Below are 144179 nucleotides of genomic sequence, written 5' to 3' on the forward strand. Positions count from 1 at the left end.
TCCCCATCTCAATCCCCTTTGAGGTAACAAATGTTAACAATCTGGCATTTATCCCTTCATATCTTTGTCATGGCTCATTCAGTATTATAAGTGTTTGTGCAGCCCAAGTTTTAAAGGTTTGCCTGCATGCGCTTTGTTTTGACAAAACAGAATCATACCATACACATTATAAGCTTTTTAAAATTTAACAGTGTATCATGGACACCCTGCAAATATGCAGAGGCAGATTCAACTCTAGTTTTTTCCTTTAATATACATCATATATATACACACACACACACACTATGCATATATATGTATATGTAACATATATACACCTTAATGTATATGTATATATATACAACATATATATATATAAATATACGTTAGATCTATATATACGCTGTATATATATCATTATGCTAACCTAAAAAATTTAGATCAGCTGTTTTTTTTTTCTTTTATCCTCCTTACATCTGCCCAGATCTCAGCCCCCTACCCTCAACCTGGCTGTTAACAACTGTTAACAACTCCTTGTAGAATATTCCATGCTTTTTCCCCAAGTTCACAAAATTATAAACAAAGAGAGGTTTGCTTACAAATATGTACATTTACACATACACACACATTCATACATATATACTAGTTATCACTGGCAACCATGCTGTACACAATTCTCAGCATCTTGCCTTTCTCTCTCAACATCTCATAGAAATCCTTCTAATTCATAGGGAGGGTTTTAATACCTTCTTCTGTAACGACATAGTGTTTTGTGATGCTGATACACAATTTAGTGAACATTTCCTTATGGGTGCATATTCACTTTGTCTTTGGGTTTTTGCCACTATAATTCTGCAGCCCACAATTTCACATATAGGCTTCTGTACTGGTTCTTTTATTTCTGCTGGCCACATTCAGAAGAGTTCAATCCTTGGGTCAAAGGGTATGTGGATTCTTTATTTTGATAGATGCTGCTAAACTATCTTTTTTCTTAAAAGGCAATAACATTTTCACAAGCAATGCATGAGATTGCAATAGATAATATCACTTTTTGAACTTGTTGCCAGTCTGATGGATGTAGAGTAGTGTCTCATTATTATTTTAGTTTTTAGTTCCCGGACTGCTGGTTAGTTTGGGTGTCTTTTCATATGTTTATTAGCCATTTGGATTTGCTATTCTGTAAATTGCCTGTTTATACCTTTTGCCTTTTTTAAAAATTGGAAGGGCTTATCTTTCTGTTATCACTTTGTAAGAATTTTTTGCATATAAGAAATATTAACCCTTTATCTGTTGCCTGCATTGCACATAGTGTCCTAAATGCATATTTTGATTCTTGACTTTATGGTATCTTTCACCATATAAAAGTTTTAAACTTTTATGTAACCAAATGTTTATCTTGTATACTTTCCATGTTTCTGATTTTAGTTAAAAAGGTGTTCTCTGTCCCCTAGATTTGCATGTAGTCACCTAAATATTCTTCTAAGATTTATTGTTTATATTTAAGTTTTTAATCCACTTGAAATTTATTTCTAGGCTTGTTGTGAGATTAGGATACAAGTTCATTTCGTTCTAGATGAACAGCCAGTTAGTTATGCCAGCACTATTTATTAAATAAACCATTCTTTCCCATAGAATTGAAATACTACCTTTGTCACATATTAAATTATGATATATACTGAGATCTATTTTTGAATCCGTTCTTGTGTTCCACTGATTTGTCTACTCTTATGCCAATACCATGGTGGTTGTATTACAGTGATTTCTATTACAGTGGCTTTCAGTTGAAGACAAGTCTCTCATTATTTACCTTCTTCATAGTTTTCTTTGCTATTCAGGCATTTATATTTCCCTGTGGATTTTAATATAATTTTATCCAACTCCCTCCACCCCTCCAAAAGAGAACTGTTGAGATCATAAATGGAATGTTGTTATGTCTATTTAAGGGCAGAATTGATATTTTTAAAATCTGTAACAATTTCAGTATTTCTTTAAAAAAGAAATAGCATTATCACATCGTAAAAATTAAAAAGTTCTTGATGTAATTCAATGTCTAGTCACTGTTTAAGTTGCCCCAATGATCTCATGATTATTTAGCTTATTTGTTAGACTCAGGATCAAAATAAAGCCCTAAATTGCAGTTGGGGGTAATTGGTTTTTAGTTGTTTTTTGTTGTTTTTAATCTGTAGACTCTCCCTCTGTCACATTTGTTCTTACAATTTACTGAAGGAAATAGACTGTCCAGTAGCATTTTCCTAGGCTGAATTTTGATAATTGCACCTCTTTGGTGTCATTGAATGTATTCCTCTGTCTCCTGTGGTTTCCATGTATTGGTGGTTAGATCTAGAAGTTTGATCAGACCCAGGTTCAATTTTCTGGCAAATCCTCTTCATAGAAGGTGGCCCAGGATGTCTGATTGTCTCTCTTTGATGCTTAGCACTCGTGTATCCACTGCATTGTTAGGATTCATGGGGGGGGGGGGCGGGTATTTTAATTCCATCACTCCTTCTTTATTGTGAACTGGAACAGCTTTAGAAGTTTCTTCTACAAAGATGCTGTGTCCTTGACAGCCACCTGGGTCCCTGGTGGACAGATTACCCAGGAGAACAAGATAAAGGATGGATTTCAGATGAGCTGGTTTCTTGGAATACTCTAAGGGTGACCACAGAGTTTGGCTTGGGTGGTTTGTTTTGTTAAGAACTAGTGGGCTTCAGGTGCCTGGGTGGCTCAGATGGTTAAGCGTCTGCCTTCGGCTCGGGTCATGATCCCAGGGTCCTGGGATCGAGCCCTGCATCGGGCTCCCTGCTCAGCGGGGAGCCTGCTTCTCCCTCTCCCACTCCCCCTGCTTGTGTTCCCTCTCTCGCTGTGTCTCTCTCTGTCAAATAAATAAAATCTTAAAAAAAAAAAAAAAAAGAACTAGTGGGCCTCAATATTCATGTATTTCAATGATAGTTATTTGTATGTTTCGGTGGCCTCTGGGGCCTCTTTGGGTTGGCTTTGCACACAGCCCTGGGAATCTTGGAAGTCATATCAGAGAAAAGGAAGCGCAGATGCTTAGAGCAGGCCATGTGTTTCCTGCCCTAGACCTGTCAGTGGCTGTAGCCCCAGGGCCCTGCTGCCTTCTAGGGAAAATGGTATGAGACCACCCTCTGGGCACTTGACATTACTGGCTGAGTCACAGTGTTTGGACTTTTTCAGTGGATGGAGTAGGAAAATGGCGTTTGTTTATAAGATTACGCATATCATGAGTTTCTATCAATAGTTTTGATTCAAATTAAAGACTACAGGATTTTTACTTAACTAATTGATCTCCTTTTGGCCACACTGAAAAATTTGGGTTGTTGACAATCCCCACAGAATTTGTTGACTGTAGGCCACTCTGCACACAGTCCAGTCTCAAAATAAGGATCTCCACTCTGCCTCAGAAAAGCAAGATTTCTGAGAGCAGCTTAAGACAGTTTCTGCAATTGTTTTCTTGCCCTTAGGGCATATCTCACTAGGGACGGGCTATCAGATTACCATGCTTTAAGAGTCGTTTTATATAGGTTCTCTCTGTGTAGCTATACCACCAACCTGATTCCATTTGGGTTGGGTTCATTTGGTTACTTTCAGTTTTTCAGAGATTGCTTTTTAAAAATTTAAGGTGTATAACTATGTAATCTATATATGGTTTTAAAGTCAAATCTAAAAGCAAGATATATTCGAAAAAGTCCAGCTACTGTACCTGGTCCTTCACTATCTCCCCTAACAGGAAGTCATTTAAGACTGCGGTAACAGGTATGCCTGGGTGGCTCAGTGGCTTAGTTGGTTAAGTGTCTGCCTTTGGCTCAAGTCATGATCCTAAGGTCCTGGGATTGAGCCCTGCATCAGGATCCCTGCTCAGTGGGGAGCCTGCTTCTCCCTCTCCCTCTGCTGCTCACCCTGCTTGTGCTCTCTCTCATTCTGTCAAATAAATAAAATCTTAAAAAAAAAAAAAGACTGTGGTAACAGCTGATCAACTTGGCAATTTTAAATTTAAGTAGATTAATGCATATGTGTATACATACTAGTATGTGTACATGTGTGTTGTGTATCTCCCCTTTCTTTTTTTTTTTAAGATTTATTTATTTATTTGAGAGAGAGAGAGGGTGCCTGACTAAGAGGAGGGGCAGAGGGAGAGGGAGAGAGAGAATCTCAGGCAGACTCCCAGCTGAGTGCAAGAGTTCAACATGGGGCTTGATCTCAGGATCCTGAGATCATGACCTAAGCTGAAATCAAGAGTCTAGGACACTTAACCGACTGAGCCACCCAGGCATCCCTGTATCTCCCCTTTCTTTTTTTTTTTAAAGATTTTATTTATTTATTTGAGAGAGAGAGTGAGAGAGAGAAAGAGCACAAGAGGGGGGAGCGGAAGAGGGAGAAGCAGACTCCCTGCTGAGCAGGTAGCGTGATGCGGGACTCGATCCCGGGACTCCAGGATCATGACCTGAGCCGAAGGCAGTCGCCCAACCAACTGAGCCACCCAGGCGCCCCTATTTCCCCTTTCTTAAATGGTGGAGAACTGTATATGCTTCTCTCCACATTTTTTCATTTAACAAAGTATCCCAGAGATCACTCTCTCTCCCTAATCTTGAGAATTTTAATGTTTTCATCCAATGGAGTTCCCACTCTTTCCAGTTTATCAGCCTTGAATTGACCAGCACATCTTCAATTGGGTCTTCCAATGCACCCTTCAATTATATCATGGATCTTCCCATTCCAGTCCATCAACAGCATCTGGCAGGTGAAAAGTGTTATTTTATGATATTGCCTTTTCCCATCCAAGGGCAAGGTATATGCAAGTATAAGGGTATCAGTTATATCTCCTATACGTACATAAATTCAATTCAATCCCAATTCAAATCCTAACAGGCCTTTTTAAGGGAATTTAGTAAGCAAGTTATACAATTCATAGGAAAGGCAAAGGGACCCAAATGGCCAAGAAAAATTTGAAAAAAAGAAAAACGAGAGAAGCCTTTCCCCTCCAGATATTGGAGCATACGCTGAGAGCTTACCTATAGACTTAGTTTACTGACATAGTTTACTAACATCTGCTCTGGGCCAAAATGAAACAACCAGTGCCCAGATTTAACCTCTTCCTTACACGATGAAATTGCTACACAAAACATACAAAGTAACAGTTTCAGGCGTTGGTCAACAGGTAGCACAGAGAAGGGAAACAAACGAGATGAACCCTAAAATTGCCTGAGCCTACTACCTGCAGAGAATTTCTCAGCTGCAGTTCAGGGAAGAATGCCCAGAGTGATCTCTGACCTGAGCACAGAGTCATTGTCTGAAGAACTGAGTCAAGGCAGCTAGAATTTGCGGGGCACACCAGACAGCCAAGAGCCACATGGCGAGAGCTCCGAAGACCTGCGGAGGGTTCCCTTTGCGGGTTTCAGCCTAGCACTCAGCAGTACAAGTGTATCTGAGTGAGCTCAGGCTGCTGTAACCAAATGCCATACACCGGGTGGCTTAAACAATGAACATGTATTTTTCATACTTCTGGAGTCTGGAGGTCCAAGATCTGAGTACCTGGTCAGGTTCTTGGTGAGGGTCCTCTTCTTGGTTACACCCTCATGTGGTCTTCCTTAGTGCTAATTGAGGAGAGGAGAGAGATCCTGTCTTTCCCTCTCTTTTTAGAAGGGTGTTGATCCCACTATGGGGGGCCCCACCTTCGTGACCTCATGTAACCCTAATTACCTCCCAAAGGCCTCACTTCAAATGCCATCATGTTGGGGTTAGGGCTTCAATATACGGATTTGGAGGATTCAAACATTCAGGCCACAGCAATGTGAATGAGAAAACTACATGAAGTGAGAGAAAGACCACCAGGAAAGATCAGGCAGAGCAATCCCCTCCACTAGCTTTAGGGTAAAGGCCCTTCTGGACCTAACTAACAAAGCATAAAAACAAGCTTTAAAAGGATCAAATTCAAGGCGCCTCGGTGGCTCAGTCATTAAGCGTCTGCCTTCAGCTCAGGTCACAATCCCAGGGTCCTGGGATCGAGCCCCACATCGGGCTCCCTGCTCAACAGGAAGCCTGCTTTTCCCTCTCCCACTCCTCCTTCTTGTGTTCCCTCTCTCGCTGTGTTTCTCTCTGTCAAATAAATAAATAAAATCTTTAAAAAAATAATAAAGGGATCGAATTCCTTCCAAATATCTTAACTCTGCCCTAGAGCAAAGCCCAAAAATATTTAAAGGAACAAAAAATTCCCCACGTTGAACAAGACAACATTCATAGTATTTGCATTTAATAAAAGCTTACCAGACATGCAAAGAAGCAGAATAATATAACTCTTGATGGTGAGAAAAAGGAATCAATAAAACAACCCCAGAAATAACACAGTTGATGAAATTCGTAGACAATGGCATTAAAAGAATAATCCCAAGTTTAAGAAGGTGGAGGAAAGCATGAGTGTGTTAAGGAGGGACATGGAAGCTATAGGAAAGATCCACACAAAATTTCTAGTGACTGAGGTTTTAGAGGCTGAGGCATTCAGTGAATCGGCCTTTGGTGAATTCGCTTTTAGAAAAGTGGCTTTGGGAGAACTGACCACAAATGTAGCCTGGACCTGTGACTGAGAGTGGGGCTAATATCTCTTCACCCTTGGAATGCAAGTAGCACAGCTGGGTAACAGTAAGCCTCTCTCCTCTTGGTGGGGAAACCAGGGTGTGAGCAGTGTGGGCGTTCTTTCTGGGCAAGTTACGAGGAGGAGGAGTGGAGAAAGAGAATGGACTCCATTTGTGGGCATGCAGATCCAAGAGAACAAGAGCCAAAATCCTGGGTCGGACGGCGACTCATTAATCCCACCCAACTGAGAAACACGGACCAGCGGAAGTCAGGCTCTCACTGGGTCAGTGGAGATGGTGAAATCCTGTTCCCTCGTAGTTCCGCATGAGGAAGACTGCCTGAGAAGTGTGTAAAGCTGAGGGGAGGAGGGTGGGGGGAGCTGTCTTCAGACACCAAGTGAGTTTAGGCATTGTGATTGTGCTGCAGTGTCAACTTGGGGGTGATGTGGCTGCATTCTCAAGTCTCTCAGTCTTGATTCCTCACTTTCTGTTCCTTTCTGTTTTCTTTATAGGCTTCCATTAGGGTTTCACTTGCCTCAGTACCCGTATGGGGCTGCCCTGAGCTTCCTACTGCTCTGTTTATAAAGTCATCATGAGAGGAGGAGACACTGGTACAAACTACCAGAGCCTAGAGCAGGGTCTCCCATAGACTCAGGGAACTCGGGCTCAAACCCTGAATGGCCCAAGACTCATGACCATTCTCATGACTCTGAGGCCTGGGCCATTGAGGGCTCCAGTGGGGGTCTTCTCAAGCCAATATTCACGCACTTGGCAAGTTGTCTACAGAGCCAAGGGCATGTGGCCATTTGGAGTCCCTACCCCTGGGAACCTGGATGGGAGCCATGACAATTGGGCTAGGGTGTCCATAGAGGGAGGGGACAGAGGTATGTATGCCACAGGCCATGAACAATCATTTGTATCCTTGCCCCAGATCCCTTCAATGTTAGCACTAGACCTGTTAGCCAACCCAGAGGTGGCCTGACTTCTTGGTGGTGGACCTCAGTATTATTTTTTACCAGCTCGAATGCTTTCTCTGGGGCCTGGATGTTGTATCAGAACTCATGGCTTTACCTATCCCTCTGTGTTGTGTCTCTGCTTCTCTCCTCCTCCTATATATCTTTTCATCTCTCATTCACTCCACCACTTTGGCTGGGTTTTCATCACCACCACTCTTCTGAAACAGCTCACATAAAGGTCATCAATGGCCTCCATCTTTCCCAATCCAGTGGTCAGATGTCTGCCCCATCTTACTTCTACATTCATTTTCTATTGTCGCTGTAACAAATTATTACACACTTAGCAGCTTGAGGCAACAAAATGTATCTTATAGTTCTGTATGACAGACGTTTGACAGGTGACTCACCAGGCTAAAATAAAGGTGTCAGCAGGACTAAATTCCTTTCTGGAGGCTCTAGGGAAGAATCTGTTCCTTTGTTTATTCAGATTATTTGCAGAGTTTGGTTTCCTGCGGTTGTAGAACTGTTTGCTTTGCTGGCTATCAGCTAAGGGTTGTTCTCAGTTTCTAGAGGTCACATTCACTCCTTTGCTCGTTGCCCCTTTCCTCCAACTCCAAAGCAACAGAGGATGGGTCCCTCCCATGCTTAGAATCTCTCCTTCCTCTTCTTTTATCATATCAGTCTGACTGTTCTGCCTTCCTTTTCCATTTTTAAAGGCTATTTGATTACACTGGGACTGCGAGCATAATCCAAGATAGTCTCCCCATCATAAAGTCTGTGAGCTTAATTTCATCTGCAAGGTATCTTTTGTCACGTAATTTAGTAGATGTAGGTGAAATATCCAGAGAATGAAGATCATGGGGACAAAGTCCTGCCTACTACACTGGGCTTCCTAGAAACATTGAACATTTTTTTTTTTTCTTGATATGTCTACTGTTCTTACCAAGGGACTTGGTGTTTTTTGTTTTTTTTTTTAAGATTTTATTTATTTATTTGACAGAGAGAGGCACAGCGAGAGAGGAAACACAAGCAAGGGGAGAGGGAGAGGGAGAAGCAGGCTTCCCACTGAGCAGGGAGCCCAACGCGGGGCTCGATCCCAGGACCCTGGGATCATGACCTGAGCCGAAGGCAGACGCTTAACGACTGAGCCACCCAGGCGCCCCAAGGGACCTGGTTTTGATGGTTGGTCCTTCTCTGTTGCCTTCACTGGCAGATGAAAGGATACCAAGAGGATGCCAGGGACTAGTTCTCACTCATGGATGAAGTGATCTCACCTAATTCCATGGTTTTATTTTTTTATTTACTATTATTTTGAAAAAGATTTTTAAAATTTATTTTGAGAGAGAGAGAGAAAGCATAAGCGGGGGAGGAGGGACGGTAGGGGCAGAGGGAGAGGGAGAAGCAGGCTCTCGGCTGAGCAGGCTTGATCGCAGGACCCTGGGATCATGACCTGAGCCGAAGGCAGATGCTTAACCAACTGAGCCACCCAGGGCCCCTAGTTCCATGTTTTTAAATAACATCTCTATGCTGATGATGCCTAGATTTACATCCCCAGCCCTAAGCTTTAGTTGGAGGTTTAGCTGGAGATATCCTTGCTATCTCCACTTGGAGATGACAAGCATCTCAAACTTAGCATGACTAAAATAGAACTCTTAATTCATCTTAATTCATCCCCTCCAACCCATCCATCACAATCCTACCCACCTTAATAAATAGTTCCACCATATACCCAGTTGGCCAGATGTCCCATATTCTTCTCCTTTCTTTCTCCTTTCCCAAACTTCTTTTGAGACAATCCATTAGCATGTCCTGTGGGTTCTGTCTCAAAACTAGATCCCAAATCCAATTCTATCTCACCTGCTTATTGTCATCATTCTGGATTGAGTCACCATCACTTCTCATCTGGGCTACTTCAGTAGCTTCTGTACTAAACTCCCTGCTCCCATTTTTGCCTTTCCCCTGCGTAGTTGATCCTTTAAAGGTAGCTAGAGTGACTTATTAAAAAGTAAAACAGAAATGTTGCTTCCTTGTTTAAAATTCTTCAGTAGATTTCCATTGAGATTAGAGTAGATCCAAACTCCTTACAATGACCCATGGGGTCCTACACAATCTGGCCCCTGCCTACCTTAATGACCTCAACTCAGCCCACGCCCCCTTGTTCACTACCTCCATCCATGCTGGTCTTTTCCTATTGTTACCACACTCATACGAACTTCATTCCTTATGCTCACTCTTTTATCTGCCTGGAATACTCTTTTCCAGTCCTTAAAAAGACTCCATATTGCAATGCACATTCTAAATAAATGACTTTTATATCGTGCTGTTTCCCCAATAGGTAGAATACATAGGCTGAGAATCAGAAGGTGGGAGAAGGAGATCCCCACCTTCCTTCACTTCTAATGGTCCATTTTGGGAATTTGCACTTCCCATTCCTGAAACTCTGGATTCTGAATAGTTAAGAGTCCTAAAAGGAAATACTTCCACCATGGCTGACAACTGTGCTCTTGAAGCTCTTCATGCCAAGGAGCCTTTGCCTTGTCTAATGCAACTTCTAAGAGAAGACTTTCTTAACTACCTTCTCAGTAGAATCCCTCCCACTTCTAGCACTTCTAGTCATTCTCTGTCATACTATCCTGTATTATTTTCTTCACAGTACTCATCAATATCTGAAATTATCCTATGAATTTCTTGCTCATTGTTTGTTACTCTCCACTGGAATATAAGGGCCACAAGGGCAGGAATCTTTTCTATTTTGTTCATCACTATAGCCTTAGCATCCAGAGCAGTTCTTGACATATAGTTGGCGCTAAGTAAATATTTGTTAACTGAATGAATGAATGTGTATGTGAGACGTTCAACTTTCTGACGAGTCATCTAGAAAGTGTTTGGAGGTTGTTCATATTGAAAATAAGGAAGCCAACTCTAATATCTTAAATTAGCCTTCTTGGGAAGCAGACTCTGATATTGAGATTAGCACACAGGAAGTTTATGAGGGAGTACTCTGGGGATCAACACCAGTGGAAAAGAAGGGAAGAAAGTAGGATTGGATAGAGAGAAAAGTGTGGCTGTGATAGTCCCTCAAAAGGCCAAAGTCAATCCCAGTGGGGACCTCAAAGCTAGGATAGCTCTTCCAACTGGGTCCAGATCACAGTGGGTGGGACCAAGACTTACATTCCCATAATAATCGGTTATTAGACATAGGTTACCCTGGGTAGGAGGTGTGCAGAGACCAGCCCTGCGGTAGGTCTCAGGGCTCCAATCAATAGTCATCGCTTCCTTCTTCTACTGGCCATCTATTTTAGCCTTACCCTCAGGTAGCACCTTTTGTGCTCCTGATGACTTACCTGGTAATAAAAACCAGACCTTCGGGGGGCCCCTGGGTGGCTCAGTCGGTTAAGCATCTGCCTGTGGCTCAGGTCATGATCTCAGGGTCCTGGGATCGAGCTCCATGTTGGGCTCTCTGCTCAGTGGGGAGTCTGCTTCTCCCTCCCTCTCTGTCTCTCTCAAATAAATAAAGTAATTAATCTTAAACAAACAAACAAAAACTCCAGACCTTCAAATCTTAAGGGTCCGAGTCCCTGGTAACTATGCCATTCTCAGGCTGTAGCTACTACATTTGTATATTTATTATCAAAATTAGAAATGAGAGTACTAAGAGGTGCTCAAATGGATCACCTGAGAGGAAGACATCCTCTTTTTTGTGTAACAGCAGCTTTAATCTCCTCCTGGTGATCAAGGCCAATTACCTTTGCCAGGATGGTGATTCCTCTTCCTGCCCTCTGGTCCCTTGGCATGAGGAGCTCCGAGAGCACAGTTGACAGCCATGGTGAAAGTATTTCCTTTTAGGACTCTTAACTATTCAGAATCCAGAGTTTCAGAAATGGGAAGTACAAATTCCCAAAATGGGCCATTAGAAGTGAAGGAAGGTGGGGATCTCCTTCTCCCACCTTCTGATTCCCAGACCTATGCATTCTACCTATTGGGGAAACAGCACCATATAAAAGTCATTTATTTAGAATGCGCATTGCATTATGGAGGAAGGCATGCCATCTTCATAAGATGTTGTCTCTGAGCCAGGTATTCTATCATGCAGGTTACTTCTGGTTATTGCAGTATGTGATATGAGCAGTGTATCTCCTGGTCGTATGTCTGTTCCAACACTTCCTCTAATGTTGAGTAGGTCCCTTTGTCTGACACCGTGGTATATAGAATCTCACAATAGAGGATTAAACATTCCATGTGCTTGGATAATGGTACTGGCTGAAGGATTTTGGATAGAAAAAGGAAATCCATACCTAGAATTTGTGTCTATTCTTGTCAAAAGGAATGGCTACCTCTTCTAGGGGTGATAGTATCTGATGTAGTTTTTCTCTTGGAGGGATTGTATCATATTGGGCATCCAGCATTGGTTTCTGTTGTGAAAAGGTTGGATATTCAGGGCTGGTGGTAGCTAGATCAGTCTTGTTAAGTGGGACCCATGCTGTTGTATCCACAAATAGCTTCCAACCCTGCTACCATGACAACTCCATTCACGTGGCCATCAAGCAAGCACTGGAGTGGCTGATGACAGAGGCCTATCACTGGATGGTATGTGGTTTGCTAGCGCCTCTTCTATGATGGCTATTCTTTGATGGGCATTGGCCCATGAAATAAAGATCATCACACTCTGTGCCCATTTCCTTATGTTCATCTGTGTGGCTTTACCCTAATCCTCATTGTCCTCCAATCTTCCAAGCTTTCTGCTTCCACACCCCTGGCCAGATGGCCAAGTTATTCAGCATGCCCATGAATCCCTGTGTGTTCTCATTTTAGGCCACTTCTCTTTCCACACAAAATGGCGAATGTTTCAAGATCATGCTGAATGACGCAGCCGTGCAGGCACTGCTGAGTCATTTGTGATCCATCTCAGGCTTTTCCCTCTTACATCAACTGATCATTGAGATGTGAGATGAGCAGTGGTCTACTGGTAAATATTTAACAACCAGCTTACTGAAAAGGAGAAAAAAATATGTGATTTGTAGCATTCGCTCATTTTCATGGTATAAATACTTCTACCATGGTCAATTTCAATTATCCATGTCATGTCAACAGGATGGTAACATTCTTGAAAATTTAACAATGAGCTCTCATGAGCCAGTACAAACTGGCCCCAGCACAGCATTAGAGCTGAGGGAGAGGGGGCGTCTAACAGTGGTGGTTGATTGAGCTACATGCCTACTACCTGTGCTTACACAGCTTGCTTGTGCTCTCTAGTTTTATTGATGTCTAATCCTAGAGGTACCTCTGCCATCTGGTCCCATCCCACCTTATGGCTTGGGGAATGTGATAGAACCTAGCACATGAGGGGCAGTTCTAGTGTCTTGGTCACTTGATGTTCAATGATGAGGTACCTGTCTCAATCAGGGCTTGAGAGTACTCCAAAAGCTGTTTTTTGAAAGGTGTATAATTCTCTGCTGCAGTTGATATGGCTTTGATCCAGAACCTATGGATCTACATTGTGATTCTCCAACTGGGGTTACAGAAAATCCACATGTCATCTTTTTCCATCACCGACACCCCTAATACTGTAGGATCTGCTGGGCTGTATGGTCCAAGAAGCCAGCGGTTTGCCCTCTAGCCTGGACTTGTGGCAGTCCTTTCTTACTATGGACCCCCGGAAAAAAGACATCCATATGTGTCACCTGGTATGTGAGTTAGAGCAGTACTTTTGGGAGCATATTGCTTCCAGAACTTGAAGAGACCTACCTAGCAGGCACTGTGCTTCCTTGTACACGATGGCAAGGAAGAGATGTCCCCGCACAGCCAAGATCACTAGACTCTAAAATATTACTTATGTGGAAGGCTCTCTCTCTCTCTCTTTTTTTTAGAGAGGGGCGTGGGGAGGGGCAGAGGGAGAGGGAGAATCTTATGTAGGTTCCATCCCCAGCACGGAGCCCAACACAGGGCTCCATCTCATGACCCTGAGATCATGACCCTGAGATCATTACCTGAGCCAGATGCTCAACCAACTGAGCCACCCAGGCACCCTGCTCCTGAATCTTTTAAGGTTTGTCTCCCTCAAGAGTGCATGTGAATTACCAAGGCCTCCAATCTCCTAGTCACTGTTTATTTGGTCTAGCTAGTATGATGTCATCAATTTCCCAGACCACTGTGGAATTCTGTGGGAGGTCCAGCTGGTTCATGTCTCTTTAGACTATGTTATGACAGAGGACAGCAGAGTTTTAACATAGCACTGGAGCAAATCTGTAAATGAATACTGTTGCATGCTCCAAAGGAAGGTGAATAGTTTCTGATTTTTTTTTTTTTTTGATAGGGATAGAAAAAGTCAATTTGCCAGATCATTGCCACATACCACATACCTGAGTCCATCTGCTCTAGCAAAGATGACACACCTGACAGAGCAGTTACATTTGGGGATGCTATTGAGCTAGGTTAGTGATAGTCAATTGCCATTCTCCAGAATCCGTCTGGATTTTGCAGAGGCCTGACCAGTAAATTAAATGGAGGTATGACATGGACTACCACCCATCCATCTTTTAGATCTTTAAGGGAGGCAACCATTTTTACCTTCTTTCTCTCATTTCTTTTTAATGTGGTAAAATATATTCAACAAATGGTTACCATTTTAACCATTTGTAAGTATATAATTCAGTGGTATTAAGTATATTCACATTGATGTGCATGTACTCATTTCTAGAACTTTTTCATGTTTCAAATGGAAACTCTGTTACCCATTAAACAAGAAATCCCCGTTTCTACCTTTTCCCACCCTTGGCAATGACCACCATTCTACTTCCTGTGTTTATGAATTTGACAACTGTAGGTACCTCATATGCGTGGAATGATATAATACATGTCCTTTTGTGTTTGGCTTATTTCACTAAGCATAATGCCTTCAAGGTTCATCTATGTTGGACACGTGTCAGGTTTTCATTTCTTATTAAAGTTAAATAATATTCCATTGTATGTATATACCACATTTTCTTTATCTACTCATCCATTAATGGACATTTGAGTTGTTTCCACGTTTTGGCTACTGTGAATAATGCTGCTATGAACATCAGTGTACAAATGTCCATTCGAGTCCTGCTTTCAGTTCTTTGGGTACGTACCCAGAAGTGGAATTGCTGAATCCTATGTTAATTCTATGTTTAATTTTTTGGGGAATCACCATATCGTTTTCCACGGTGGCTACCCCATTTTACATTCCCAACAGCAATGCACCGGGGTTCCAGTTTCTCTACATCCTTGCCAACACTTGTTTTGTTTATTATAATAGCCATCCTAATGGGTGTAAAAGTGGCTCCTCGTTGGGGTTTTAATTCACATTTCCCTGATGATTAGTGATGTTGAGCATCTTCACATGTGCTTATAGGTCATTTGTGTATTTTCTTTGGAGAAATTTCTATTCAAATCCTTTGCCCATTTTTTAAGTCATTGTCCTTGTTTCCCTGGGTTGATTTTGTAACTGTTTTCTATTCATTATCTTCTTTGGTCTGCCTTCTCTGGTTTTCACTGAGTGTTTTATATGGTTCCATCTTATCTCCTCTCTTAACATGTCGATTACACTTAAATGTAGTGGTTGCCATGTATACTGTCTTGGTTCCTGTGGTACCTGTGAGCTACGTTCTACATCTTCTTTGCGGTAGGGTCACCTTCCAATATTATTGGCCCTAGAATGTCCCTGGAATATTATATGTTGTGGCTTCACTTTAATTATTACCTAGTAATCAGCAGGGGAAGTGTATGAGATTATTATCCTGAGATAAGTGCATTATTATCCCACAGAGAGGAGGCTTTTCATTAATTCACAAGCAAGGAGGATGGGGAGGAGTGGGGCATCTGGGCAGGCTCAGCAGGGTGAAGGGAATTTAGGGATTCAAGACTGAATGAACCTAAATGTCCCCATCCCATGTGTCACAGTTCTGCTCTTTCCCAACGAGGGTCTTGACCTTGACATATCACCCCTGCCTAAGTGGAGACTTTAGTTTTTGCAAGTTTCCACCTGGCTTTCGTACTGTTACGTTTAAGTCCTGGGACTGGTCCTCAGTTTTCTCTGTCTTCCCACTGCAGGAGATGAGAACCTCTTTACATGCTCCCAGAAGGTCTTCTGGCTTTCACACTTCATTTTGAATTGCAGAACTACCACTCTAATCATTGTTACCTCTTCCCAGCATCCATTCCATTTGGCAGTAGCCATGTAATCCTATGTGCTTACGGATACTATCTCCCCTGTACTTTGACAGCAATGCCTGTTCTTTCATTATACACCACATGCTCTTTCCTATTACACCACAGGTGAAACTTTTAACAGTTGCCTTGCTTTCTTGTGGTTGTTGTGTTTTACCCATCACCAGTGACTCACTGTGGCCCTGTGACCAATGGCCAACCCCCAAATGCAATCAGAGTGTCTGCTCTCTTGGACCATTCCTAGCACCAAATCTTCTAAGTTGGGTTCCATGAAAAGTAAACTGAAGCAAAGATGAGTGTTCAGGAAGTTTATTAAGGAGTACACTTAGGATCAACACCAGTGGAAGGGAAGAAAGGACAGTAGGATCAGACAGAGTGAAAAAAACGGGCTGTGACACTGTTATATAATACTGTTCCTGGTTCCTGAGAGGTAACTTCTAAACCCTTTGAATTTGCCAAGTAATAGGATTGTCTTTGCCATTTACTAAAAGGGTCTGGCCCTTTTAGCACTTATCAGCTGTAACAAACCACATAGCTTTTTTTGTATTTAGCTGTTTAACGCCTCTCTTCCTCTGGTAAGTGAAGGCAGGAACTATGGCTATTTTGTTCTCTCCCGTATCCCCAGAACTAAACTCAATGCCTGACATGTAGGTTTAATAAATACTCATTGAGTGAATATGTAAATGAAGTAATTAAGAATGATAATAGTGATAAAGTATAGTGGTTAATAGTGTGGCTCTGTAATTAGGCTGGGTGCAAACCTTCCAAATCCTAACTTGTCCATGAAGAGCTCCGTAAATGAGTCCTCCCCTTGCACAGTGGACAAACTTCAGTTTATCAGTCCACATTGAGTTTGCCAGACTGGTAGAACTTATCCTCAATAACCAAACCCTAGGAGAACAAGGTGGAATAAGAATACTATTTATCAGCTGCAGCAGCAGAGCATGGCACTTAAGCACAAATACTATCTGGGAATCCCAGAAGGGTCATCTTGACCACAGTACTTGCCCTGTTTGTACATCAGTTTCCTCACCTGTGAAGGAGTCTAACTCATAGCATCTAGCTGAAAGCTGTTGTAAGGGTCAGGTAGGTTAAAATGTATAAGAAACAGTGTCTGGTACCCAGTAAGTTCTTTATATGTGTTTGCTATTATCATGATTATTTATTAATTTAGGTTGGAAGACATCTCTGGCTGGACACCTGGAGCTGGTTAGCTGCATAAGATATTCCCTCTAGGTGAATAAATTCATGCCATAAGCAAATAATAGATCAGAGGGTTGTCTAGCAGAAAAAGAGATGGTGTAAAGGAAATATTCTCTGGCATTTCCAGGAAGCTATAGGGATCTGGTGGGTGGCTCTTCTCTATTCTACGGTGGATCATCTAGGCACAGAACTCTGCCCCTCCCCAGCACTGTGAACATCCTGGCAGATTCTGGCCCTTTGTTCTCCTTATTATAGATTCCAGAAAGGCCACTGTCTTTTGGTAAGTATGGCTTTTCTTCATTCAGATTACAACATGATTACAGTATAGTTTTTAGATATATCCTAGGCCCAAGGCAGAAGCATCATCATCTTGATTTCAGTCCCTCCTTTACCAAGTCTCCTTGCACATACATTTATGACAGGCTGGTGCCTCTTAGGGTGAGGCACTTTTCTTTTTTTAAGATTTTATTTATTTTATTTGAGAGAGAGAGAGCAAGAGAGAGAGAGCATGAGCAGGGGGAGGGGGAGAGGGAGAGGGAGAAGCTGACTCCTCACTGAGCAGGGAGCCTGACGTGGGGCTCGATCCCAGGACCCTGAGATAAAGACCTGAACCGAAGGCAGACAATTAATCCATTGAGCCACCCAGGCATGAGCGAGGCACTTCTGCAGGTACAATTCTAACCTTTTCCCTCACTATTTCTCCAAAATTTTAAAGTACTTAATAGTAGCCTTCAAGCTGGGAAACTGACATGCCCTGGCGGCAGAGATCCACAAAAGTCGTAAGTAAGAGTCATTTCACCCCAACAATTTGCTATGGCTTTAGGGACAGCTATTACGACTATGTGACTTATCTTCCTCAGCCTTAGTGTCCACATTTATAGAATAACACCTACCTTGCAGCGTTACTGTAAGATTGAGGACAGAAGTAGGGTTAATACTGTGGAATCACATAACAGGCTCATAGAGGGAAAAAAAAAAAAAGAAAATTATGCCCTTACTGTCAATTTTTTCTGTTCCAGTAAAAAACATCTACAGAGCATGTTGCCTCTGCTGGGTTAAAAAAAGGGCAAAATGGATCATGGCAAGTCTTGATATTTTCTCACCTCAGTTTCCTTAACATAATTGAAAGGGTCCGGTCAGTGGCTGCAAGTTCAAGATTGGGAGTTACAAAATACTGGATTCCAATTCTGACTCCGCCCCTTATCAGCTAGCTGTATGATCTTAAGTAGTTTCTCAACCTCTCATGGTGTCAGATTCCCCTAAAGCCAGGATAATAAAGATGGATAGCCTTTCTTCTCTCTCAATTTTCTTTCTTCTTTTTTTTTAGTCAAAGGGGCAGGCAGGCCATAGGGGATTACCCCTCGGAGCACCCGCACAGAAAGCACAGAGAGCATGTAGGAGGGACGAGGGCGGCGAGACGGAAGGAGGGCGGGCCAACGAGGTGGCGGGCGGGCGGGCGGGGCTGGAGTTCCCGCCTCCAGTGCGTGCGCGCGCTCCACGCACGCATGCACGCACGGCACGCACAGCACGCTGCGGAAGCGCGCTCGCAGGCCCAGCCCTCGTCGCCGCCGCCATTTTAGCTCCTGGTTCCGGCCGCACGGTGTAGGCTGTTGTAGCGGGAGGGGTGGGGGTCCTCCAGAGTTAAGTAGCTGCCCTCGACTGTACCGATACAGCCGCCGGCTTCTTTTTTTTCTTCTTCCTTCATAACCGCCCGCTCGCAGAGTCCGAAGATGTCCAAGCGGCACCGGTTGGACTTGGGGGAGGATTACCCCTCCGGCAAGAAGCGTGCGGGGACCGATGGGTAAGCCAGGCCGGGGGCGCGAGGCAGCGGCTTGGGCTTTGTTGGGGTCCTGGAGGAGAGCGGGCCAGGATCGGCCTAGCCACGTCGGCCCTGGAGCCCGACCCTTTGTTTCCCTGTGGGCTCCGCTCACCAGTGGCGGGTCGGGGAAAGCGGCGCCACTCCCGGTGTTTGGCTGGGCAAGGGCGCGGGGAGATGTGTGGCGCGGCCGCCGCCCGGCCCAATCGGGAGGGTGGAGAGGCCTGCGTGGCCACGAGGGCGCCTCCGAGCCGAGCCAAGCCGGAGTCACTTCGAGGGGAGCAGGCGGGAGGGAGCCGCGGACCTCGTGGCCTGGGTTCCCCGGTGAGGTCTGGAGCCGGGGGGAGAAGGTGGGGGAGGGCGCGGCGGGAGTATTCGCTTCCAAGGGCACCAGGTAGTCTTCAGGCAGAGCGACCGCGGAGAGGGCCTTGGGGGACGGCTGGGTGCCCCGCAAGGAGAAAGGCGGAGAGCAGAAAGTGAGGAAAGCGCGTGGATTCTTGTGTAGGTTGGGATGGGGGTGGCGGGAGTTGAGTGAGGCGTGCAGACGAGTTCTCGGGGGAAGGGAGAGTAAAGTAGAGGGCCTGCTGGGAGAAAGGAAAACGTGGAGTATACCTGATGGGCTGGAGGGCTGGTAGTTTGGAGCCGCTGCATTTGTAGTTTGGCGGGAGAGCTTGTGCCTCAGTCCATTCAAACACTTCAAAGTAGATACTAGGCAAACTTCCGCTCTCTGCCTACGCTCCCGCCATCTCCTTTATTTCCTGCTTTGGCTAAAATAGTGGTTATTGGGCAGTCCCGGGATGGGAATTAGAAGGCATTTTTTTCCCCCCTATAAGGTCTTGTTTTATATCCCCCCTCTTTCATAGGTAGCTTTGGAAACACGCAGACACTTTTCAAAAATGTTTTTAGTATTTTTGGCAAAATGTCGCCCGTGGGGAGGTTGTGTTTGGGAGTTGAAATAGTTAGACTCGTGGTGTTTCAGATTGCTTTCCCTTAGCATTTCCTGAAAGCTACAGAGGAATTTAACAGTTGATTTAGCAATTTCATCAAAATCACTTCTTGTCTATTGTGTGTTTTCATTCCTGAAGTTCAGAGATTTATTTGGGTAATTCAGGCTAGAAAACAGAAGTATGCATATCCAAATACTTTTCATAATTTTATTTTGTGTGTATAAGGAATGGAAGGAATCACTGTGTCGAGTTATCTATGTAAGTTCTGTGGATTTTTGTTTGCCCAAAGTCCTTCATTTCCCTTGGTTTCCAGGTATCTGTTTAGTGTCTGTGGAGTATGAGCCCGGGTAGGGTGTATTGAATGTGGAAAGCAGAATATGTAACATTTTAATCTTGTAGAATTTTTAGTTTACAATGTTAGACATTAGTTTTCTTTCTCTTTAGGATATTCTCCACCCCGCCCCCAGCAAAACTTTAGCACTTTCAGTTAAAGGCTCCTTAGAGCTGAAGAGTTATCTATCATCAGCTCCACTCAAGGGATAACAAATGGAGATGCAGAGTTGTTAAGGTGGCTTGTGCAACCTTAACACAGTTTACAGCTGGATCTAGAACCTTGATCTTTCATTCTCACTCTTAGTCTCTTGCTTTTTTCCATTACAACACAGAATATGGCTGTAGTTAAGTCAATGCAGCCTATTTTAATGACATTTGTAATGGGTTGGTAAAGTAGGGAACACTTGGTTCTTGGTTCCTGTGAGGTAAAAATAAATTGGCATGTCATCTGCCTAAGATGCAACTGATGTCTCGCAAGAGTCAAATTGAACAAAAGACACTAGGATGCAATGAATTCATTTATTCATATTTGTATGTATGTGCACCATTAAATGCTTTGGGATTAGTGGCCCCATGACAGACATATATATGGGGTTGCTCCCTTTTTCTTGCAAAACAGATAGCCTTAGTAAAAATGTGGATTTTTTTAGGTCTATGATGGTGACCTTATGATTCTCTTGGTATTATATGATACCTACCTGTTGGTAAAGGAGAGTTCATCTTTGGAATAGAGCCCAAGTTCTGAGATAATTCTGGAGAGGTTTGTATACACATTTCTGTATCACTTCTCATACAACTAATTCTTTAGCAGTGGGTTACAATTGTTAATAGTGTTTGGGTTTTTTTCCCCTCCTCTCTTCGATAATTTCGAAAGTCACTTTTGTTCACTGCCATGCAATCTTGAAGTTGGGGTTTTTTTGTTTGTTTTTAAGCTCTGATAGTTATTAACAAGTGGTTTTATCTAAGGGAGAGAAGCTTGCCAGTCCACAATGAACTCCATTACTGAGAAGGAAGGTAATTTGGTGGGAGATTTCATTTAGATTCAGGTTCCCAAACAGTATATGGCGTTACTTATTCTTGCTGTATTTTTATTTGGAGGTCAGGTAGAGAAGTTGAAGGTTTCTGTTACATACTGACCTTATTACTTTTTTCATCATACCACAACATTTGCTTTATATAATTATTAACAAGCCAACTGAAGTATGGAAAAAACTTTGCGAACGTAAGGACACTTTCCATTTTGATGTTTGTTTTGGAGATTACTTCCTAATAAGAGCCTTTCTCCTCAAGTGTGGAAAAGTGAAACAAATACAGCATATGTAGAATACATACTGTGCTCCCAAAACTATTCTGGGTGCTAGATATGTATAACCACATTTTCACTGCAGTCCTATGATATAGGTGAGGTTAAGTGACTTGCCCCAGGGAAGACAAGAAATGTCCATACAGAAAAAAATAAAGAAAAGCAAAAAATTTCCCTGAGATCTTCATTCTCATCTTTAACCACTTGATGAACATTGTTTTTAGTCTTTGCATGTTTATTCACAAATATAAACTAATGTTTAGTATCAGTGAGATGTTTCAATATGGGTTGTTTTGTGTTTTGATTTTCATTTACTAAGAAATGTATCATAAACTAGAATAGATATGCATTATCCTTTTCATTGGCTGTATAATATTCCACTCAAAAAGGGTATCATAACTTATCTACCCACTTTCCTGTTCTTTGGTGTTTAGGTAGTTTCCCAGTCTTTATTGTTTTACAAGTGAAAGGGATGAAGAACATCCTCATGTATACATATTTGCATACTTACATCCTTTGAAGTTCCTGAAGTGAGATTGCCAGATAAAAAGCAATGCGTATTTAAAATATTCTGATTTTGATAACCAGTTTTTACATCTTCATTAGCAGTACTGTAGTACCTGTTACTCCATGTAGAATTTTAACATGGTATTATAAATAAACAAACAAAAAAACCCTTCAGTGATAAGCAATATTTATCAGGCACTTACACTGTTCCAGGCACAACTTTAAGCACATTACATGTATTAACTCATTTAATTCTTGAAATACTGCACAAGATCTATGAAGAGCCACATTTTATAGACGTGGAAAGAAATAACTGTGGTCATATAGTTAGCTTAAGTGTTGAGCCAGGATTGAACTGAGACAGTTAAGAAACATGTGCTTAACAACTGTGTCATAATTGTGTCTACCTGCCAGGATTGTGGCTGTGTGATCAATAAAGCACTGCTTTTTACTCAGTGTTTTTAACAGTAAAACTCCTGTCTAATGAAAGTGCCTGTTTAAAAACAGAAAACAGGCGGGGTTGCCCGGGTGGTTCAGTGGGTTAAGCCCCTGAGTCTTGATTTTTGGCTCAGGTGATGATGTCAGGGTTGTGGGATCCAGTCCCGAGTCGGGGTCTGCGCTTAGCCAGAGTCTGCTTGTCCCTCTGTCTGTCTCTCTCTTAAATAAACTAAAAAAAAAAAGAAAAGAAAACATACACATGGTAGTCTACACATTATTTATGAAGTAATGAGTTTGAGAGATCCCTCAGCTGTCTTTTATCCTCCCTCCCCTATTGAAAGTAGATAGTTTGAATCTTGGGCAACATTTCAAGATGATTGGATTTGCTTTCTGCATCCTTCCTGTTGCCTTATTTTAATCTCAGACTATTTTATTAATACTTGTCTCTTTGCAGATAGTAAATTGAGGCTTACACCCAGCTGTGGTCTCAGTGCTCCTTTTTTTACTCTTTTTGCCCCCATTTTTTTGGTCGACAGTTAAATTTTTGTGTCCTTAGAATGTATTTTATGCTCCCTATGCTGTAGTTGTTTTTGGTAATGAAGTTTCTGGTGAAGTAGGCCCTTGAAAAACATCTTTGTATAGATATTACTGTAGCAAAGCAAAGTGTTATGATTTACTTTGTCGATCACTCTCCATCCCCCATATTTTATAACTCTGGAAAGGTTAGGTTCATATATGTTAAGTGCCTGGTGCTAGGAGTATAGAAGTTCATTAAACTTCTATTTTTGTCCTGTTGTCTCTTGGTGATCATATAATGGTCTTCTGTCCCACCCCACTTCTAGAGTACTAGAAATATGAATCCTTTGCATTTAGACCAGATGTTCTTTAAGGGTTCTTTTATGTTCTGTGACCTTTAAGATGCATGGTCTTTGAACCATTCATGGCTACAGTGCTTCTCACTTTGCTGGGCACATTTCCGTATACCCTGTTAGAAACTTTCTCATTCATTTTTGGGGCAATATAAATAATTAATGAGCACCTTAGACCAGAGGCAGAATGAGAAAAGCAAAGATGGTTGATGGCATATTTCAAAGATAGGCCAGGAAGCTGTGAGTTCTGAGACTTGATTTTTTATGTTTATTAGGTTATCCTTTGGGTTTTTTTTCCCTTTGACTTTCTCGTGCGAGATAGGATGAAAGGCTTCAATCCTAGCTTGTGTGTCCTGTGATTCTGTAGAAGGTGAACAGTGGGATTGGAGAAAGGAGGGTCACTTTTCATATATGTATTTTATATTTATACGAAAAGTATGTATGTTGTTATATGAAAGTATATATATGAAAGGTGTGTGTATGTGTTTATACACATGATAAAGCTTTTCTTTAAATTCCTATGGAATACAATTATATTTTAGGAAGGACAAAATAAAATGCAATTGGTCTGCTTACCATTTCTGTAATTGGAACCATCCTAACTCCTGCTGGCTCTAGAATTTTAGCTGTATTCTACCAAGGGTTTTCTGTTGTCCTGCTGATGTGCTATTATAGAGAATGAATGGTCTTTCCTACTCGCTACTGATAATTGGTACATGTAAATTTGTATGTCTTTTGTGTCTTATAGATAAGGAATAACGACATGTTTAGTGGCTTGTCTTAACAGCTTTATGTTGCCTCACTATTTCAAGTCTGGGTCCAGATACCTTGTGGCAAGTTTGCTATAGGATTTGGTCTGAAGTAAACTGGATTAGTAGAATAAATAAGCAGAGATTATTTATTTATTTATTTATTTATTTATTTATTTATTTATTTATTTTTTTTAAAGATTTTATTTATTTATTTGAGAGAGAGAGAATGAGAGAGAACACATGAGAGGGGATAGGGTCGGAGGGCAAAGCAGACTCCCTGCCGAGCAGGGAGCCCGATGCGGGACTCGATCCCGGGACTCCAGGATCATGACCTGAGCCGAAGGCAGTCGCTTAACCAACTGAGCCACCCAGGCGCCCAAGCAGAGATTATTTAAAAATTATTATTGTTTCGGGAATCATGTCTGGTAACTGGAAGTAGATACTAAAATTGAGTACTTAAAGTTGACCTAGATTTAATATAGTGGCCATCTGCATTATTTTGACATTCTAAAACAACTTACTGTTGTTCAGTGGAGCTTGTTTTTAATGGTTATGTTTCACTTGATGGATGTCCAAAGTATACATAGGTTTACACAGTTTTGCAGTTGCTCTTGAGGATATTGTGCAGATGAAAACAAAAGAATGAAGATGTTTTTAATTTTAGTTTTTCAATAGGACAAATATATGCTTATTAAACAAAATTGGGAAAGTGCTGTAGAGTGTAACTTGAAAGCAAACTCACCTACAGTCTTTTAATTCGTGTTTATATTATCGTTAGTGAAAGAGAATTGTCTTTGTGTCCAGAAGCAGTTTTGAATTTTGAACATACCTTTTAATGTAACTAAAAAGAGAGTCTGGGGAAAATTGTGATGGCATCCTCTTTTTGCTTTATTTCCTCCTACCTTTTCCCCACCTTGCCCTCAGTCTTTAACTTCTCCTGTCTAAGTAGGAAGGGATTTTACTTTACTCAATCTAGTCTGAGTTCTCAGACTTGTGTTCTCTCAGCTGGTGGTTAAAGGTGTGGAAAGAGACTGCCCCTTAACAGAATTTGAGGTCTCATCAAAGAGGGAAAGATGTTTATGGGTGAGGCATGGAGAATTCTTGATTATAAGGTCTTTTTCATTATTGAGTTTTTCATTGGTTTATTCATTTGGCTGTTGGACGTTTCATTCTTTGTGACTATAACACTGCCAAGAACATTTTGCGTAAAATTCAGAATCTGAATTCTAAATTTTTATTTTTAGGAAGGATCGAGATCGTGACCGGGATCGTGAAGATCGGTCTAAAGATCGAGACCGAGAACGTGATAGAGGAGATAGAGAGCGGGAGAGGGAGAAAGAAAAGGAGAAGGAATTGCGAGCTTCGACTAATGCTATGCTTATCAGTGCTGGATTACCACCTTTAAAAGCTTCCCATTCAGCTCACTCAACCCACTCTGCACATTCAACACATTCGACACATTCTGCTCATTCAACACACACCGGCCATGCAGGACACACATCACTTCCACAGTGCATTAATCCATTTACCAACCTACCCCATACTCCTCGATACTATGATATTCTAAAGAAACGGCTTCAGCTCCCTGTTTGGGAATACAAGGATAGGTTTACAGACATTCTGGTTAGACATCAGTCCTTTGTACTGGTTGGTGAGACTGGGTCTGGTAAAACAACACAGGTGAGTTACTACTGTTTACCTTGGTACCTACTGTATTAATGTTCATGTTTACTAAATGTTGCTTATTTGATCCTACTAGTCCTTCACCTTGTCTTCCTGGTAGAAACATCCCGAAGAAGAGCTGCTTAGACGCTTAGCACTTTTTAGTGACACCCAGAGTGGGCATCTTGTAGGGAGTGCCTATTTTCCTGAGTCTAGGGGAAAGTAGCAGTGCTGTTAACTTTAAGTATGGCAGAATGATGCTTTCTGGCCACTTTGACTCTGGGGTGGTACAAATTTGGAGGTACAGATTTTGTTTTCCATTGCTCGAGTGTAGAGATTTGAACCATTGGGGCAGTTTTGTTTTTGTTATTCTTGTTTGTTTGTTTGTTTTGAACCATGTGACGATTATCCTTTTTTTTTAAAATGGAAGAGCTAAATGAAGTCTCTTTGCCCGTGACCTCCACATCCATCTAGTTAAACAGCCCCGGAGACACATCGCAGTAAGCACTAGTGTCTTGTTAGTAATAAATCTAGGATATTTTTCAAAAATGGATGAACCATTGTTTACTGGGCCCATCTTACAGACCTCTAGGCTGCTTCTAATGGTTGTTTTTCATGAGCAAGTAGATCCAATAGAGTATACTACGGAATTTGAATTTTTATGAATCTGATACGTGAAAAATGGTATTTTGGTGTAATTTTTAATTTGCATTTCCTGTTACCAGTGAGGTGTTAACCATATTTTCGTATGTTTGAGCCTGACCACCAGTTAAGAATTTCTAAGAGATTACAAAAGTAGTAGTCCCTGGCCATTGTAGAAAATCTGGAAAATCCAGGAAGTGTCGAAATGAATTTAATAACTCCTCTTACCATGTAGAGGTCATTATTATTATATTGTGTTTCTTCCTGGCTTGTTTTCCATGTTTATGTTCCTGTGATACATGTTTATAATTGAGCATACTGCATATACAAGTTACCATTTTTTTTTTTAAGTTACGTATGCCACAAACCTATCAATTTGGGTATATCATGGAGATATTTTGAAGGCTACAATGGCAGCCGGAATAGAAAGCTTTTAAAGACTGAGCATTAGTGAATATGGTTGTTCTTTGTAAGTGAAAAAAACTTAGTGTTGATGTTAGGAACTGAAACTGATAGGTTTATTTTTATCACCGTGTGGAAATTTAAATAATGTATGAAAAGATATAATTTTAAACTTATTTTAAAGATTTAGTATTTTATTTTTTTTTTTATTTTATTTTTTTTTTTTTTAAAGATTTTATTTATTTATTTGAGAGAGAATGAGATAGCGAGAGAGAGAGCATGAGAGGGGGGAGGGTCAGAGGGAGAAGCAGACTCCCTGCCGAGCAGGGAGCCCGATGCGGGACTCGATCCCGGGACTCCAGGATCATGACCTGAGCCGAAGGCAGACGCTTAACCGACTGAGCCACCCAGGCGCCCAAAGATTTAGTATTTTAAAGAATTATTTCAACTGGTTTATCTGCTTTGCGTAGTATTTAATTAGCAATTGGATAAAGCTAGGTGCTATGTCCTTTGTATGTATTTGTTTCAGGAACACTACAAGGAAGTTGTTAATCACCATTTTACAATGAGCAAAATGAGCCTTAGATTCATAAGAATCTTAGAGGTTTAGTGGGTTGCCTGTGGTTACATAGTAGATTTAGGTGGGTTCAGTATTTAAAGCCTTGTCTCTTTGTTTTATAGCCAAAGTTATAGTTACTTCATTCTGCTATTGTTTGATCTTACCCACGTGGTTAACCTTGTTCCAGAGACGAGTTTCTTTAGTAGCACTTAATTTAGAAGGTCAAGTCAAATTCAAAATGAGAGGTTTGTGATTATTTGGATGAATATTTGTGGTGTTTTTTATTGTTTGTTTTTGTGTACTTAGGATTGCAGGGCAATTGGGGAGTTCAGAGGGAAGCTGAACAGCTTAAATAGTGAATTTCTTACCCAAATGTTTTTTTGGCATGCTCCTATTAAAATTTTTGACTCAAAACCATTAAGAGTAAGCCATTTTTGGTTATCTTTTTGTGCCTGTCAGAAAATGAGACCCTCCAAACAAAATCTCAGGTATTGACTCTTTTGACTGAGACTCACAGTAAAAGTCATTTTGCATCGCAACTTGGTATATTCATACTATATCCATATATAAGAAACTAAAGCCAGTTCAGGGTGAACGGAGGCCCAAGTTCAGAGAAGAGAAGGCTTTGTATGCTCCGGCCAGCATATAGGGTGTATGAAGAGGGAGATGGGGCAGGTGAGACTGGAACAGCAGGCTGTGCCTCAGTGTATCAGGCGGTAGATCGGGGAGCCGTCAGAGCTTTTTGATAGGGATTTTTACAAAAATGTCCTCTGTGTAGTGAGAATGTTGATGACAGACTACGTAGGAAGTCATAACAAAAATTTGACTGCATATAAGGTAGTAGAATGGAGAATAAACAGTAGATTGGAGTTAGGATGTTAATATTACTGATGGGACATGGGAGGGATTAATAAGTATTGGAGGAAGGTGTGAAATGGTTTTGTTTTTGAACTTGTTGAATTTGGGGTATCAGTAAAATATTCATTCCTCACGTGGAAATGACCACTAGGTTAGGATGGGAAACATAGTTAGGATTGTCACTGTGTTATAGGTAATAGTAGAAGTCAGGAGAATAAGTAAGACCAGTCAGACTAGAGGGCTGAGGATCAGTTTTTAGGGAGGTAGCCTCAAATGGAGGAAGAGAAGAAGCTGAAAGGAAGGAATGATCCCTGGCTTGAATAGGTTAGTACACTGCATATTTCAGTTCCTGCTTCCCTTCTTAATGCTGTTCTTAGACATGTGAATAGATGCATTGACTGCGCCGTTTTCCAAATATTGTCCGGGAACCCTTGAAGGTTCCTGAAACTCTTTCAGAGAAAGGTCCTGGGATTTTCTTTGTATACTTCCAACAAAACAAAAGTAGTGCAACACATTCAAAATTGAAGCCGATAAGAGAATCCAACAGTCTTCTATTAAGCTAGACATTAGAGATATGCAAAAATGCAAAACAATGTACTCTTACTGCTAATTTTTTCTTTTTCTTTTTTTTGTTTGGAAGATGTAATTATTTTTTCATAGAAAATGTTCCTGTTAGCATAGAATGGGTTTTTATTGTTAGGAATTAATAAATATTCTAAAAGTGTTTCGGTTTTAATTTCCTCATATAGTAAGTCTATTAGTTATTTGTGGCCTCCTTGGTTATTTTAAGAGTTTAAGAAGTCCTGAGATCAAAAGTTCAAAAACTGCTGAATTAGCCAAAAGTGTTTATCTTGCTTTTAAAGTGGGAGTAAGTTGTCCATTTCACTGGAGTGAACTTAAAAAACTTTGAATATTCTTGCCTTGAGAATTCCAAAATAGTTTTAAATAGTTTTAACTGAATGGTAAATGTTTCTTTGAATTTCATTTTGTTTGGTCTTATAAAGTACATTTTGCCTTTGTAAGAGACTTGTTGAAATGAAGATAAATGTATAAAACTTTGCTGGAAAACCACTTAAACTTTGGTTTGTGGATTTACAGACCTAGAGAGACCCTTCTCTTTTAGGGTAGTATTTATTTCTGTTCATTTTAAGTCCTTTAAAGATACACATTGTTAATTACATTCTTAGAGAAGCCACATAGTCACCCCTCCCCTTTTAGATATTTGTAAGTGAAGACAGTTATCCCCAAATTGCAGAAGTAACCTAACTAAAATGTAGTAATGGTATGGCAACCAGTGTTCTTAAAAGTGCCTTTGTACAAATCTGGTACTGAAACCCCTGCCACTCACATTTTCTTTAGCATTTGAGTTTGACAGACTTTTGGACGCTTTGATGGAGACCCATCATGACTTTAATGCAGTGGATTCCCATGTAATGTAGTGATTACTTAGATTTTTCCCATGGTTCTTACCCAGGTAAGTGAGTGAAGAGCCATGAAATTAGAGGTTCTATTAGCTTCTGTTGATAATGGAACAAGGAGGAAATGCGCTGTTGTCATGGCAGCCAACCAACTTGTGCTTGTTGGTGTGTTTTCTTGAATCTTTAGGGGCCATTGAATTTGAGATTGACAGTTACTGAAATTGACTTTTAAGATGGCACCTAAGGTGTTCTGTTGTGCATACCTTACCTCTCCTGAAGGCAGAAGAATAGGGGTCAGATTCTGCTAGCTTACAAACCAAATTTGAATTGACTTAAGAAGTCATATCTCTGTAACCACAAGGGGTTGTGATCTATTTTCACCTGCATTTTGTAATTCAAATTGTATAAGAATTTAATAATTTCTGAGAAAATTTGTGGAAACTCACATATATTATAAAGTAGAATTTTTCATAAGTTGGGTTTTTTTCCAGGGTATAGAGAAATGTTTAAGGATGGAACAGTTGACGCTGTAGAGCGTATCCAGCACAGCCTCAGTGGGCCTAGCCTGCTCAGGAGTCATATCAGTGTATGACCCCTCCTGGCTTGGAGAGTTCATGATATGCTCTAAGTTTGAGTCTTAATACTTTGTGGTGTGCCTAATTGATTTTTGTTTTAAATTAATTGGAACGCAATAAAATACTACATGTTAAATATACCTGATATGCAGGCAGACTAGAATTAATTTAAATGTGAAATTATTTGATAGATTCCACAGTGGTGTGTGGAGTACATGCGATCATTACCAGGACCCAAGAGAGGAGTTGCCTGTACCCAACCCAGGAGAGTGGCTGCAATGAGTGTGGCTCAGAGAGTTGCTGATGAAATGGATGTAATGTTGGGCCAGGAAGTTGGTTACTCCATTCGATTTGAAGACTGCAGTAGTGCAAAAACCATTCTTAAGTAAGTACTCTCTTTAAAAATGCATACTTTATTTCTCTACTTCTAGTTTTCTGCCACTAGATAGAGGGCTTTGCTGGGGGAGTCTCAAATCATCCAAATTTAAGATAGTCCAGAGAAGACCTTCTTAGACTTATAAGTGACTTTTTAAGATGGATTCTCTTTTTTGCTAGTAATATATATAGCTGTTCAGTAGACAATGAGCTTCAGAGGTCAGATTTTAGTTACTTGGTGCTGTGTCTTAGGTGAAATGTTCTAGCATTTAAATGTGATAGAAAAGTGATACATCTTAGTAAAAGTTATTTTTAGAAAGAATGATGTGTGGGATGGGATAGAAATTATTTGGGGGATAGGGCTTTTAATGTTAATTATATAGCTATTACTGTACATATGTTATGAGCTAAAAGGAGGAATCTTTTGTTGTGTAATATACTCTTGGGAGTCTCCTCAAAGTCCTTTACCTTTTCATTTATGGCTGTGGTGCATGATTGACTACCACATTGAGCTTCTTTCTAATACTTTCTTTAACCGTCCTAATTTTTTTCATCTTACACTTATATTCTGCGTAAGTTGTGAGACATGTTGCCTGACGGTAATTCTTTTGAAAAATCTTCCCTTTTTATTGCTTCTATTTATTCTGTATATATATGTGACATTTAAATCATTTTTAAAAAATGATTTCTTTCTCACGATGTCATCTCCCTGAGGTTTTTAAAAGACAGTTTTGGAACAAAATGTTACATGGGCAGTGAAATGAGTCATTGATGGCAGAAATACATACAGTCTTATGGGGGAAATAATATATTACAGAAATTTTCAAATGTATGCAGAAGTACAATAGTATAATGAACTCCCACATGTTTATCATGCATCTTCAACCATGGCCAGTCTTGTTTCATCCATATCCAACCTTTCCCTGTCCCATATAATTTGAAGCAAATCTTAGACATTATATACTTTCATCTCTAAATATTTCAGTGTACGTAAGTCAAAGATACAGTTTCTTATATAGCTGTGGTATTCATAACTTTAAAAATTTCCTTAATCAAAACATCCAATCATGGTTCAAGTTTCATGTCAGTTTTTTCTAGTTTCTTTGATAAGTATTATTAGAACTTCAGGTTAAAGAATTCAGTATTATTAATAGCAGCTGGACAATTATTTAAATCAGCTTGTCTGACTTTAAGGCATGTTTTTGGTTTATATCTTAAGCTTCATTGAGTACATCTTTTTAGTTTAGTGATAATCATTATTCACTTGTAACTACGATATAATTGATGACAGAATTACATAAAATCATAACTTAAGATTTCATACTAATTTAAAATGCAGATAATGTCAAAGACTTGAGGGACAGTAAAGGGCAGATTTTACTCATCTTTAGGAGAAATAATTATTTTGACATTTGATTCACTAAGTATTAAATGTTTCTTGGCAAGCCACAGTTGAGCAGGGAAAACGGAATTTGGAAATTGTGAGAGGAAAGTTACATGTAATACTGGGTCAGAGAGAGAGAGAGAGAGAGAGAGAGAGAGAGAGAGAGTGTGTGTGTGTGTGTGTGTGTGTTAGGAAGTGGTAGGCTTTCAAAAGATGTATGCTTGTGAAAGATTTTGGCTCCGTTAATAGGGAATGACGAGTAACGTATAAATGGTTTCGATAGATCAGAATGAACGTATTTTTGGCATTGTGATGTTTTCTTATGAAATGGTTCCCAGAGGCTATAACTAAACTTTAAACAAAAAAAGCATACTTAATTCTGGACAGGGCAAACTTACTGGGATATCTTCTAGAATCTGAAGAGCTAGAAGCTAACCTAATGTTGTATTTCAGTGATACTAAATCCTATTTAATAGTATGGAACGAATGATAGTTTTGACAGTAGGAATGCTTCACCAAATGGAGTGTTGTTATGAATCCCTAGATGTATTTTATATTAAAGTCATCTATCAGCTCCTTTCTTGAGAACCCCAGATATTAAAAACAGCTAGAACCTTATCTTAAGGAGGATCAGTTACATAGTTAATTGGGTAGGAAGAGTGAATACTTATGACAGCTATCAGTCTCCTCCTTTAGCTATTCTCATACACAGTTGACCTTTGAGCCATAGGGGTTAGAAGCAAACCCCCCTCCCCTGCACAAATCTGTGTCTAACCTGACTTCCCCACAAGTTACCTAATAGCCTGCTATTCACTTCACCAATAACAAACAGTTAACACATATTTTGTATGTTATGTATGTATTATCTACCATATTCTTAGAGTAAGGTATGGGAAAAATCATAAGAAAATAATTTACAGTCCTGTACTGTATTTATTGAAAAAAATCTGTGTATGAGTGGATCTGTGCAGTTCATACCTGTGTTGTTCAGGGGTCAGGTGTGGATATTAAAATGCCTAGGAATCCATTATTTAGCCGGAAAAACAGGCTTCTCATTTTCACCATAGAAGAATGGTAAAGAGGACTAACTTCTGAGGATTCTGCCTGAGGGACTCAATTCAACCATACTCCTCCTGATTTCGTTGTTGAGAGTAAACAAATACTTTTTACTAATTAAATTTGTTTGAGAGTACTTAGTTAAATTAGTGTATCTTTAAATCATCTCTATTCACATTAAGAGTCCAAAGGTACTTTTTCTGGTGTTTGGGATATGTATCCATAAATTCTAGATTCTAGATCTAATATTGTGCTATTTTCAGATAATTGGATGTAGTATAAATTAGTGCACTCTCTGTTAGGCTAGCCTTAAAAACCTGTCCAGTCCCAGTAGACAAGTAGTTTTCAAGCCGCCACAGGTGTAAATCGTTTTTATATTTCATTTGTTACGATTTTTGCCTGCTCCCACCACTTTTCTGAAGTATTCCTTTTGCAGTATGCTTAATGTTCCATTTTGGCTTGGAAATTATGAACAAAACCCCCCCAAAAAACAAGTGAGATAGCTAAAGAAGAGCACACCAGTCTGTGCAAGATGTTGCCAAGTTTGTGACTTGTCAGTGACAAATATCTTAATTCACTTTAAGAAAGAAGAGATGATATACTCTTGGAGTGGATTTTAAGCACTTTGGAGTTGTGACAAATTTTAAGAAATCTGTTCATTTATTTTGAGGGGGCTGATAATTTTTTTTATGGAATAAAACAGTTTGATAGTCTTGAACCCTCAGGCAGATATACTATTTGAAGTTGGTAATTTTGTACTTAATTTAGTTATTTCCTTTTTGTACCCTCTCCCCCAAGCTGCAAAATTCTGAGATATTTTGATATTAAGGGAACCCAGTGATGTACATAAAGTAATGTTTAGTTAGTTGTACAGTTAATTGAGTGACTTCTTTGTGTTGGACAGTGCTAGCTAGATACAGTACTAAAAAGCAGATCTGGTTCTTGTCCGCATAAAGTAAATACAATTTCATACTGTGATTAGGCTTCTGAAAGAGAATACTGGGGTTTGTATGAAGGCATGATTTGACAATTCAAATTGAAAAGAGAAGATGGAATAAAGGCCTGAGTTGAAAGTAATGGTTTGCCAGGGTAGGGATTGGGGTACAGGGGGCAGAGCTTTCTTGGCAGATGGAACAGCATTTTTTTTTTTTTTTTTAAGATTTTATTTATTAGAGGGGCGCCTGGGTGGCTCAGTTGGTTAAGCGACTGCCTTCGGCTCAGGTCATGATCCTGGAGTGTTGGGATCGAGTCCCTCATTGGGCTCCCTGCTTGGCGGGGAGTCTGCTTCTCCCTCTGATGCTCCCCACCCTCTCATGGGCTCTCTTTCTCTCATTCTCTCTCTCTCAAATTAGAGTGTGCACATGAGCAGGGGGAGGGGCAGAGGGAAGAGGGAGAAGCTGACTCCCTGAGCAGGGAGCCCGATGGAGGGCTCGAGCGCAGGACCCTGGGATCATGACCTGAGCCGAAGGCAGACACTTAACCGACTGAGCCACCCAGGCGCCCATGAAACAGCGTTTTTAAAAACTTTCCTGAAGGGGGTAAAAACGGACTTTTTACTTGAGGAGATACTGCAGTTTGTGTATTCTTTAAAGTATCCAAATGATTTGTGTAAGTCAGCATTTCCGTGCCTGATCCCTCGAGATGATACAAGACTGGTTTATGGACAGTAGAGATAATTAAAGATGGGTTTCTTTCTCTTGCCTAGTTGGAGTGTAAATGTAAACTCTTTGGGAAAGAGTTTGCGTCTATATCTGTATACTTGCCTTGTGCATGGAACTTCAAAAAAAAAAAAACCTGAGATGGAAAAGGCAACAGAGGAGTGTGAAATTTGTCACTACACTGTAGACTGTGGGTGAATCCTCAACATAAATGTGAAAAACGGGTAACTTTTTCATGAAAAGACATTTTTCCTGATTTCTTGGTGGAGAGGGTATGATGATAGGGTGATTTGGTGTATATAATTTGTAATTTGCCTTCTATTCTGAATCTTTTGCTTTTGGGTGTCAGATTCATTTCCATATTGGGACCTGTCACAGGCTAAGGAATTAATCTGGGGTAATGTTTATGAAGCAGAAGGTGTTGTAGCTCTTTTCTTCAAGGACGCATCTTTGTTTTGTAAGACCTGCACCTTCCTGAGTTGTTTATCGTATATATATAGCTTCAGGACAAGCAGCTGGAAAAATCAAGAAAAGTTAAGGACAGGACATAGTTTATATCTATAATCAGGTGATAAGGAGAAACGAACAGAACTTGGGGTCTAAAGGTGTGATAAACCCCTTGTTAAAGCTTAAGGGAGAAAAGTTTTGAACTAACGAGCCAAAGAAGTGCTATTCTACATGATACGAATTAGAAACTTTACACATTTTTTAATCTCCAAAAGGCAACCTAGACAAGAAGATGAAAGAAAATCTAAAAATATATAGCAAATACGAGATTCCAGTACGAACACTGCTACAATAAGGAGTTGGCTGGTACAGGACCTTTAAGGTTGACACTGGGGAGGATTTACCAGGCATTGCTGTAGCACGTTCCCATAGCAGATTGTTTGGGGCCCGAGTTAGAAGCACCAACTGCATAAGGACCACTTAAGAGATGCCACAGTGGGTTTCCAATAAGGCAACATTGTTGAAAAGTGTATGAGTTGAGAAGAGAATCAAAAGGAAATACATCCTAAACCACAGACTAAGATTACAGGGCCGGAGTTGTGTCCCAGCTTTGCCACTTATTAGCTGTGATCTTGGCAATGTTAATTAACCTCCCTGTGTTTATTGCTTTTTTAGAAGATAGAGCTGATAATAACTACCTCAATTGGTTGTTCTGAGATGAAATACATTTATTTGTGTACAGCCCTTAAAGTAATTCCTATCGCCCAGCAAGTGCTAAGTCAACATTTCTACTTTTGCTGCTGCTGATAGTGGTGGTAGATTTCCAGTTTGAGAAATTATTGGATCTTATTAACCAGTTAACCCAGTTAATTAAAAAGAACAAAAACTTGATAAAGTTCCTTTTAATGCAGCACATGAATTACAGTTTGGGGGTTTTAACTTGAATTAAAACTTGGACATTACTTGTCACTATGAAATGAATGAATGAATCCAAATATTCTTTTAGGGCTGTAGGTAAGCTGTGAAATAGGCCTGGTACTTTAAAGACCATGAATTATATAAACATTAATTATAAAGTAATTTATTGAACATCTGTTGTATAGTAGGCTGTGTTCTAATTCAAGTATAGCACTGGGATTAGATAAAGGTAGTTTTACTAAATCTTTAGAAAAGGGGTGGTAATAAAGAATAAATGTGGTTATTTTCCACTTAAGCATTTCCTGTCAGATTGAAAACTCATCGCCGTCACTTAGTATTAGAATTCTTTGTTTTTTATTCATTCATAAAAGCTAACTTGATTTCCTAAAGGTATGCATATATTACATTTGATCTTTGTGTTTATACTTCACTACTTGGCAAGGGTTTAGTTATTAGGAGGCTCTTTGTTTATAGTGCTTAACATCTTAAAAAATATTAAATCAAATGTATGCATTCATACTAGCTTTCTGTAAATTCTGTTGTGAGGATGACAGGCATTTCCTTCAAAACTTGTGAGAACTTGAGGAATGGGCAGTCTGTTTTGAAAAAGTGATTTTGGTTGCCTTCTGTTAACTTCTTAGCCATTTCTTTGGCTTGATTACATAGCTAACTGAAACATACCACATATATTTTAGCTGTTTGCCCAAATAAAGCTGTATGCTTTGAATGCTGATCTCAGAACTATGAGGCTGTCTACACAGGTTATAAGTGGGGTTTGCGGTTTTCTGTTTGCTTTCTTTTTGTCCATTTTTTTGGTATTATAAATGCATTGAAACATGGTAGATTCTAAATTATTCAAAACACTGTGTGGTACCTTTCCATGTGACTGTTCACATCTAGTAGTTTGTTGTTTGTAACCGATACTATGTATAGGTTGTTGTGATTGTAGTAGTAGTATTGTTCGAGTGTATCAAGTTGAACTTGGCCCTATATAAATGTTTGCTTATCCCTTTACAAGTGAAAGGAACATTAAGTATGCAAAGGAACTGTGTTAGTGTCACTAGTTCTTCTCTGACTTGGTTGGGGACTTAAGCTGTGAAGCAATTAAGAACGTAGTTTGATTCAGTCACATGAACTATATAGATGAGCTGAGAAGGGTGGAGGGACTTGCAGATTAACTCAGTGAGCTAGGTTTTAGGGAGAGTAGAAGTTCCTGTGCTACCTTGGTTCACAGCTTCATGCTTAATGTTTCAGTAATTTTTTTGGTACCCTAGGCCAGAAGAAATGACTCAGAATTCCATGTATTTATTGGTTCAGTCATTAAGTATTTATGTCCTAAATTAGCCCTTTAAACAAATACCACACACACATTGGAAGAAAAATATTTTTATTTCATTCTTAAACCACCGTTATCCTCTAGTGTGGTATCAGTTTTTTAAACTTTGGAGTTGGTTTGGACATTGCCACCTTTACTTACTGTTCTACACTGATATTTGCCTTATATTTGCTTTTTATTAGAGCGACTAGCAAAAATTTAGCCTTGCAAAGATAGTATCTCTGAAAGGAATATGCATAATGAAGTTCCTCTGCTAGTTGTGCTGTGGCAGCACATGTTGAGTATGGAAAAACGGTAATATAAATTGTTTTGAATCCTAAGGCAAGAACATAATTATTGTTCTCTGGAAATAGGGTATCATTTAACAAATTGAATCAATTTACTGTAGCAAGTTAATATATCTGTTTATACCCAAAGAAGGAAGTAGTTTACTCTTCTCTTGACTGGATATATAAATAGATGTTAAAGTTCTACAGTAATCTAAACTTGGACTGTGCTAGGGGATTATACATAAGCTGTCCTTTAGGAGATCTTAATATTAAACAACCAAATATCTTTTTTTTTTTTAACTGCTGTGTTCACATGTATCAGGTTTGTAGAGTTGTTTTTTTTTACATCATAGAACTATATAAATTGAGAAATACAGTGCTAGCATTGTGGACACTGAAGACTTTAAGTTAGTGATGAATCCAAAAATAGCTAGATTACCTAAAAGGGGTAAATAACTTCATTTTAAACTGACTTATGCTTCATTTTTGTACCTATGCCATATAGAAATAACTGATATTGGAAGAAATTGTTGGAGGAAGGTAATTTGATGACTCTCAGTAGTTACTGAATAAGTATAATAGCATTCTCTGTGAACATGTTTAAAAGTTGGTAATTGACCATTTCATAATGTTGGCATTGTGAAGTATGGGTAGGGTGTGGGTGTTCAGGCTTCACTGTATTTATAGTAGTGAGAAGAGCTGTATTTTATAAAGTCACTAATACTATATATAGTTCTTTTCTTCTGATATAGTTCCTGCTAAGTGCAAGCTGTTTTAGCTTTGTCATTCTTCTGTTTCTTTTACTGTTGTCATTCAAAAAGTATTCCACTGGTTGGTAGGAGCTGCTTTTATTTTTTTTAGAGATTTTATTTTTAAGTAATTTTTACACCCAGGGTGCCTGGGTGGCTCAGTCGTTAAGCGTCTGCCTTTGGCTCAGGTCATGATCCCAGGGTCCTAGGGTCAAGCCCTCATAGGGCTCCCTGCTCCACGGGAATCCTGCTTCTCCCTCTCCCACTCCCCCTGCTTGTGTCCCCCCTCTCTCTCTTTGTCTCTCTCTGTCAAATAAATAAATAAAATCTTAAAAAAAAATAATAATTTCTGCACCCAACATGGGGCTCAAACTCAGAACCCTGAGATCAAGCGTTGTATGCTCTACCTACTAAGCCAGCCAGGCGCCCCATGTACTGATAGGGGCTTTAAACAAAAATAGGTTATATGGTAGAGGGAAAATATATATATTTTTTGGTTATGGTCTATTTCAGAAGTCTTGCTCCATTGTAACTTAAAGAATACTACATACTGTTTGTGCAGGCATTTTAATATGCGTAGTTTTTCTTTAATAGAGGCACTCATAGGACTTGATTGGATTGTAGTGAGTTAATCTAACAGTTTTAGTAGTAAATAGTAAAAATTTATACAAACCTTAAACTTTTTTAAAATTTTAATTTAAAACCTGTACATTCATTCATCAGTCTTTTAATGTAGGATGAACACCATTTTCTTGAATATGGGCCCTTTGTTTGGAGTTCACTTAGGCAGTTAAAATGTCTAGATCTTACAGTGGTATTTAAACTTCAGACACTTGGAAAATACATATGTGTTACTTTTCTGGAATTCAAGAGAATTGAATCTTGAATTCTGGAATTCCAGACCCCTTTCACTTTTTTATAGTTACGTCACACATCTGATACTGTGTGTGTGACTTATCTTTTTCGAGCTTTTCTGAAGCATATAACAGGAAACATCTGTACAACTCTCTTTTCTACACTAAGAGCTTACCATTTCATGTCAAATATAATTATGTTGATCCAACTGGTAGGGACAGAAATGTGGCTACCACAGTATGTTGTACAGAGGTAAGGTTATCCCAAGGATTTATTAGGTAAAGGTTAGTTAAGAGCATAGCGTAGAATTCTATATAGGGTATTCAACAGGTGCCCAACAATTGGTATACTAGGTGCTCTAAATACATTCTTTTAATTTAAACAAAAGCCACCATATTCTCATTTTACAAATGGCGTATTAGAGAAGTTGATCTTGTTTAAGATCAGATGCCAAGAAGAAGGCACAGACTTGAACCTAGGTTTGTCTTGCAATAGGGGTGTATCCTTAACCACTGTATGTGGTGTTACTCCTCATCTCCATGTAATTCTTTTATGTGTAAGTATTTGTAAAGTGTTGCTAGGTAATTTGGAAAGCAGTAAATCTAATTACTCAGATTAAACAGTGCCAGTCATTTATAATAAACTTCGAAGCAGTTACCAAGAATTTCTTTGGGTCATGCTGAGTCAAGTTTTGGATTCTTTAGAAATACAGGTTTTTTTTCTTAAAAGATTTTATTTATTTATTTGACAGCTAGAGAAGGAACACAAGCAGGTGGGAGTGGGAGAGGGAGAAGCAGGCTTCCCCACAGAGCAGGGAGCCCAATGTGGGGCTCGATCCCAGGACCCTGGGATCATGACCTGAGCCAAAGGCAGACGCTTGACGACTGAGCCACTTAGGCGCCCCATAGAAACACAGTTTTGATTTAGCTGCATGTGCAGTTATGCCAGAATAAAGCCTGCACTTTGAAAGGTAACCAGGTCCTAACAGTATTGCAAGAGCACTACCTATCTAGGATTTTCGGAATATATTAACTTAATTGTTATAGCAGGGCTGGTTCAAGACATGGCTGCTGATTTCACTTATATTGTTCTAGAACAGTAAATACAAAGTTGCCTTATTTTTTTTAATGACTATAGTTTGTTTTATTCTATTGATGGGCACTCGGATTTGCAGTTTTTGCTATTAAAAACACTTGTTGGGGTGCCTGGATGGCTCAGTCAGTTGAGTGTCTGCCTTCGGCTTGTGTAGTGTTCTTGGGGTACTGGGATGGAGCCCCACGGAGGGCTCCCTGCTCAGCGGGGAGTCTGCTTCTCACTCCCCCCCCTTTCTTTCTCCCCTTCCCCCTGCTTGTGCTTTCTCTCTAATAAATAAATAAAATTAAAAAAAAAAATACTTGTCCTAGTACCCTCCTAACAAAACCTTGTACACACATTTTTTCACACATGCACACGTATATATCTGAAATGAATTCCCTACAAATGAAATTGGTTGGGTTACAGGGTATGTTTGAATTTTATTACTGCCAGATCGCCTTCCGTAGAGATTTATCTACTCTGACCAGTAAGGAATGAGCAAATGAGTGTCTTTCTGTATCCTTGCCAACATTGTATTGTGGAACTTTTTTATTCTTTGTCAGTATTGTAAGTGAAAAATGGAATATTATTATGGTTTTAATTTGCATTTCTTTTGTATGAAATTGAGCATCTTTATATGTATTTATGAGCCATTTGTGTTTCTTTTTGGGTCTCAGACTATTGCTTTTCTCATCTTCCCGTAAGTATTGCTACCTGCTTGACTGTCATTTGTAAGGTGCTATTTTAAAATGCATCCCAATCACAGAGAAGGTAAATTTGAAAAAATGTACAGTATTACAGGATTAGTGAAACTTGGAGTTTGTCCATCTTTCTGTGGTCAGTTGGCCTTTTTTATATTGATTGTAGGAGCTTTTAACAGAATTAGCGTTCTAGATATCAGTTGCAATTTTCTTAACAAAATTGGCCTTCTGGATTTAAGTTCCAATTTTTGCTCACTTTGCCATGTTTCTTTGCTTTGTTTATCACACTTCATGCCATGTAGAAACCTGAATTTTATACAGGTGTTTTTAATTAATTGAATTAGTTGAAGAAGTATTCAGTGTATTGAACAATTATTTGAATCCATGTATTCTAATATTTTGTTTTTGTTTTACACATCTTTGATCAATTTGGAACTTTTTTTAGGGTGATATAAGGTTTGAGGTAGGGATTTAGGAAGGTTTACACTCTATGTCTCTCTTAATACATTCCTACACCAGAGAAAATAACACTAAGTTATTGGGGATTGTTTCTCCACATAGACATAATTTTTCATTACTTTTAACTTAGGCATTAGTTACTGACATTCATTAAAGTTATGAATAATCTGATAACAGTTTATTAAAAATTTCTGGTATACATTTTGGGAAACATTTTCACCATTCTGTGCATCTTTTTTCTTTATGATTTTTTTCTTTGAACCAGACAACTTGAGAAATTTTTCAAAAAATTATAAATATATGTAAACACAAAACTAAACAATACCTTTGCAGTCTGTAATGTTTTGTCATACTTTATTCACATTGGAATTGGTGAAATTGGCTAGGGATCAGGGTTGGCAGTTGGCTTGTAGTTGTACTATGCCATTTGCATGTGCGCACTGCAAAAAAATACTCAAGCTAAGTTCATACTACTCGGCACACTGAATTTTTTTTTGTTTATTTTATTAATTAAACAGTCATGGTTGAAAATATGAACTGTGTCTGACTTACTCTTCAGGAATCTTTTGCTGCTTTAGGCATGTATTTAACCTGCCTCTTGTTTAACTTGATTTAGACTGGTGCTTCTCATACTTCAGCAAGCATCAGAATCACATGAAAGCTTGTTTGAACAGATTGCTATGCCTCATCTTCACAATTTCTGATTAAGCAGATCAGGGGTGAGACCCAAGTTTTGTATTTCTAACCAGTTCACAGGTAATACAGATGACTCTTTAGGCAAGTTTTTGTTTCAAAACAGAAGAACACTGGATAATAGGGTATGCAGTCAAATGCAGAGTTTGACTCTCCTATGCAGTTTTTGATTATTAGCCTATTGTTGAAACTTCAAAATTGGGTGATCACAGTTTTATTATTGTGACACCCTGATGCCTTAGTCTGGTTAAATATTCCATTAGTACTAAGGAAGGTAGTAAAACTTAAAAGGAAAATGGCTATGGCTTTTATAGGATCATCAGTACCCTGGTTTTGCCTTTTTCTGTGCTTTGTGTTTGGTTACCCTTTTTTTTTTTTTTTTAAGCAGAGGGCTTCATATATCTAGTAGTATAGCAAGTCATTGGGTGACTTTTCTTTTTTCTCAGGATTAATAAAGACCTTAATTTCACACACACACAAAATTCCATGCATAATTTAAAAAAGAAACGAAAACAAGGAAAAACCATAAAGGATACAGGGGAACAATTAATACACAGATAAAGTGCTGTTCCGTACAAAACAACAGAAAGAATCAGAATCAAGTCACTCTAAATATAAAGAAAGAAAATCACCTCAAATACTGTGCTAAAGTTGCCAGTAATTCTGGTAGTGGCTTAATTAGGCAAAGTGTAGGACCCTTCCTTCTGTTTTCCTCTTTATAGCATAAGTAAACAACAGTGACAACAGGCTGGAGGAGTCTAGATGGAAGGACAAACCCAGAGGGGGAGGGAAACCTGGGGAGGGATAGGTGTGTGGTCTTGCTCTCAGCCTCGCCTCTGTTCTTGACATAGGCAGGTCAGTTGATTGGTCTTTATTATTTTGACATTTGACCTATTGAACTTGGGTCTTAATCCAGAGCCTCATTCCCTCTATTTTTTGCCAGTGAACATGCCTGTACTTCAAGCCTATTAATGTACTTTAAGAAAAGTCCAATATTCCTAAAATCAACTGCTTATGTTCATACTGGCACACTTTTTGTTTAGAACTTCAAAACTTCAGACATACGGCACACATAGAAAGAAAAATTTACTGTGTGTAAATACGATAACAACGGAAAAGACTACCTGAAATCTAGTATTGAAAGCATGCCATAAAGATTGTTGGTGACACACAGCAAAGAATTGTCCCAGAACTCTGAAGGCCCAACAAACTGTAGTTTTCCAATAAAACAAAAATGTATGTTTTTCAGATGTTAAATAAGGTATACTAATAGAGACAAAATTAGAATTTTGAGGTGACTCATGAGAAAGATGTTGGATGGCAGAAATCTGTTCAGTTTTGGTACACACTTAGAGCATTACTCAGTGTTACAGTAAGATAGGGAGGAGGAAAAGGACATACCTGTTTTGGGGGGACACTTATGTGACTTGCATCTGGTACTGGGTTGTTGAGTTTTTTAGAAATCTCTCTATATAGAAGATCCAGATGTACTTGGGGGGTCTAGCTCTGTTTCCCTGATTTAAAAGGCTACCTGGGGCGCCTGGGTGGCTCAGTTGGTTAAGCCTCCAAATCCTGGTTTCGGCTCAGGTCAAGATCTCAGGGTTGTGAGATCAAGCCCCACTCTGGCTTCACGCTCAGTGTGGAGTCTGCTTGAGATTTTCTCTTCCTCTGCGCCTCTGGCTGTTGTTTGTGCGTGTGCACACGTGTGCTCTCCTCTCTCTCTCAAATAAATAAACCTTAAAAAAATTAAAGGTCACCTAAGGTTTGGGGGTCAATTAAATCAGGGCAAAAAAAAAGTTTGGCTGACTAAAAGCATGCCCTGCAGTCATTTCAGAGGACAAAGAAAAGAGCAGTAGTACTTAATATTTGTTTTAATATTACCTCTTTTCAGTAGATCACAAATGAGCTTACAAACGATTTTTTTCTGTATGTTTCCTTCCAACCCCCAACCCCACACCAGGTAACTTTTTGCTATTGTATTTATATGTACATTTTTCTTGGACTTTGAGGAGAGTGTGTTTGTATAGGAGGGGCCCAGGATTGGGGATCAGTACACTGATACTTAGTCTTAAGCTATTTAACTGCTTTTGAGACCCTGGGAAAGTTAACTACTGATAGTGAATTTTCTACACTGGAAAAGCGGCAATATTGATTATATTTTTAAGAGACCTTTCATCTTTAAAATATTTTAGAGTGTGTGCACACGCAAGTGGGTGGGGGACAGTGGAAGAGAGAGTCTCAAGCAGACTCCCTGCTGAGCGCAGAGCCCAACTCGCCTTGGGGCTCCATCTCACAACCCTGAGATCACTACCTGAGCTGAGACCAAGAGTCGGACGCTTAACTGACTGAGCCACCCAGGTGCCCCTACAGATGTAATTTTTCCCGAAGCTCTCTATTGCATACAACAAGCTTCCTACATTCCTGTGATGCAGGAGAGATCACTGGGTGATGATCAAATACTGAGACAACTGTTAGGAGTCTGTCTCTGGAGTCTGGAAGTCAGAGGGTTTAGTTGACCATTTAACTTAGTACATATATTATGCATACTTTCTAATAAAACAAGGCAAATAGTAGTTCCATTAACGTGCAATATCTCTGTTCTGCCATTTGCAACACTTCCCTTCAGAAAAATATAAAAGAATGAGTATTTGGGTTAGCTGTGCTTTTAAATGCCCTCTACACTGTTGTGGTTGTGTGAAGCTTGAGGAATGTAAGAGGAAAAAGATCAAAATAAAGAGGGTGGCTTTTTTTTTTTTTTTAAATGGGTTTTAAAGGAGTTTTCAAGTTAAGCCTGATACTTTTATCAGTTCTGTGACTTCACCTTTTTAGTACGTGAGATTGAGGTACATTTTTTTTTTTTTTTTATTGAGAGAGAGAGAAAGAGAGCATGAGAGGGTGGAGGGTCAGAGGGAGAAGCAGACTCCCCGCTGAGCAGGGAGCCCGATGCGGGACTCGATCCTGGGACTCCAGGATCATGACCTGAGCCGAAGGCAGTTGCTTAACCAACTGAGCCACCCAGGCGCCCGAGATTGAGGTACATTTTTACAATCTGAGGGTCTTAAAACTTGTAGCGGTTTGGTGGTGGGTATTACCTGGGAATGCTTGAACTTGATCTAGCTGTCCGTATTTCACTTCAGATAAGTAATGTGCTATTGTTGGAACTATGTGTACTGGGTTTCTTTGCTAATTAAAATGTCTTCAAAAAGATTACACTGGGAATCCATGTTGAAATGAGTAAGCTTGGATACTGAGCAGCATGGTGTACATTTGATGGTATTTAAGCAAATATTTATTGTTTGGAGAGTGACCAGTTCATTTTTTTTCCCCCCTATGAAAGAACAGACAAGAGCTTTGTGGAATCTGAGGCAAGTTACTCACAAGCAGATGAAACTGTATTATGTTTTGCTACTGAGATAATGTGCAAAAGGATTGCCTATCTCATGTCAGTAAGCTGAAGTCAGGAGAAATTACTAAATGTCCTCAAATAGATCAGAGATACTTCAAAGCACCTAGAGGCTATAGTGTAGCTGATTCATGTGCTGTGCTACACTGTCGTCAAGCCATTGAGTCATAGTTTAATTGGCACTTTTTTCTTTCATGGTCTTAATATAAAATAATCTTCAGGTAATTCTGGGCCAACTGCAGAAATGTAGTTTATTTTAAAAAATATGGCCAAAGAAGAAAGAAGCCTATTAAAATATATAGAGTAAGGATGGGTTTGTTTGCCAAAAGTCTTACTAAATTTAGAAGTTCAAGTGAAATAAGGAGAACGATTCACTTCTGTACATTGTCAATTTGGTGAACTTCACTGCGCCAACAATCGCATTAGCTAAAAATACCAAGTTGGTCCATGAAAGATTAGGTTAGACTCATGTGTGAAAAATAAAAACCCAAAATAATGAAGTTAGAAATGATGACTTCACATTTTTATACTGCTTTTAAATTTGTAAATAAAACCATGAATTGAATGAACTGTGACTTTAGCCTCTGCAGGTTGACTTTGTTTTGTTCCTGTGCCAAACTCTGGGGATAGTTGTTTTGTGTTAGTGACAGTAGCAGCCAGAATAGCATGGCTAGGAGATGGCTGGCCCGTAACACCGTTTGCAAACCACCCTGCATCTGAGTGCTGGATTAGCTGTTTCATCTTGAGCCATCTTTAAACCTGGTTTCCCTCTCTGCTTCGTTGATTTAGTGGGTGTCCTTTGCCTTTTCTCTTTCATATATATTTATCAACATTTCTAGTGCTAATGCTGCTCCTTATTCCATGAATGTATTCCTTTTTGTGCTTCTTTGCCATCATGTCATTGAATTGGATGGGACTGGGGCAAACAGAGATGGAAGACTTTTGTGCTCTCTCAGCCCTTTTGAACCAAGGAAGGCTATTGTTAGCTTAAGTGGAGAATTACTAAAGCTTTAGAGAAATGTACTTTTGCATGTGGTAACATTTTAGTGATGTGTGGTTATAAAACAAAGTGGCTTCTTAGTTTTGTTTTGCAGGTCGAACATATTTACGTTTTAAATTTTGTTTTTAAGAAACTCATTTAAGTGATGCATTTTGCTTTGGCATTTGTATGAAACCATGTGATCATTATATTCCATAAGCACATTTAATCTTGTTTTCTTAATGCATTTCAGTATTACAGTCTCAGTTGACAAGATTTGATAGTGTATAACTTGTTTGATACTCTTAGAAGTTTTTCTTCATGTTTAATTTTGCAATTGATTATGAAACAATAGTACATTTGTTTCGGGGAAAATTTAATTTTGATTTTCCTGATGTCTTTGCATGTCATGAAGTTTAGTTTTAAAATGTTCTAAATGAACCTTGACCAACTGTGTTATGTGAATATAGGTATATGACTGATGGGATGTTACTTCGTGAAGCTATGAATGATCCCCTCCTTGAGCGTTATGGTGTAATAATTCTTGATGAGGCTCATGAAAGGACTTTGGCTACAGATATCCTCATGGGTGTTCTGAAGGAAGTTGTAAGACAGAGATCAGACTTAAAGGTAAAGTAATTTTTTTACTCATTTGTTTCATAAAAAAAGGTATATATAAAAAACAGGGAATACATGCCAATCATTCTAATCAACTATAAAATACCAAGTGTAAAATAAGGAACCAGTAAGTACCTACATTGTTGTTATTCTTCGTTTCTAATGTACGTAGCTATGTCTTCATATGTGTTCTTGGTATGATTCCACTTTTTAGTAATGTATTTTTAAGCCAGATCTTTTCCATTTCTAACCCACCTGTGTTTTCTTGTGATCTAATAACATGGTGGTTTTATAACCCTGCTGCTCACCCTACCCTTCATTAAATACAGAAACCTCAAATCTTTGTCCTGTCCCAACATAAACACACCCATTATAACTCAGTCATGTTGGGTAGTAGGAACAGCTATACCCAGAACAAGCAAGCCACTCCTCAGAAATGTGCTCACTTAACCTAGTTTGCTTGGTTTTTTTTCTGTCTGTTATACTGCGACTACCCTGGTCAGTGTTAACTCTGTTGATAAGGGCCTAAAACGGACTGAATTTTCTGACTTTTTTGCCTCCCAGAGTTTGTGAAGTGCCTCTTTGCTGTGTGTGTGTACTGTTTATTGGAGCTTAGACTCATTATTCGGTTGTTAGTATATGTGTTATAGGGATTGTACACTGGGCAGAAAGATTCTGGGTCTTAAAAAATTATCTTAGTATGTTTTTGCTTGTAAATTAAATTTATGCTTTTAAAGAATGTATTTAAAGAATGAGTACTGTTGGGGCGCCTGGGTGGCTCAGTCGTTAAGCGTCTGCCTTCGGCTCAGGTCATGATCCCAGGGTCCTGGGATCGAGCCCCGCATCGGGCTCTCTGCTCTGCAGGAAGCCTGCTTCTCCCTCTCCCACTCCCCCTGCTTGTGTTCCCTCTCTCACTGTGTCTCTCTCTGTCAAGTAAATAAATAAAATCTTAAAAAAAAAAAAAAAAAGAGTGAGTACTGTCATTATTGATTAAACCTTATGAACGATTGAAGTTTTTGTTTGATTTTAATTGTAGTTGACAGGTTATGTTAGTTTCTGATGTACAACATAGTGATTGGTAATGACAGCTCTATATGTTATGCTGTGTCACCTTGAGCATAGCTACCATCTGTGACTGTACAACGCTATTACAGTACCATTGACTATATTTCCTGTGCTGTACCTTTCATTCCCGTGACTTACTCATTCCGTAGCTGGAAGTTTGAAACTGCTACTCTACTTTATTCATTTTGCCCATCCCTCCACCCCCCTCTTCTGGCAACCACCAGTTTGTTCTTTGTATTTATGGGCCTCTTTCTGCTTTGTGTTCTTTAGATTTCACATATAAGTGAAATCAGGTGTGGGCTATTAAAGCTTTTAGGAAAGAAAGTCGAAGTAGAAATTACTCTGTAGTAGAATGTTTTATGGGGTGCCTTCTTTTTAAGTAAATTTTTAATGGGTGCTGTAATGTGTGATTACGTGGAGGGAGGGTGACTGCACTGTCCTGTAGCCCTGCCCCTGAACAGCCTTTTGTGGCTGTGGCTTTTTACAACAATGTAGAAAATCCCTGTGTAGGAATTTTTCTAAAGAAGTCATGCTTATTAAAAATGCTTTGGAAGAAGGGGAAAAATTTTTTTTTTTTCCATTTTTTTTTTTTTTTTTTTTTTTGTCTTTTTCACATTTCCTGTTTTTTCCTGTCATGGTATTGTTTTAATAAACATGGTAGTAATCATACTATTTATTAATAATGTTTCGTATCAATCCCCTTTACATACTGTGTAAACTTTATGTAAACATAAATATGTTAGCATTTTATGGACTTTGGGTTTTAAGATATTGTTTCATGAAGATATATTGTAGTTTATTTATTGGGTATTGGGTTTATTTCTGATTTTTTAAGATGTCAGTAACTCTCTTACTCTGTAGCTCAGCATTTCTGTATTTGATATAGTTTTTAAAGATTTATTTATTAGAGAAAGGAGTATGAGCGGGGGCGGGGGGGGGGAAGCGGTTGTGATCTCAGAATCCTGAGACCATGACCTGAGCTGAAATCAAGAGTCAGACGCTTAGCTGACTGAGCCACCCAGGTGCCCCTGCATTTGATTTTTTTAATCACTTTATTTGTATGAAGATTTTTGTAGTTTTTTTAAATAAGTGATATATATAGAACAATAAACATTACTTGTTTTTTTTCCTTAAGACCATGTAAGAATCCTTGAAGACAGCTTCAAATAATTTACTGTTTCTTTTTCCAGGTTATAGTTATGAGCGCTACTCTAGATGCAGGGAAATTCCAGATTTACTTTGATAACTGTCCTCTCTTAACTATTCCTGGGCGTACACATCCTGTTGAGATCTTTTATACTCCTGAACCAGAGAGAGATTATCTTGAAGCAGCCATTCGAACAGTAATCCAAATTCATATGTGTGAAGAGGAAGAGGGAGATCTTCTACTTTTCTTAACTGGTCAAGAGGTATAGTCATTATTTTCTTATTTAGCCTTTAGCATATTAAATTATACAACAGCTTTTTAAACCTAAGAACTTGGTGTATATTAACCATGTGTTTCTTATCCCAAGTTTTAAAGATTTTCTTCAACTTGATTGTATTTAAGTATGAAATATATAATATACCCTTTGTCTATGTACTCTGTGAATACCCTTTTATACTGTTGGTGTTTGTTAATTATCGTAAGAATGTTAAATGCTTTTAGAATTTCAAGATTTAGCAATTGCAGTCTCAGCTTTCGAGAGACATGGGTGGTAAGAAGTGGTGTGGTAATTTGCAGTTTTGCTGAAGCAAGAATTTGAACCACACAGCTGCTGTGAAGATCAGATTGTCCTGGTCAGTTAGCTTGTGAGTGAACTTGAGTCACTTGGGTGCCCATTCAACATCAAAACAAATGTTTGTGTTTTGGTTTTGTTTTCCATGTGTTCACTGAGGATTAGAAGGAATCACTGAAATTTCTTAGTTAGAATTTAACTCATTTTAAGATACACGTTTTATTCTCAGGTGCTACATTTTTAAAACTTGTTTCCCACAGTAGGTTTATAGGTGTGCTATGAAATTCTCAAGCTAAAGTTCAGGAAAAAGCTGTCTGGATAAAACAGTTTTAGAGAGCCTTTTACTGGAGGTTTTCTTAAGAGCTTGTCCTTTGTTTCAGTAGATTTTATGAATTTTCTAGAATGTGCTTCTCAAACTTAACATACACGCAGATCACTTAGAAAATTTGCGGATTCTGATTCAATCGATCTGGTGGAGCCTGAGATTCTGTATTCCTAACAAGCTTCTAAGTAATGCTGAAGTGCTCCAGGTTTGAGTGGTGAGGTTCTAGAGTAGCGCTGTCCCATTAGACCTTCCTTTCTTTCTTTCTTTTTTTTAAGATTTTATTTATTTTTTGACAGAGAGAGAGAACACAAGCAGGGGGAGTGGGAGGGGGAGAAGCAGGCCCCCCAGCGGAGCAAGGAGCCTGATGCGGGGCTCAATCCCAGGACCCTGGGATCATGACCTGAGTCGAAGGCAGATACTCAATGACTGAGCCACCCAGGCACCCCGCATTAGACTTTTCTTCAGTGCTGGACAAGTTCTGTGTCTGTGCTGTTCAGTATAGTAGTCACCAGGAATGTTAAGGCTTTTGAGTATTTGAAGTGGTGGCTGTGAGAGGAGGGATTAAAATTTAATTTTACAGCATTTTAATTAATTTAAATTTAAATAGCTACATGTGCCAACCCTCCTGTTTGTTTTTGTATGGCCCACGAGTTAAGAATTGTTTTTACATTTTTAAACAGTTTTAAGTAAGAACAAAGAATGTGCAGCAGAGATGATCCATGGATGCAAAGCCTAAATTGTTTTGGCCCTTTACAGTAAAATGTCTGACCCCACCCCAGAAGATTTTTTCTCAAGTGTGGCCAGTGGACTGAGGAGGGGAGAGTTTGTTAAAGCAAGTTCTTGGCCCTGTTCCAGACTTGCTGAAATAGGTGAAATCTGAGGTGCGATATAGGAATCTGCATCTTAAATGAAGTCTACGGGCCATTTTTGTATTTCCCTAGGTTTAAAGGTCACTATGCCAGAGAATGTTTAAACCAGTATAATTCCTATAGTACATTAATGACACAACTATAAACACTGTCGTGGGGGAATTGCCCTTGTTCTCCCAGATAGCAAAATCAGAAGTCTTCTGTGTGACTGCCTGCCTCCATTGGAATGTGAATTATTTTATTTGTATTCAGTTTCTACAGGAATGCTTGATAACACATAATATTCCGGCAAATGCTATTGTTTTAAGAGCTATAAATATTGCATAATTTTTTTATCCTTGCATTTCTTCAGTATTTATGTGATCTATGATTTGTACCCCCATTGGCCATCGTTCTTTACTGTAGAACAGGGTTTTTCAACCTCAGCACTATCTACATGGTAGGCTGATCAGTTTTTTTGTTGTGGGGTAACCTGTGCATCGTGGCGTCTTTGGTCTTTACCCATTAGATGCGTAACATTCTCTCCCCCCGTGGTAACAACGAAAAATGTCTGCAGACATTGCCACATGTCCCCTGGGTTGGAAAATCATTCCCAGTACAGCATCACACTTGCTCTTTTGGGAAATAAAATGTGTTGCAAATTCAGTTTTACAGATAGACCTATGTTGGTACTAGTCTTCCCTTTTATGCATTTTGAATGGAAGAATTTTTAAATATTTTGTAAGCAAGAGTACCAGATGCTTTTTTGATGGCATATAAACGATATTTATGCACTAATGCAGTCTTTAGGCAGTTGAGGTATTTATTTTGTCCTTTTGTGCCTTGTCTCTAGTTTCTTGCTTCATCTAGAGTGCTGCATAGTGTATTTTTGTAAATGACTTAAAAATAGCCATTATGTTCAGGTAACTAATGATATTAGAATTTTATCAGAAACATCAGATGGTCTCATGGTGAGGACCTGAAAGGCTTTTCTATGATTTAACTTCTTGTATTTGATATTTTGGCGGCTATCCCGTAGTTGGGGAAAGGAAGGGAACAGGCCCCATGGTTTTCAAATGTGTGGTAGAGTATATGTTTTCCGATAAAGTTATTAACTGTAATTGTGAACTAGGTTTGCATGTGTCCTCTTACATTTTTAAATGACCTTTAGATGACTAGTCTTGAATTTGAAGATCTTTAGGGTTAAAGGAGCAGAGTACCTAAGTAATGTATTTTGTTTCACTGATTGTGTTTAGTAGAGCTGACTTAATATAATATAAAATATTACTGTTTTTCATGTCTGTGAACCTGTGTTACTTTTACATGGTCAATTAAATGGTAGATCTCAAATTCAGTATTCTTGTTTTCATAAATTTGAATAGCACCTGTAAAATTTCGTTTTCTCATGAAATTTTAAAATGATTTTTAAGAGCATTTTACCATTTTGTCTACTTAAACAATAATGCATCTGTAGTAATCTGAATGAATTTGGGAGTAAGAAATCAATCTTAATTGGTTAGAGGTTGGAAAATATTTGAATTCTAGAATATTTTTTATGTTGTAATATGTTAATGCATAGAATCTGGACTTGTGATTAAAATTAAGTGTTGCTTAGTAGAAGTCCTTAGGGGAGCTACAGTTCTGAATTAGATTAAGAATGATTATAATTGAAATATCAATTGTTTGTCAGGGGTTACATGAAGATGTTAAAACCATTCTTTAAGGGTGCCTGGGTGGCTCAGTTGGTTAAGCGACTGCCTTCGGCTCAGGTCATGATCCTGGAGTCCGAGGATGGAGTCCCGCATCGGGCTCCCTGCTCGGCGGGGAGTCTGCTTCGCCCTCTGACCCTCCTCCCTCTCATGCTCTCTGTCTCTCATTCTCTCTCTCTCAAATAAATAAATAAAATCTTTAAAAAAAAAAATGCAATAGCTTAGGGCGCCTGGGTGGCCCAGTCGGTTGGGCGACTGCCTTCGGCTCGGGTGGTGATCCTGGAGTCCCGGGATCGAGTCCCGGGATCCAGTCCCGCGTCGGGCTCCCTGCTCGGCAGGGAGTCTGCTTCTCCCTCTGACCCTCCCAACCCTCCCCCCTCTCATGCTCTCTCTCTGTCTCTCTCTCTCTCAAATAAATAAATAAAATCTTTAAAAAAAAAACAAAAAAAAACCCCATTCTTTAAGCAGCACATTCTTTTATCTTTAATTTTGCTGAGTAAAATGTCTTTTCCATATGCAGTGAGTTCAGCCTCTTCAAATTAGTAGTCCAAATTTATTTACTCACATATATTAATACTTTTGGAGCTGAAAGTCTTAAAAACTCCTGCACTTCTGTCTCGATAGTCAATATTGCTCATAACTAAGCAACCCTAAGCAGATGGTTACTTTGTGCTGCTGAATGTCAGTGAGCTTTGTGCTCCTCTGAACTTAACATTGTTGGCTATGGAAATTTGGTAAACTTTAGGGAAAAATTTGTTGCAGTTTTAAAACTAAATATTTAGAACCTTGCTTGTGTAAAAAAACAAGTGGTGTTGGGATTCCCCCCGCCCCATCTTCAGAGATGTTTTTATACCATGCAGTAGTGATTTTGTTTTAGCTGTATACTTATTTGGCAGATTGGAAAGTCTAGTCCCAAGTATAAAGTTGGAATTATCTTGCTAAAATTCTGGAACCTGCAATGTACCATTTGGGGCACTTTGTTTTCTAGTATATGAAATCTGGATGTTTGGTGACTTTGGACCTTTTGTTTTCTGGTCAAATATATGGTTAAGTCAGCTAAATTAAAAAATATTCTGAATATTGGCATCAGTTTTCCTGTGTTTATCTTTTTATTTTAGAAAAATCTAATTTGGAGTTTATATTCAAATCTTTTTGATTTGGAAGAGATCTAATTTTGTATTTGCATACCAGCAGGGGGCATTCTAATCTAGATACAGCATTTAAATGCTTTTTTTTCTAAAAATACTTGTTTTGTTATATTTTTTCTATCAATAGCATTCTTTCATTTTCTTTTAGAAACTTCAGATCTCAGAGGGAACTGTGAACATCGAATCCTTAATAGTAATTTTCTGCATGATAATTTTCAAGACCCTTAATCCGTTTTTTAGGAGAACTACTATGTTTGAAGGAGAGGGTGAAAAAAGTTTTTGTTCTTAAGTATCCAAAGACTTTGTATTTTTTAACACGGAAACAGAATTGCCTTTGATTTAAAATTATTTCAAGGAAAATAATTTTAGTTTAATATAATAAAAATACAGACTACATTTACCTGATAGATTTTTTCCATTTTTTTCTTTAATCATTCTGATTTTTGTGTAAGAGATAATTTGTTGATAAGGATAGCTTCTGATTGGGTCGTGCCTTGGACAGGCTGCCAAATCATTTAACATACTTCTGAATTTAACTGAATTAATGCTTCAGTAAAATTTAAATTTGTTGCTCTCCCCCCTCCCCCCCCCTTTTTAAGTCCCTTTGCCACTCATAGAGCCTCCACCCACCTCTCTTTCTCGGTCTCCCATACTCTGAATATTTATTGTGAGTCCTCTCTTTAAAACCTAGAGATGAATGCAAATGTGTTGGAATTATTTCCTGTGGTCGGGAAAGTTTTGAAGATGCTGTAAGTTATTTGGGTTAGCCTACTTCTTAAATATCTGTGTTGATACTGTAAAGGTGTTTGTTCTCATTAGGCACAATGAAGCAAATCTTCCATGTAATTACATTAGTGATACGTGACATTAAAGCCTAATTGGCTTATTTAAAATACCTAGCACATCAGTTTCTTTTAGATTGTGAACATTTAAAAGGTTATGAGTGCAGTTTAATATTCCTGCGTGAGAAATTTTAATTTTAGTACAATTTGTTGAGAATTAATTAGGACGTCTGACTAGAAGAAAAAGTGTGGAATGCCAATAGATAGTTGACTTTGAGTACAGAAATCAAAATTTTTCTTCTATAGTTTTGGAAATCCCGGTGAAGTTTACTAACTTAGTTTTGATTTACCAAATTCAAAGTAAGCTTCATAGGACTAGGATTATGATAAATACTTAAATGTTCCAGTGTGCGTTTGTTTTGTTTCTACATTCAGCCTTTTATTTTGTAGGAAATTGACGAAGCCTGTAAGAGAATAAAGCGTGAGGTTGATGATTTGGGCCCCGAAGTTGGTGACATTAAAATCATTCCATTATACTCTACACTTCCTCCTCAGCAGCAACAACGCATTTTTGAGCCTCCGCCTCCAAAAAAGCAGAATGGAGCAATTGGAAGAAAGGTTAGCATAGAAATACTCTCTATAAACGTTTCATTAACACAGAACTGTCTGAGAGATATGAAACTATATTGAATTATTAATGACTAAGTTATGGGTGGTGGTGATCTGAGTTGCACACTACAAAATGATCTGTATTTCAAAAGTAAATAGAAAAAATTGTATTTTGGTGGAATTTTGCTTATCTTTTGACCTTAGAGTAAGAGCATGTACTGTTTTCCATCCCCACAGGAAGCAAGCACCTCCTTAGTAAATGGGTGGTTGGTTAGGGTGGGTCAAGAAAAGCAGGAGATGATCAAGTGTCTTTCTCTCCTTTAAGTCACTTGGCAAAAGCTAAGCACTTTTTTCTTCAGTGCCTTGGCTTCTGCCTGCAGTTTTCTTAAAGACCTAACCAGATGTCATGTCATGTCTATAGGTATGAAATATTGACTGCACAGATCCCTGCAATAGCACTCATCATGCTGCATTGCATAAATATGTGGGTTTCTTTAGGGCAGGAATGCAGATTCTCTTAATGTGGATGTCTGCCTGGCATAGGAAAGGGCAAGGGTTTTCTAAACCTGTTTCTGAGCTCTTTGTTGGGATGGGAAGGGGATCTAAGTTGAAGTTTGAAACAAAACAGCTATTTTTTTATTTGTTTGAGAGCTGGGGGTTCTAGTAGGTTCTTTGATATTAAAATTAGATTGTTTGAAAAGGTTTGAAAAACATTAGTATAGTGGAGTTAATCATTTATTAGGTTAAATAGTAGCTGAATATAAATTTTGGCAAGATTCTTAATCTCTGGTTTTAAAGTTTTCATTTTTTTAAAGTGGGTATCATTTACTTCATCACTTTTGAGAGATTATCATCAAGGATTAAGCTTTGTATATACAGGGTCCTAATATATCTAGAATAAACTAGTCCCTCATGGTAACTGTTATAAGTTCCTTGAGTATATTCATGTAGAAAAAACTCTTACTTGAAATATTACTTAGGTATGATTTACTTGTCAGATTTGGAATTTATTGCTTTCTTATTTCTATATTCAGGACTAACAGATTCTCACCTTTTTTCTGCTTTTTATTTCAGTCTTTTTGCTAATGTTTATCATGATTATTGAAAAATTACACATTATAAAGATACTTAAATATATCAGGGCTAATTATTTCTTTACATGGCTGTGTAAAAGTTAAGTGAACCAAATACATTTTTCGACCTGAAGGAACTTACCAAAAGGATATATACAACACCAGCCTAGTGGAATGTAAACTAACAAGAGATTGATAGGAAAAAAACAAAACAGCTTCTGAGTTTCTCATTGATGAGTAGTGAATATGACTTTTAAAAAAACAGTGTGATCATAGCTTCATTATGTTGAACTTACCAATTCTTTTTGTCATAGTGCTATCTGTAGAATATGTTAAAACATTTTCCCCTGTTACTTTATGTGCATTCTCAACTTCGGGGAAAACTTACATTTTAAGTGATGAGCTTTAGTAGATAATTTTGAAGTTGATATGTTGACTGAAACGTACTTATTCTCTGTAGAGTTCTTAGCTTAATTCTGTATCAGTCGGTGTATGTAAATAAAGTAGTTGTTTTCTTAAACATTTCTATAATAAAGAGTAGACTGTAGGCAGATAATTTTTCTTAAAATCATGTACACTTTGTATATCTGCATTTGTTTTAATTTTAAGATTTTTTTTTTTTTTACCACTGAGTAAAATTGTTATTAAGCAAGATTTGCCATATTTGTGTGTCTTTTCATATAGTTCTTTACATTCCATTTTTAGGTTACTTTGAGAAGTATGGGCCTGAACTTACTGAAATTATTTCACATCTGAGTTCTTTGCTCTGTTAATTATTAGTTTATTGGAAATTTAGGTTCAGTCTGGTGCCAGTCCAGTACATAATTTTGTAGGATCTACAACTTAAGCCCATGAAGTAGAATTTAACTGTATTGCTTTTTGTGTTCTTGTAAATCCTAAGGATATTGAGGAGAATTTTGTCTCACTGAAAAACGTAACTCAGCAGTAGTTGGATATATGTGTGGTGATGGCTACGGATGATGAGGGGACCACTGGAGTCCCCAGGGCATGGGCTCACCTTGGGATCCCATCCTGGGCTTTCAGGTCAGAGTCAGACCAAGGGCCACAGGGCTACTTCATCCACTGACGGTTTTCATTCAGCTAACTACAGGACCTCTTGCTGGGAAATCATGTTCTCTTTAGGCATGAGTCAGCTTCATCTTAGAGGCTGAGAACATTGTCACACACACAGATGCACGCGCTCATGCACACACACACCCATCCACCACCACCCCCCCCCCCCACACACCTATGATCCCAGCAGAGGGAGGGAGGACTTCTTGGCACTTGGTGCGACAGTCTCATTATGGGGGGTGAGGTGGGGGAAGCTTTGAAGCCTGGCATGTTTAAGGAAAAATGAACATTTTTATAGAAGCCTAGTTCACAGGAGGATTCACTCATCCGATCATGGTTTTGGTGCTGGACAGGCAAGCTGCCTGGAAGAAGGTATTAGGAGTGTCGGCTGAGAACCAGAGAGAGCAGAAACACATTCTGGCCAGGCGCTGACTGGCGCTTGAGAGGAGCGGGTGACTGGCAGAGCCACGGCTCTGGCTGGGTTAGACAGAGCCGTCTGAAGGATTGGTGGGATTGTGGGGAAGGAGGAAGGGTTAATTCCTCATTAAGATGCACACAGGTTATGTGAGGGAAAGTGGCTGCATACGGGAACAGGAAGAACTGGCAGTTGGTTGCTATTTTCCTATTGTCTTCAAAAAAAAAAATGCCACAACTTTGATAATATCCCGTTTATATTATAAAATAAAGAACTGGGGCCAAGGCTTGCTTCTTCTGTTCTGAATTCGTTATTCTGCCAGTTAGTAGAATGGAACTTTCATTCACGAGTGTTAAACTGTCACTGGTTGATATTCACAATTGATTTAAAAGTACAAAGGAATGTTTAGGGATTTATGGTCTGCTTCCAGTTGTGTAAAACCAAATACAATTTGATTCATTTTTTGTTAAATTTGTTCTAGTACAAGGATAATAGCTAGCATAGAGTAGAATGTAAGAAGTCAAAATGTTTGGAACCAAAGAGAATATTTAATGTTTTTTAAATTCTGCCAAGATAAGTGTAATTCTGTATTTATATTTGGACACCTTTTGTGAGGTAGGTGGTGCCTTATTTATCTTACTCATTGTATTAATTTGTGCAAAATAGTTTATAGTATGATTGTGGTAAAACTAACAAAACAGTCTTATAATATTAAAGTTTTAAAATGTAGGCTATATTAAAGGTAAAGCTTTATGGGCCTGGGGGACTTAACTAGCATTCCTTTTACGAATAGTTACTGAGTTCTTTTTATGTGGGCTTCTAACAGCACTACCGGTAATGATCGAGAAAGGTTGAGAATGCATGTATTTTTGTGAGGGTAGATCATTTTATTTGTTTTGATCATGCTTGACATTTATTCAGATATTTGAGTTTAAGTTCAAGGTACAGTTTTGTATAAGCATTGAAGTATCATCAATAAACTACTTGTGTGCATCTTTTGAATAAGTCTTATAATTGCTGTTTTATAGATTTGGTGTTATTAAAATCCAGCAACTATTCTTTGATTTTATTTAGTTTTCATTAATTTTGTCCATACAAATAGCTGATTTTTCTGTAGCTTATGTTACGGTTTACTAATTAACATGGCTCAAAGCATACACTGCTCCATAAAAAAGAGCAATGGCCCTTGTGGAGATGGTTCTGTAGTTTTAAAGAGAGGCTTAATGATCCACTGTCTGAAGATAACTTAGTGTGGTACTGCTGGGACGTGGACAAATAAAGAAGTTAATGTCCTTACTGAATTGGCGACCCCCACAGAGTTCCTGGGGACTAAAAATCCAAACTAGTTGAACCTAAATGCATTATTGTGTCCAAATAGAATTGAAGTAGAGCAACGCAAGTACTCTCAATTCTACCATTTTGAAGTGGAATTATTGAAATAAAGAAGATTTCATTGTAAGGCATGTTATTGAGGGGGAAGGGGATAAATCTAGATGAAAGTTTAATCTTAACACACTTAATATAAACACACAAAATTGGCAGTGGGATGTCAGACTTTTTTCCACAGGGTTTTCTATTTCAGGTAAATAAACCCCTAAATACAGATCTATTCTATATATCTATATATAGATAGGGGTTTATTTACCTGAAATAATTGCTTGGTCAATGAGATTTGAACACTTTTTAAGGCTCTTTGAACACTTATTGCCATGTTACAGTCTAGAAAGCTTGTACCATTTATATGTATATTCCCATTGGTCATATGTAGGTCCCTTGACAAAATCAGGATCACTTTGTGTTCTGACCATTTCCTAATTAGATCATGTGCCACTTAACATCTAGAACATATTTATCTGAGGTTTCAAGGGAGCTAGATAACTTTTATCATCTCATTTATTTGTTCTTGTGCATTATGTATGTGTGTTTTCTTTAGCCTTAGCTAGTATTACTTCTCCAGCTCTAGTAATAGAGTCATTAGAAGAAGCACCCTGAAAGTCATACAGTTTGTTATTACATGAGTTTTTCCCTGTTTTGTCCCCAAACCTACCTCCTATGGTTTCAGAACCCTGCCCTTTTTCTCATAGACACTCTTAATAATTGTCAAATCAGTATGGTAGATAAGTCCTATTCAGAAAAATTTTTATTACCTTAATGCTTTTTAACCAATTTACTTTTGATTTTGGAAAAAAGCTTGAAAGTCATACTTCTCTAAGGTCGATAATGACATGGGGTTTGCCAGGTTGGCATAATCCTGTGATTGTTAAACACTTGTGGAATCACAAATCCACACTTCCTTTTAAGTGTTATATAATTTGTCACACACACACCCAAAGACGCATGCATACCAAGTGAAATTATTTTGTAAAGAAAGTGATTTTTAAATAACTCTAAAGAATTGATCGCATCGGGCGCCTGGGTGGCTCAGTTGGTTAAGCGACTGCCTTCGGCTCAGGTCATGATCGTGGAGTCCCGGGATCGAGTCCCGCATCGGGCTCCCTGCTCTGCAGAGAGTCTGCTCCTCCCTCTGACCCTCCCCCCTCTCATGTGCTCTCTGTCTCTCTCATTCTCTCTGTCTCAAATAAATAAATAAAATCTTTAAAAAAAAAAAAAAAAAGAATTGATCGCATCAAGAAATTTTTATCATACTAATTGTATTCTGTTCTAGAAGAAACATGTGAAATGTATTTATTTCTTCCACTGCTCTAAATATATATCCAGAACTGTAACAGTTTCACCCCAGAATTCCAGAAAACCCTAAGACTTCTTATATAATCACAAGCATGTAGCTGGCTCTGTAATAGGTTTATGAGGACTTTCTACATTTATTATCTAATTTTATTAACAACTTTGTCCTTGCTAGATTAATATGCAGGAGTTATAAAAGGAAATTGAGGTTTGGGAGTCTTAGAACCTTTCCACTATAACTTAGCTACTTAGGTTTGCTTCCTAGCTCTGTCCCCTACTCCTGAATTCATTGCTCCTTCCAGCACAGCACACTTGCCTTTATAGAAGAATATTAAGCTCAGGATATTTATTCAAATTCAGCTGTCAACCTTATATACCTTGTTTATGTTTGCTTTGGTTCTAATTATTGAACCGTGTGTGTGTCGTCTAAATGTACTGAAACACGTATTTCAGTAACATCAAATGATCTGTGTTTCTTACCATTTGCTAGTCCGCGGTCTTTGCAACTGCAACTGCCCGATACAAAAAGGAAGGATTTTGGTTTTAAGATATGTGAACGATTCTGAAATATTACCCTGTCAGTGGCTCTCTAGTAAGTTTTGGCAGTATACGTCCTTTTCATTTCTTAGATGTGCCTGTGGGCATTTTTGCTTACATGCCCTAGTTTAAGCGGAACCTTCCGCTGTTAGTGTTCTTCCCTTCTCTCTCGTGGGAGATCCCACCTTACCCTTGCCAACTCGTTTAAGTGCCTTTTTCTTGGTAAGTTTCCTTGGTCTTTGTTGTGGAAGTAAACCCTTTTTAAGTCTCAGAGTGAGTCTTTGGTGTCATTTACACTGTCCATGTCTGATCTTCCTTTACATGCTATAAGAGTAGGCCCTGTATCTGATTCATTTTCTATGTCATCTGCTTGCATATACAGGCATTTTCACTTAATGGCAGTTTTCTGTTCCTGAAAATCAGATGTTCAGGGGAAAAAGTACTAATGAGAATCCCATTTTCTTATTGTTTAATAAGAAAAATTATGTGACATGTCATTCTCAAACCCCAACCAGTTTCCTAAAATAGATCTAAAATATATTGTACACTTAACATAAACCAGCGATCGTATTAGTATGTAAATGCTGTAAACATTTTTCCCTGGCAGTAAAAGGTTCAAATGATTAACAGTTGCTTGGTATGCCATGACATCTTCTTTTAGACTGTACACTTTCTAAAATACCTGCATTCGATTTTGATGATCTGCCAGTTCTTGGATTGTAACTTGAGATTTTCTCTGCCCATGCCCTCCTGTGCCATTTTGTTTAAAATGTTGAGTTTTGGTGATATAAAGTTTCCTTTGTAAATATTGCCAGAAAATACTGAAAGTTACACATGTTGTGTAGACTTTGGTAATAACCAAAGTAGTGTTCTGTCAGGGAGACATTGTATAAGTTAAGCTTACACTGTTTCATTGATATTTTTCTTTTGATGCTGTCCTTACATTTAAGTAATCAAAACACATTATGTGATTGAGTGATAACCTGAAGTAATAGCTTTCTTTGAAAAAGGAATTTGCCATGATGGACTAAATGAAATTTTGATTTAAGATCTTAAAGACTGATTTCTTTATATTGCATTGGCCATTGAGGATAAAACCTTATTTTTAGTTTACTTACTGGATTGAAATTCGTTTTTGAAAATTCATGGCTACTTATACTGTTATTTCAATTTTACTTGATTTATAATATTTATATACTGCTTATTTCTTAACAGGTAGTTGTGTCAACTAACATTGCAGAGACATCTTTGACAATAGATGGTGTGGTATTTGTGATCGATCCTGGATTTGCAAAACAAAAGGTATATGCTTTAGTACTTTAGTTGTATACTTTATTAAATTGGTGTTAGCTTAAGAGTACTTACTGCCTATTCATTTAGTGACTGCAATTTACTTTTTAGAATTATTTTTCTGTTGTCTTGTGTTTTGTTTTCAGACTTTGGTGATAGGAACCCTTTTTGTTCTTAGCTGGCTCTCATGTATTAAGCCCATGCATAATGTTTAATCCTAGGCTTCCCCCCCCCCCCCCCCCTTAAGGTTAATTGGTTTTGTTTGTTTTTGTTGTTGGGTTTTTTTGTTTGTTTCTCTGTAGCAGTGGCAAGTGTTTTGGTTTCTGTGTTCATTTAAGGAGTGTGGGGGTAGTAATAAGAGGGATAGAATTGTCATTGCTGTAGATTGGTCACTTACCCAGGGAAATTAGAGTTTCTGTTATGTGCTGGGCATAGTGTCTGAAAAGATGTTAACGTTAACCTCTAGTTGAACAGTGCTGAATACCAAGCAGTTTGGTCAGAGTAAGTGACCAAACTTAAGAGTAGGCCCTGTATCTGATTCATTTTCTATGTCATCTGCTTGCATATACAGGCATTTTCACTTAATGGCAGTTTTCTGTTCCTGAAAATCAGATGTTCAGGGGAAAAAGTACTAATAAGAATCCCATTTTCTGAACATCAGGAAATACTGGGAATGTTGTATAATTCACAGATCTTTCATTACATTTGGTTACATTTTGTAGGTGTAATTGGGAGAATTTGTTGCATGTAGTATTCGTGTTTCTGATGGAAATTTTTCTCTTTAAACTGGCAGTGTGTAACTGACTTCTTCTGGACTAAGTTCAAAATATTTTTCTTAAAATTGACAGGTTCTTTTCAGGCAAAAGCCTGAAAAAAAAAACGGTCCACTCTATGAAAGCAAAGTAAAATTGGTAGAACTGAAATTATTTTCAGTTAGGAAGAGTAAAGGTATTAGAAGCTTTGTGTGTAATAGGTAAGAGCCTTTCCATGTTAGCTTCTGAGTCTTCAGAGTGATAGAACGTCTGAAAGAAAGTTAAGGCATAAGGTGACCAATTCTCAGTTTCTGTCTCTGTGATTTACAGCCTTCATCAGTACTACTTTGTTTATTTTGAGATTAACTATGGACTTTGTGTACTTCTGTTACAGTTTTGTGGTTAACTGAAGAGAAAATTCTTAAATTATTTTCATTCCAACAGGTGTACAATCCTCGAATCAGAGTTGAGTCTCTTTTGGTGACAGCCATTAGTAAAGCTTCAGCTCAACAGAGGGCTGGTCGAGCTGGGCGTACCAGACCAGGGAAATGCTTCAGACTTTATACAGAGAAAGCTTATAAGACAGAAATGCAGGTAAGGGATTTTGCTGTATCCTTCCTGTGTGTTTGGAAGGTTAAGTTGAATTTGTTAAAAGAAAATTGCTTTATTTACTTCATCTTGCCTTTTGGCACCATAAGCTCCTTACTTTTTCCCTGAGTGAGATTTATGGTGTAATCTACCAGTACAGCTCTCTGTTACAGTTCTAAGTTGAAATGAACAGTGGCAGTAACACTTTGAGCCCTCTAAAGATAGTTCACAGAAAGTGCCTGATTCCTTTCTGTTATATTACACCAGTATTTTTCTCATGTAGATCGGTGGTTTAGAAGTAATGCCAAAGTAAATAGCTGAAGAGGCAGAGAACAGATACGTTTTGTTTTCTGGAGCAAGAGGATTAAGGCATGTTTAACAGAATAAACATTTTGTTTTTTTGCTAGGATAACACCTATCCTGAGATTTTGCGTTCTAATTTAGGATCAGTTGTGTTACAATTGAAGAAGCTTGGTATTGATGATTTGGTGCATTTTGACTTTATGGATCCACCAGGTATGAATTCTCAAAGCATATTTTAGCAAACCTTTTAATCAGAATTCACCATCTCTGCATCTTATTCATTACACACACACACACCCCTTATTATTTTTCTTCTAGTGTATGCATCAAGAAAAGTCTCATATGTTAGCATTAAAACTAAAAGAGTGACAACTATCTGAGAAAGTTCTTTTTAATTTGTTTCTTTCCTCAGAATAAATTATTCTGGGAATTACTGACTGGGCAGGAAAATTAGAAATCTCCGAATTTTTTTTTTTTTTTTTTTTTTTAAGCAGTTACTTAATTTATGTAGGAAAATGACAGTTTTTAACCACTGTGCAGGAAAATTTTGCAAGTTTATGTGATTCATTGTTTGCTAGATCTCTAACTGAATTTGATGACTGTTTGCATTTTGAGTTTGGTCCACTGTAGAATGAAAAATGAGATTGCTTCTAATAGTTTGTACTTTATCACATTTTTTGCTTATTAAAGCAGTTTGTCTAATAGATTGCCTTTTCCCCCAGCTCCTGAAACTCTGATGAGAGCCTTAGAACTTTTGAATTACCTGGCTGCTTTAAATGATGATGGAGATCTGACTGAATTGGGATCCATGATGGCAGAGTTTCCTCTAGATCCACAGCTCGCTAAAATGGTTATTGCAAGTTGTGACTACAACTGTTCTAATGAGGTCCTATCTATTACTGCTATGTTGTCAGGTAATAGAGGGAAAGGAACTAAAAAAAGCCCAGCTCTTCACAGTTTGGGTGGACTTCACATTTGGTTTTGTTTTTTAATATTTAGTATGATAGTGGATTTTATAGATGGTTTTTTCGAGGAACTCATTTTGTTTCCTAAATATCTTGTAAATAGATTTATAAAGACATAATATTTACAAAAGTAAAGTAATTGTGCACAAAATATAGTTAAAACATTGGCTCTCTTGAGTGCGAATAAAAATTGCAATAAGAAAAAGAACAAGTCTGAACACAATTGTAACAGTTCTTTGGTAGGTTCATCAGTTTTGCGGTTTATTACTCAAAGTACAAGAAGAACTTTGTTCTAGTACTTGGCACTATTAAGTGAGCCTGGGACAAACCCAAACTATCATTTAAAGAGCTTTCCTACATGTATAAATACGTATTCTAGTGGCAGTCGAGCAAACCTGAGTTTCAAACTTAGTATCAAATAAATAGAAGTAGTAATGTGTACTTTTAGGCTTAAAATCTAACCAGATGATAATTCTTTTACAATGGCAGAAAACACTTGATAAAAGAAATATACCTAATAGATACAATTGCTAATTTTGGAAATTGGAGTATTAAGCTGAACAAATCATGCTGTTTTTAGTAGCAGTAAAGCATAACCCACAAATGAATTATAACTTGGAAATTAGATTTTCCAAAAAGAAGAAATATTCTTACAGCTAAAAATAGAGGACATTTCATGTTTTTACTGATGATCAAAGTACTTTATACTACTAGTTCCAGTACTGGGGAGAATGACTTCAGTTTCAGAGTGGTTTCTTAGTCTTAATTATAACTTAATGCCTCAAATAATTGAAAATCTTATTTGGAATTAAAGGATAAATTGAAAAATATTCTAAATATAAAATTTTGGCTTAGTTTAGATGTATGGTATGTTTTAATGGTTTGAATTTTTTATTTTAAGAACTAGCTAAAAATGTTTTTTTGCAGAGTTATGACTGATCAGACTCAGAGCAGATGGGCAGGGCAGTATCGAATCATTTTAATAAAATTGTAGTCTCACTTGCGGAGGTGGTGGTAGGTTGTTGTCTGCCTTTCTTACATGTTTTTGTTAGATGCTCCCAGTTGGTATTTACCCAAGATTTCAGTTTGCAGAGAAAGTGTGCGGCAAGAATTAACAGATTGTTTGTGTATTTATTTGTTATCTGCTCAGTTTTTATTCTTCCTGTTTCTCTTATCAGGCATACTATATAATTACCATCGTTTGAGTCTAGATTACTAGCTCTTTAAAAAACTGGTCATTGTGACACAGTTGAAATCTTCCAACTATATCTCTTATTTGTAATAAGGAGCTCTACACAACACGGGTTTATTAGCACATCAAGACAATGGACATTTATGTGTAGCGGTTATTAAGCATGGCACTTGTGGGGGGGGAAATGTTAAAGGGTGAGGAAGAAGTCATGGAACAACAACAGTTTGCTGAGCTTATACTGCTTTGTTTTTCATTTTAAATAGTTTTTGAAGTTTTCAGGTCCTGATATAAATAGTGCAAATCAAGGGCCTTCTAGAGTGCTACTTATTCCCACTGTTAATTATGGGAGCTAGTTCACATTTACTTTCACATCTTTGAGAGGTTTCTGTACTTCTATGAATTACCTTGCTTCAGTTACATTTAAGCAAGACATTTAATTAATATTTATTGTGATCATGTGTCATTGTCTCTATTTGGCTTCTTTGGTATCTTTTTAAAGGGGAAACTGTATGGGAAAGTAATTTGATACTGTATTTGATCTTGTTGTTGATTATTCCCATTATCTTCTATCTGGACTGATCATTTATACTTTTTTATATTGACAAGGTTTTAAGAGCTTTAAAAATGTGTTGACAAAGTCCCAAGCTGTTAAGTATTTTTACCTTCATACTGCTTTTATGACTATGGAATTGCTAAAGTGAATTAAGGAAAGTTGTATTTTAAAAATGTAGTGCACGCTTTGTAACAACTTAAAGTTTTATGTGAATTAACCTTGAGGCTCTAAACAAATTACTGTAGTTCTATATTTTGGTGACCCTTGAAATAATGACTGTTTCAGACTAATTGTCAACTTTTTAAATATTGGATTTTGCTTTTTATATTGAGGTTTTGATTCAAATAACTTTTTTTTTTTTTTTAACTTGGGACGTCATTTTCTAATCTTTTTATTAAAATGCTGGAAAACTAGGCTGAATATCCCCAGCCTTTTTGAATTTTCTTAATTCAAAGGCGGTTTAACCTTCCACCACTACTGCTATCATCAAAACCCAGGATTTCATGATATTTTTTATGTTTACATATGCTTCTGCTCACCGGTGCTAATAGTGATACCCACCAGTTGGTAATAGCCATAGCACTAGGGGAAAAATTACAGTAGAAATGTGGCAATAGACTGGTTAGAAAGTTGTTTTTAGCCCTGTAGTGGGCAAATATAGCTTCATAACTTCCATAGCCATTCAGTGGATTCAGTGGATGGCCTTTTGAAAAATTACATTTAGCTTAAAGGCTATTGACACCATAATTCTGGTTATTGGTAGAGCTATCGGCACTGGTTTTTGAAATAAGTTGAGCTTTCTATTTCTAGTATCTTGATGGCCTTCAGAATAGCTGTTTGATGCCTACTTTTAGATCTAGTTAAAATAATCAGGTACTCTGTAGCTTTGAAACCCTCTTGTCTTACAGATGTGGTTAGGTGTTGATGTACCAAATCAAGGTAGTAAACAGTCCAAGATGCAGTTGGAGGCCATCCTGCCCTGCCCTATGCTCTGTGAACTGACCTAGCTAGGCCTTGTTCCTCTATCTGTGAATGCGTGACTCATCGATATGGGCGTTTGTGTTGGGCCCATACCAACCTTGTTTAGTCCCACAGTGTTTTGTTCGCCCCACGGAGGCCAAGAAAGCCGCAGATGAAGCCAAGATGAGATTTGCCCACATAGATGGAGATCATCTGACACTGCTGAATGTCTACCACGCTTTTAAACAAAGTAAGTGTAAATTAGGTTGAAGGCACTCTTTTGTCTAAATGTCACTTGCAGCATATAAGACGTTTCTTCATCTCACTTTCATTTATTATCTGTGACAACTTTACATTAGAAACCCAGAGGTACTTTAGAAAAAACTCCTGACTAGCATTTAAAATAGAAATTGTCTGTTTTTTCCAAAGTTGTTTACTTTTATAATCGGGGAAAATACCGATTATAGAAAGCTCGAAAATACAGAGCAATAAAAACAAAATACTAGTACTATCTTTACCACTAACCTACACATTTTTATATACTTTCTTTTCCTGTTTATTTTCATTCGTTTTATGTGAATAGTTTTGTATCATTTATAGAATCTTTACTGCTTAATAATTTTACTAATAAATAGCTCTTAAATAAATATAAAAGTAACAGAATAGAAAAATGGACTGCAGATGTGAATGACCATTCTCAGGTTACAAGTGGTCCATAAACGTGAGGACGAAAGTCAACTCTGCTTGTAGTTCAAGAGCATTGTTATTGAGAGGTACCATTTTTTCACCTATAAAACTGGCAAAGGTTATAGAAAAATAGTTCTTAGCTCTGAAGAAGTGGGTTTAGTGAAACAATCCTAACACCAGAGGTGGAAATATCAATTGATGTGGTCTTTATGAAAAGCAGTAGATTTTATGTCACCGAGACCTTAAGAAGTTTCATACCCTTTGACCCAGAAATAATCTATGAAATTATCCTTCGGTATCCTGTGGACCCAGATATCGTTAAAGATTTCATCCCAGAATTACATATCATAGTAAAAAAAAAAAAAAAAGTATAGGGGGGAACTACCTTAATGCCCACCGATAAAAAAGATGGTTCAGTGATTTATGTATGCCTTGACCATATGGTGAAATACTGTTCTAGCCTATTTTATTTTATTTATTTGAGAGAGTGAGACAGAGCACGAATGGGGGGCGGCGGGGAGAAGGAGAAGCAGGCTTCCTGCCGAGCAGGGAGCCCAATGGGGGGCTCCATCCCAGGACCCCAGGATCATGACCTGAGCCGAAGGCAGACACTTAACCGACTGAGCCACCCGGGCACCCTGTTCTAGCTTTAAATCATGTTTTCAGAGAATATTTAGCAACATGAAAAACATTTTCCATTTGAGAACAAGGAAATGCAGGGGCTCAAATTCAAATTTTTCACCTCTTGTTTTATTTGTAACTCATTTTGTTATCTCCTAAAAATCTATTTATACTCCTAAAATAATCTGTTCATTTTGGCACATCTCTTTTGGGGTGGGGGTGAGTTTATTTATCTCAAGAGTTCCAGAAGTGCTGCAGAGCCAGTGAGTGGAACAAAGAGCATAGCTGCCAAGGTGCTGCACGTCTGTGCCTTACACATAAACTTCAATGTGAGTTGAAGAGAATTGATAAATACCAGGTTAAAATAAAAAATGAAGGCCAGTACACAGTTTACTTCAGAACATTTGTTTTATCCCTCTTGTGTCCAGTGTATCGATAATGCATAATGTTAAAGCCTATTCCCGATAGGTTAGGTCAGTCCAAGAAATATACTATATTCCTGTGTGTGCGAAACTATGTCGTGGTGGTGGACTGTGTGACCACCAGACACATAACCTATTAACTGACATTGAGGACTGGCTACAGAGGGGAAGGTCTTGAGAAGGAGCAGATTCATGTCCATCTTGGTTCTCAAAATCCTTTGATATCATTAAAATACTGTTTTAAGTGGAAACTAAAAGGTTTCTAAAGGAGCAGCATGGATTTTTACCATGTATGTCTCACAAGACATTTTAATGTTCTTCTAAATTAGGAGATTGTGTTATTTTGTTATTTAAGTTCTGATAACTGGCACACCAGTCAGTGTATCTGGATTTCGTAAGTTGCTTTGAGAATAAAGTTTAGGTTTGATAGAATTGTGTATTTGGATTTTAAGTATGAATGTAACAATTCAGTCCTTGAAATTCGAGTTTAATGTTTCACATGATAAAATTACTAAATGCTTATTCTTTATGTACATATTGGTAGTTGGGGAGCTTTCTATGAAAATATTGAACAGTAGGTATCTATAAAAGCTTTATCCTACCGCTTCTTAATAGGACTAGCAGGAGTGTCATGCGTTAGAGTGGTAGCATCCATTCTCTAGATGCTTGTTTCTTGTCTACTGCATGCTTCTCACTGCCATAGGGATGGTAAGCTGTTGGGTGGTTTTAGACCTTTTACTCTGTATACATGTGATAAATAAGGTCAAAGCAAACAGAATCATTTGATAGAAGTGTTCCCATTAATCAAAGGATTTAGCCTATTAATTACTGCCTGTCATCTTTTCAAATAAAGGGAGCTATTCAAAAAATACCAGACTTCCAGATCTCTGCGTACTATTTGGACATTTCATATCCCTTTATTGAATTTGGAATGTTTTCACTAATGATTTTTAAATGATGCTATGTTATGTTATGAATTGAAACATTAAATATGTTTGAAAAATAGCAACTGTGTTTCAAATACTGGTCAAGAGGAACTATTTGATTAGAGACAATGGTTGATTACATAGAAAAGCTAAAATTCATCTTGATATACTATACTGTATGTTGAAATAATAGTTTTAAAAAAAGTTTTATTTTAGAGAGCGCACTCGTGCACACATATGAGCAGAGGAAGGGGAGAGGTAGAGGGAGAGGGAGAATCTTAAGCACACTCCCCGGTGAGCTTGGAGCCCATTCTGGGGCTCCATCTCAGGACCCTGAGATCAAGACCTGAGCTGAAAATCGAGAATCACATGTTTAACCAGCCGAGCCACCCAGGCGTCCCTGAAATAACACTTTTGAGAAACAACTAGATTTAAGTTATTTTGCAACACCTTGATTTCTTTGTAGGTCTGTTTCACTCTGAAATGGTTTTACTTTAGATCTTAAAAGTAGGTTTACTGTATTGGTTAAGAAATTTATAGCTAGCATTTTAAGAAAATATTTCCATTTTTAGATTTTATTTCTCCCATTTATCAAATTATTTCTCACAAATTTAGAAAATACAATAGTACTACCAGATAGTGTTTGTTTATCTTGACAACTTAAAATTGCCATTTTGTTACTCTTTAGGGTATGAATTCTGAAGTTTAGAACTTCAGAAAAGCTATACTTCAGATAAGAGTCTGCAAATCAGCTGCCCTTTTCAAAGGGCCCCCTTTCTTACTGTCTCAGTATGGACATTTCCATTGCCTTTCAGCTCCGTACATTGTACCAGCATAAGCAAGGATGCCTCTAAAGCATACTTTCTTCTCTTTGTGTTATCTCCGGAAGATATTTGGTGCTTTGTTTTAAATGTCAGTAAGTTCAGATGGATACTTCTTCTCATTCTAGATGGGTTAATTAATAGACTTGAACACATCAGTTCTTTAATTTAAAAGATCCATTTTACTACCTCACCTACCCACCCACCCTTTCTGAAATGGTGGCTGCATTTTGTAATGGGCAAACCTTTATTAATATATTTGTTGCTCCTTTGAAAAGCAGTTAAGAAAATGTTGTATGTTATAATTGGTAGAATCCTAGAACGAAGATGCCAAAGATTAGTGTATATTACAGAAGCTGCAGAAGGATCAACATAATTCTGATTTTAAGACCCCCCCCCCCGAACCCCCCATTTCACAATAACCCTCTTAGGTTTATTTATCAAAAGGCCTATGAAGTAAATGATCAAGTTTTCCATTGTGATTCTCCGGGACATAAAAATGTCGCTGTATAATATTTTATATTATGCTGCAGTTTGAGCTCTTTGCTTAAATGAGCAAACAGTGGGTTGGTTGGAAGCTTATCAAGGATTCATCAGTGGGGAAATATCCCTTTGATAATAAATACATGCAGTGAAATTACTTGAAGTGTTTAGTTTTGTTTATTAATAATAGTAAGACTTGTTTATTAAACATGAGTGGGGATTCCAGACATCCTTATAAACTACTTTACTTGTATTTTAGTTTTTGTTTTATTTTTTTACTTTTATAGTCTAGCTCTTTAGTTTTTTATCCCAGTTTTTATTTTAATTCCAGTTAGTTGACATACAGTGTTACAGTAGTTTCAGATGTTCAATATAGTAATTCTCATCGCTATTCAAGGGGATACCTGCATCCCTATGTTTATAGCAGCAGTATTTTACAATAGACAATATATGGAAGCAGCCCAAGTGTTCATTGATTGGTAAATGGATAAAGAAGAGGTGGGGTGTGTATGTATATGATGAAATATTAGCCATAAAAACGAGATCTTGCTGTTTGCAACGACAAGGACGGAACAAAACAAGCAAAGGGAAAAAATAAGATAGGGACAAATCAAGAAACGGACTCTGAACTATAGAGAACAAACTGATGGTTACCAGAGGGGAGGTGGTAGAGGAGGAGTTGGAAAAATAGGTGGTGGGGATTAAGGAGTGCACTTACCACTTGTGTTTTAAATCTTGTTTGTCCACCGTTAAGAGGCACCTGGGTTGCAGTAAAACTTTTAAACGTTTAGCTCTAGGTTTGGTGCTCTAGCTCAGGAGTAATTAAATAAAAATTACGCAGTAGTCATTTGAGTTCTGTTTTAAAACTTCTAAATTGTATTTGGTAATCTTAATCTAAGGCTGTCCTTTCTTTGAAAATGAGGAAGACATGGCATTTTATCAGATTCCCTCAACCCATCCCTGTCTTTTGGACTATATTAGAAGCAACCAGGTGGATGTTCATGGGTAACCTAACTTTAGTTCATTAAAAATGGTTTATTTAAAAATCACAAAATCCAGTAACCAGAAACTTTAGTGCTATTTCTGATTTTGAACTTTACTACAGATTTTTAGGAAAGTTGATAACATTGTGATTCTTTTATAACACTGATGTGGGTAATTCTCCTTTCTGGATTACTTAGTTTATTCTTAATAATGATTTTCCTTTTTAATTAGATAATATACCTATATAGATGATTCATGTCCCCTCTTTTTTTCCCCTCCCTCCAACTTTGTAGATCATGAATCGGTTCAGTGGTGTTATGACAACTTCATTAACTACAGGTCCCTGATGTCAGCAGATAATGTACGCCAGCAGCTATCACGAATTATGGACAGATTTAATTTGCCTCGTCGAAGTACTGACTTTACAAGCAGGGACTATTATATTAATATAAGAAAAGCTTTGGTTACTGGGTATTTTATGCAGGTACGTGGATAATACATGCATGCATAATTAGATGTTTACATAATATTGTTTGCTTTCTCTAACAGCCCTTTGAATCTACTTCAACAAGTTAAAGAATGCCTCTGAATATTGATTTTAAATGTTATGTCCAGATTCTCGAATGAACTAATATTCTAAGAAATTTTATCTGTCTAATGAGTAACAGATTAACTCGTTAAATGACAAAGTTAGTAATCCAGTTATGTAGAAATCAATTTGGAATTAACTCTTAATTAACAGTCTTTTTTATACCAGATGATATGTTGGCCATTTTCAGGTGGGATTAGCAGCTATTTCTTCAATGTAAATTTCAGTTCTTGGCTTTTGAAAAGTCTGTGAATCTAGATTGTGAGTGGAAGTTGTATAATTATAAACTGCTGAAACAAGGCAGTTGCCTGGGTGGATCCGGAAGTGCAGTTCACTTTTCTCTTTATGTAGAAATTAAAGACTCCAAAATCAAATATTCAAACACCTGTATTTCATTCACAGTGCTGTAGAGTGATCATTGATATTTGTAACTAAGAAACTTGGGTGCTACAAAAGCCAAAAATGTCTTTTAAGTGATAATGATGGAAAGTAATTTAAAATGTTAGTTTTAAGTGTGTTATGGTGGGGACTGTACTAACTGACGTATAGGTTGTCAGATAAACGTAGTGAACATTTATTTTAAGGGATTTTAAACTGTGTTTAAAAACTCATTCTCTGGTGGTAAAATTGAAAACAAATCAATCCATTACTTGGGATTGGATTGATTTTAATGATCTCTTCTGTTGCCGGCTTGTTTTTTCATTCTCTGTTTTGGCTATGTCTGTTAAGCAAGATGTGGCCTGCCTTAAGGCCAAATGAGCTGAATAAATAGAATTGACCCAAATGCACAAAATCAAAATAAGAATTGATGGGTGCATAGTCTGTAGTTGAAATAATACTAACAGTAAGAATTTTTATTGTGGCATCTTCTATAAGATCCCATGCTCATTGGAGTTAGGAAAATAATAGAGCAAGGTATGAAAATTCATTCTTTAGACACTTTATTCTTAATATTTGTTTAATATGTACTAGTACCATGGCTTCTTTTTGACATATTCTTAAATTTGCTAGTAATTCAAAAAAGATTGACAAAGCCATATTCAAACATTATAGATTTCTACTTCTCTGAAGATTAAACTTTGTTAGAAACAGGGCATGCAGTAAGTACCTGGCACCTAGTAGGTGTTCAGTATTATTGAAGGAAATTGAGTTCATTTTCTGTTATTTATTAATAATTATTCATTTCTATCATTCATACACATTTTTCATATTACTATAGTTCTAGAATTGGAAAAGGCGTATCATCATCTGTTTCAGTGTTTGCTAATTACATATTAGATAAGTTCCACCAGTTGATGTGTTTGGTTATAAATAGAAGAAATAGAGGCAAGAAGCATGTGCACCTTTGTCCGCTCCATTCTTTTTCTTGTTCTCTTTTCCCTGTAGACTACCTTTTGCTTTATTTTTCCATCTTAATCATGAATGTTGTAGTAATTGTTCATCTAATACACAGTTGCCACCTGGCACTAAAGAACCCACTCTAGATAGTTTTAAGGAAGGACCAGATAGTGTATATACAAGGCTCTGTGGGCCCCTTATGTCACTGTTGAAACTGCTTAGTCCTGCCTGCCCACGCAGTGCAAATGTGCAGCTCTGTGTTCCAGTGAAACTTTACTTATGGACCCTGAAATTTGAATTACATGAGTTTCACTCGTCACCAAATTTTTTTTTTTGGTCCCCCCCCCCCCCCCCCCCCATTCTTTAGAGATGTATGGACTACTTTTGGCCGACAGGCCTTAACAAATGCAGGCAATGAGTTGGATTTGGCCTGCAGTAGTTTGCTGATCCTTGCTTTTATCAGGCAGTGATAAATAAGTGAGGCCATCGGATAAAAAGCAAAAGCTGAGGTCTGCCCGTTTTAATTATATAGGTAGCTTTACACCACTTGTGCTTTACAATGAGCACATCACAAGCATTGTATTAATTGACTGGGTTTCGGTTTCAGGTGGCGCATTTAGAACGGACAGGGCATTACTTAACTGTGAAAGATAACCAGGTGGTTCAGCTGCACCCCTCTACTGTTCTGGACCACAAGCCTGAATGGGTGCTTTATAATGAGTTTGTTCTTACGACGAAGAATTACATCCGGACGTGTACAGATATCAAGCCAGAATGGTAAGCACCACCCTTTGTTCTAACAGATTTTGTTAGCATTTTTGCTCCGAATGGAATCTGACTTTGTTGCACTAGTCCTGTCCTGGACCTTAATGTTCTTTCTCATTAGCTCAGGATATGTGCTCCCGTGTTTAGGTATAGGGCTTTGACCTGATGGTATGGTTGATCTCTTAGAATCTTTGCTTTGCTAAGAGGACAGTGGGATTGTTGGTATGGGCCTGGGCAGGATTTGAAGCCAAATATAAAATTATAGTTGGCTAGCATCAGGAGTGTCTTTGGAGCTATTCTCTTGTTGTGATCAACTCAAGTCTCCTAGTACTGTACTAGAAACAGTCTTTTATCATTAGCTCTGAACTGTTCATAGGTTGATGTTTTAGAAAGAGTTAAGCAAACATAAAAACTACACATCTCGTTGTATCTTAGCATATTTGATTTACAAATTGTTACCGGAAATGATTGTGTTATTTTAAGCAAAATTACCACCCCTCCCCTTCTGTATGTCTGGTTTTTTTGTTTTGGTTGGTTGGTTGGTTGGCTGGCTTGCCAGAATCCATTCTGTAACTTATGATAGGAGACGTCAGCCAAGAATGGTGGGACTGAAAGCACTTATTTTAGTTGATGTCACTTGCTAGATATTGTGAGGCTTCTTTCCTACACAAATTTATGACTTTTGACACTTGTGTAGGACATTACATTTTATCTTGAATGCTTTGTTGAGAAAAAATTGTATGGCTAAACATTAAAAAAGGTTCAGTCAAGTGAATTCTTTGGGGGTATAGATCTATATTGTTACTAAACTTCAAAAATGAGAAGATACAATCATTTGAATACAAAGATATTTCTCATATAGAACCTGTATTACTATAACCTTGGAGAGGTTGGTCTAAAAATAGTGTTCTATAGTGAAGAAATTAATAACCTTATTTTAATATCTTCCTATTAATGTAAAAAAGTGTTTTTAAAAGGATTTGTCTTGAGTTTTTTTTTTTTTTTTAAGTTATAGAAAGTCCAACATCAGAAAATTTACAGCTTAACGAAAGTAATGCACTTCTAAAAGTAGTGTTCGTATGGATTAGGTGTTTGCAGTTGTAATGTTGATTTGGATTTGTAGATTTGCCTTTGTTCATTAGTATATTAATGAGTAATTCCTATCCTATTAGCAACTCCAGTCTTTAATCAAATGTTAATTTGGTAATTTTTCCCCCCCCCCTTCTGGACAGGTTGGTGAAAATTGCCCCTCAATATTATGACATGAGCAATTTCCCACAGTGTGAAGCAAAGAGACAGTTGGACCGCATCATTGCCAAACTTCAATCCAAGGAATATTCACAGTACTGAATTCAGTGCTTAGAACTGAAGTTATTCAGAGGACAGCTTTAAAAGATGAATGAACTCAAAAGTTCAAGTTGTGCTCTTCACGTTGGTTCAATAATGGCCTTTATTTGAAAGCTTTTTAATTTTTCTTTACAGTAAATATTCCATTCTGATTTCATAAATTAAACATTTATGCCTCCCTTTTGTGTTGACACTGTAGCTCATACTGGAAAAGTCGATCAATGTTTTGCAGTTTATTGAAAGTAGTTCTATATATAACAATGTTATAAGCATTTCTTTAGAAATGGTTGAAAATGCTTCTAAAATGTGATTATCGACCATGGTATGCATGATCGTTGTAATTGTTGACATTCCTTTTAGAAGTTGTGAAATGTTACAACTTGTGCTTATGTAGACACAATCTTCTGTCTCAGTACAGAGGCACTGACTTCAATAAAGTCTATTTATACTAATTTCAGCCAAAGCACTTTGATATCTTTGTTCTAGTCTAAGTATGGCTTCTTCTCTTCTCAATTGTGGGGCCTTTTTTTTTTTTTTTTAATGTAAGTATACTATGATTGCATCTTTCCACAAAGGCTACTACTCCTTAGATAAAATAGTCATTAAAGCAGTATTTTTAAGAAGATAGCATGGCACTTCGTTAGGTTAATCAGGGTGTGATCTAATGGGATAAAAGTATATAGTTTTCATTCAAAATTGGATCTCCAAGGACAGAATAATGAAAGAATAGCTTTCTCTTCATCTTAAATTCATTTCATAAGGCTGATTTGTTACCACATCTTTTTATTATACTTAGAGAAACCTTCTAAACACCCTATATACTTCTGAAACAAATGTTTATTTGTAGTAAATAAATATTAGGGAATGATGTTATATTGTAGGTCTTGGTTTTACTAAAATCTCAGATTTGGATATTTAATGCAGTGTACAGAGTGATTAGCAAAGTGTGTTAAAATGTGAACTTGACTTTCCGTTTCCTGTAACAGGTAGTAGACAAGTTAAAAACCCTTTTTTTAACAGCAGATGAGGTGTTTGGTGTGACCCCTCAAGGGGCCTATAATCAGTTCTTTTCACTTAAAGAGTAAATACTGCTTAATTTCTGGACTCCCTTCTCCTACTCTCTCCCCCTCCCCCTGCAAATATTTAAGTGTTAAAGGAAATTTATAGGTGTGTTTACTTGGAATTTAAATATATTTTGTAGCATATATCTTATGTGGTTTAAGGGAGTTAGTTGGGCAAATTAGAGTTTTTCAGGCTGTATGCTTTTTAGTATATAGGTAGCTGTTACTAAATGATGCTGGTGGCTTAAGAGTTAATACAAGAGTTCTCTAAGCACCTAATTCCCATGGGGTAATTTACATGGTGAAATAATATTTTGGGTTGAATTTAAATTGGTTAAAATTTATCCTACTTTAAGTATTGGTGAATTATCTGTTAGGATTTTTTTAGATTATTGTTAAGAACGTCTAGGCACTTGGTCAGACTATTTCCCCTAAGCAGGCAGCTTTTGCCAAAGTATTATGTTGCATTTTTTTAACAGTTGCATATTTTTATGATCTGACCATCTTTCTAGTTTTAAATAGATCTCGGTGTAGTGTATGTGTTGTTTAATCTTGTGCTTTTTAAAATTCTAAATTAGACCATTAGGTTTTCTTAAAGAGAAACTTAAGTTGCGGAACTCTGCTGTAAAGAAGGAAGTTTGGCAGAGTTTCTAGGAACAGTGAGTACTCTTTCCATCTTGTAAGTGATGAGTGTGCACTGGGAGTGGCCATGGAAACAGTGGAGTGAGCTGAGCTCTTTTCATTCCCTGTCATCACACTACCCCCCCCCCCCCCCGTTCAGTTTTGCAAGGCTGGCCATATCTGACCAAAGCTTTGAATCCTAAGCATTGATGTTATTGGCAAAGGTATGGCTTTTAAAAAATTTGTGTCCTCTAGCCCCTTCATTATAGCTTTGGTAGCAGAATACAAAAGTGGTTACAATTTCCCTTGTTTACATAGGTGGTTAAATCTAGCAAATGAATCCTCAGTGGTACTGTAGAACAAGAAAATAAAAATTTTTTCCATAATATTCAGAAAATCTTATTTGAAGATTTTTCTGAAGAGGTCTCCTCACCTCTCAAAATAGTAGAGCTGCTTTTTGTTGTGAACGTAGCATAAGAAAGAAAAGCCTTTGACTACAAGTTGAGGAAATGAACACAACTTGGGGGAATAGGACAGGATAAAATATACCCTACAGTCAAGCCACTAAGCCACAGTCCCACAGAACAAAAAGCATATGACTTAGTCCTAGAATTTCAGGTTTATAACAAACACCTTGAGATTCTCTTCTGAATAATTTTAATGGCTCAGATACTTTAAAGAAAACCATTACTTTCAAAGACATCCTAATAGTTCTGCTAGAAATGCTGAGCTAAAATTTCTCTCTCTGTGACTGATTGTTTCTAATTCTTGCTTCTAGAGCGAAGTTAGTTAAATAAGGATGTTTGTTTTACTGCATGATGCTATTTAGATACTTAACTGTCCTCTTCCTTTACTCTGATTTAGGCTGAATAGCCTGTTTTCCCATCACCCTTCTCTTCGATACAGTTTCTAGATATCCTGAACATCCCTGATTAACCTCTGCTAGATATTCTCTGGATTGTAGTCAGTGCTGTGGTCTAAACTGGGCAGAGTGTGGTGAAACTTGTATCTCTCAGGGGACCAGACACGACATCACTTCTGTTAATGCAGCTTATGATTACATTAACCTTTCAAACAACCACAGCGTACTTTTGGCTCATGTTAATCTTAGCATAAATTTAAGGCGTCCAATTATTATGTGATAGTTTTGGATGTGGCTCAGGGCTGGGAAAAGACCCTCACAGACCATGGACAGTGTACATCTTTATAGAGACCTCACCCCACGCTTTTAAATGCATCTCTGTATCGCTCATTAAGTAACATTTAAAAAATTACAGACATGAGAACAATTGCTTCCTAAGTAATTGGGATAGGAATATCTCAAGTACATGTTTTCTAATAGTTCTAGAATTCTTGTAGTGTGAAACTAACCTACACGTTGTTTCAAATGCAGTTTTTATCAGTATTGAATTTAAAAGGAAAGTTGACAGATTTGGTATGTACATATTTACACACTGATTTGAATTTTACAATTTCTTTTTATATTAGAGAAAGTCTGGGAGGAATGGTGTTCCCAGGCAGTTTTAGTGGTGCCCTAGCTAGTACTGGACCTATGGAGAAAATGACCCTGTAGACACCCTGTTGGCACCACCTGTGCCAACAGGGTGTCTACAGGGTCAGGTGGTATCTTGCATTGCCAAGACTAACATGTTTATTGAGAACTTGTTGCTGCGGTGACTTCTAATTCCTTCTGCTGGTATACACTGGCTAGATGATGGAAACTCTCCTGTTTTGCTTAACTGAATTCTCTGGCTTGGACTTCTCATTTCGGGGGTATTTGAGCCTAACTTGGCAAAAGCAGTTTTCTGCAGCCACCTCTGTTAGCAGGGGTGTGCTGAGGGTAGCCCAGCCTGGGAGTTGATGAGATTTGGCACGTTTCTTAGATTTGTTGTTGTTGTTGTTAATATGTGGGCCTCTCTTACTCTGTTTTAAAATGTGCTATTTCATGTAGAGTCTTCATTTGTAATTATAGTAGGTTGTGGTAAATGGAACCCAGTGGAGAACTCAAGTCATGAACTTGGGAAAACCACATTTAAATAACTTGGTTTTTTGTTGTTGAGTGAAAGGGTTTTGAAGTGGAAAAAACTTGCAAAGGCTACTTTTTACAAGAACTTACACGGTTAGGATGGAGATCAAGGAAGAGAAGGGGGGATACTTTTTTAAAGAAGGGGACCACCTTAACATGTTTTTAGGCAAAATTTCAACCAGTGTCTTGGAAGAGACTGGGGTTGAGGCCAAGCTTGGTGATGTTAACCTTGGAAATGAGAAAATTTCCTTAGATGAGGGCAAAAATTTCCTTAGGTTAGGACAGTTAAGGGACCTCAATTCAAATGGCCTCTTAGGGAGAGTGCCAGGGAATCAAGTTCAGGCTTGAGGGAGAGGAGTACTGTGTGAATTTGACAGGTTCCTCTCCTGTGGTCTATAGCCCGGGAGTGATGAACAGGGAGAAGGCTGCCCAGCTTGAGTATGTCTAATGAGGGCATGGAGAAAAGTGGTAAAGTCTTTAAGATCTTGTCATTAAAAAGAATCATTGAGGGGCGCCTGGGTGGGTCAGTTGGTTAAGTGTCCAATTCTTGGTTTTGACTCAGGTCATGGTCTCAGGGTCGTGAGATTGAGCCTTGTGTCGGTCTTTGTGCGGCACACGGCATCTGCTTGGAATTCTTTCTCTCTCTCTGTCCCTCAGAGTTTTGTGTGCACTGTGCGCACGCACTGTCTCTCTCAAATAAATAAATCTTTAAAAAAAAATTAAAAATCATTGATAGCTGTCCCTATAAACTCATCTAGTATCCCTGAGTTTTCCTTGTGCCTTGCGCTTCTGTGATGTTTGGCTAGTAGCATTGGTGAACATTGTATACACAGTACTAGTTGTGATGTCTTTGCTGAGAAGTATCTTCATTTCAGCTCATATGTTTGTTTTTCATATGAATTGTTAGGCAATTGAAATTTTGTCTTAGCCAAATTTGAGACATGATCAGAGTGAAATGAGACATGCTCTCAGTTTTAGGGAGTGACTTATTTTAAAGCCCTTAATGAATGGGAATTGATTTTAATGCTACAGAGGTGTGTGTTGTTTTATTTTAGATTATATAAAGAAGTGGAATTACTAGAATATTTTAGCTTTATGGCACTAGCTCTGTTTAGTGTCTTAACAGAGAACCTAGTCTTTGATTCACAGTGAGGATTTACCTACCAGTGCCGACATTCTTTAAAAGGGAAACATTTTAATTTTTAAGGAATAATAAACTCATGCAGTAAATTTTAACAAATGATTGGAATTTCATCTCTGAATTGTGATAGTGTATGTAGACATTGCTTTAGTATATTTGCTCTTAGTTGTACAGTCTCAGTTCTCCTTGGTACAAAAACATACAGGACGATTTTGTAAAATAACTTAAAAATTGTTAAAGCTTTGTATTTGGCTGTTTTGTGTAATCATTTCTTCCCAAAATTAATTATATTAATGAAAATTTTTTTGTAATGTAATATAGTGGTATGCTTTATTATTTACCTTTTTACATTTAAGAGGGGCTGGACTGATGATGTTAAAGGTATTTTTTAGGCTTTGAATGTCTGCACTTGACTTACCTTCTGGAACATTTAATTACCTTAGAGAAACATAGGACTTTGTACAAAAAGTAATGGCCGACTGCTTTAGAGTTGTCCTCTTAAAGTATAGTTATGATCAGGACCTCCTCATGTCAGTTTTGGTACAAGATATTTTGTTTGATGGGTAAGAGCACATTTCCCCATTTTTGTGTTATTAGTATGGAGAAATGTAATATTGAGTATCTTAGTATAGAGGACTTTGACATGAATTGATGGCTCTTGGATAGTTGTCATGTTTTCACTAAGAAACAATAAGGTAGACTGAAGGCAGTAGAAATGATCAGGCATGGTGGAGGAAAAGAGAAAGCAATCAATAGCAACTTTTAAAATAGTTTATAGGAAAGGCACTCTTCAGAGTCCTTTATCAGAACTTAACCTTGGGCGCCTGGGTGGCTCAGTCGTTAAGCGTCTGCCTTGGGCTCAGGTCATGATCCCAGGGTCCTGGGATCGAGTCCCACATCGGGCTCCCTGCTTGGCGGGAAGCCTGCGTCTCCCTCTCCCACTCCCCCTGCTTGTGTTCCTGCTCTCGCTCTCTCTCTCTCTCTCTGTCAAATAAATAAAATCTTAAAAAAAAAAAAGAACTTAACCTTGTAACTCCGTGGTATATTGCGTTATTTCCATTTTTTTTAATTAATTTTTTTTTTTTTTAGGGAGAATTGAGGTCCAAGGTCATGTGGCCACTTACCAGCAAAACTGGCTATTCCTCATTTTGCCTGAGGGCCTCCTGTACTAAATGTGTTTTCCCTGAGCCTGTATAGCAGGGAACTGGGATATAAAAAGCCTGTTTGGAGTCCGTGATTGGTTGCATGGTCCTTAGATTGTGGTGCTTACCATAAGTTTAGAACATTTCCCACATTAAGTATTAGACACATTTGTGACGGGGTGGGTCTAGTTTTCCATTTTGGTTTAATCTTCATAAGAAAATGGAAAGGGAACTTTACTGTATCCCTGGTCCTCCTCTTTCTTAGGTAGTACTCTACGGGTCTGAGGAGGATGGGGCGCCTGGGTGGCTCAGTCTGCTAAGCGTCTGCCTTCGGCTCAGGTCATGATGATCCCAGGGTCCTGGGATCGAGCCCCACATCGGGCTCCCTGCTCAGTGGGAGTCTGCTGCTCCATCTGCCTCTCCCCTTGTTTGTGCGCTCTCTCTCTCTCAAATAAAATCTTAAAAAGGGGGGGATCTGAGGAAGACACCTGTTTTAATTGGTGACCTACGTGTTTATTATTGTGTGGATTTTCAGTGCAGCCCTTTCTTGATTGTGTTTTTAGAATGGCTCAGTGAACATAATCTGAAGTGAAGTCTGAAGTAAACAATCCAGAAGTCACTTGTTCAGTTTTGGGATTAGAAATATTTCTAAACCAAAGTGAATCACGTTTATTTCTTCCTGCTTTTATTCACGCTAAACTGCTTTTCCCCATGACTCGGAGCCATGGTGAGGATAGATCATCCTTCCCACTTCTGTATTTTCGGTCTGCGTATTTGAGGCTGTTTTACTCTCTTGGGCTGTGAGTTCCTGAAGAGTTGGAGCTATGTCGCATGTCTCTGTCCCTGGTACCTAACTCTAGGCCTGGTATGCAGTAGCTTTTCAGCAGATAGTTTAGAAATACAACTGCTGTGGCTTTCATGTGTTTGGTTTTTTATATCATTGTTCCCTTCTTACTGATAGTGGTAGAACTTAAGACTCCCTACTGCTTTTTACCCATTAGGCTAAAAACCAGATTGTTCAAGGTTTTGTAAACAGAGCATCAGATTTTATTTTTATTTATTATTTATTTTTTTCTAGTCAGGTTTTAAAACCCATTTCTGCCCTTATGAGGCAGTGAGATTGTAGATTTGTGACTTACCTTACCTGCCTCTTCATTTGTAAGGGGAGGCTTGGTTACGATACTTTGCCCTTCAAAGGGTTTGGTTCACTAAATATAACATCTGGTCCAGTGGATGCCCATAATTGACAGCTTTTCCTGTTCCACTGTCAAAAATACGATTATAAATAGGTATTTTGTGGGACCTTAGTAAAGCTCCATTCTTTACATAGAACTTGAAATAATTATTGTGACCTTCCAGAGATCTCTCTTGCCTATTCCCTGACTCTTAGGATTCTTTAAAAGTCACTTGGAAAGAGGTTTCCCTGTATAAACATCGATGCTGCTGTGAGCAAGTCAAGCAGATCTGAGTAACCTGAATGCTTTCCCTGCTTGATTACATGCTAGGGGATGCTTGCAGGGAAGTATCCAGAAAGAAGGTATTGAAAGGAATCATGAGCTTTTTATGGATAATCCACATTGTATTTATGAATTGACAGAGTGTAGCATCTGTGACAGTGTTTATAGATACTGTGCTTTAATCTCTTGAAGTCATTATTTGATTACACATAAATGACAGAAGTATTGGTCTACAAGGTGCACTCGGCATCTAGTTTCAGTTTCCCAGGGAAGGCTTTACTCGTTTTGGCCTTCCTTTTTAGTCTCACGACAAAGGTTTTGGCACCACTAGGCAGGCAGGGGAGCTGGTGTTCAGACTTACAGAAGAGTTTTTGAACTATTTGGCATAAACAATTATTTTTCTTCTGTAGCATTTTTTTCAGTCTCATAAAGGAAGAGGGGGAAAATAAAACTTAAATGGCGTAAGGGAATTAGTTTGTTACATATTTCATATTAAAAAGTAATACTGATAGCTTTCGTGTGGGTAGATGTAGAAAATTTTTTCAAAATTCATTTACTTTATAAAAGGGAATATTAGGTGTTTTTGCTGAACTTGTTAGCAAATACAAACACCATCGATCATATGTTCATATTTATTATTATTAAGTTATATCTGAACAATACAAAGACTGCTAGTGACCTAAAAGTTTTCCATGGCCATCAGATTTCCCACAGAATTTCTAGGCCTGCTAGATTTATCTTTTTAAGTTAGTTTTCAAAGTTTCGCTCTTTATTTAAAAAAAATAGAAAGCTTAGGGAAACATAAGTGGCAGTTCATCACTTCCCAGGGCCCATCCCTCTTTTATTTCCAAATCATAATCTAGTTTTTGAATATGGCATTTCCACCTTGATTTTTTTTTTTTTTTTACTGTTCGGCACTAAAATATTTGAGATAAGTCCTTAGTGTTGAGGAAATCCTGAATCCTAGAGCCGGGGGGTTAAAAGCAATGCAGTGACAGGCTATGAAATAGTGTTGTCATAACTTATCAGTGGCTAGTAAATAGGGTAGTTGCCTTCTGACACCATTTTGAGTGAAGGCAGTTTAATTGCATTGCCTCTGTTTAGATAAGCATTTGGGATCCACAGTCAAATGTATGAATTCAGCTATGGTTTAAAGTATTTCCATTATATAAGATTTGATTTCTTAAGTGATTTTTCTAAGTTCCATTTTATATCAAAATTTATTTTGGACAATGTCTTTCACTGTGTACATGGAGAAAGAAACATCACCAACAAATGTATGTAAATCCAGTGACTGTAAGAAATTGGGAATTTGCAAACGCATGATTGACAGTTGGTGATTTACCCCCATGCTTCAGCCCTTCCTTGCCTGCCCCCCCCCAAATCCTGTGGAAACAATTAAACAGTTCTGATTAAGAATTTGTAATTTTTTAGTTGTGTTATTTTTCCTTGAAGAAGACTGCTTCCCTGTTGAGTGAAGATTCTAGTTTCTGGGCATATCACATTCACGCTTCCAGCCTCATTGCTTCGTGCAGCATAAACAATAAACACTTAAACCACTAAGCATTTGCCTGGATACTCCTAGAGGAAGGCTGCAGCTATTTGAGCTAATTTTTGCATGCTTTGTCAATTCAAATTTTCTACTAGGTTGAAAATCCACTTTGGTTTGCATTGGTGATGGGTTTTATCCTCTGATGATTCAGCCTTTTCGATTTTTGAAAGGAGTTTTAACCTTAGCAGACATGTAGCACTTTAAAATTCAAAACAAGAATTTGACTCTTAAAATGATACTGTGTGTTTTGTTTCTGTGGAATGGGAGGGCCACATGGATAGTTAGTTTCTGTTGCAGTAGCTGTCATAAAATCAAAGAAAGCGGTGGAAGGGACCTCAGAAGTCCTTGATTTTAAACCCTCATTTTCAAAGAAAACCAAGGCCCTGAGATAACCAGATTCTCTTCAGGGTCATTCAGTTGGTTACTTTGTCTCCTCATTCCAAGTCATGGCTTTTCCCCCCACATGGCAGTATAGACATGATGGTGGCTTTTAATTGTCCCTGATTTCCTGCTTTCCCCAAATAAACAAAAATGGCTTTTGAAATATGCCAGTGGCATTAAGAGAATGTGGATAATAGTGAGCAAAACTTGGGTGTGTGCATTATTTTAGTGATTTAACCATGGAGTAAGTTTAAAATTTTTTTTCAGACAGTTTTTTTTTTCTAATTATGTGATTTGGATCTGATAATGGCTGTAAAATCTTGGCCCTATATTATAACTAAAGATCAAGTTTGTTTATTTTTTATTAAATTTTTGGGCAATGCATACCATTTCTTGACTTTCTTAAAGAAAAATCTGTTGATCTCTGGAAGAACAACACATTTCAGACACATTTTGATTTGCCCTGCCATGTTTTAAACACTACTTTCATGTACAGGTCTTGTGCTAATTAAGCACTTAAAGTGCAATGAATTTAAATCCATTTTTCACAACAGCCCAGACAAGGAAAATGAGGCCCGCCCTGTGAGGTTATGTAACCTGCCCAAGGTCTAGGACTAGTGAGAGCTGGGTTTTAAACTTTGGTAATGGAGGTGGAGGATGGGAAGAGCAGACCCCAAAGGCCCATTAACTTACCTCTTCCAGCCGTGTTCTCCCCATGACCCACCTCACGCCACTCCAAGCCAGTGCGAAGCGGACCTTCATTGTCATATCTGTGTGCCACTTTGGCCATGGTCTCTTGAAGTCCCAGGCTTTATGTAGAAATAGAAATTTTACTCCACCCTTCCTCCCATCCCTCATGGCCCTGTCTTGCCAAGTTTGGCAAATGTCAAAGTATACCCAGCCACATCATCATTTGAATTTTCAGTCCCTTCCTCCTATCCCCACCCCAAGGATTTCCCCTATTTCCTGATATGCCCAGCTGTGCATTTTTAAATACCTTGTTTGGGGGTGCCCAGTCAGTCGAGTGTCCACCTATTGATTCAGGTCCAGCTCCTGATCTCAGCTCAGGTCTTGATCTCGGGGTCTTTGAGTTCAAGCCCCATATTGGGCTCCATGCTTGGCGTGGAGCCTACTTAAATAAATAAATAAAATAAATTATAATATCGTGTTGTATTTATTTTGTGCATTTCCAGGTGTTTTGTTGTAGGAACTTTGAGGTTATCTGTCTCTAGAATTGTTGGATATGGAAGTTGACCACTTCTTAATCTTTAATGAAGAGAAGGGATTGAGGTCCGTCCCATCATTGTGCTGCCTAATGAATTATTTGTACAGATAAAGAAATAGAAAAGATAAATATTAATTGATGTAATCAGATGAGTGAAAGTTTAGTAAACTCTCCCTGACATATTAACATACTAGGGCCAGCCGATTCTCTGTCCTTTAGCAAATCTCACTTGAGTTATATTGGCATAATTAAGTGGGGTTGATAAACCATCTGTATTTATTTTCTTTTCCCCTGAAGCCTGACACCCGGCCGTCAAGCTTTGAAACCAAAACACTTCTTTTCGGGGTTAACTAAGAAAAATAGAGACTGTTCTTAGCCTCCTGCCTCATACTTTTATCTCCACTGTGGAGGCAGTAGCTGAAATTCTGAGCCGGGGCCAGACCAGGAGAGCCACCCGTTCTTTGAGATTCATCTAAGTTATCCCTTCACAGGGACTTCCCTCGAGGAGATGGGGGTCCTGAGCCACTTCTTTGCTCATTGTCCTTGTTACTTGATTGTCAAGCCTCTGTTCATTCTCTCATCTGTTAGGGGTAGAGTGGAGTCTCATCTTTCATCCGGGGTCGGACTCTGAATAGACAGTCCTTAAGGCTAAAATCATTATATAGTTCAAATTAAATCTCCCCAAGAAGAGGAGATGTTAGAGATGCATGCTGGGCTATTTTAAGGGGGGCGAGAAATAGCCATTTTTCCCTTCAGTATTGGAAGATCACAATTTTTAAGCTGAGAATTGATAAAACGGGCATTCAGAGGCCATTTACAAAAAAAAATATCAAGGGAGAATCCCACTCATTATAGAAGACACACACACACTTCAAGAGGCAGGCAGCTCTTGAGGTAAGCAAATGGCACATTGACACTTCCTTTTCCATTGACTCAAGGCACTCTCATTTAGAATAGTGGGCAGAGTTGTCCAAACTTTTGATACCGCCTTCCCTCTGGTTTTGTCTTGTTTTTGGTGTTTTGTTGCTGCCTTATAATTGAATTATCACATTTAACTAATTAATTGCTATCTTGGATATTGTGAGAATTAAGTTGGGTAGTCATTGTGACAGATGCTTTGTGTTTTTTTTTTTTTTTAAAGATTTTATTTATTTATTTGAGAGAGAGAGAATGAGAGACAGAGAGCACGAGAGGGAAGAGGGCAGAGGGAGAAGCAGACCCTCTGCCGAGCAGGGAGCCCGATGTGGGACTCGATCCCGGGACTCCAGGATCATGACCTGAGCCAAAGGCAGTCGCTTAACCAACTGAGCCACCCAGGCGCCTGTGACACATGCTTTGTAAACTGTAAGATCCCTGTGGTGATATGAGTGCAGTCCTCCAAATACTTTTGGTTCCAGGCCTGTGGTCCATTTCCACCTTGGAAGTGAGGTGTGGTCATGTGACTTGCTTCAGCTGGTGGGATGGAGTGGAAGTGCCAGGGGGCACATCTGATGGAGGCTGTTGGAGCACAGTCAGTGTGCATTTTCCACGCTCCCTCTCCCTTGGCCGTAGCAACTTTCCAGAGCGAGGTGACACAGAGCAGTTCCCAGATGACCTCGGCTGGAGATGAACAAGAAGTAAACGTTTAGAAGCCTCTGAGGTTTGGGGACTGTGTGTTCTTAGAGTGTCCTTTAGCCTGTCCTGACTGAGGTGTACAGACACGGATCTTACTTGGTGTTGTGCTTTCTGATCTATAGACCTAAACCCACCAAGGCCTATGGTAAAGGCACAGTTGTGAGTTGTATTTAAAATGAAATCTTTTAGGGGCTACAGGCTGGCTCAGTTGCTAGAGCATGTAACTTTTGATCTTGGAGTCATGAGGTTGAGCCCCACGTTGGGCATGAAGCCTACTTGAAAAAAATTTTTAAAAAGCATAAAATGAAATCTTTTGAACTTGTAATGGAAGAAGATCCAAGATCCTTCAAGGAAATGTTTCAGTCATGGCCCTATTTCCGCTAACCTAACATCATGGGCTCTTGTTGGTCAGACAGACTTGCATTCAGTCCTGGGTCCACTGAGGAAATTGCTTACCCTTTTTGTTTTGTCATCTCAAATGGGGTAGTATTAGCATCTACTTCATACATGTGTATTAAGTATAAAAGTATGTAATGTATTTAAAAGAACATAGCCCCTAGCTATTGATCAGGTACCCAAAAGATTATTACTGTGGTTTATTTGTAAATGACTAGGAACTGTGTATCAAGTAGAGCAGGAAAGGTCTCCATTTGCAGTGAAGCAAATCCAACCTTGACAAAGTTTGAGAAGCAGCTAGTCCAAGTTCTCACGTCTAGGTGTAGGATCCTGTTTCCCTCTTTGCGATCTTGTCATTCCATGCTGACTCCCCATGTAAATGTCAGTTGAGTTATGCCAGACAGCATTCTTTAAATGAGCCAGTGGGAATGGGTTGGGGACCCTTATGAGGACAAGAGAAGCACTTTGGGAATGAAAACACTAGGCTATCTAAGCACCCCCACCCCAGATATGCCTCCATAACGATGCCCCCAGCTGTACCCAGTCTACTTCTCCCTTCTTAAAATATTCCATTGGGCAACATGGCTCAGGGCTTGGGGAAGTGAAGGCACTTTTCAAATAAAGGGTTATCTGGGCCCTTCGGTCTCCGTGAGGGCATTAGGGTGCAGTGGTGAAAGGGTGGGACATTTGGAATCATTCTTTAGGCCCTGGTTCCTGCCACTTGCACAGCTGTGTGACTTCACATCTATTCGGGGAGGCGGGCGGCTTCCAGAAGCTAGAGGAGCCAAGGAAACAGGTTCTCCTCTAGAGCCTGCAGAAGGAATACGGGTCTGTTGACACTGTGATTTTAGCCTGTAAGACCCATCTGGAACCTGTGACCTCCAGAAGCGGGAGATAATGCACTTGTTTTTTGTTTTATGCCCCTGAATTTGCCATACTTTGTTACAGCAGCAGTTGGAAACTAATACAGCCTGTATCGTGTGTTTCAGGCATGTGCCTTCTGGTCCCCCCCCCCCCCCCTTTTTTTTTTTTAATTAAAGATTCTATTTGAGAGGGAAAGAGAGCACAAGTCGGGGGAGGTGTGTGTGGCAGAGGGTGAGGGAGAAGCAGACTCCTGACGCAGGGCTCGATCCCAGGACCCCGGGATCATGACCTGAGCCGAAGGCAGACGCTTAAACGACTGAGCCACCCAGGCATCCCTGGGTCCCCTTTTTCTAAAATGTCCTCCCCCAGATACCCACATGGCTTCCTTCCTCACCTCCTTTAGCTTCTTAGGTCTCTCTGATCTCATATGCCACCTACTCAGAGGGACCTATTTCAGATAACACGCTCTCATCACTCTTTCCCCTGCTTAATCTTTTTCCATAGCACTGATCACAACCTGACCATAGATGTACATTTTTATTTATATACATACATATACACAGAAGAGCAGAGAGTCTAGGCTTTACTCATTTTGCCTGGCACAAAGTAGGGGCTCCGTGAAATATTTGTTGATTGAGTGAAGGAAGGAAAGATCTTGTTTGTGCTAGGACTCCTCGAACTTAAAGGCTTCCTAAACGACATTCCTCCTTCACCTATATTCTTAGTATAGTTTGTATATTTCTTCCTCAAATCTTTCAATAAAATGAGGGCACTCTGCTTAAATGACGAACGCTTCAAACACACAGCAGGTTGCCAGCAAGAAATTGGCATTAATTCTACATTGCAAATGAGAAAAACAAAAGTGCCTGGTCCAAGACCAGCAGCTTTTTAAAACCATAATTGTGGGGATTTGGGCCACTGTCCTGGGCGGAGGGCAAAGGTGAGCCCGATGGCTCACCTGGGCTTCCCAGGAGGAGCAGATTTGTTTCATCCTAATCACTCTCAGATCAGCAGAGCTGGGAGGGAGCTGGGGAGATCATCTGGACTCACTCCCCACCTTTGCCGTGTGAACTGCTGAAACAGTCCCTGGGCTCTGGAGTTTAAGAAAATAGTTCCCCTTTTCAGAACATTCCTTCTCCCGTTCCCATCTGGCCCCAAACTTCCCAGCCTTCAGTGAGCCACTTGACAGGTTTTATGATACCACTGGGGACAGAGAAACCCTGGCTGGCCTGGCTCGATGCAAAGGCAGTCAGTCGCATTGGGGACTGTCGCAGACCTGTGGGACTCGCTCCTGGGCCTGGTTACCCGACTGTGGGCAGGCTTGAAGAGGTGGTGGCCCCAGAAGCAGCTTTGAGTCACGCTGGGGTGGGGAAGTTTATAGATGAATACCTCATTCTTCTCCCCTTCACTGGGCTGATTCTCAAGCCTGTTCCCCACTGTCTCCCGGGGGTTCCCAGGACAGAGCCCCAGTTGCCCTGGCGCTATCGAGCTTGACGGCGGCCCTCTTAATTGGCTTCCTTCCCTTCCGTTCCCTTCCCTGCCCCATTTTCCTATCAGTATTTTCAGGGACCACATCCCAAATACAATACACGCACGGAATTGTTGTCTCAGGGTCTGCTTTTGGGGGAAACTCAAATTGGAGATCCACCCTCAGCTCCACCCTCACCAGTCGGTTCACTCCCTGGTTCTTCTGCTGGCACTTCTCATGGCGTTCCCCACCTCATCCTGTCTTCTCACACCCCGCCAGCCCATTCCTTCCTCAGCACCTAATATCCCTCTTCGCACTTGGCACATGGTCACTGCGTTGGGGCAGCTCTGATACTCAGCTTCTGGTGGAGTCAGGTGGAGAGGGTGGTGGGCATCTCACTCCCAGAGCGACCCTAAGTTCCTGGTGGGTAGGGACTGTCTTAGACTTGTTGCTCTCCCTTAGGAACTGTAGTTTGGACCCAGATACCTAAGAGGTTCTCAACAAAGACCAGTTCAGGGACTAAAGTATCCAGAAAAAAAGGATTGTGGTTAGAAATTCAGTTACAGTTTGGTTGCAGATGACAGAAAACCCAACTCCTACAGTTCAGTAAAACTGGCAGTGTATTGGCTCATACAGTGGAAGAGTCTACGGAAATGACTTCAGACACGGTTCAGTACAGGGCTCAGACAATGACATTGGGACGCAGTCCCTCCCCTCCCCTCACCTCTGCTTTCCTCCGTTTTGGCTTTGTCTGCATCCTCCTTGGGGATCCCAACTATTAGCAACTTCAGTGTCAGCCGCCTCAGTTGTAAACATAGTGGTTCTTCCCAGGAGCTCTTGTCTTGCGCTGCGTCCGCTGGGACCTCTGCTTTATCCGGACGGGGGTGCTGGAGCCCCCCGTCACTCCTGTGGCCTCGGACAGTGGAGGAGAAGGGGTGCTTGCTCTTGCAGACCCTGATCCAGACTTTAGGCGACTGAGCTCACGGTGCCTCTTTCCTTGTCTAAAATGGGAATAGTAGTATCTAGCAGGAAGCAGTGTTGTGAGGATTAATGGAGTTAATACTTAACTGCGTTTAAAACACTGCCCAGTCCAGGGAAAGCACTCAGTGAATGCTCACTATTGTTAGAGCAAAGCGGAATAAATATTTTTGATACTGTAGAAGCACTCCTTTCCAGTAAGATTGGAACCGACTGGTTGGTTAATAAAAGGATGGCTCTTCAAAAATGTTACATCCCTGGGCCACCTGGAGTCACCAAGATGTACATTAGATCCGGATAACTACTTCTTAGAACTGAAAATTTGTGCCTTTGACCTGTATCACCCCGTTTCCACCTCCCCCTAGTTCCTGGCAACCACCGTTCTATTCTGTATTTCTATAAAGTAGGATTTTTTTTTTTTAATTGAGATTCCACATATAAGTGATACCATACACTACTTACCTTTGTCTTTTTCTGGCTTATTTCACTTAGTGTAATGCCCCCCCAAATTCATCCATATTGTCACAAATGGCAGTTTCCCTTTTCATGGCTGAATAGTATTCCTTTGTGTATATATTTTTGTCTGTCTGTCTAGCTAGCTATCTATATATCTATCTCAATAGCATGTTTTCTGTATCCATTCATTCATGGAAGGGCACTTAGGTTGTTTCCATGTCTTGGCTGTTCTGAACAAGCTGCAGTGTAGAGGGGCATGCAGATACTACTTTGAAATACTAATTTCATTTCCTTCGGATAATACCTGTGAGTGAGTGGGATTGCTGGATCCCATGGCAGTTCAGTTTTTTTTTTTTTTTAAGATTTTATTTATTTATTTGACACAGAGAGAGAGACAGCGAGAGAGGGAACACAAGCAGGGGGAGTGGGAGAGGGAGAAGCAGGCTTCCCGCCGAGCAGGGAGCCCGATGCGGGACTCGATCCCAGGACCCTGGGCTCATGACCTGAGCCGAAGGCAGACGCTTAACGACTGAGCCACACAGGCGCCCCGGCAGTTCAATTTTTAATTTTTTGAGGAACCACCATTCTGTTTTCCATAATGGCTGTACCATTTTACATTTCCACCAACAGTGTATAAGGGTCCCCATTTCTCCACATCCTTGCCGACATTTATTATCTCTTTTTGAATGTAGCCATCCTAACAGGTGTGAGGTGATTTCTTATTGTGGCTTTGATTTACATTTGCCTGATGATATAGTGATATTAAGCACCTTTTTTGCACCTATTGGCCATTTGTATGTCTTCTTTGGAAAAATATCTATTCAGGTCCTTTGTGCATTTTTTAATTGGATTATTTCCTTTTTTTTTGCTACTGAGTTTTATGGGTTCTTTATATATTTTGTTTATCAACCCCTTATCAGATACATGGGTTTGTATATATTTTCTCCCATTTCAGTGGGACAGAATAGAGTCCAGACACAAACCCCCACAAATACAGTCAACTCATTTTAGACAAGGGTGCCAAGAACCCACAACGGGGAAAGGACAGTCTTTTCAGGAAATGGCATTGGGAAAACTGGATAGCTACATGAGAAAGAATGAAACTGGACCCTTCTCTAACACCACTCATAAAAATTAACTTGAAATGTATCAGAGACTTAAATGTAAGTCCTGACACCATAAAACTCAGAGAAAACCGGGAAAATTGAAAAAAGTGTTTAAAAATACCAGTAGTTTTCCTAAATAAATCACAACAGGATTCTTTCCGTGTGCTTCGCCAGTGTTCCTTCTGCAGTGGTATTTGGTAGATAATTGATCCACTCAGGGAGTAATGACAGTTTCTAGACTAACCAGTGTCAAGTCGTGGGGAGGAGGTTGCCTAGAACTTTGGCAGTAGATGCACCTGGAAACAGAGGCATGCAGTCAAGCCCGCAGGGACTGCAGCCATTGCCTGACCAAACAGTTGATTCTGTTTGTAGCCAATATAAACTGTGTAGTGCCTTCTAGAAGAGTGGGAGACTGTCATGGAATACCACCTATTGCATTGCCGTGTTCCAAAAAGTGGTAGAAGTCACTGGGTCAGGCTGTAGCCAAAATTAACCTTGTAGAACTTTCCGGAAGAGTGGGAGACTGTGATGGAATTCTATCCGTTGTACCAACATTGTCCACACAATGGTGGAGGTTACTGGGTCTGGCCTCCCGGAGGATTCAGTCCTGGCAGTTTCCTTCCTGCTGCCTCCCATAGAGGGGGCCCCCCGCACGCACCCCCGTGGAGTTTGTAGCGCGAGCCCATGTTTTATTATCTTGGTGGAATTTTCAGGTTCGTTCCCATCAGAGTATCCTCCCCCTTAAACCTGTTTCTTCTTGATTAATCGCCTAAGGGATTTTTAGGCCTGTACCTTATCATAAACCCGTCTAGCTTCATCTCCCTTCTTCAGGCCAAGCCCCATTTTCTTGACTTCTCCTCAGAGGTATTAAAATAAGCAAGGACCACAAAACCAATGGCACCGAAACTATCTGTATGGAACTGTGTCTAGGAAACGTTCAAAAGCTGGGCAACCTGGACGTAGGACAGTCCCTTCGGCACTCTCCTCGGTCACCTCTGTCTGATGAACTCCAGTGGAGGAGGCTACTTTTGGCAGGGGTGGGGGGTGGGCAGACAATCAGGCTCAGCCTTAATTCTGAGAGAACGGTTTCTGCTGAGCGCAGACCTGTGTCTCTGTAACGTCTACGCTCTGCTCATGTAGAACAGCACAAAAGATGGGTTTGGGGCAGTATGACAGCCTCCTCTTTTGGAGTTGGGCAAATCAGAAATCAAGGCCTAACCCCATGTGTTATCCTGCGTGACTTGATGTCTCAGTTCGGTTTTCTCATCTATAAAATGGGGATAATAGTGTGGTTGGTACCAGATGAGTTTGGCGTGGACACTTGAATGAGATCTCGCATGTAGTGACTTAGCACAGTACTTGGCTCATTCATGGTGCTCTTACCATGGTACTGACGCCGAACCCTTGCTCACCGGCAGACCTCTGCCATGATGCCCCCTAGTGTCCATCAGGAGGACTTCTGCTTCCCTCTCTCGTCTCTCCTTTCAGCCCCCTGTGAGCGCTCGCTCCACAATGCTGGATTCCCCAAACACGCTGCCCTCAAGGTACCTCTCACTGCACGTCCATCCTTGTCCTTGTCTAGTGCGGGTCTCCTGCCTTCCCCCTGCACCGCCCCCAGCCCCTATCCTGCCCATGCCATCTACTCCTGCCCGTCTTCTGTCCATCTTGAAACCTCCCCTTACTTCCCTGCCTGCTTCTGTCCGCATCCACAACTTACACTTGATGTTAAAGACCTGGTAGATTTGGTGTCTTTTCTCATTTCTCCCTAAATAGGCTTTGGGCACCTTGAGGACCAGATAATTCTTTAAATACATTTTTTTTTTTCCTTCCTTAGTGCCTGTTTTGATGATTTAGCCTGTGCTGTCTTCTCCATCCTCATCTTCCAGCTCTTCATCCTCTGCAGTATCCTCCTCTCTCTCCTCTTTGTAGCTTCTGCTTTGGAGAGTTAACAGCGTGTCTGCCACCACGAGAAACACGCATTAACTCATTTGATCTCCAGTAACTATGGAAGTAATAGAATCTCCCTTCAGAAAGGTTAGGTGCCGGGCCCACAGTCACGTGGTCAGGAATGTAACAGGGACTGGGTGATTAACTGTAAATACAGTCCGTCTGTCCGTCCGTGCATCCACTTGTCATTCCCACCAGTGCCACTAGCCTCTTCTGCCCCAAGCGCTCCCCCTAGGCTCCTGGTGCAAGAGAAGCTTACAGGCCCATGAGGGAAATATATACAGTCCGTTACCGTACAAACTGTGCGGTAAGAAAGCAAAGGGGGGGAAGCACCCCGGCAGGGAAGAGACTGCAAGGAAGGGCCGTATTTCTCCATCACATACGTACTGCCTGATAAATACTAATTATTCACTGATTAATATGGCTCCGTTTGCTCCCCAGGAAAAGCATCTGCTCTCACGATGAAATGAGCATGTGGGCAAATGTAGTTTGTAAACTCTAAAGCACTCACAAATGCAAGGAACCGTGCCTGTGGGTACCTGACAGGCGAGGTACCTGACGCATGGTAGGGGCGAAGGCCACAGCGTTGGTGTTCTTCAGTGACCGCGTCAAGGGCACGGTCGGTGTGCTGGCTTTGCTAATTTAAAGGGGGAAGAAAATCTCTAACATTGTGAAAATGTTCCCTCCCTTCTCTCTCTCTCTTTAAAATATTTTATTTAGTTAGTTTAGAGAGAGAGAGTGTGAACAGGGGGAGGAGCAGAGGGAGAGGGACAAAGGGACATGGTGCTGAGCCTGGAGCCCCACGTGGGGCTCGATCCCACGACCCTTGAGATCATGACCTGAGCTGAAATCCAGGGTTGGCCGCTTAGGCCACTGAGCCACCCAGGCGCCCCCGCCTTCCCTTCTTTTTCCTGTTCAGGCCCATAGCAGTGATGCAGCTGCAGCCAGAGGGAGAGCACGTTTTTATGAAAGTTGTCCATAGCCGACACCTTGTTTTCTATTTTAGGCAGAATCTGGGGTGCGTTCTCTTGCACCCACAGAAGCTCGCCGTTCACTTTGCATTTCTCCCACCTATTTTATCCCTAGCACGTTGGGCGGATTCTTCCCCGTTAAGGGTTTCCTAGTCATTAGAGGTTATCAGAGACAGATGAAACCGACTTCTTGTCTTACTTTGGGTGAGCTTCTTCATTTTCCCGAGGCCAGAGCTTAGTTCTCGTGTTTGTAGGATTAAACACCTGCCCTGCGCAGCCTCCTGTGAAGACGGCAGGGGGTAGCATATAGCACCAGCCTCGGAGCCTGTCCTCAAGTAGCTCAGTAAAACTGTGTTCCAGCCAGCTACTGCTCTTTAGCAAGTGACCTCAAACTCAGTGGCTTAAAGCAACCTTCTTCCTATATCCCATGCACACGGGGTGAGGTTTTTGAGGGCGGGCTTGGGTGGGCGGCGTGTTGGTGCCCCGGGGCTGAGATGGCTGGGCTGGGGCTGGCGGGTCCCCTTCCCAGACGGCTCGCTCCCGTGGCGGGCAGGGTGGTGCCGCCTGCTGGCTGGGGCTCAGCCCGAGCGCCGCGTGGCCTCCTCCCGGGGGGGCCCCCTGGTCTTCCTCACGGCGGAGCTGCTGGGCTCCTGGCATGTGTTCCAAGAGACTGGGGCACAAGCTGTAACGCTTCCTTGTGATCCGGCCTCAAGGGTCCCAGGACCTCATTGCGGCTGCATTTTCCTGAGCAAGCGAGTCACTAGGGCCAGCTCAGGTTCAAGGGGAGGGAAGTGAGACCACCCCTATGAAAAGGAGCCTCCCAGGATTTGCGCCCGGTCTGTAACTCTGCCAGGGGCGGTCACTGTTGCTTTTATTCGGTGTCATCCCAAGGCCTGAGGTCAGCGGGAGCTGCTGGGCACCTGGGCTAACCAGGGGTCTCCGCAGGGTCAGCCCTGCAGCTGCACGATGCCAGCTGGCTCCCTCCTTGTCTCTGCTGGCCTCTCCCTGAGCTCGAGAAGGCAGATCGCAGAGCCGCCCTGGGTCCCACCATTGGTCCCTGTGGACTGGACTCTTCCCCTCTGTGTGTGTTGATAGTCTGTCTTCCTCTCTCTCTCTCACTCTCTCTCTCTCTCATTTCTTTTACTGAGTAACCCTTTAAGTACTGTCTAAATTCTTCAGTTTTATTGAGATACAGTCAACGTACAGCACTGGATAAATTTCAGGTGTATGGCATAATGACTTGACACGCAGATGTTGTGACTTGGTCTCCACAGTCAGTTAACATCCACCACCTCATATACTTACAAAAATCTTTTTATTTTCCTTGTGATGAGAACTTACAGGATCTACTCTCTTAGCAACTTTCCAATATACCAAACAGTAGTGGTAACCACTTAGGTAGTACATGATATCCCCAGTCCTTACTTATCTTCTAACTGGGAGGGTTTTTTTTTTTTTTTTTAATATTTTATTTATTTATTTGACACAGAGAGAGAGAGCACAAGCACAAGCAGGGGGAGCAGCATGCAGAGGGAGAGGGAGAAGGAGGCTCCCCACTGAGCAGGGAGCCCGATGCGGGGCTCGATCCCAGGACCCTGTGACCATGACCTGAGCCGAAGGCAGACGCTTCACCACCGACTGAGCCACCCAGGCGCCCCTTATAACTGGGAGTTATTACATGGTGACCACCTTCATCCAGTGCCGCCTCCCCCCACCTCCTACCTCTGCTGGCCACAAATCTGACCTCTTTTTCTTTGAGTAGTGTTGGGTTTTTAGATTCCACATGTAAGTGAGATCATACAGTATCTGTCCTTGTGACTGACCTATTTCACTTGCCGTAAGGCCTTCAGGGTCCATCCATGTTGTCACAAATGGCAAGATTTCCTTCTTTGGGCGGGGAGCTGAATAGTATTCCATTGCGTATGTGTGTATACCACATGTTCTTTATCCTTTCATCTGCCAGTGGATACTTAGGACGTTTCCAGCTCTTGGCTGCTGCATGATGCCGCATGGGCTCTACTTCTCCAAGTCACTCAGATGTCAAGCCACAGCGAACCCTCTGATCATGTTGGTGAACAGAGCAACTTCATGAACAAACTTGCATCCCCCACTTAAGATCTTAGCTCTGAGCACGGACTCCTAAAATACAGATTTTCTACCCCATGGTGTGAAACAACTTGGTCGCCATTTGATCTTGTCTTCTGGATTATATTCGGGTGTCACCCTGAATGCTGAAAGACTTTAGGTTTTTTTGTAGTTCTGGTTCTGTTTCATAACTCAGACTTTCCATAAGTATCTTGCTTGGACACATTTTCCTCTGTCCTGAGATATCTGTGGCAGTTCCTTATTCAAGTGTGTAAGGTCTTAATTTTTTCACTTTCATTATGTTCTTTATTTACCAAAAGCAGCGTTTCTCAAAGCGAACATTAATGGAGATGATATGCATATGAAAACCCTGATGTCACATAGGTTGGGGAAATGCTAACTGGCTTAAAGTCAGACAGGGTTCTTCACTGCAGGACTTCTCAGAACCTTTAATTAATGTGTACTTTGTATGTCAGAGAGAAAGGTGAAGGCCACATTTCATGGACTTAGGCGATTCTAGACTCTTTTTAGAGAGCACATCCCAGGACCCTATGTTCCCTGGGACATACTTTGGGAAAGGTAGGCCTACAGCCGTGTTCCTTTTTGTGGGAAGGTGCATCGGAGCCACCATTTTGTTAGCATCTACGTTTCAGGTGTCTGCACTCCTTCCCTTCCTCCAGGCAAAGTTTAGTGCTGCCCTCTCCTGGGATCCTGGCGCCAGCCTGGTAGAGTAAGAGAAAACTGGGTTCCTTCCGTTTCTCCTCTTAGCCCTGTGGTTCTGGGCAGGCTAGGCTCAGCTGTCTCAGGTCTAATATGGAGTTAATGCAATTTCTTGGGTTGGGGCAGTGGAAAGCTTACGAGCAGGAGTGTGCAGGGAGATGGGGCCAGAGCAGGTGCCCTGCATACGCCAGCTTTCGCCTTCCCCAGGTCTGGGACGGACGCACCACAGGAACAGTGAATGAACGCACTCGCCCCCTAGTGGGCATTTCTGCCTCTGCCACCTGAGTCCACCATCCTTACGAGGACCGGCTGGCTTCTGTTGGCTTGTTAGCAAGTGCTCTGAATTGGTGTGTGGGCAATTCGTTTTAGACTGATGAGTCAAGAAATTACTTCAAGAAGGTGATCGATTGTAGAGCAGAGATCGTGGGTTCTTTTCTCAGTAAACGACCAAGTACCATCCCCATTTTACAGATGCTGTCCTCGAGGTCACCCAGAAGTGACAGAATGACCCTGGGACGCATGGATGGGTCCTTTCCACACAGCTGAATTCTTGTGTAGACCACCAAGGACAAGATCATCTTACTACCTTTGTCCCGTGTGGCTCTGAATTGGAAGGGCAGGGGAGGGGCAGGATTCGCCCGATTCTTGGATCGAAGATAATCTCTAATATTAAAAGTCTTGCAAATAGTAGGCAGTCGGTGATAACAAAAGTTACTGTTCACTGAGAGCTTGGTGTGTCAGGAACCACCTTAAGTGTTTCACTTATTTCTTCCTTGCAAGAAGCCTTAGAAGATGGTAGAACGACTCTCCTTCCCATTTGAGAGCTCAGGAAGCCGAGGCCCAGAGCATTTGAGGAACATGCTCGAGGCCACGCAGCTCCTGTGGGATAGAAGCAGGACTCAACCCCACGCGGTCTGGGCTCACACCTGGGCGCCTCACCAATACACCCCCCTGGCTCCCAATTGCTCGTGGGCCACCTCGGCAGCCACACGTATTTATTCTGTCCCTGCTGTGTGCCCACCCCTGTGCCAGGAGCTGTGAAGGATACAAAAGATTCATGAGACTATTTGGTATCTATGATTGCTCCAAAATTGGTTTTGACTTCTTAATAAAGGGTAAAATCCCCGAGGAAAAAACTGAATGATGAAATTTAAAAGAGCAAGTTTTTCAAAGTAGGAAGAAACTGGTTAATAGCAAGCTGAAGGGCAAACATGTTTAAAAAAAAGCACCAACGCCGGGAAAACCAACACTGTATTAGTGACACATAGGATTTGTATGCCTGTGAGCAGGAAAATGTAAAAGGGGGAGAGAGCTGTCTTCTTGAGTAAATGAAGCACGGAAGTTCATTAGGACTATAAAGAAGTGTTAAAAGAGGAAGCCCGGCCTCGTGAGCCTCGATGGGCGGTAACAGAAACCATGTCAGGTAGGTGCAAATTGGAAACTGGAGATGCAAAGGCCCGATCTGAGGGACACATTTACAAAAATATCAGATAAATAATAAATTATTAAGTATGTTAAAAGCTAAAAGGATCTTTGTGTCTGCAAGGCTCTTAAATTCAAGCGAAAAAAAAAGTGCTGGGTCGGTCTGGTCCGAGAGGGGAAGGGCGGGGAGTGGAGCCGGCCTGGCTGGAATAGACCTTCCTCTGAAGACACAGGAAAACAGCCCGGGTAGGGCTTTCACAGGAAATCATTAGGCCCAGGCCGCATGCGAGTCCCCGGGGGGAAATAAAGGAACGAGTTAAAAACACCAGGGCATTTGAGAGATGGGAGCGTCCCCCTTCTGTGCTCAGGAGTCTGAGGCCCCGAGGGAGATCCCCGCCGCCGCTGGGTGCAGGGAGGTCTGGCCCCCAAGGCCCCTCTCGCCCCTGCTGCCCTCTTTGTTTGTGGCGGCTCAGGATGGTGGGGCCAGGTGAGTGTGCAGGCCCCGTGCCGCCCGTGGGGGGGAGGGTGTGAGGATGCGCCCACGTGGCGTCCAATGTTTCCTCCTAAGCCTCCGCCACCCCCGTGCCACCTCTCCCCCCCAAGACCGTGGGTGTTTACCCCACGATTGGGAAGGAAAGACCCCATGGCCAGGGGAACAGGAAGCACGTGAGTATGAGCACAGGGCTCGCGCCAGCCGTCCGACCGTGAGATGGGGGCACTGACCACAGGAGCACTGCGCTCAGTTCTCCAGCTACTTGGGGCCCCCGCGCTGGCAGCCGCGGTGCTGGACCCGGGCCTGGCCTGGTGCAGGGCACGGCGTGAGGGGCGTCGGCCTTCGGGCGGCTCCCCGCAGGTGTCCAGCATTGCCCCAAGCGCCCTAGCAGCACTGGTCTCTTTCATTGTCGCCATTGTCCCCTTAGGCCACTGTCAGCGTGTCCCTCAGGTGGCAGACAAGGAAGCAGGTGGAGCGAGGCCGCGGCTCAGCCGGAAAGAGGTGGTCCTTGCTCCAGTCCCTCGGACCCCATGCCTGAGCTCTGCACGGAGCGCCAGGAATCTCATGGACAATTGTGCCGTTGGAGCACGGACAGGCAGCAGGAGGGAGAAGACAGAGCTTGGCCAGCCCATTTTTGGGCATCTCACTGAGGAAGTGACATCACTGGGATCTGGAGACGAGGGGGCAGCTAACCAGGATGAAACAGAAGGGGGAGTGGTCCCTGAGGCCGAAGAGGACGGAGCTTGGGCATGTAAAAAGGGCCTGGCACAGAGCTAGCTGCCTAACTGCTGTGTGGCCTTGGCCAAGCTCCTTAACCTCTCGGATCCTCCGTCCCTTCATCTGTGAAGTGGAGAGAACGGGACATAGGAGGATGAGGTTAGATGGTGGGTGTAAAGCTCTTAGCCCGGTGCCCCCGACATGGTGGGAGCCACTGTCAGTAGGACTTAGGGTCACGAACAAAGATGGCTTCTTTGTTATCACCCCGCCCCCCAAGGCCTCTCCCTCAACTGTGGCATCACGTGAGAGTGGAGAGAAGTCAAGGGTGGTCGGGGTGGCCCAGGTGGCCTCTCCCTCAGTTTACCAGAGGAAACAGAGTAAATGAGAAGCTGAAAGTCACCACTCCGAATTTTCTCGATGCCCTGGAGGTGAGACTTAGCAAATGATGTGCAGAGTATTATCTGGGTCTTTTTTTTTTCTTTTTTAAAAGATTTTATTTATTTATTTGACAGAGAGAGACACAGCGAGAGAGGGAACACAAGCAGGGGGAGTGGGAGAGGGAGAAGCAGGCTTCCCGCGGAGCAGGGAGCCCGATGTGGGGCTGGAGCCCGATGTGGGGCTCGATCCCAGGACCCTGGGATCATGACCTGAGCCCAAGGCAGACGCTTAACCAGCTGAGCCACCCAGGTGCCCCATTATCTGGGTCTTAATCCTGATACGGTGGCAGTGCCCCAGGGGCTCATGAGTCCATGTGGTTTGTGAGGTCTCCGGAATCTCCTTATTCCACCATGGATTAATAGAGATGTTGGAATATATGGATTTGACCTTGCAACAGCCAGGCCCACTAAACACTTGAGTGTCAATGTCAACAATAGCTACGGGGCTCAGTGTCCCACACGGGCAGGTCCCTTACACGGTTATTCCATTTCATGTTCCCAGCGGCCCTGCCCGAAGCTGAGTGTCACAAGCCCATTTTGCAGACCGGGAGACCGAGCTCCGCCTCAGGCCATACAGAAGGCGGGGCCGGGATCGCCCTCTGCAGCGTCTGGCTCCTGACCCTTGCCCTCCCCATCCTGTGCCCTCTCTCACATGTTCTCTATGAGAACTTTGTAGACCTACTTCTGAGTCCCATTTGGTTTGGTTTGGTTTGGTTTGGTTTGGTTTGGTTTGGTTTGGTTTTGTGTGAAGAGATTTAGATAAATCCGACTAGATTACCGTGGGACCACCTCCTTCTTGTCATGGGGTATCACCTCCAATCTCACCTCCTCAAACAGTCTGTCTTAAGTTCTCACCGCCGCTTCCGTTCTTCAGATCAGAGGCTGGGACTGGTTTCCTGGCACTTACCAAAATCTCAACTCATCTTGTTCCCCCATCTGCTTGCTTACTTTCCTGCGGGCCTCAACCTGCCGGCAGCAGGTTCCACTGCGGTAAGGATCGTGCTGCTCTTCCGTTCTCCACGGGGACGAGCACGTTCCTGCGCGTGGCAGGTGGTCCGTGTCGGCTCCTGAGGGAGCGCTGTCGGGGAGACTGCGCCCAGGCTCCCAGGCACGCGTGGTTGCTCCCCTTACTGTCTGCCAGTCTACTGCGCACCCAAGCCTCGCCTTTCTCTTCTGTAAAATGGGTGTAATAATAGACACTGGACTACTACGTAGCCACCAAAAACGATGTGCAGAAGTGTGGACCGGCTCGGACAGATATGCACGATGTGGTAGGCGGGACAAACATCAGGCGATCAGAGAGCGTGTCGGGGTGACCCCGGGAAGCGGAGAGTCTGTGTCAGAGGCTGTGGAAATGAACGAGCGAGGGCACGCACTGTGTGAGGGGGCTGTTCAGCCCACAGGAAGAGCCTCATGAAGAAGAGCTCCTATCTTTGTTTATTTCTGTATTGTTCCCATTGTTACCGTGATGTGTCAAGTGAAAATAAAAGGATTAGAAAATATGTACAGTGTCATTGCATTATTTCTGATGAATGTGTATCTATGACTGGATGTATATAGACCAAAATGCCAGGTGATCTCTCTGGTACATAATGGTTTTTCTTATTTTATTTTGTTCTTTCCTTCCTCCCTTCCTCTCTTTCCCTTTCTTTAAGCAAAAAATATATTACTTTGTGTAATAACACAATAACACCAAGAAAAATTATTTATTACAAAAAATAGTGAAATAATAAAATGGGCAAGGTACCCTTTCCAGGGAGTGCGGGAGGTGGGCTCTGGTTTCAGTTCTGTCACCATCCTACTTCGGTACAGGAGGCCTCTGGGCCCGGTAACAGTAACACTTACCAAATACTTTTATAACTCGCCAGGCATTACACTCAGCCCCTCTCACGAATCACACAATTTAATCCCCTCAGCAGACCTGCTTGATAGGTGTTCTCATCCAGTTCCACGGGTAAGGAATCCAGGTCCCAGAGAGGCCAAGTAATTTGTCCCAGAGTGCCCAGCTTCCCAAGACGCAGCCCCTCAGCCAGGCCTATCTGACTTGGAGCCTGAGACCTAAAGCCTCATTACTTGAATTGTGGGCCCCGGGCCCGTAGCGTCAGCATCACTCAGGAGCTTGCTGGGAAATGGAGAATCTCGGGCCCCAGCCCTGCCTTAGCCAGCCAGAGGTTGCATGGTGACGAGATCCCCAGGTGGTCCGTGTGCATGGTGACATTTGGGGGAGACCCTGGTCGAACTGCTGTGCCGTGTGGTGTCGTCCCCCAGGCTGTCCCCACCACCCACCTCTCTCGGCCCCTGGCCATCATGCCTTCTCGCTGCTCACTGCGATCTCACTGTCCAGAGCTCAGCAGGAAAAACCAGTAGAAGCCACCTCCAGACCACTGTCTTAGTGACGACTCAGCAGCTCTGAGACGGAGGTTTGAAGAGAAAAAGAGATTTGAATCCGTGGAGCTGATGTAGGAGGGTTGATCTACAGAGTGTTTATATCCACCTTACCGCTTTCCAGACAGTAGACTGTAGCTAGGATATTTTTGTTATTTAAAGAAAAATAAACACTGCAGGCTTCATAACCAGAGGCCTTTCTAATATGCTTAAATGCCATTCAGGAGGCCCTGAGTTAAGGGTCTAATGACAAAACAGCAAAGGTAAATTATCCCGGCCTGTGGGTGTTTATATATGATGATGGAATGCAAACAAGCATTGTTTGGCTCCGAAAGCAGAACCGGAGAAAACTTCATCTAGGTATTTAATTGTATGGGGCCGAGTGGAAATAGTCTTTTGTTTCCTCACCCGCCCGTGGTTAAAAACCCATAGGTCACTCTAAATCAGAAGGCATCACAGTGGATCGGAAGGAACTGGGACATAACATTTCGCAGAAGACTTGTGCATTTCTGGCTGTGTTCTTCTCTGATAAGGCTGTTTGTGCTGCGTAATTCGTGTATGGTGTTGAATAACGCGGCTGGTGCGCATGCATGTGCGCGCACACACACAGACGTGCGCACACGCAGACCCGCGCGCGCGCACTCACACCCAGACTCAGCCTCTTTAGGGTTTACGTGAGAAAACAAAATAATCAAAGATAGTAATCTGGCGTTTAATTCTGCCTAGGTAAAAGAAAGATCGGAGACGAACATTTCTCCTGTGTGCATATGTGGGTTGCACAACCAGATAAAGTCAAGGTGCTGGGCCAAAGCTTTTGTTTTTGCCAGTTTCTTATGAAATATCAGGGCTTTTCCCCTAGTGTTGAAGCCAAGGCAGAGAAGTAGAAAGATAAATGATTTAATTCAGGCTGTCAGGTTCTGTTTGCTTGGAAGCAAGGATTCGTGAGGAGAAAAGCACATTAATTGAGGTCTCAAGGTGGTGGTAGAACACATTTTCTTTATTACTGCTTTCTGTGTAGGGGATTTTTTTTTTTTTAAGTTTATTCTGTCTTGTTTAGTCAACTTTTATCGAGTAGGTCCTGTGCTAGGTGGGGAAAATCAAAGTGAATAGGACGGGGCTTGTGGGAAATGGACCATAGGAAGGGTAGAAACGGGGAGGAGAGAGACATGCGGAGTTTCCTCTGGGGCTGTTACAAAGGCCTTTCTCCAAAGAAGCCGAGTCCCAAGCTAGATTTTGAGAAGGTCTTTGCCAGGCAGAAAGGATAGAAAAGGCACTCCAGGCACATGGAACAATAGGGGCAAAGTGATACTCGTGTGGAAGAATGTGATGTGTGTGGAACGTCAGCGTGTGGGCTGAGAGACCCGGGAGAAGGGGCAGAGGAGAAAGTTACTTGTGATGAGATTGGAGGCGTGCGGGAGTCTACTCTAAGGTCCTGGCCAGAGAGGAAAGTGGCCTGGTCTAGGTTGACAGAGTCAAAGTGGAGAGAAGTATTTAAGTCAAAGAAACATTGTCTATGGGTGTTGAAGGGGAAGGAGGTGTCAAGGTTATTCTTCCCGAAACAGGGTCCAGACTTCCCTCTGATTGGCTCCCACAGACAAACACAATGTGCCATCCTGTCTTCAAATGGCCCTACCGGTCTGGTGGCCCCAGGTGGGCTGAGTGTCCTGGCTTCTGGGTACATCCTATCCCCTGGCATCTAGAGCCTCTGAGCTTTCAGTAAATGTCAGAACCAAGTCAGATAAACCAGTGTGACAGGTGACCCGATCTTGAGTTCAGTCTTTATTGTCTTCTCTCCCACTGAACTCCTGTAATCTGCTCTATGGCCGATCCTGTAAATGAACTCACTCACTACCCATTGCAACACCTCTTACTTAACCCTTCAGCACTTTGAGGCCAGAAAGCTGAAAACTACATTTCCCAGATGTCTTTGCAGGGCAGGTCACGCACATGACTGAAGTGCCCCCAAGCAAACACAGCGGCCTGAGACTGACAGGCAGAAGTGAGCAAGGTATGGTGGCCGCTAAGCAGGAGATCAGATATTCTGGCCAACGAGGTGGCAAAGTCTTCTTGCTTTTCCAGGGCAACGGGTGGTAGAGTTACTGGTGTCCACTCCCTACTGTCATGCAGCTTCTTTTTCTGGCTGCTTTGTTCCTATTTGTAGCATCCAAACCCAATTCTCTGGCCCATCCCAGTAATTACATAAGTTACCTCAGACTTATCTGCTTAAAGTATTGAAGTGGATTCCGTTGCCTGGGAATAAGAACCTGCAATGAACTTCGTTCATTATTATATATCTTCTTTGTTGTTCTTTGTGTGGTGTTGCTTTTCTGTGAACAGAGTATGAACTCTTTAAAGACAAGGGTGAGGTCAGGCATCCTCTGTAATGTCCAGCAAGGTCAAGGTGGATTACAGCCATTTTTGCCTGTGTGACGGCCATTCTTCTTCCAGAAATAGGAGATTACCAGATTGTGCCCCAGTTTTCCTCTGGAGAACCACATCTTCTCTAGCCTCACAGTCTACTATGCTTTGGTAGGGTGATTCCACCAACAGAGCCAAGGATGGGCTGGAGAACCACATCTTCTCTAGCCTCACAGTCTCCTATGCTTTGGTAGGGTGATTCCACCAACAGAGCCAAGGACAGGCATGGGACCAAGTCGGGTCAGTCGGACTATTCTATCCCACTGGCTCATGTAAAGGTAGCACAGGACCCAGTCAGAGCCAGTGATCTGCAATCTCAGGGGTTTTGCTGGGACTATTGAGAGAGAGGGGCATCTGTCTACTCTCTCTCTGTTAGAACCACTGGTTCTCACAGTTCTTTCTCTCTCTCTCTTTTGCTTTAGCCAGGGAATTGGGGTTTTTGTCACTTGCAACCACAAGTCTTGACTAAAACCGTTGTCCATAAATATCTCTTGATTGGCTCTTCAAAACAGAAAAGCAAAAAAACAAAACTAAACCCACCACCAACAAAAACCTGAAGGCCACAATTCCAATTTCTTTTTCTTTTAAAACTTTCTTTGACTTCGACTCCAGACTTTCTTCAAGTGACCATCATTATGACGGGGCTGCACCTTTCGTGATTTGATGGGACAAATAATTCAAATAAAACTGAGATGCACCCAGATCCCTCATCCTCTTAAACAAATTGGCAGCTGCTTCTGGAAGGAAGGAGGCTCCAGGTGAGGGCCAAGCAATGAGAAGGATGATGTGGCTCTGAGCTCTGCTCTGGGGTAGATGCTAATTGCCTCTGTAGAGCATGATTGTTCAGAACATGTGCGATAGATAGTGCCATATGCAATTAGGGTTACTTGGGTTTGAGTGTTACTTCCACACTCGTTAGATGTGTGATCTTGGCCAAGTTGCTTAACTTCTATGAATTCAGGTCAGACTGGCTTATAATTCGAGAGGAGTTTATTGGCGTATGAACTTGGAAAGTCCAGGGAGGTGTCTAGCTTCAGGTTGGGCTGGATCCAGTTGCTCAAAAGATGTACATCGGGAACCTGTGGTGCTTCCTGTCAGGGCTGGATCTCAAGCTGGCTTTCCTCTGGGCTGGCTTCATTCTTAAGCAGTTGGGTTCATTCTCGTGGGAGGAACATGGCCTGGAGGAGCTCCAGGCTTACAGCTTCCTGGCTTCGCTCTCCCAGCAGAAAGCACACACCTCCTGCCCTACAGCTCCCGGGACAATCTGAGGGAGAGCTCTTAGCAGGATGGCTTGGCTTGGGTCACAGGCACGTATCTGGAGTGAGACAGTTAGGTCAGAGATGGGGGAGGGTATGTTTCTCCCAGGAAAAGCAGGGGGCTGTTCCTGGAAGAGGGAGCTGATGGTACAGGGTAAAAACAACAGATGTCACTCCTTACTCTCCTAGACTGTGTTCTCTGGGGGAAAAGTGGAAATGTAATAGTTCCCCCTTCACAAGGTTTTTGTAAAATGAAATGAGTTAATGTTTGGGGAGCAGATGCTCTGGGTGCCCCACCCATATCCCACAGCCCTTAACCATCTCCACGCACGTGGCCCCAGATCCTCACCTCAGGCTCTGCATCCCTCCGCCTGTGGACTCTCTGCGGCTGCCAGACCCCTCTTTGTCCGTGCCTGCCGCAGGTGCTATCGGCTGGGGAGTTAGCATCATCAGGGAGCAGCCTCTAGCTGAGGAGCTGCAGGGTCAATGCCCAGGCCCCGCCCCCCTCGCCCTTGAATGGGTGACGCCAACGACAGGTGCCGTCTCCCCTGCTCCAAGGGGTTCCCAAGCAGTCCTGAGCTCCACTTGCCCCCAGGGGCACCCGTCCCGCCTCCTCCACTTCTTGTTCCCACTTCTCTTAACTTCCCTGCTGCGTTTCCTAGGGTCTCCTCCCAAACACGCAAATGACCCTGCAGTCTTGTCTCAGGGAAGCCGCAAAGGAAGAAAGGTCACCCTGCACTGCCATCATGGTAGACACACCGCAAATCACTCAGTGATCTTCTGCCATTTTGTCTTGTCGCCTCGGTGCTGTGCCCTTCCTTCTGCCCTTGCCTTTCGGCACTTCTCACCGTTCCACCGTTCCTCTGCCCTCTGCCTCGTCTGGCGACTTCTGCATTTCCCTCTCTCCCCAGGGCAACTCTCAGTTCGATGAGAGGATGGAAATTTGTCAACAATTAACAGAGAAAAATGGACAACTACAAAGACTGGTAGATCGGACCACACTTGTCAGGACTGGCAACTTCTTGAAGGCAGGAAGGATGCTGGTTTTCCCTTTGCCTTAGGAGGAACACATGAGTTTGTATTCAGAGGGCTTTTAAAAATAAGACGAATGAGCAGACTTTATTTTAATAAAGGAAGGAAACTGAACGAGATCTACTTCCTCTGTGTATCACATCTGCTTCCCCCCTGCAGTTTTGGCTAAAAGGATCATTTTTTTTATCCACATCCATGACAATTTGGCCTCTCGCATCGGCAGAGCAGAGCCACCATTCACTAAATGATACTCTGGTGGTATGAGACTGTTAATGCACGTCATTTATAAACAAGGAACACACCCCAGCATCATCTGGACTATTAACCGATTTCCAATAGGAGATTAATGCGAAACTTATTTTTTTGGGGGGGAGTGTTTATGAATAAAGATGGATTTTCTCATTAATGGAGTGATATCAGTTCCACACATCACACATTTTTGTGTGACAAATTGTGACTCGGCAACATGACAGGAATGCACGCAGAAGAAAGTTTGGTTTGTCTTGAGAGAACCAACGACAGTGGATTCAGAAATCAAAAGCTTTCTGTTTTGGGTTTCTATCTTCAGACCTCTGAATCCTGCTTGGCAAGAAGTTGGCAAGGTGGCTGGGGTGATCTTTTCTCAATGAGCCTGTAGCTCTCTCTGCTTCCCAAGGGGTTGTCTGCATCTGTTTCGGGCCCCAGTGGGGGTAGACGAGGGGTGGCTTGTTTTTATGCTGTTGGGAACTAGCAAACAAACCTCCATGTTCATGCCAGGTGAGCAAACCTACTGAGGAAGAATTCTTTCAGGGTGATAGGGCTGCCCTGGGAGAGGGGTGAGCTGGGCAAAGAGGGAGGCATTTTATCAGAAGTCTCTCCAGGTGGCCCTCCTTGGGCCTTCCCTGTTTAAAAAGAAAGAGCTAGAGATTTGAAGGCAGCCAAACATTTGTGGCTGGAGGCCAGACTTCATTTATACAAATGTTTTCCTGTTTGCTGCTCAGAGGAGATTCTTTCCACCTGTTTCTGCCCCCTCCCCCGCCGCCCCGCACATGTCTCTGCAGGTCCTGGGCCTACTCCGTGGATCCGTTCACCCATTTTCCTGTGTGTTTGGAAATGGGAAAAATAAATTTTCAGGGCAAGAGTAGTCATGAGCCAGGAGTCTTTGATTCGAGATCCAGCTCTACCTTTTACTAGCTTAGCTATGGGTTGGAGGAGGTTGGGAGTCGGAGCCTCAGTTTCCTTATCCATAAAACAAACATAGTAATAGCTTCCTGACAGGGTCCTCATGAAGAGTGGTTGAGCTAGTGGACGTGCAATCAGTGTTAAATGAACACATCTCACAAATGAACACTTATCAGCAATGGGGGCAGTTAGAGGGGGGAACCACGCCCTCTCTTCTTGGGGGAGTATGTGAACCAGTCATAGAAGAGCGGTACTATGATGGGCTCAGTTAGAGCTGGATGGGAGAGGTTGGGAGGGGTCTCAAAGTTTGGGTTCAATTCCTACTACTTTGTAGCTGGGTGACCTTGGGCAGGTTCCTTAGCATCTCTGAGCTCGTTTCCACATCTGTGAAATGGGGATAAAGTGTCCAGATTCTTCTAGGATTGTTGTGAATCCATTCATTCAACAACTAGGAAAGGGGATCACAGAGACAGAATTAACTTCCTCTGCTGGGGTGGAGGTGGGACCCAAGCTGAAACCAGGGAAGCAATAAGCAACCGCAGGCGCAGAACGTACGTTTGGACTAAAATATACCCTTGACTCTTGTATAACACAGGTTCGAACTGCATGGGTCCCCTTATATGTGGGTTTTAAAAAATAAATACAGCACAGTACTGTGAATCTATTTTCCCTTCCTTATGCTTTTCTTAATAACATTTTAACATTTTCTTTTCTCTAGCTTACTTCCTTGTAAGGATACAGTATATAATACATATGCAAAATGTGTGTTAATCAGCTATTTATGTTGTCGGTAAGGCTTCGAGTCAACAGTAAGCTATTCATAGTTAAGTTTTTGGGGAGTCAAAGTTAGACCCAGATCTTCGACTGTGTGGGGGGTCTGCCCCAACCCATGCATTGTTCAAAGGTCAACTGTAAATGAGACTAGATTACAGACTAGGTTTCTTTCTTTCTTTCTTTCTTTTTTTTTTTTTGAAGATTTTAATTTGTTCATTTGAGAGCAAGAGAGAGAGAGAAAGAGAGAGAACAAGTCAGGGGCAGGGGGAGAAGCAGACTCCCCACTGAGCAGGGAGCCCAGGACTCCAGGATTATGACCTGAGCTGAAGGCAGATGCTTAACTGACTGAGCCACCCAGGCACCCCTAGATTACAGCCTAGATTTCTGTAGTAGCAATAGTCTATATTTCTATAGTAGAAATATTATCTACAGAACTTGATTTAGACAGGAAAGCTAAGAAACCCCAGGCATTGGTCCTCATCTCATATTTTCCAGTCTTTTTATGTTTAATATTTATAGGAGAATTAAAAGGGGGGACAGCATGAAGAATGCTTCCCTCTTTCCCCAAGCCTGGAGACAAAGGAAACAATGGAAGGAATGATGGAGGTGAAGCCCCTCTATTCAATAGTGGTGAGATCAGCACTAATTTTGATAATGGAATAGAATTTCTGTGGGTCTAATACTTCTTAAAAACCATTGTATTTTTGAAGCGAGGTCAGTCAGCATTATTTGGGTCTGAAGTTAGTACATTAAATGTCATCTCTCAATGTTCTTTTTGACATCATTTTTTTAGAAAAAAAAAAAAATCCTTTCCCCTTCATTAAAATCTGTAGTGGCCGGTGTGGTTAGGGACCACATGAAACACCATTGTTCATGAACCCAGAAAAGAGGATGATGACCTATTTTTTTTTTAAAAGATTGGTTGACATAGCTTTGAAAAATAAGTCAATCTCAGAAAACAAAAACAAAAGCAAGTATTTAGCCAGAAATCTAATGTTTTCTGAATCTCTATTTGGGAGCGATGCTATTTGCAAGAAGACAGAAACTGTCTTTCTAGAGAGATCCTTTCTCCTGCTTTATTTCCCCTCTGAAATTATGAGCCGATGTTTGTGACATCACTGGGTTGCTGTGGAAATATTTATTTCACAGAGGATTTCGACCTCAAGTGGGGAATTTGCAGGAGGAAGTGTGAAGTCTTAGAAAAACACAATTGGTTTGAATAAAAACGGGCAGCATTTGGAAAAAGAATTCAGAAAGAAAACAATATAAATTTCCTGTAACAGGTTTGTTTCAAGTTTTCCTGTGTTCAAATACTTGTAAGAGCATCTTACACCGATTTGCCCATTTTTATTTGAATTTTACTTACTAGAAAGATTTGTATAAAGAGTTCGGGGGAGCAGGTAAGGAATGGGTTTTTGCATTAAAAAAAACTTTTGGCTACTCAGTTATTAAAATTGAGAAAAGGGTTTAGTCCTAAAATACCATTTTGAGGTGGGGGGGATTATATCCGTTTATATTTTTAGACCATACAACAGGCTTAAGAGAAGAGCTCCATTTAAAGAATTGCAACTCAAGGGGCCTGAGTTTTAGGTGCAGAAGCTAAACGAAAAGGAAAAATCCCTTTTCGTTTTAAACTGTTAAATCAACAGAATGCCAAGCTAGAGCCTTTCTTCCTGCTGGGGCAGTATTGTCCCCTAAATCCACTTTCCAGTTTTCTCAGCCTAGCCTAGTTTGATGTAGCATTGACTTAGCTTAACTACAGCAACCGGCGAAAGGAAGTGGGTTTGCATTTGGGATGGGAGGAGGCGGCCACGGGTGTGTGTGTGTGTGTGTGTGTGCGCGCACGCGGGAGACGAGGGGCACCGGGAATCGAGACAGAGCAACTGTGTGAAAATAATTTCCCCGGGGCTGGAAGAGGGGTCTCTGCACGGGAAAGCAATTTTAGGAATAAAACAAAAAAAATCTTCAAAGAGGGCGGGAGGAAGGCTTGCCGGGAGGGTGCGGGGCGTAGCGAGGGACATGTGCGTCTCCGCAGGCATCCTCCCGTCCCCCTCCCCTCGCGCCCACCTGCCCCCGGCCGCACCCGCGCCCCCTGCCGTCCCGGGGCGCGCACGGCCGGCCGTGGCAGGCGCGGGGGGCGCGCTGCAAAGGTCTGGCGGCGCGGGCTGATTTAGTGGCCGGGGCTGTAGTACAGGCTGTCCCCGGCAGCCGGCGGAGTCAGCGCGCCCACGTGACGGCCCCGGCTCTCCGGTGAGCTCCCCAAACAGACGCACACCCAGCCACACGCGCGCACACACACACGCACGCACCCCCGCGCGCACACGCCCGCCCGCCCGCTCTGCCTCTGCGCCCTCCATCCCGGCTCGCTCATTCTCTCGCCCTCTCGCTTCCCCTGCGGTCTCTCGCTCTGCGCGCACACACCACACACACGCACACGCACACACACACGCGCGCACACACGCAGCCGGCACAGGCGGCGGCGGCGGCGGCGGCTGCCCAAGTCAGGACGAACCTCTGTAGGTACCGTCTTGAGCAGGCGGCGGCGGCGGCGGCGGCGGCGGCGGCGGCGGCGGCGGCGGCAGCCCGAGCATCCCTCCTCACCCGGAGAGCGAGCACCGCCGAGAGTTTGCGTTCCCTTTGCCGTTCCCTTCCCCCTCCTTTTCTTTATTTGCGAGAGAATTTCTTCTTCGCTTATTGGTTTAATTTGATTTTGAAAATTTTTGGTTGCTTTTGTGTGTGTGCTTTTTTTTTTTTTTCCTCCTTTCCTCATTTTATTTGCATCCAGAGCATGGCGGGCTGCGGGCTGTCGGAAGACACCTTCTTCTCTTCCTTCTTTTACAACTACGGCTCCTCCTGGGAAACCCCTTCCAACCAGGTAAGGGGTGGCTCGGGGCCCGGCGGCGTCGCGCCCTGTGCCCCCTGCCGCGCGCTCACTTGGCACTCGGCGGGGAGGCAGAGGCTTGGGAGGGGGTGGGGAGGCCGGGGGGCCAAGTGGGTCTCACTGTCTGGGTCAGTGCCAACCGGCGAGAAGAGGTGCCCCCCGTCCCCACCTCTAGCTCTCCAGTCTCCAGGGGCGGTCGCGCCCCTCCCGTGCCCAATCTGCCTCCCCCCGCCCCACCTCCCAACCCAGCGGGAACCCGAGAAAGAGGCAGGAGCCGGCACGTTACCCCGAACAACTCCTGGCAAAACCGGCGAACTCGAGCGCAACCTTCCCCAAGTCGCCGCGGGCGCCGCGCCCCTGTGCGCCCGGCGCCTGCCCGCCCTCCAGTTGCGCCGAGGGGCTGCGGAGCTGTGAGTCCCCGGCGACGTGCTGTTCCCCTTCCACTACCCCCCCGCCCCCGGGCCCGGAGCCACCTCTTTCCCTAAAATGGCTGCAATCTCAAGTGGAGGCGTCCCCTGACCCCGCGGAGGCGGGGTGTGGGGGGGGCAGAGTGGATGCTCGGGCGCCCGTGACCCGGCGCTTCCCCTGGCGCGCACAAGCACCCCACAAACATACACACTTAACTTTGATGACTGTGCAATGCAGTCCGGCTGCATCGTGCCCTCGACGCTCCCCGCCGCCGGCCTGTAGGTGTGCATGTCGGTGTGACTCCGGGGTGGAGGGGCCGGGGAAGCTGGAGGTAGACGCCGGAACGGGGGGGCGTGGAAGGAGACGGGTTGTTAGCCGGCCACGGGTAACCTGGAGAGACAGGAGTGTGCTCAGGGTCTAGGGGTGCAAGAGCTATTCTGGGAGCCAGAGCGAGAAAAAGAGAGAGGAAAAATGCCTTTTAATTAAATAACTGTTGTAGTCTGCTGCCCCCACCGCTTGTTTGGTGAAAGTCTACAGGCATCTGTCATCTCCAAACTACACGGGGAAGTGGAGCTGGAGTCGAGGGAGGGGAGGTGTGTGTGTGTGTGTGTGTGTGTGTGCGCGCGCGCGCGCGCGCGTGTGCGTGTGTGTGTACGTACACGCGCATGTCCAGGCTGGGGAAAGTTGGGGCCGGAGGAAAGGTGAAAGAGCAATGGGGAAAGGCAGCAGCAACTCGGTGGGCGGTCGGGGCTGCGGGGCGCGGGGGATTCCCGGGCCCCGCCGAGCGCGCGCCGCGGGGGGAGCCGGGCGGCGGGGGCTTGGGCATGTCGAGGAAAAGAGCTCTGTTCGGCCCGGCTCACCCGGCCGCCGCGGCGTCTCTTTCCCCCAGCCTGCCCGCCAGCCTCGGCCGCTCGCGGGGCTGCCCGCCGCACTCGCCGGCTCTGGCGCGCTCCCTCCCGGGCCCGGGGCGCAGCGCGCTCCTGTGAGCTCCAGGCTGAAGAGCCAACCCCCCAAAGCAAAACAACCGAAAAATGCGTTCTGCCGCCCCGCATCACCCCCAGTTTCTAAGAAACGGAAATCCCCAAACTAGTAGTTGCCGGGCGAAGCCCTGGCGTCTCGGTGAGGGCTCCCCGGAAAGCGCCGCGGCCATCCGAGTGAATAATACGTAAGGGCGGCCCGGGAGCCTTGGAGAAGCTCCTGCCGCCGCGGCAAGCAGCAGCTGGAGGCGGCGGCGAGCTCGGGCCAGACCGCGGGGCCGCCGCCGCGGGTGGGGGCGTCTGGCCCCCCGGGGAAGCGCACCCGGCGCGGAGCTGCGGGCGGGGCGAGAGGGCGGCCCAGGCGCGTGAACTGAGGGTTTAGGGGCGAGGCAGCCGGGAAAGGGGCGGCCCCGCTGTGAGCAGAAACTTGAAGAACTGCCGGGGTGTTCGGGCTGGCGCTGGAGTTAGGGGACTCGGTGGGGTGTGGGGGGGTGCCCTGGCTGCCCATGGCCGGTGCAGGGGGCTTTCTTCAGGCCACCCTGCCCCGTCTTGCGGGCCCCCGGTGCTCTGCATGCCTCCCCGCGCCGGCTCCGGGTAGCCGAGGGCCAACGATTCCTCCGGCTCGGCCAACTCCAGCTCTCCAGGAGCGGGCGTCCGCGCGCCTGTGTGCGTGTGTGTGTGCGTGTGTGTGCGTGTGAGAGAGAGAGAGAGAGAGAGAGAGAGAGAGAGTGTGTGTGTGTGTGTGCGCGCGCGCGCGCGCGCCTGTGATTGTCGATGAGTCAGAAACCAACCCCAGCTCGCCTTTAAGGACCAAGACGAGTAGGAAAGGCTTGACCCGCACCCCCAGAACCAGCCTGGCGGGGATTGGGGACTCGGGATTCCTCGGCAGCGCCGCGCCCTCAGTCCGGGAGTCAGATGCTTTGGGATAAGTTTCCAGGCGCGTACCTCCGACCTGTATCTCGAGGCCGCGAAACTCGGGCACTGCGTTTTCTTCCGAAAAGAGAAAGAAGGGGTGGAAGGAAGCTCGCAGTGATATAGCTTTACAGCGGTGGGAACTTTGGCAACATCTTTAATGAGATAGGAAACAAGTCGTTGGAGAGCGTTTAAAAGCGAAGGGCCGCGGCCCGAATTTGCAAGACTGGCAATCACGTGCAAACTCCTTGGAAACCGAGAGGGAGGGGAGATGGGCAGGGTTGGAGTAAAGGAAGCCGAGAGCCAGAGACGGTGGCGGGGCGGGGAGGAAAGCGTTTTAAAAAAGAGAAAAACTATCGGTTTCCTCGGGTAAAGTTAGTTTAACTTGATTTGGAAAAGCATTTTCCCAAAAGGCAAGATCTTTCTTCTAGAAAGGGAGACTCGTGTTGCTAAGAAAATCGGAAAGAATTTCTGATTAAGCAGCTGGCGCAGCTCTGTGGAGGATGATCAGCTCGCAGGCTGGTATTGGGTGGCGCGCTACTCTTAGTGCGTGGAATTGTATGGTGGGGAAAGGGAGATTCTTTGAAATATTGATCTCTCCTTGCAGTGGTGCGGTATGAACTTTACGATGAGGTCCAGAAACAAATGAGAGATGTACATCATTAGACTAAGGTGCCCTCAAGTGCTACGGAAGCTTTAATCTTTGGTGACGAACGCAGCCAGGCAGTGCGCCTTGCCAGAATTTGCGGTCTCCAACGCGGCCGGCTCACCATTTTCCGGGATTATGTGCCTAAGGACCTAGGTTCCTAGTGCTCTGCAGTTCACATTTTCAGCGGTTGAGCCTGGGCACAGGACTAAGAAACCTGCTCCCAACTGTTCCTTCGTTGAAAAAGGATAAACCAAAGGCAACACTAAATCTCATCTTGGACTCAGGCAGGGCTGCTATGGGAAGGCCTGGGCCAAATTTGAAAGAGTGAGACTTATTCATGATTTTTACCTGAATTGCTGCCAAAAAGCTTACAAATCCTCCATTCCCTAAAAATAGCAATGCTCTTCAAATATAATTTGTTTACTCTACCTCAATTAAAAATAAAACCATCTTCCTAGTGTTATAAAGTGCTTATGAAGGTAAGGGTTGACTGTACTAAAAAAAAAAAATCAAGCTTTTTATTTCTAGATCAATATGATGTGCTCTCAACATCTAATGCCATGTAAAAGGAGCCTTTTTACAACATCAATAGCAGGCAGGCATGTCTCCCTAAGAACCTCTTTTCCTGGAATCACAAGGCATTTTGATTTGCTTTCATTTTCACAAGAAACATGATTATGACACCTCTGATTATAAACAAGCAAGTGCAAAAAATAATGAGGTTGGGGGTTCTTTGTATAGACATCTAGAAATTTGGAAACAACTGGGGGCATTTATTCATTACCAAACCCCAAAACCCAGCCACGAATCATCTTCAACTGGAAGGTTTTTTAGTTTTTTTTTTTTTTCTGTGACATTTTATCACCAAGGCTGGGGGAGGGGGAATTGGGGTGATTTTTTTTGGAGAGAGCCCAATGTGTATCAGAGCCGAAACTGCATCTGTTACCATTTAAAAACTGGGAAATTCCATCTTATATCTGAATAGACCATGTTGCAGATATTTTGCACCCACTTGCCAAAGTGCAAAACATACCATAGTGCGAGTGTGTGTGTGTGTGTGTGTGGGAAGCATCTGCTTTGGTGGAATTTATTTCTTCAATTAGAATGAAACCCCCAATTAAAGTGTGTATGTGAAATGTCTCTGATTTGGCTCCCTGCAGCAGACAGCAGACCATTCTTTAATTTACAGTTTCACGCCTAAGGATGGCAGTAGTGCAAGCTTCCAAAACCCAACATTATCTTTTTATGTTGTGCTTTTCAACCTGCGAGTCTCTCCTGTAGATGTTTGAGCTTTTCTATCTCCATCACGACGCTGACTGTGGAGCAGTATTACTGCTTGCTGGTTTGGACCTGGGTCACCTTATTTAGTTGTCACTGTGGAAGACCACATCGAAGCAGGCCAGGTCTGTATGATATTGAATCAATCAATTGAAAGTGAAATTGGAGCCATTTAGCTGACTGCTTGGACGTCCATGAGGCCAGACATCTGACTTTACTCATCCGATTGACCAGGTCTTTGGTTACTGGATGGCTTAACCTGAGTTTGTGAAAAAGAGATTACTACCGGGCTCGACTCTGCTCTTTTACTTTTCTTCTCCACTGCTTCCCCCCAACCCCTGCCACTCCCTCACGTTTTCCAGACTAGAAATATAAAATGACATCCTTATATGGACACACACTATCTTTCTAGAGTAGGCAGTGACCGTCTTGAATTTAGCTCTGGACTTTTGTTAGCCAGTGCTGTAATTCTTTGTACTCACTCTGTCTTTTCAAGCAGGATAGAAGTTTCAATGCAGAATCATTAATGGATGTGGCTAAGTTGTTGAAAGCTTCTGCTGATTGCCTTTTTTTTTTTTTTTTTTTTTTTGGGCTTGGCTCAACTTCCATGAATATGGGTAGCCAAAGCAGAAAGCAGCCCACTGAGGAACACTTCTCCATCCAGTCCAAGTACTATAAAGAACTCAATATTTTTTTTCCTCTTCTCTGGGTATTTCATAATTCTTAAAGTAGTAACAATGTTTGGATTCACGGAGATGAGCCAAGACTTGGGAATGTCCTGCATTTACAAGGTTGTTAGAAAAGCAATATCTTAAAGTTCAAGAAAATATAAACTGGATTTCTATACATTTTAAACATTTTTATTTTCTTGAAGATGTACAGATGAACTGCAAAATCGTTTTTAGGTGCATTTCTATATATTTACCTTAAATACTTTTTAGAAATCTACTTATAAATCGAGCTCACCTGACCCCAGTTTTTCCAACATTGCGTTTCTCCTAGGTAGCTAGAAAAGCAGACTTGTAAAAGAGACTTGTAATATTGTGGGTTCCTTGTGGGCCTTCCAATAAAGCTAGCTTCCCTTTTTTTTTTTTTTTAAAGATTTTTTTTATATATTTGACAGAGAGAGACACAGCAAAAGAGGGAACACAAGCAGGGGGAACGGGAGAGGGAGAAGCAGGCTTCCTGACGAGCAGGGATCCCAATGTGGGGCTTGATCCCAGGACCCTGGGATCATGACCTGAGCCGAAGGCAGACGCTTAATGACTGAGCCACCCAGGCGCCCCAAGGCTAGCTTTCCTAAGGCACCAGCTTGGAAATATTGTTTGCTTTTCTCTGTAAAATTCTATTAACCTAAAACTTGGGAACGAAGCAGCAGTGGCGAGAGCTACTATTAACTAATGCTGTTCCAAACACTTTACATGTATTTGACTCATTTAATCTCCAAGACAACATATGGATTAAGTACTTTTATTATTATTCCCATTTTACAGATGAAGGAATTAAGGCACAGAGAGTTAAATATTTTGTCTAAGCTATCAGTGTTAGGTAGGGGCAAAACTGGGATATTCCCCAGGCAAGTCTGGTTTCAGAGCCCAGAGTGCCAGCTAATTCTTACTCTCAACACGACTTCCTCTTCAGTGCAGTGTAAAAACATCACGTGGCCACATCTACATTTCCAGCAAGTTTGTGATGGTGTCCTTCATTTGCCAGTTTCATGAAATAGTGAAGATCTCCTTCGTTTGCCCATTTTTTCCCCCTGGTTATTTATATAACCAGAGAAAATTCTTTGGTAAAAGAGGTGAGTCTTCTGTTTTGGCAAAATCAACCATAACTACCCGATGTTCTTATTTTTTCTTGGTGATGGACTAAATGTTTGAGTTTACCATTTTTTTTTTTTTTTGGTTTGAATGAATGGTCGATCCAGTTTTAGAGATAGACAGGGTCTTTAGATTGCCAGCTCCCAACCTCAAATAATTCTGACTTAGTGGAGGGCCCATTACAAATGTATGTGAGTATCAGTAAAATAACACTATACAGAAGAAATGTAATTTTAAGATTCATGAATAGAATGATTTTATAAATAATCACTCAGATGCATCAAAACCCTATCATATATGTATATGTATGTGTATAAAATATATATTTTTTCTGGCATGAACTTACTCTCCTTTTGTGAGCAAACCCACATCATGTTGGGTTTGCCCTGTATTATATAGTTATGTTTGCCATTTAGTCCCAAACTTACCTTTTTCAGCATGGCCGTGTTATAACAGGTGCCTTTTGCATTGAATCACGCATCTAACATTTATGGCCATCATGAACTAATGCCTCGTAGTGGTTCATCCCTGATATTGTGATCTTCCAAAATATAGTCATGGAAAGGGGAGGGAAAACATTAAATGTCAGTAGTTACAGCAAGACAGTCTCTAGGAAGAGGGCAGAGTTTCTTGCTGTTTTCACATTCCTGTGCCCCTAGCGGAAATGTAAAAGTGCAGGGTTTGCATTGGAATGAGAATGGGGTCACCTACCCTTTGTAGTCATCATCAAGGAAGCAGAACTTCCTTCCAGAGAGACCATAGGAAATCAATGATCACACTTTGCCAGTGAAGAGGTAAATGTGGACAGCAGACAGCATTAAATAAAAGGGCAGCAGAAAAGTGATTTACTCTAGAAGGCAGTGTGACTTTTTGGTCCGTTAAAGAATTCACATTTTTGATATAATAATTACATTTAAATACTTTCTTTGGGATTATGTGTGTGTGTCTTTTTTTTATTTTAAGGAAAGGAGAAATGCCATTGGGTGATGCTACTGTCTTTTCACTTGAGCATAGCTATTTAAGGAAAGCAGAGTGTCTGGAGTATGGTAACAGAGACCCCTCCCCTTACTTTTTTCCTTGATAAGAATTGACCTGATTTGTTACAGTTCCTGGATTTCTGTTTGTTTTTAAATTTCACATAGTCCCTGATGCAGAGAGGAAGCTTGCCATGGGGGAAGGAGTGTTGCAGAGGGATCCTCATACAGGAGAGGCATGGGTGGGGGGAGTGGGGTGGGGGGTGGGGGGGGGGGGGCCGGTGATCCCTGATCTAAAGGGAAGCGTAGGTTTGGAAGCTTAATGAAATGTAGAAAAGCAGGTGTGCAGTTCTAATATGCGTTCCCTCTTTTGCGTGCACTTCTGATTGCTTGGTGAGCACATCTTGTAGATTTGAAATATAGAACTTCAGGTAATAGCTAAGGGACAAAAGTGAAAGTTTGGCTTATATCTGGGAGAATACAAAATATCCATGTAATCTCGAGTGAAAGCATATTAGAAAGTGTGTTAGTTGTATAACAACAAAACAAAACAGGAAGAAGCAACACAAAGAAAAAGAGAGAAAACTCTCACCAACAACCCCTACCACATTTTGCTCCAATTTATTATTTCCAGTAGCAGTTTAGTCCCTAATGTTAACAATGAGTGATTATGATTCTGTAGTTTCGTTTACAGCATGAATTAGCATTTTGTTTTCTGTTACGGCTTTTGAATGAGGAATTATAATGTATAATTTGCTGAAAATAGATGTTATCTCTTAGGATGAGAACAACCACATAAACTTGAACAAATGATAAAAATGGAATCAATTACATTTCAAATGGAAGTAGTTTACAAACCTCCAAATACAAAGTGGCAATAGTAGCTGGTTATTGTAACAAATAATTAGTTTTTTTAAACAACATTTATTGAATTCCATTGACAATTTGGTAATTGTTCACAGTCGACTGTAGCCCTCCCTCTTCCAAAATGAAATGTGGCGTGGAATGACTGCATTTTATAAACTGCAGTTTTCTTCATTATTTAGTGCCACAACCAGGATGTATATATATTTGCATATGCAACCACTTCTTAGTAATAGAGGAACACATGCAAGCGAATAAAAACGATGTCACCAAGCCTCTTTGATGGCTTAAGATAAACACCCAAGGGCTGATGATTGACAGTGTTTTTCAGGTTTCAAAGAAAGAAAAGAAGCAACTAGTTTACATGGGTGTATGTGTGCGTGCACTTTGAAGGGGGACACATCTGAAATGATTTATCAAATAGATGCAGTCCTATTTTAACTTGGGCAAGAATTAATTTCTCTTTCCACTGCCAGTCCTCCTTCTTCTACCTTTTCTGCTGTGTGTTGTCCTGGTTCGTGTGTAAGCTCCACGCCACCCAGGAAGCTCCCTGCGGGAAGGCACCGCGCCTGCCTTGGCTCTGGAGCCCTCCTCGTGCCTACCCTGTAGTAGACAGACAGAACCCAGCCAACTGGGTTGGCTAAATGGCTGAGAGTTCAGAAAACAATTTTATACCATTATATGTGTCACCTTATTTATTGTTCTTTGTTCCATCTCAGGATGATGAGGGCAAGTCTGCCATGTCATTTTTTTGAAAACGGGAATTTGACTCAGAGAATAAATGAATCCTGCCTTCATTTAAGCATCTCCAGGGAAGAGCATGATTGGTTTACCACTGGCTCACTAGACCTCTTAATTTTTAAAATGAAAAAATTATGAAGTGTATACTTCAATTAATAAATTCAGAAAGGAGAGAGGAGTTAAAGTGGGAATCTGAGGGTTTTTTATTTTACTTTTAATTTTTTTTTTTTTTGGTAACTGCGACAAGCTGAGTGGATCATTCATTTTTGATTATTTCTAAGATTAATCTATTTCTTTAAAGTTAATATGCAAAGAAATATGTTCCACATCACTTTATTTTTAGATCCCACGATTCAGTCTGAAACAAATCAGTGGTGCATTATAAACACACGAGAATGTATCTAATGACAGGAGTCAGGCTGAACAGATGCTAAAATAGATGCATCGTGTGAAGTCGAGGGAGCTGCAGGAGGGGATGGAAAAAAAAAAAATCTCTAGAAGTTGGAGGGCTTGTGAGGTGAACACTACGGAGACTTTTTACCCGTCAGATATGTGCTTGTGCAGTTCAGAGCAGAAGGGACTCCATTTGCTTCTGCATGAAAGTGGGAATCATCATATCCATCTCTCGAATGCTAGCAGAGATTCAGTGATGCGATTGACTAATGCAGGGCTGAGTCAGTGTTAGGTCTTATCAGTCAGTCCTCAAATATTTATAGAGTACAGACTGATTGGCAGCCTGGTGGAGTGCCTGGCACATAGTAGATTCTTAATACATTATATGGAGTCAGGTATAATAGAACCCATGGATTGAACACTACTATAACCTTGCAGAAATCTTATAAAGTGCTTGATGTGGACTGACTCATCTTGTCATCAGAATAACCCTGTGAGGCGGGTACTCTTACTAGGATTACATATGATCTCTTACCATTGAGACAGCCGAGGCACAGAGATCACAAAGCTAGGAAGTGGTACAACCAGGATTTGTATATCTGTTACATCTGGCTTCCAAGCCCCCGTTTTAACCACCAGGCTGGGCTGCCTTTGGGCGGATGAACAAATGGATGACCGAGGTGAATCAAAGAGGGATAAAACACATTTCCTTAGGCATGGCTGTGGGTTACAGGCAGTGCATCACCTCTATGCCGAGAAGCTTAGAAAATGGGTAGTGCTTTAAGAAAGGAGCAGAGAATAGTGAGACCCCTGGGCGGCACAGTCACTTAAGCATCTGGCTCTTGGCTTCCTCTCAGGTCATGATCTCAGGGTGCTGAGATCGAGCCCTGCATCGGAATCCCTGCCAGGGATTCTCTCTCCCTCTCCCCTCCCCTCCCCAATCTCTGTCTCTAAAATAAATAAATTAATTAAAAAAAAGAAAAGAGTGGAGAATAGTGCTATGGTCATTAGGATGAGGGGGAGTTTACTTTTTACTTTTGACTGGAAGAATCACAGAAGGTTCAGGAAGGTAGTGGCATTTGATTTGGGCTCCGAAAAATGGAGAGAATTTGGGCAGGGGAGTAGAAGGATGGGAATGGGGCAGAGGGGGCATTTCTGGCAGAAGGAAGACATAGGAGGAATTTGTCAAGGAGTAGTTGTGAAGGGTTGTTCATTTTTAAAAAATTGATTCGTTTTCATTCAAGATTGATTTTGTGCCTACAGTCATTTGTCCCTGTCCTCAACGAGCTTTAATTTGGTAGGAGAGACATAGATCACATGACATATATGATGTATATATATATATATATATATATATATACACATATACACAATATATATTATAAAAGTCTTTTGTATCTATATCCATATATATACACGTATCATCAATCTATCCATCGCCTACTGTCTCTCTGTTCATCCATCCATCCATCCATCCATCCATCCATCCATCCATCCATCCTCATCCCCTTTAAACTGTGTGAAGTGTCAAGAAAGAACAATAAAGAATGTATATAGAAAGAACAGGTGAGGGGCTGAGGTCTGTCCTGACTCACATGTCAACTTTGGAAATTTGTAAGTAGGGACCTCTAAGGGTGAATTTCCCTCCAGCAGCAACCCCCTCCCTCTCTCTTACTCAGCAAAGGAAAGGAGCTGGCAGAGTTTGGATCCTGTGAGTAATCTAGACAGAAGACTTGTTTTCCACCCTGTTTTCCCTGTCACAAGCAAGCAAGGAAGCAAGATTTCAAACTTAGTTGGAAAGTTCAGATCTTTGCATCATTTAAAATCCTCTCTGTTGACAATGTCAAGAGAACAGTTTAATGAGTTAAGTCAAACGTAAAATTTTAGTCTGGATCTTCTTGCACTTTTGATAGATCACTAAACTTTTTCTGGGTTAAAATTAGTCACCCAACCTAGAGAGTAAAATAACATCTGAAGTTGGGGACACACTCTGGGCCTTGCAGCTGTGCTAATGAAATCCTTTACTTCTTTCTTTGTGTGATGTCAAACTAAAAGGGTTACATAGCTTTGTGAAAAGAGCCAAAAAACTTGTAAAAGGGAATGGAATCATCTTTACAATGTTTATCAAAGGCTTGTTATTTTAGGAAGTAGGACTCCATTGCTAGTGGATTTTTTTTGATCCTGCTAGTAACAGTTGCGTTAGAAATAATTGCAAAATGATTTCCCCCAATTAACCTGGTCTTAAAGAACAGGTTGCTAAAGAACAATGGGCTGATTCCTTGTTTGCGTGCGTTAAAATAAATACTGGTTCATTTTCCCAAAGTTTTGGCCATATCCGTTCTTTTACTGTACTAGGATAATCAAGTATGATGATGTTTTGGGGAGTGTTTGTCAACTGTAAAGTGCTGTCTTTATCATTATGGTGGAAAGGGAGACCATTTTTGTATTACAGTAGCACTGAAAACAGACCCAGAAATAAAGTAAATGTTAAATAAATATATATTTATATTTATTTATTTATATATCTCACTTAAGTAGTTATTTTTAGAATGCTTGCTTACAACGATATTAAACATTTGCATTGTGGGGCCTCACTCCAGGACCAAGGACTAAAAATCTATATTAAATCTCTTGGCCTCCTCTGTAATGGATTCTGTCAAGCGACCTCTCAAAGCATCCCAAACAAGCATTGACTGAGGTCATTTCAGGCTAATGAGTCCTCCCCAAGCAATACTTAGTTGTTTAAATAAAGTAATTAGAGAATGTCCTGTAATATGAGAGCCTTTGGAAATACTCGAATATCCCTCTTTTCTGGAGAATTTCAGGAAAATGCCTCATATGTTTGGGAATATACATAATTAAGGAGTCTTCCTAAATAGTATGCACTGCTGGAATGCTAGCTGTTATTAGTTCTTTTATGCCTACATTGTATGTAAATAGCTACAATTTTTTTCTTAGTCGATTTGTAAATGCCACAGTTTTTTTTAAATAACATTATTTACACCACGCACAACGTTAAATACATTCGCTGGGCACGAAATAGGTGCTAACTAAAATCTTTCTTTTTTTTTAAAGATTTTATTTATTTATTTGAGAGAGAGAATGAGAGAGAGCAAGCACATGAGACGGGGGGGAGGGTCAGAGGGAGAAGCAGACTCCCTGCCGAGCAGGGAGCCCGATGCGGGACTCGATCCCGGGACTCCAGGATCATGACCTGAGCCAAAGGCAGTCGCTTAACCAACTGAGCCACCCAGGTGCCCCTAACTAAAATCTTTCTTGATCATTTGACTAGAACAATAAACTTCGCCTCATTATGGGAATGTAAAGATATCAGCCCCTACTTCAAAAATGGCCAGACCACAGAGGGGGCAGGAATGTTCCTTTAAGTACCAACCAAAAAGGGTATTTGCAAATAAGGGAGTTTTTCTTTCAAAATTAGAACTGATACCACTTTGTGCTGCATTTTCAAGTATAGGGAACACTTGCCTCCTTTATATTTTACTACCTAACTAAAAAAATATATATGTAAACTTGGTTTTCTAGGGCGCTGGTTTTGAATATCATCTGCCAGAAAACTGATGAACGCATATTAATAATTTTTCTTATTATAGATATGATACATTTTTGTTTTGGAAATTTTTCTTAAGAAAGTAAAGAGGGGAAAATCAAATCCATACATAATGCAAATACCTAAAGATAATCACAAGTCATATTTTAACATATACACTTCTGTACTTTGTTTTTGGCCTTCATATTTCATTTTTGAATTGGTATCATATGTAAGTATTCTTGTAACCTCATAAATCATGACCAACTGCCATGCCATATTTCATAAATGCCTTTGTATCCCTTTCAGTGGCTCTGTAGTATTCCATTGTGTGATTATAGGACCATTTATTTAACCATCCTCCTAAATATTGGGTGTTTAGGTTGTCGCCAGTTATGACTGAACCTGGTGCGTATCTATGATTATAGCTTTAGGATAATACTGAGTAGTAGAACTGCGGGGTTAAAGGGCATAACCATTTTAAGACTTTTGTGTTAATTGCGTCTCAGAGAAGAAGCACCAACTTACACTCCCAGGAACTACTTGTCAGGGTCCCAGGTGGAGGCTTTTAGAAAATGAATCCTCATAGTACAGTATTTGCCCATTTGAATACTTCAAAATAAACCTTGTTTAATGACCATTATCAGTCAGGAGGTCATACTCACAACAATGATGACCTTCTTTTGTCTTCGGGTTTTGCAAGTTCTTTGGGCTGCTAGAACAAAATGTGGGTTAGGTGACCCAAGCAAATAGTTTATGTCAAGAGTTTAACTCTGGTTATCAGATGAGCGTTTTTTCTCTTTTTCCAGGGCCTATCTCTGCAAATACCTACTGCCTTCTGTTCTGTTGAGATCTACAGAGAGAAAAATCTTTCTTGTTCTGCTCACTGAATTACTTAAACTTCAAAACAAGGAATACGCCTGGACTCTGAGCAGTATGTCTTGTCATCCTAGAGATAATTCCAAGGGAAGAGGAATGTTGACTATATACTAATGTGTCATTATTGTTGGTCTGGTCTGGACCTAGACATGACAAATCTTAGAGGTATTCATGAAAATGAAAACTCTTATACAAGAGTCATAGTGATTAAGTTCCACAGGAAGGTCATTCTCATTTCTCTCTAGCTCTCCCCACTTCCTTTCTCAGTTGACTTCCTTGCAACTTTTCCCGTAGTGCTTTAGGATCCTTGGTCCATTGGCCATATGAACTCCCTTTCCCCAAATCTTGCCTTTACTAAAATTTCATTCCTTTCTAAGAAAGTGCATTTTGGGGAGGGGGCAGAGGCTGTTCATTTGTCTACACCCCTTAGGCCCAGAGGAACTGGGGTCATTGTTGCTTCCAGAACATTACTTTGCCATTTTCCCATGAAACTGTATGATTCCTGTAGCCTCCAGTGAAATTTCCATAGACTATATCAGACCCTTTTTCCTGGCCATCTTACCATCTTTCTGTCACTTCCCTGTGTCCCCTCAGGGCCCAGGACCTGGCTCTTGTCTCCTCTCTACCCCAACTGCCACCACCCAATGATCTTCGGCATCTGTACGTGGAGAATGTACCCAATGGCTCAGCTTCAGAGTGGCAACACTTCAGCCCCCACGATGCTTTGGCAGCCCAATCACGTCACCCATACCCTGGCCTCGTCCTTTGGAATGGCTCTGCTTCTGGAACCTTAAATTGTGATGTAATTGTGTATGACTATAGCCTCTTAGCCTTCCTGCTCCCTCACCCATTTATTGCCAAGATCTCTGTCCCTGTACTACCCTCCCTTTTCCCCAGTTCATCAACCATACTTTCTCCCCACTCCTTTTTTAGCCAGCCCAGAGCGCATGATATGTCACTTTAGCCACTCTCTTGCCAAAACCTCAAAGCCCTTAATCTCTTGCCCTACTATATCTCCCCACAAAATCCTAGTCTTGGATCAGTCCAACCAACTGTTTTGTTTGCTTCTGCTTACAAGCTGTTGCCTTGCTATTGGAAAAACCCAGTCATGCTAAAGAATGCTGCTATCATTTTATTGTCCCCAACCTCCGTGCCATTCAGCAAGCCTTGAGCCTTGTTTGGGTCATTGAGTTCACTCCCTATCCATATCTGCAATTCCAGACATGGCCCACTGTCAATAACTCCCCTGCCCACCACTGGCCCCCTTCTCAGGTGAGGATTCGTGATTACCCAATGTAAGTTCTGTCAACTTTTGGTCTCATATCTGGAAATCTCCATCTGTTCAGCCCCAGCTCTCCTTGCACCTGTGGAACTCATTCCCTCCCATTCTCTCCAGGATGTTGAGCTGTTAGTTACGCCTTTGTGACCCCACTTAGGAATAAATGTATCAAAATCTCTCCCCTCTTGAAAAATTTCTCCATTAACCTTTCACTTCCCTATAGAGGTTGCCTGTCACCTTTTGTTGAATGGCATGAAAGGCCCAGCTCTTGTTGGGGACTGTACATTTTAATGACACAAATCCACATGACTGTGAGGTTGGTTTCTCTCAGTAGCTCACAGATTCTTGGAGTGAAGAGGCAGATAGTGTTCCAGAGCAGGGGACCTATTGCCACACTCAGCAAGAGACTTGTAGACAATCATTGTTTCCAAATTGCCTCCCCTCCCTTTCACTTTTTAGTGACCTCTAATAATGGTTTGGCCTTCACTACTTTGCTGAAGCTCTCTTCTGGCAATGACTTTATAATTCCCAAATGCTGGGGACTCCTATTCCTTTATATACGAATTTTTTTTGACATTTGTGTGACTTTGTTGAGAAATTCCTCTGGTGTCTGTTGCATCTTCCTGTCTTTCATTGTGTTTTCTCCTCTCCCTCATGGACTCTCTTGCTTTGCCTGACTTTAGTTGTGGTGTTCCTGGGGTCCCAACCTGGATCACATTTCACTCTACACTGACTCTCCCATGGCAATCTACCCACGCATGGAAATGAGAGACATGCCTGTCTTTCAGATTTGTGTTTCCAGGCAAGACCTCTCTCCCGAGTTCCAGAACTGTTTAACCAACTGGCTCCTTGACAGTCCCATTGATACTTCAAGCACAGTATATCAAAGACAGAATTCCTCATCCAGACTACGGTGTTCTTTAATTCCTTAGCTGGATAAAAGGTCACAATACTCATCATACTTAGACTTTTGCAGGATACCAAGCCACCCAAAACTTTGTGGCTTAAAACAACAACCATTTACAAGCACATAATTATATGGGTCGGGAATATGGGCTGAGATCAGTTGGGTGCTTCTTCTGCTGGATTTGGCAAGGTTCATTTCGGTCTGTGGTCAGCCGGCAGTTGATGGTCTGACTGTTGTATCTGGCAGATGGCTGGCTGTTGGCTGGGGTATGGGGCTGACTGAGCCCTGTATCGATGTATTCGTCATCCAGCAGGCTAGCCCATGCTCTTTCACATAGCAGTGATCACAAGATTCTCAAGAAAAGCAAGAGAGAGGAAGCGGTAAGGTTTCTTGAGGCCTCTTCCTTGCAACTTGTAAAACAGTACTTCTGTCTTATTAGTTTGGTCAGAGAAAGTCACGAGGCCTTCCCAGATTTCAGGGAGTAGTGAAGTCGATTCTACCACTAGAAGGGAGGGGCTGCAAGGCCATACCACAAGGACCACGTAGTGTGTGGTGGCTGTGGGAGGTGGGTGGGTGGGAGGGAATTAGACTGATTTTAAGTGGTTCATGCAATTGTAGGGGCCTGGTAAATCCAAAATCTGCAGAGCAGATCAGCAGGCTGAAGACCCAGGAGGGGCTGCTGCTTAATTCTGAAGCCCATCTGTTGGCAGAATGCTTGCTCAAGGGAGATCAGTCTTTCTTCTGGACAGATGTGGATGAGGCCCGTCCACATTATGGAAGATAACCTGCTTTACTCAGAGTCACCAATTTAACTATTAATCTTCTCCAGGAAACACCTTCATAGAACCATCCAGAATAATGTTTGGCCAAATATCTGGGCCCCACGGCCCCACCAGGTTGACACATAAAATTAATCATCACACAGTCCAACTGTCTTGGTCCCTGAGGCACTTCGTAATATAGAGTGTGAGGACTGGAATATAGGCAGAAGGATTGGACTAACACAGATAAGGGACTGACCTATGGACATAGGTAGAAGACACTCTTATTGAAAATGCTCGTGAGTTCTTGCCTCAGTTAGAGGTTAGCTAGCCTTTTAAAGAGATCTTCTGTAGTCTGAAAAGGCATCGTCATGGGATTTTCTGTAGCTAGAGTAGAAACAACAACAAGCCTTGAGTGTTTAAGAAAACTTTAAAATCCTTATTTGACAGTGAACTTAATTCCAGTTGATAAGACATAACACAAATACAGATACCCTGTTCATTTTTATGCAAACATGAAATCAAAGTTTATGATATGTACTGGGAAGGGGTATCTAGATAAACAAAATCATGAAAATCAAAGAATTATTTGATTAGGAATCCAAGCTGAAGTGCTGATTATCATAGCTCAGTTATCTTCCTATCCTATTACTCTTAGATCTATTTGTGATTCTAATCAAATTCCCTGTAGTTTCTTGTCTCTGAGCAGACTCAGAAGAGTTATGAAAAGAAATAATTGTTTTCTTAGAGAGTTTTTGGATCCTGAGAAAGTCCTTCATAGCGGAAGAGGCCTTTGTGGGTGGTCATTTGAATGGGCAATAACAGGCATGAGCTACGTTTCCAGTAAGCCTTAAAAACACTTACAGGGATGAAAAATTTGGAGCAAGCTATTTTTTTTTCTTCAAATGGCCAAATGTTCAGATAACGAAATACTGTTTTCAAAGATGTCTGTAGGTATCTGGTCCAGACTTAATACGCAGTGTTTATGAAATCAAGGGGAGAGAGAAATGTTACTTGTGATGATGAATTCAACAACACAGTGGTTATTAATACGGTCATTGTTTTTACTGTTGAGTATAATTTGGGCCTTAGATTCCTTTATTTGTACTGGGAAGAAAAGAATCTCTGAAGCATATATATCTTCCCAGGAAGGTTTGCATAAGAATTCTACATTGCTTTCAAGTTTTGACCTCTGCAAATTGAAACCTATCCATATAGAAGTCCATATAGAAGTTCTAAAAGGAAATTCAAGAATAACGCGATGGTGGGGCGCCTGGGTGGCTCAGTCGTTGGGCGTCTGCCTTCGGCTCAGGTCATGATCCCAGGGTGCTGGGATCGAGCCCCGCATCGGGCTCTCTGCTCAGCGGCAGGCCTGCTTCTCCCTCTCCCACTCCCCCTGCTTGTGTTCCCTCTTTCGCTGTGTCTCTCTCTGTCAAATAAATAAATAAAATCTTTAAAAAAAAAAGAATAACGCGATGGTGAAAGGTGTGGTATTTTACCACCAGCTCTGCAAGTTACTCACCTTCAGTTTTTTGATCTATAAGATGACACATGTGAAAAGCTTCGGCTGGTGCTTGGCATGTGGGCAGCACACAGAAGCGACAGTGATGATATTAGTATACAAGGGGACAGAAGGAGACAAACATGGTACCTGTGAACAGATGCTAACCTGGTTTACAAGAGGCAATGGTGGGGAAACCATAATATCCACTTGACCTCATTTTTCTCTGTCCCTTTCTTGATTTGTTCCCAATGTTGGCGATGAGGTAACTTTCAATAAAATATTTTCTAGGAACAAACACATCTCTTCCTTTGTTGAGAAGCCTCATGGCCTAATCCACATGAGTCAGGTCATTTCTAGAAGGTCTGTTGTCTGCTTCAGATTTGAATATTTTTTTTCCTGATTTGCAAACAAATGGGAGAAAAAGTGCCTATATATTTGCAGGGAATAAAAACATGTAATACCAAAGAAAATTAGAAGGTAAAACTCCAGAATAACATGATTCTTCAGAAAATACAATCCAATTATAGGAGACAGGTAATATCCAGTTCTTTTTTGGTTGACCTATAATAAATGCAGATTGCTTAGGTATTTAACATAGAGTGGTATTTCAAAACCAAATGGTGACGATTATTTCCATTATCAGTGGAAAAAGTAATGTTAAGGTAGAAATTAGTACTTGGGGCTTATAAATGGGAAAAAGAATCTTTTGAGCAAAACTCGCTGAAAGATTGTAACTCTTTTGATCTCAGGTTAGAGGATTGTTCTTTCAACAAATATTTTGGGAGGCTGTATCAGGTTCCAGGCACTGTTTTAGAACCTGGGCCTATAGCAGTGAGTAAGCAAGAAAGGCCCTGGCTTTGGTGGAATTTATAATCTGTCAGTAAATGTAGGCATAGGAGAACCCATGAAATGATCAGTGCTACGAAGATCGTGGAAAAGGACCCTATGATGTGTATTGACAGTGAACGGGATGGGGTGTGTGCCGTGGAGGGATGTTCAGGCTGGGGGTAGTCAAGGGAGGCCCCCCCACCGGGGTCTTGTTGGGTCTCGTGGAGGAAGTTGTTCCGGGTGTGGAAAGACTTCCCTTGTGGCGGGTGAGGGGATGTGGCTGAGATTCGGAGGGAGGCGGCAGAGCCCAGATCCCAGGAGACTGCAGGTGTAACAGGAGGAGTTTAGAATTCATTCTCAGTGATATGGGAATCCCCTGGAGATTTTTAAGCGGGAGAGGGACGTGGCCTGATTTATGTTTTCAGAAGATCAGTGTGACGGCTGCTTTGAGGAGGATGGGCGAGAATGAATAAGGGGAAGAGTGAACCGTTGGGGCTCTTGTGTAACACAGATGAGATAGGCGGTGGAGGCGGGGACTGAAAATGGAGAGTCGTTCCCCCAGATGAAGAAGGAGCGTATGGGCAGCCGCCTCCACTTACCATCGTTGAGAGAGGCCATCTGAGCGTTTGGTAGAAGTGCAAAGACAAACCTGAAGGCGGCCCCTCGAACACTGGACAGTGGACAGACCATTCTGGGCCAAGGCACAGCTGGCTATTTCATGAAGTGAGGATTGGAAAGTGTTGAGCAATGATAGATCCAGTTATATAGGAAAATAATGTTCTTTGAGTAGCGGAGAGATTTAAGAAAATTTAGCAGGTCAAAGTTAAGTAGTGTGTTCAGGGCAGATGCCCATGGTCTTGGTGGCAAGTTGGATTCTACCAACTTTCTTACTCACTGCTCTATACCCAGGATGCGATGGTGTCACTGTGGTGGACATGTGCTGTGGACCCTTGTGAGCCCTCCGGTGTTTTTAGCAATATGCGTTTTAAAGGTCTAAATGAGCAGACCTTTGGGCTCCTGGCTGGCTCAGTTGGTAGAGCGTGGGACTCTTGATCTTGGGGTTGTAAGTTCGAGCCCCATGTTGGGTGTAGAGATAATTTAAAAATAAAGTCCTAAAAAATATAAATAAATGAGCAGACCGCTGTTGTTTTGGTTGTTCTAAAGAACAATCGCCCAGTTTGAAGAAGGGCTTGGTTCCCTTTAGAAGGTCATTGCCTCTGTTGTTCTGTGGGAAAGGATGTCTTCTGGGGCTGTTTCATGCTAGTGTTTCCTCCTTTTGTTTGCAAGGAAGAAAGCCCATTACACACACACACACACACACACACACACACACACTCACTCTCTCTCTCTCTCCACACACACACACACAAACATGGCTTCGGTGGATAGCAGATGTCGGGTGAGGATTCAGACTCATTGTGGGATCCAAGGTCAGAAAGTGAAGTGAAGCCACATGTCACGTAAAGTAAGTCCGGGCACTGCAGAGTCCGGACGAAGGCTAACTTGCCCTTTGCTGTCTTAGGAGCCCCCCTCTTCCCCTGACTCATGAGGCCGAAGATTCAACCTTAATGGCTGCCAATCCAGAGTCTGCTTTGTCACCTCTCAGCTCCAGTGACCCCATCCCAACTGATGCTCCTTTTCTGCCTTTCTTTGCTCAGTTTCCTAGAGGGCAGCCCCTGAAGTTACCTGCGTGGTCCTGGTTTGTGGTGGGGGTCTGGAGCCAGCTAGTGTGGCCCTAATCCATCTACTTGGTAGTGCTGGGCAGAACAGTAATGGATGGATGGGTCTAGGGTAGCTGTTTTGTGAAGAGGCATCATGGGTTTCTCCACAGCCTTGGGGCCCCTTGGCAATGGAGGGAGGAGAGTGTGTCTGGTCATGTCATGGAGATGGGGAGGAGATACCGTTGGTGCCAGGCTAGGCGGGAGGGCTGGGGGAGGGTTGCGGTGGAGTAGTGGCGAGCAGTGGAAAGATGCCACCAAGGGCTGAAGGGGCCTGCTCCGGAAGGGATGCTCCATAGGTGGTGGCTGAATTTTCACTTGTAAAATTAGGCAAAGATGTGAGACAGTTCTCTAGTGAATTCTTACTCATGTTTCCACCTGCCTTCGTGAGTTCGGGCTGCTATAACAACACACCACACACTGAGTGGCTTATAAATCGCATTTATTTCTCACAGTTCTGGAGGCTGGGAAGTCCGAGGTCCGGGTGCCTGCCTGGTTGATTTCTGGCGAGACCCTTTTCTGGGTTGTAGACAGCCGGTTCACAAGCCCAAAACAGAGAGATCCTGGTCTCTTCTTTTGGTTGTGAGAATAATCCCAGTGTGGGGGCTACTCCCTCATGACCTGGTCACCTCCCAACGGTCCCACCTCCTAATGCCATCACACAGATTGGATGTCAGCATAGGAATTTTTTTGGGGGGGACACCCACATTCAGTCCATCACACCCTTGAGACTCAGAGTTCCACCTTTCATTCTGGCCTCTCCGTGGCAGCCTTCTGTGTTGTTACTGGTTTAAGAGCATCTTTGTCTCTGCCCTCCCCTTGAGGAATTGAAATATATAAGGACCTCCTACAACTCAATAGCAGAAAACCAATAACTGAATGTTTAAAAATGGGCTAAAGATTTGAATAGACGTTTCTCCAAAGAAGACATACAAGTGGCCAACAGGTTTATGAAAAGATGTACAACCTCGCTAATCATCGGGGACATGCAAGTCAAAACCACAGTTAGACATCACCTTGTACCTGTCAGGATGGCTATCATCAGAAAACACAAGATGACGTGTTGGTGAGGATGTGGAGGGATTCACCTGTCCCTTTCCTTCTCCTGGCTTTGGTGTGCGCCAGCTTCCAGAACAAGGTGCAGTTGGGTGATAGAAGATATGTTGAGAAGAAACTGCATCACCGCTGTCTTAGTCCGTTCAGGCTACTAGGACAAAAACACCACAGACTGGCTGACTCAAGCTACGGACATTTATTTCTCTCGGTTGTGGAGCTGGAAGTCCAAGATCCAGGTGTGGGCAGATCAGTATCCGGTGAGGTCCACTTCCTCGTTTACAGATGGCAGTCTTCGAGCTGTGGCCTCACATGGCAAAACAAGGGAGAGAGTTCTTTGGGGTCTCTCTCTCTCTTTTTTTTTCTTTTTTTCAGAGAGAGAGAGAGAGAGAGAGAGAGACAGCATGAGCATGGGGAGGGGCAGAGGGAGAGGGAGAGAGAGACTCTCAAGCAGATGCCATGCTCAGCATGGAGCCTGATGTGGGGCTCGATCTCACGACTCTGAGATCATGACCTGAGCCGAAATCAAGAGTCGGACGCTTAACTGACTGAGTCACCCAGGTGCCTCTGGGTTCTCTTTCCTAAGGGCACTAATTCCATTGATGACAGCTCTATCCCCATGACCTAATCACCTCCCAAAGACCCCCACCTCACACCATCACATGAGGGTGGTTATGATACCAACATATGAATTTGGGGCGGGGGGACACAAACATACAGACTGTAACAGTATGGACTGAATTATTTCAATGATATTGAATGAATATCTTTTAACCAGTAATGTTCTCTGGATTCTCAGAATATGTTTGGTAAAGGTGGGCAGTGTCTTCCTGCCTGATTAACTCAGAAATGCATAAAGGTGAGATTTTCAGAGAGTTTTCATGCCCCTGCGCTCCCCCAACGCCTCACATTTGAGGACTTCAGAAGAGCTATAGATGTGCTCCTAACTTCGGAAATGCTTTAAGTCGAGAGCTTCACAAACACCAACATATTTCCTGAGAGGTTTGGAAGAAATGAATCCTATGTATGCAAATTATGACTATTTCATAATAACAAAACCCACTGCGAGTATTCTGAATGGAGCTCCTTTAACACACTAATCCAAAACTGACAATCTGGTTGTGTCATCGTAGACAAAAAGGAATTGTGGAGATATTGATTTTATATCAACACAGGCCTACAGAAACATGATTTAGGAAACATTTAAATAAAAGACCAGTCAGAGAAAGGGGATTATATGAATCTTCAGGACAGAGAGACGATCAGTCTTGTGATCTTATTTAATGTTCACACCTGTGAGTGCCACAGACTGCCTAGGGTTCTGTCCTCAATGGTTGGGGTGAATCTTAACATTTGTGGGTGTTTTGAGTAGAGCTGGTTTTCAGGCATGGGAGTGTTTTCAGGGAGTGTCATCAGCAGAAGCCCGGCTGAGCTGACTACCCGGTGGTCCCTGCTCCGTACGGTCACCAAGCAGGTGGCCTCGTTTTCTCCCAAACTGACCACCTCCACTGCTCAGCAAACATGCACCCAGGCCCCTGGCCCCCGAAGTACTTCTTCCCAGGTTTGATCTTCTCTAGGGGCCGGTCTGACTTTCCCACGTACACTGATCTCACCTTCCCTAGTGTCCACGCGCTCAGCGGTTGATGATGAACAACCGTGCACTGGTGTGTGTTCTGTTGCATCTAGATGGTCGGCTCCTTGGGGGTAGAAACAGCTCTCAAAATGGACCCATCCTCTTGGCTACAACTCGAATTCACACGTTGCTCATTCCTGGCCTGGAGTGCAGCAGATTCTTCACTGCACTGCCTGTAAATAAAGTTTCTACGACTCAAGCTTGGCCGTGGTCATCCTTGTTTGAAAACCCTTGAGGGTTTGTAGTGCTGCCCTCCGTGACCTGGCTGGGTCGTCTGCACTTCAGTCCCACCTCCTATCACTTTCCCTCTCCCTTCCCTCTGCCAGAGCTATTTTTCGAATCCTGATCTTGAATCCTGCTGAGCCTTTGCTCCTACCTTCCCCGTACCCAGACCTGCCTTTCCAACTCTCACGGTTCTGTCATTTTTAGCATATTATTAAAAAACAACGTACATTCTTTGGACTAAAATAGGGACATTAAAACGGAAGGAAGAGTGGTAGAGAATGTATGTCACAATGAACACGATTTGACCAACCAGACAAATACATAATCTGTGCAGGTTAAAAAAGCATATTAATAACTTCATGAGGTTAACCAGTTTAGGACTCAATTAGAAATGTGATCCCAGGAAATACATACAAATTATTATAATTACCGTGACAGGAAATAGCACTCCGAGGAGATGGTAGGAGGCAGAAATTTAAAAGGGGAATATATTATTTAAAAGTCAGGCAGCTTCTCTTTGCGGCCCGAAGAGTTGAATTGGGAAAATTAAAGATCTCAGATCATAAAACTACCAGCAGAATGAAGTACTAAGCTAATCCACTCAGCAGAAAGCAGCTCACCACCGTAATTGGAAACACAGGCTTGTGGTTACTTAATAGAAGCGAACATTTCATCATGTCGGGGCCAGTGTGTGCCATAGATTTAGCATACCATCTCTAACATATTTTGCAACTTGGACAATTAATTCCACACCTGTGCTGTCCCATATCCAGCTTTATAAAACATGTCCTCCCCATAAAAATAAATGTGTGTGGCAAATAGCTCTCTCTCTTGTTTGCCAAAAAACAGATTACTATCAGGAAGGCCGAATTATCACCTGCTGTCAACAAACAGATTACCCAAGTTAAAGTCATTACCACTCCTGTCATTATCTTACATATTAAAGCTGTTATGGATGAACGGAGGGACAAATTCGCGGTCTTGAATTTATCTGGGGCTTCTATTAGACCTTTTTGAACTTCATTTTGCATGCTTGTAAGACAATGAATTAAAACTATCCATGCAGCCCTACTTTTTTTTTTTTTTTTTTAAGAGAAACTGCCTCTTTAAATGAAGAATTTTTTCCTTACTGCTGAAGGTTTTAGATTAACTCAGCATCCCATGAACCTTTTCATGTTGTCATCTCCTGACATTTTTCTTTCTGGATTTTTAGAAATATAATACAAGATAAAAATACACTTGGAGGTGAAACAGCGAGAGGTGGAGATAACAAGGATATTTATTTAGTTTCCTCTTCTGCTTTTATTTTTCCCTGATTATTTATGTAATTTATGCTTCTACTCTTTTTTAACCTCCAAAGTCTGTTTCAGTTAACTTTGATTTCCACGATTCTAGTTTATTTAATTAAACTCTTTGAAGACTTTTGCCCACCCCATTTAAATGAAACATGGCCGAGGAGAGAGTGAATATAAACATCTTTGCATAACTGATACGTTGAAAAATGCATGACCACTTAAATGTCACAACTCGGCGAAGCACTTCTTTTTCATTCTGGTGCTATTGAATTTTGAGGACAAGCTGAATTTTGCATTTGCAGCTTTGCTAAAATCAGGTAGTACCATAGTCTTGAGCTAAGAACGACCTCCATGATGAGCTTGTGCTTGAGAGCTCAAAGAATCTCTCCCTCTGCTCGCCTCCTCTCCCTACTCTCTCCCTCCTCTTCTCCCTCCTCCCTTCCTTCTTTTCCTTTCTTCTTTCCTCTGGCAAATAGCCAGGGCTGTGGGCATGACAGATGTAAGGCCAGCCTTGGGCTGAGGCGGTGAAGTCCACGTTCAGGACAGCTGCCCCACCTCCCACATCCTGTGCCTCCGGGGCCTGTTCCCTAGTGTGGCTCGGGTTCCGCCAGGTCCAGCGAGCCCTGGGAATTAATTTTGTTCTGGGTGGTGTAGCTCTTCCTGACCAGACTGCTCATTTACTTGCTCTTCAGCAGTCAGGCTGCAGTAGCTGAGACTCCGAGAATGAGGTAAGGTCTGATTCAGATGTCCTACCAGCAGGATCCCGCGGGCAGAAAGGGGCAGGGGAATACAGATTGGAAAGGGAAGTGAAAGGACACAGAAACAATTAGCTTATTACGAGACCAAGTAGATCAGAGCCAGAAGAAGAGCTAAAGGCAGGGGAATGGGTCAGGAAACTAGCATTTCCTGAGCACCTACTAGGGGCCAGTCACATGACTACAGGTCCGGGGGCAGGGAGGAACGCGGGTGGGGACTGGGGCATGACCTTGTCAGTTGGTCACCGTCTCCATCATTCCCAAAGTGGCTCTCTGACCAACAAGTGCTGACTGTTTTTCATAAGCAGGGATTTTTATGCTGTGAACCAGAAAATCTATGCTTCTCGGGAGAGGAAGATGGAAGCGCCTAACTCGCAGACACTTCTGGTCTACCTTGGGATACTGGAAGGATGCATGAAAGTTAAGGCACTGCCACAGTCTTTAAATAACAGTTCTGAACAATAGTACAAGGCCTTCCAGGGTTAATTGTCAAGTGAATGGCATGGATAACCATTGTTATAGGAACTCCTAGGAGAGAGAGAGACCTCTCTTTGGGCTTGATTTAGAACAAAGAATTTGAACAGGGATCAAAAGATTTGGAATATTCTCCACAACAGGATGGATGAGGAGAAGAGAAAGAGCAAGAAACTGAGGCAGCTCCTTTTTTAGAAGAAATCCTTCTGGGGGGAAAAATGTCCTTGGAGGTATGGGATTTGACCCAGAGGGTTGGGTCACTTGCCCATGACAGGACACTACGTTCATGGCAAATCCAGGCCTAGAACTTCAGGGGCTGTTGGCAGGAATGGGTCATTTTGTTGGACTATATCTTGGATCTTTAACAGGCAAAGATCGGAATGGTTAAAACCAGAGGCTTCCAGTGTGACCATGGAGTGCCTATGGCTGCTGGTGAGAAGCTGGCTAAAGCTGTCTTAATTTTTTCCTACTTTCTTCTAGAAATACATTTTTTCCCCAAGTGAAAGCAGTTGTGGTAGTACCTGGCTGGCAGCCGTATAGTTCCCAGGTATGAGAGTCTGCCCCATACCGGTGGAACATTTTTACCTCATCACCGGGGGCTGCTTTAATGACTTGTAGCCTTGAACCTGGAAGAAGTTAAGGAGATTATAGGAAAACATTACACCAAATGTAGAGAGAGAATGGAAGGGAGCATACAGGTAACTTCTCACTGGCTTGCCTAAGGAGTCCTAGCTGCTCCGTAGTGATTTTCAAACTTGATTTTATTAACTACAAAGCCCTGTGCTCGACTGAACCTCTTGCACAAAAATCCCCAAGTTGAAAACAGATGAAAATGGTCCTCCCATGTCCTCTGTACCTAAGCCTTTGCTCAGGGTGCCTCGTTCAGCCCTCGGGGTTAGAAATCCTAGATTCCTGGAATCCGTTCTCTCTGAGAATGAGAAGGATGGATAAGGATCAGAGGTGGGGGAAGACAAGTGGTCTAGGCCAGTTCTTTCCAAACTACAGCTCATTTTCCCCGGGGGTGGGCAACGGCAGCGGGAGGAGGGAAGAAGATATTAGAATTTCTGTGTCTTTCTCTTTTGTATCGCATCCTCTTCAAGTTTTCTTGGTTTATATGTTATCATGCATATAATACATTGGTGCAGTAGAAGTAACTTATAATGAAGTCATATCACATTATGTTATAGATGAGAAAACACTCTGGGGGGATGTGCTCAATTTTATTTTTAATTTTACTCATGAGGTAAGAATTGGACATGTTTGGAGACCACTGTCCTGGACTATGACTTTGAAATGCTAATTTTTAAAAAAGATTTCATTTATTTTTAAGTCATCTCCGTACCCAGTGGGGGCCTTGAATGCACAACCCCAAGATCAAGAGTCACTATGACTGTCAACCTTTAGTACTTCAGGTCTCTTCTCTAAAAGGACCTGGATCCCACCATGATAGGAACAAGAAGCCAGGCTTGTTCAAGAAGAGAGCTTGACCGCTCCCAGGCATTCTATAATTTGCCCTTTATGGCAGGTTTTGAGGACATCAACATTGCAGTGGTATTTTTGAGAGAAAATTTTTATCACTATAGCTCCAAAACACATCACAAACAGAAACAATAATTTCATTAGTAGCTGAAAATTGTAATGATGCTGTTGAATATAAATTTCCCTGCTGTGGTAACTCTGAAACACAAGGATGATGAATAAAAAATTGCAGCAGTAATACTGGGAATAAACTTTATTGCCGCGAGTAAGACACAGGGGGAGGATTGATGGAGACTAAAATTTTGGGTGATGGTTTTCCGCCAGTGGTATGGGTATTATCAGTGGGAATGTATTTTTCTTTTTTTTCCTCCAGTATTGTACTCTCACTTCTGGTCAACAGTCCTTGCTCCACAGGGAATGGGATAATGGTTCCTTCACTCCAACCCCGATTCTCACATCTGTTTCTTACTCAGTCTTTTTTTTTAAAGATTTTATTTATTTATTTGAGAGAGAGAGAGAGTGAGAGACAGAGAGCATGAGAGGGGGGAGGGTCAGAGGGAGAAGCAGACTCCCCGCCGAGCAGGGAGCCCGATGCGGGACTCGATCCCGGGACTCCAGGATCACGACCTGAGCCGAAGGCAGTCGCCCAACCAACTGAGCCACCCAGGCGCCCTCTTACTCAGTCTTTTATTACCTCGGTAATTCTACCTTGTTGCTTCAGCCAAAACCCAAGGATCGTCCTCTCCTTCCCTGTTCCTTCACATCAAACCCATCCCCGAGTGCTATCAGTTCTGCCTGTGAGTCACTGTGTTCCTTTCCATCTTCTCTGCCACCTCCTGGTCTGATCCTGGATGACACAGTACCTCCTACTGGATCTACCCACTTCCCTCCAAATAGCTCATCTCTCAGGGCCCGAGTGAACACTGCCATCCAGCCAGTGGATCAGCCACCTACCAGCTAAAGCCCTCCTGTGGCTCTTTCCCTTATTTCCAGATTTAACCCAAACACCTTGCTGTGGTCTTCATAGCACGGCAAGATGGCCAGCCTCACCTGCAGTTCTCTCCTTGGGTCACCACATTTAGCTGGACTGAATTATGTCCCCTGAAAATTCACATGTTGGAGCTCTAAACCCCACAATGTGATGGTATGTGGAGGTGGGGCCTTTAGATGAGGTCATGAGGGTGAGCTCCTCAGGATGGAATTAGTGCCCTTCTAAGAAGAGACACCAGAGAGCTTGCTTCTTTCTCTCTTTGCTATGTGAGAACACAGTAACAGGATGGCCTTCCGAAAGCCAGGAAGAAGGCTCTCACCAGGAACCGTATCAGCTGGCCCCTTGATTTTGGACTTCTTAGCCTCCAGGACTGTGAGAAATAAATGCCTGGTAAGTCACCAGGCTGATGTTTTGTGATGGCAGCTTGTGCTTGCCAGCCCCGAGACACTCCTGTTCTGTCATCTGTGAGCTGGCTCATGTCCATTCTTCAGGTTCTCAGCTATCTGTCTCTCTTTTTGAGCGTCCCTCCCTGACCACCCCCTAAAGCAGCCACAGGGGCCTCGCCACACCAGAACTGTGGCCTCCACTCCTCCAGGGGGCGCTGTTCACACAGATTGGAGGCGGGGCAAGGTGGCCCCTGCTGCTGTGCGTTGAAGTGGTCCTTCATCGTCTCCTTTTTTTCCCTTCACAGACATTATCCCAATCTGACATTACCTTGCATGTCTATTGTTTGGATAAACAGAAGCCTGGTCTTTAAGGAAAAGGAGGTCTTGTGACTTCCAGGTTTGTAGTCTGACATCTAATGGCAAAGACAGATGCCATGTCCCTGTTGGCAAACAAAATCCGCATGTCTGCTCGTCTGTGAGAATTGCATGGAGCAGGGTCAAGCCACAGTGGAGCCTGACACAGGGGTAAACTCAGTAATACCCATCCTGTCTTTACTTATGATTTTGACATTGTGTTCATCATTTTTTTTCTGTCCGTTTTTTAAACACATTGCATTAAAATATTATCGTGATTACTGAGATTTTGGTGTTCCTGCAAGTGCTTCACCTGCCCCACCCGCGTCCTGGCCCTGGCTGGGAACCTTATATCGATGAGGAG

General features: G+C 41.6%; 1 protein-coding gene across 2 annotated transcripts; it reads left to right on the forward strand.

Annotated features, from left to right (window-relative positions):
• Positions 1-18467: 18467 nt before the first annotated feature.
• On the forward strand, positions 18468-77016 carry DHX15 (DEAH-box helicase 15). Of its 2 annotated transcripts, none has more exons than XM_021679446.2 (14): positions 18468-18716; positions 25125-25560; positions 30188-30381; positions 46823-46982; positions 49226-49444; positions 55016-55183; positions 62174-62260; positions 63445-63594; positions 63996-64104; positions 64614-64805; positions 67689-67811; positions 72799-72989; positions 75040-75209; positions 76430-77016. In XM_021679446.2, the coding sequence occupies exons 1-14, from the start codon at positions 18646-18648 to the stop codon at positions 76545-76547; spliced, it is 2388 nt and encodes a 795-aa protein (XP_021535121.1). In that variant the 5' UTR covers positions 18468-18645; the 3' UTR covers positions 76548-77016. The 2 variants fall into 2 exon arrangements, with proteins under 2 accessions (XP_021535121.1, XP_021535122.1); XM_021679447.2 differs by lacking the exon at positions 18468-18716 and adding an exon at positions 20722-20771.
• Positions 77017-144179: the final 67163 nt, after the last annotated feature.

Source organism: Neomonachus schauinslandi, chromosome 2, assembly GCF_002201575.2.
Source record: "Neomonachus schauinslandi chromosome 2, ASM220157v2, whole genome shotgun sequence".
In the NCBI taxonomy this organism is placed as follows: Eukaryota; Metazoa; Chordata; class Mammalia; order Carnivora; family Phocidae; genus Neomonachus; species Neomonachus schauinslandi.

Excerpts from the sequence above, each read along its gene's own strand:
- DHX15 (XM_021679446.2), top strand. The coding sequence starts at position 18,646 with ATGTCCAAGCGGCACCGGTTGGACTTGGGGGAGGATTACCCCTCCGGC. Across the intron at positions 62,261-63,444 it reads CTGGATTTGCAAAACAAAAG|GTGTACAATCCTCGAATCAG; the intron begins GTATATGCTTTA and ends TCATTCCAACAG. Across the intron at positions 75,210-76,429 it reads ACAGATATCAAGCCAGAATG|GTTGGTGAAAATTGCCCCTC; the intron begins GTAAGCACCACC and ends CCTTCTGGACAG.